Source organism: Ovis aries, chromosome 8, assembly GCF_016772045.2.
Source record: "Ovis aries strain OAR_USU_Benz2616 breed Rambouillet chromosome 8, ARS-UI_Ramb_v3.0, whole genome shotgun sequence".
Classification (NCBI taxonomy): domain Eukaryota; kingdom Metazoa; phylum Chordata; class Mammalia; order Artiodactyla; family Bovidae; genus Ovis; species Ovis aries.
The window spans coordinates 62,098,073-62,242,251 of NC_056061.1; the positions used below are offsets into that span (position 1 = coordinate 62,098,073).

General features: G+C 40.2%; 2 protein-coding genes across 2 annotated transcripts; both read left to right on the plus strand.

Moving 5' to 3' along the window:
• Positions 1-357: 357 nt before the first annotated feature.
• PEX7 (peroxisomal biogenesis factor 7) lies at positions 358-76,287 on the plus strand. The gene is made up of 10 exons (XM_027972493.3): positions 358-584; positions 2,324-2,381; positions 3,405-3,555; positions 15,300-15,377; positions 15,752-15,860; positions 26,726-26,832; positions 28,726-28,839; positions 32,261-32,316; positions 56,442-56,541; positions 75,817-76,287. Exons 1-10 carry the CDS (start codon positions 455-457, stop codon positions 75,883-75,885), a joined length of 972 nt encoding a protein of 323 aa, XP_027828294.2. The 5' UTR covers positions 358-454; the 3' UTR covers positions 75,886-76,287.
• Positions 76,288-83,374: 7,087 nt separating this feature from the next.
• SLC35D3 (solute carrier family 35 member D3) lies at positions 83,375-86,785 on the plus strand. Its single transcript, XM_015097427.4, has 2 exons — positions 83,375-84,020; positions 85,021-86,785. Exons 1-2 carry the CDS (start codon positions 83,579-83,581, stop codon positions 85,848-85,850), a joined length of 1,272 nt encoding a protein of 423 aa, XP_014952913.2. The 5' UTR covers positions 83,375-83,578; the 3' UTR covers positions 85,851-86,785.
• The last annotated feature ends 57,394 nt before the right edge of the window (positions 86,786-144,179 follow it).

Genomic DNA, 144,179 nt, shown 5'->3' on the forward strand with positions numbered 1-144,179 from the left:
CTGGAGAAGGACATGGCAACCCACTCCAATACTCTTGCCTGGAAAATCCCATGGACGGAGGAACCTGGTAGGCTACAGTCCATAGGGTCATTCCCTGATGCCAGTTTTTCAAAAGATAAAGGAATTAATAAGAACCAGATAGCCCGCGGTGGAGGCTGAGATGTAAAAACAAAAGGTGTCAGAATCACCACTTAATCCTTGAAAAACTACCTTCAGGTTTAATTCATTACAGCTGGCGCCAAGCGTTTGTTTTGCCCAAAACAAGTATGGCCTCCATCAGAGTCAATTCCCTTTCCCTTGCGGACCAATCGAAATCTAGCATTCAGGGCAACCGGTGTCCTCACTTCCGCCTTGGCTGCTAGAGTCTAACTCTTTTAGCGAGTCAGGACGGTCCGCCTGCTATTCGGAACGGCTCCGGCGGCCAAAGCGGCGAGGGCCGGAGGCAGCGGGCGGGATGAGCGCGACGCCCGGCGGAGGGGTACGGACGCTGCGGGTGCCCGGCCGCCACGGCTACGCTGCTGAGTTCTCCCCGTACCTGCCGGGCCGACTAGCCTGCGCCGCCTCGCAGCACTACGGCATCGCGGGTGAGGCCGGGTCGCGCCGAGCCTCCCGGGCGGGGGCGGGTTCCAGCCAAGGTCCAGCTCCTCCCCGTGGTCGGAAATCACTTCCGACAGTAGACGGCGCGGCAAAAGAAGGCCAGGGGTAGCCGAGGAGTTGGCTGGCTTCCTGATCGCTTTTGTCCAGTGTGGGGAGTTGGTCTAGAGTAGAGTGCCTCACCTTTCCACTTACTGTGCGGAAACAGGATGTGGAAGGTGCCTAGTGCCCGTAATCCTTACTCTTAAAGAGCGCACCAACTCCTTCGCCGGCAAGACACATACCCCGCCTGGTACGAGTGGCCCCTCCTACCGGTCCGACCGGACCCACAGCACTTGGAAGACGGTCTGCAGGATCACCCCAGTACTGGTTAATTGGACCACATTCACCACAGGCTGTGCGTCGTAAGGATGCACCCTGTTCAGTTCAGTTCAGTTCAGTTCAGTCACTCAGTCGTGTCCGACTCTTTGCGACCCATGGACTGCAGCACGCCAGGCCTCCCTCTCCGTGACCAGCTCCAGGAGCTTGCACAAATTCATATCCATCCAGTCGGTGATGCCATCCAACCACCTCATCCTCTGTCGTCCCCTTCTCCTCCTGCCTTCAATCTTTCCCAGCATCAGGGTCTTTTCCAAGGAGTCAGTTCTTGGCATCAGCTGGCCAAAGTATTGGGGCTTCAGCATCAGTCCTTCCAGTGAACAGACGCTAGGCGTTTCCCCGCAAGAACCAGCAAGAAATTCAGGAAGCTCTGAGTCCTTTGTTGTCTTGGGAGGAATACTGACATATACAGGCAGTTAGAGGCTCAAATTAATTGTCTCTGGTTGAAAGGCAGGATTCCCTTCTTGATTTTGGACTTTCTTTTAATTAATTTCCTAGCTCTCGTTTACACACTGAAATTTTATGAAACAATTCATTGCATAATATCAGATCGCGATAGTGTTTTTTTTTTTTTTTTGTAGAATCATACAGTTGAAAAAAAAGTGATTTCTACAGCTCAGAAGAAGAGAAATATTTGCTTTTTATGTTTTCACTATTAGCTTTTAGTGGTTGCAAATTCAGATTTGCAATACTTGCCCACCTTTAAGGTTGAAGACTCGTGAGTTTGTAATGATGTTTTAAATTAAATCCTTAAAAATCTCTCTAAAATGTGTTTTTTTATGTCAATCATGTATAAATAGAGCTTTTTTTTTTTCTTCCAACCGTGTAACAAATCTAACTTTCTAAAATACACTGATCTTGAGTAAAATAACTCCTCTTTGATAGGTAATGGTATATTGTGTTCAGCACTTTACTGCCAAGTATGTGGTAAAATCCACCAGGTATGTGTTTTTAAATCACGCACAATGTATTTTAGGTTTTTTGTGGAGGCAATGTGATGTATTATAGTAGAAGGTGTAGTCCCTGGTGTCTATAAGCCTGAGTTTCCTCTCCTGTGAATAGGAATGATCACACATGTTTGGGAAGTTTGTGTACATGTCATCCTGGCCATAGAGGATGCACTTAAATATCTCTCCCCTGTTCAGCTGTGTCTGGAATCCAAGTGTAGGTGAGATAGTAAATTTAATATTTAATTACTGAAGTACAATGTAGAGAGACAGAAATGGAGAGCGCGGTCCTGATCATTTTGTTTATGTGGTCTCAAGGAAGTTTAGGGAGAAATTTGTGACTGTAGTATTGTTCTCAGTTCTTGATACCCCTTTGGCTTGACCTCAACTTTTTTCTCCTTTAGGCAGTGGAACTCTGCTAATATTGGATCAAAATGAATCTGGGCTTAGGCTTTTTAGAAGGTAAGATGGTTCTATTAAAATTATATGTATTCTCTGTTGCTTTTGGTTTTAAATCTTTGTAATCAGTAAGATGTTTTAATTTGTAATATAAAAAAGCCTTCAGGATTTGCATATTGTGGAACTGATTTTTGCCATTAACTTGTGATTGTCACTTTTCTTCTAAATCTCTTGTTGTTCAATATTCACTTATAAATGATAAAACTTAAACATACAAAAATGTAAGCTAGTTGGTATCTTGTTTGACATTCCTATCTTTGCTGTCTTCTTTTTAAAATTTATTTGGCTGCATCGAGTCTTAGTTGTGGCGCACAGGATATTTGTTGTGTCACATGGAATCTTTAGTTGCGGTGTGTGGCCTTAGTTGCCCTGGGCGTCTGGGATCTTAGTTCCCAGACCTGCATCCTCTGAATTGCAAGGTGGATTCTTAACCACTGGACCACCAGGAAAGTCACCTTTGTGTCTTAGTGTAGGTTAGCTTTACTCATTCAGGAACTAATTATTACCTTTTTCCCTTTCTTCACTCTGTACTTTTCTTATCTATGTGACTGTTAGATAAATTAACACCTCCATCAGGGTTAGTCAAGGGTGGAGAAAGGAAAGGAAATTTCCTCAGAAAATAACTACCTGCTGATAGCTCAGGTGAAAGATTTATGGGGAACACTGAAATTATTGATCTAAATTGATATTTTCAAGTGCTTGCTGATCCCTCCTTTGAACCACAGAAGACAGCGAGCACCCAAGTGTGGCAGCGTGTTCTCATGTAAATGGTGTCCTATTTCTAGTTGGAAGCCCTGACGTTAATTTGCTGTGCAGTTCTCTGGCCTCGTAACTGGGCTGTTCTTTTAAGGTTCTCTGCACTTGTTTCTGCATCTATCAAGTGCCTACTCTATGAAATCTCCCATATTTGTGAAGACATTGTGAGATAGTGTTAAAAATATGTGATAAACTGAAAAAAAAAGATTATTATTATATGTTCAGCTGCCTGTGTAACTAGATTTTTTTATTTTAATTTTCCTGGTGTAGCTTTGACTGGAATGATGGTTTGTTTGATGTGACCTGGAGTGAGAACAATGAGCATGTGCTGGTCACCTGTAGTGGCGATGGCTCCTTACAGCTCTGGGATACCGCCAGGGCCACAGGGCCACTGCAGGTCTTCAAGGAGCACACTCAGGAGGTAGGAAGGAGGTCTTTCTGGGTTGATTATTTTTCTTTGGTTGAAATCCATTTGGGGGTGGACACATGGGGACACGAAGTTTTAGTGTTTCCTGTACATGTTAGATGTCACTGGTTATTTGATTATCCAAACATCAAGTACCTCTTGGCCTAAGGAGCTGGGAAAGAAGGAAAGGTCAGGCTTCTCATTAGTCAGTAAAAACGCCTCTGGTAGGAAGTATACTGTGGCACTGTTTCCTCCAGAGGCCCATTACTTTCTTTAGACTTTAGAAAGGCTATGCCTCCATACACTGCCTTAAGATAGAGGTAGGCGGACTTTTCACCCAGACATTGTAAGATTGCCTTTAGGGGTTCACCAAGGATTTTCAGAATGTATTTAAGCATGAGCATGAAATCCTGAATATAAAGCAGAGCTTACTGAATAAGTTTAAAAACTAAATCTCGTTCATGTACCAGATATTGTCTGTGTATATGGGTAGCATAGGAAATAGTTTGGCCTTCAGTCATATTAAAATACATATATACTTTTACTGAACATGATAGTAAAAATTTTCTCCTTGGGTGTGTTTTAAAATTCTTCTCAGTAGATCCTTCAAATGAAGCCAGTTCCTGGCTTCAGTAAATGCTTATTAGATGCAAAAGTGTTAGTTTTTTGTAATAACAGAGTAGTTATGTGAAGATTCTAAACATCATTTTTATAGCTCTAGCTATTAAAAATCATAATTTCTGAGATTGTGATGAAAATAATAGAAAATTTCAGTTATTCCATTTTATTGTGAAGGAGGATCTTTGAGTAGATGTAGTTGTGAATGATTGTATTTTGATAGAAGCACTGAACACTAAGATAGCTTTGATAAGGGAGGAACTTTAGCTTTAGGATGTTCAGTGCAAGAATCCTCACAAAGCAGTATGTCCAGAATTCAGTTGTTTTTACCATTTCCATGTATTACTTACAGTTAGCTGAATGTTTTTTCTTTCTTTTTTAAAATTATTTTTCCTCTCAAAAATTTTTTCTTAAATCTTTGGGCCTTGTATTGCTTATCTGTATAAATTCTAGGGTTGTAACTAACAAATCATAAAGTAATATATCCAGTTATGTTAAATCTGAGAAACTGGTTTGTAGGGAACTAGGTTTAAAGAAGGTTGAGAAGTGCTTGCAAACGAGACTCTCAACCAGGGCTGAACATTCTTGCAAATGAGATGTTCTGCCCAGTGTAGGGAACTAGGTTTAAGGAAGATTGAGAAGTGCTTGCTAACGAGACTGTCAACCAGGGCTGAGCATTCTTGCAAACGAGATGTTCAGCTAAAAATCCTATTTGTTCCCATGGGAAAAGAACATTGCTTGCACACAAGGGTGTTTCTCTGATTCCTCAAAAGGAACAGACCTTGGGACAAAACGGATTCTAAGTTGATAAGGAAGTTCCCCAAAACAAAGTCTTAGCTGCAGTAAATAAGCCAAGGTAAAGGTTATCTCGCCCTGCGCCTGCACACTGTATAGTCTCTGAATCATAGTGCTTGGCAGGTTGCCCTGTAGGGGGTTGTGCAAAAGATATAAAATAAAGTAGCTGTAAGTAGAAAGTGTTAAAATATAAAGATTTAAACCACTCTGCAGTGTTGGTGTTTCATTCCGTCGCCGACACTGGTTTAATGTTTTCCTTTAAATGAACTTTACATTGTTATTTCACATATCCTAAAACAGCATATATTCATGAACCATGGAACTGATGGCTAACTTAGTGTGTACATTTATTTAATGTATGGTAAAATAAATACATAAGATTAAATGTAGGTACCAGTTAAAATCATGTCTTGTACAACCAGTGATGTGTGTATACTGCTACAATTCTGAAAAATACTGTTCTAGAATGTTCTTTGTGATTGCAGCTCCATCTTTACTTCATCTCAGTGAAAGTGAATTTCACTCTCTTATATGATAACTTATTTGGCTTTGTTTTTTAAGATTTGCCTGTTTGTTTTTTGGCTGTGTTGGCTGCACACAGGCTTTCTCTAGTTGCAGCAGGCAGGGTTTGCTCTTCTTTGTGATGTGCAAGCTTCTTATTGCAGTGACTTCTCCAGAGCACGGGCTCTCAGCCGTGGACTCCAGGAGCTACAGTGCATGGGCTCAGTAGTTGCTCTGTGGCATGAGGGATCTTCCCCAACCAGGTATCGAACTCGTATTGCCTGCGTGGCAAATTGGAGTCTTAACCACTGAACCACCGGGGAAGCCCCTATTTGGCTTTTTGATTGCTCTATTGGTTAGACAGTTGCTTTCTTAAAACCAAATCTATCTTCAGTATCAACTCACTGTTGCTTCTAACGCCTTTCTCTGACATGATGAAACCAAGTCCTGTCCCCACTTCCAAGGAGAACCGTTGGAAGTAGCCATCATGCCCTCTCTAAGTCTTCTCTCTTCCAGACTGTGTGTTTGTATTAATAATTCCATTGGCCTGTCCTCAGGTCATACAGTCTCTTTATCTTTCACCCTCCTGGTAAACTCCTTTGGGTAATCGCCTGTTTTACAGTGTTGCTTTAAACATTGTAAACCTAATTTATTCCAGAAATATGATTATTTATGTTGAGCTTTTTATGACTTTGCCACCATGATCTTAAGCCTGTAGTTCTAATAGGTCTCCCTGGTGGCTCATATGGTAAAGCGTCTGCCTTCAATGTGGGAGACCCGGGTTCTATTCCGGGTGGGGAAGATCCCCTGGAGAAGGAAATAAATGGCAACCCACTCCAGTACTCTTGCCTGGAAAATTCCATGGGCAGAGGAGCCTTGTAGGCTACAGTCCATGGGGTTGCAAGAGTTGGACATGACTGAGCGGCTTCACTTCTTCACTTCTTCTAATAATATTACTTAACATGGTTGTAATATTTTCCTGAGCCAAGTTGTAGTGCTGGGTTACTTTTAGTCAACTTGTAAAAAGTACCTCGATCTTTGTTATTTGAGTTACTGTTAAACTAGTAGTTTATAAGTGTTTTTCTATAGTTATATAACTAATTTTTTTAACTGAAGACATGTTATTATTTGTTTTTTCAGACTTTTATTCTAGGTTGCCCTTCATTTTTGTTTCAAATGCAATTTTTGATAAACATTTGTATCAGATGCGTAGGCCATTAGAATAACAGAAAACCGGAGTAAAAGTGCATTCAACAATCAGAGTGTGTTATTTCACATAACTAGGCATATGAAGGTGGGATGGGTCCAGGTTTGGTTAATTTAGGCTTGACAGTATCATCAAATACCCAGGTTTCTCCCACCTTTCCACTCTGTTCTCCTCAGTGGATTTCTTTATTCTTAGACTCCCTATGGTTCCAGTTATTAGCTTGCTGCAAACGTAATTGTGGTTTGGGACCATGAATCTTAAATCATTATAACGAGGCTCTAAAAGAAAACTTTATTATCAAAATAAGAAGCATTATAATCAACACATTTTTGCCATGAGAAATAACTTTATTCCTGTAACATAAAAATCCATGCTTTGGTGGGATGTAATGAACTCTTGGAAAGCATTTTCTGCTGCTGCTGTTTGTGGAAGTGTTTTCCCTGCAAAAAGTTAGGATACTTGAAGAAGTGGTAGTCAGTGAGTCAGAGGTCTGGTGAATATGGTGGGTGAGGTAAAACTTCGTAGTCCAATTTGTTCAACTTTTGAAGCGTTGGTTGTGCAATGTGTGGTTGGGCGTTGTCATAGAGAAGAATTGCGCTCTTGCTGTTGACCAACAGCAGCGGCAGGTCTTGCAGTTTTTGGCAGGTCTCACCCATTTGCTGAGCATACTTCTCAGCTGTAATGGAATTCAGGAATCTGTAGTGCATCAGACCAACAGCAGACCACTAAGCAGAGACCATGACCTTTTTTGGGTGCAAGTTTGGCTTTGGGAAGTGCCTTGGAGCTTCTCAGTCCAACCACTGAGCTGGTCAAGGCTCGTTGTCCTATAGAATCCACTTTTTGTTGCACATCACAATCCGATCAAGAAATGGTTTATTGTTGTTGCATAGAACAAGAGAAGGTGACACTTCAAAAGACAGTTTCTTTTGATTTGTGGTCAGCTCATGAGGCACCCACTTACTGAGTTTGTTCACTTTTCCAATTTGCTTCAAATGCTGAACAACCATTGTCGACATTGAGTTCTTTGGCAGCTTCTTGTGTAGTTGTAAGAGGATCAGCTTTGGTGATCGCTCTCAGTTGGTGGTTGTCAACTTCTGATGGCTGGCCACTGTGCTCCTCATCTTCAAAGCTCTTGTCTCCTTTGCGAAACTTCCTGAACCACCACTGCACTGTCCGTTTGGTAGCAGTTCCTGGGCCAAATGCATTGTTGATATTGCAAGTTGTCTCCGCTGCTTTATGACCCATTTTGAACTTGAATAAGAAAATTGCTTAACTTTGCTTTTTGTCTAACATCATTTCCATGGTCTAAAATACATATGAACAGCAAGTAATAAGTCATTAGCAAAAAAACATAAAGCAAGAAATGTGTATTTAAATGATGTATAACATAACCACATTTATTTAAGAATGGATTTCAGTGTCAAATGGCACATTTCAACAGTGCAAAAAGCTCAATTACTTTTGCACCAGCGTAGTATCATCTCCGGAGAAGGCAATGGCACCCCACTCCAGTACTCTTGCCTGGAAAATCCCATGGGCAGAGCAGCTTGGTAGGCTGCAGTCCATGGGGTCGCGAAGAGTCGGACACGACTGAGCAACTTCCCTTTCACTTTTCACTTTCATGCATTAGAGAAGGAAATGGCAACCCACTCCAGTGTTCTTGCCTGGAGAATCCCAGGGACGGGGGAGCCTGGTGGGCTGCCACCTGTGGGGTAGCACAGGGTTGGACACGACTGAAGCGACTTAGCAGCAGCAGTGGTATCATCTCACTATATGCCCAGTCTCAACTCTGTCACTTGTGAGGGAAACAAGCCACCACCCATGTGCTTTCACCTGAGTAAGTTCACCCCTGGGATGAGCGAGGAAGGGACAGAGCTTTCCCTAAAGGACAGAGCTGTGATTGAGGTGAGCAAGGAGAAAGGGAGATTGGTGGTTGGGAAGGTACCCGTCAGTGCGAGCTGCAATATTACTTCTTGTCTTTCTCATGATGGTTAGTAAAAGTCAAACCACACCAAGCAGGATGATGAGTGGAGGACTGTCAGGCCCTCAGAAAGGTCATCCTCCATGAGATTAAGAGAATTTCTGGTAATCGGCCTAAAAGCTCAGTATTAAGATACCAAATATCTGGCATTTTTCATTAGAGAGAAATACAGCATTTATGTAAAGTTTGTCTCTTACACCAAGTATGCAGAAACAAAAGGGCTGATTTAAAATCAAACAGTTTTGAGGAGCTACTAAATATTCGTTGAATATTCAGCAAACAGTGTTGAATAAATTAAATTCGGCCATTAGTTTTCTGATAGTCAGATGAATAGTCACTGAAGCAAAAAGGAGACATCCAAGACCTAGATGTATTTTAGGCCTAAAGGAATGAAAGTGACATGAAAAGAAAAAAACGCATGGACATTTTCCCTTTGCATGGCTTCTAAACTTAGCATCAAAGCAGGAGTTGATTTTTCTCTGTATTGTTTAACTGTAGAGGCCATTATGTCTTTTGAGCCCCATAGAATGCCTTTAGCTTAGCCTGCTGTTGAATATATAATGGGAATGAAGAATGAGAAAACTTTAAAAGATTCAGCAAGGAGAAAAAAGAGTGAATTGAGACTTCTGTTTCTGACTTCATGGCTTATAGTATAGTGCTGTTGAGAGTGAGTTAAAAGTGACTTTAAAGATGACAGATTCAGTTTAATACTTCGACACCTGATGCTCAGTGTGCTTATTACAGTTTTTTAAAATAGTTAAACTTTGTCTTCATTGTGAAATAGTGAGGCGTATCAGTTTGCTGAAAAGCTTTAAGAGAGATTTGATCCATTTAAAGTCTTTGATCATGAATTGATAAATAAAGAATCAAGGCATTTATCCTGCTTTTCCTGTATGAATTTCATTGTGGGGTAGTCAAATAGTTGGTATGGAAAATTTCTTGTATTAGAATCTTCCTAATACAATAGGAAGCTAAAAAAAAAAAAAAGACTGAACTGAATGAGGAAACAAGTCAAATTCAGAATGTAGAACATTCCGTAGGACCAATAATTTTGTTTCTTCAGGAAATAAATGTCATTGGTAGGGTAAGGCAGCAGGAAAACCAAGGTGGGGAGCGAATTTTCTTAGATTGAAAAGATTTAAGAGGCATAACAGCTGAGTATAAAATAGGAACTTTGGATCCTCGTTTAGATCTGTGTGTGCATGCTCCATTGTGACCGACTTTTGCGACCCCGTGGACTGTAGCCCACCAGGCTCCTCCTCCATCCATGGAATTTTCTAGGCCAGAATACTGGAATTGGTTGCTGTTTCCTCCTCCAGGGGATTTCTGTGACCCAGGGATCTAACCCACATCTGTTGCATCTCCTGCATTGGAGGTGGGTTTTGTTTTTTTTTTTTTTTTTTAACCAACTGTGCCTCCTGGTAAACCAACTAGAAAAGATGTTTTTGATGCAGTTAGGGAAATAGGAATATGGACTAAGTATTAGGTGATGTTAAGGAGCGGTTGTTAATATAAGGTGCGAAAATGGCCATGTGCTCATGTAAAAGGTGAAAACATTCTTACTTCTGAAGTATTTGTGAATGAAATAGTCTGACGGATTAAAATACTCCAACAGTCGTTCAGTCAGTAATGGAACAGATGAAATAGGATGGGTAAAGTGTTGATAATTATGGAAGGTGTGTGATGGATATCTGAGGATTTGTTTTCTCTACTCTTATGTGCATTTTAAAATATCTATAATGGAAAATACTTTTAAATTTGTTTCATATTAAAAAAATGTAGCCCTTTCTAATCGCTTAGTAATTAAAATTCAGTGTCCCTTTCCTTTGTTGATAAGTATGAACATTCTGGATACAGTTTTTATTTGATGGTTTTTAATTAAATAGACCAACTTGAAAAAGGGCAGTACTGTGTGGTAGATTAAAACTGAGCTCTGTGGGAATTGGATTCAGTAATAGAATTTGTCCTCCTCAAACTGTAGTTTTGATGAGATTCAGGTTTCATAAAGCCCACAAAGTATTGTTCAGTGTTTTTTTTTTTTTTTTTTTCTTTTTACAATTTCCCAATTAATTTTCTTCACCACTACCAAGAGTAATTTCATAAGATAGGCCTTCGGAGGATCCTGTTTTTAAAGTATAGCTGCATATCACTCTTCTTTTTATATTTAACTTAACCATTTACCATGTCTGCTCTTTGAATGGGAGTGGAGCCGGGAATTGGGACTGGGGAAAAGATAGAAGAGTAGACTAATGTGAGATGTGCTTTCCACCCAGATTGTTTCTCTCTTCCTCATTCAGTCCACAAACTTTGATTAACTCTCTGTCTGCAAGGAACTGTATAAGGCCTAACAGGGAAGATGAACAAGTCAGGCAAGGTCCTTTCCCTCTCGGGGAAAGAAAGGCTTAAGCTGCTGGGTTAGTTAATTTGGAATGTAATACATGCTGTGAATGTACAGAGTGCTATGAGAGGGGAGGATCTGGCCTGGGGGAAGGGACGGGAGTGGGTGTGTGTGTGGGGACATCCTTGAGTCTGAGGAGACAGTTGGAATGAACTATTCAGGTAGAGATGTCAGAGGACAGGGTTCAAGGCAAAAGAAACTGCTTGCTTGCAAGGGAAGGGCTGAGTCTGTGTGCCTGGAGCAGTTAGCATTTTGGCTGTTATGCTAAGATCAGTGGAAGAATACTGCAGATTTAAAAATTTCCTATGATACACTTCGTGCATATAAAATATATGTGAGTTGTAAAAATATATAGTGAGCACTTACATATTCATCATTTAGGTTAAGAAATAAAACATTACCTGTACCATTGGAGCCCCTGGTTGCTGCTTCTGTCCTTCCTGTAGCTTCTTTTTTCTGAGTCAGTCCTTCATCCTCCTTTTTCCCCAAGAACAACCATTATCCTGAATTTTCTATTTATATCTTCCTTATTTTTCCTTTTAGTTTTATGCGCACACATGCACAGTTTTGCATGATTTTGACTTTTGGCTGAAAAGCAACAACGTGAGTGAATCTCAGTGTTGAGTGAAGATGGTAAGCTGTAGGAGCCATGTAGTAACCATGTGGAAACCAAGTAGGCAGCAGAGGATGAGACGGTTAGATAGCATCACCAACTCAATGGACATGGGTTTCAGCAAACGCTGGGAGATAGTGGAGGTCAGAGGAGCCTGTCATGCTGCAGCCCATGGGGTCCCAGAGTCAGATCCCACTTCCCAGCTGACCAACAGCAAATGGGTAATGGATTGGAGGTGAACAAGAATGGAGGAGGGAGCAGTTAGAAGCATCCTGTGATGTAGGTGGTCGCTTATGGTTGATGGTTGTAGCCTCTTCAGAGAAATTATATACAAACTCATGGCCCTTTGGAGTCTTGTTGCTCTGAGCCGTTTGACCTTGCTGGTCTTAAGGTGTGATGAGCTTGTTTCCTTCTAGGCTTGCTCTTTGCTTTGGAGACCTTTCCTCTCAAATCTGCAGGGTTCTGTCTCACTGCACTCAGGTCTCTGTTCAGAGACATCTTCACTGACCGCTTTGCTGAGCAGTGACCTGCCCCCTCCCCACCCTTGTTGTTATTTTCTAGTCTTCTTACTCTGCGTTATTTTTCTGAATAGTTCTTTTTGATCGCAACCTGAAATTATATACTTATAGCACATCTTCCGTTGCTAAAGTATAAGATCCACGAAGGCTGGTACTTTATCTGTTTTGCCTAACACTATACTCTTCGTCCCTTGTTCACAGTAAATATTTATTGAATAGATTTGACTTGAGATTGGGATAATGGAATCCGGTCATTCCTTTTTGGCTGTCTCCCAAACATCTCTCTTGCTGTAAATTTTTCTCAGGGCTTGAGGTTAATGCCCAAACCCTGTCCTTCCTAGACATTTCCACTTGACTATCAGGCTGTCACCTCAAACTCACCATGTCTAAAATTACACATTATCACTCTTCCTCCAGTCTTCCAGTGTCGTTAATGCCACCATTGCTGACAGTCCCCAGGCACAAAACCTTGGTGTTATCTTGCAGCGTTCACTAGTTCCCATCCCTAGGGAGCTTATGTCCCCATTTGTGTCTTTGAGGGAGTTTCTGGTCGCTGTTTTCACCTCTGCCTTCTGCTATTGACATTTTAGCCAGCCTGCAGGGCCTTGCGAAGATTCTTCTCTTCTGGGCATCAAGCTGAATTTTTCCATCCCACCAGCTTTTGTATTCATGGTCTACAGTTTTTGTGTTTTAAACACAATATCCTGGCTTACACTGTTACGTTTCCATGTCCTAGTATTTTTAAACACAGTAAGGCAAACAAAAAGTATTTATTGATTGAATCACCTTTATCTCCTTTTTTATCCCATTTTAAACCTCACCACGTGTGTTCTATGCTCGGTCTTGTTGTCCTAGACCTTGATGCTTGCCACTTTGTCCTGTGTCACATAGCAGAGCTGGCAGCAGCATAGTTTTCATACCTCCTGTCTTTTGTTATCTTTGGGGCTGGGTTTTCTCTGAGCCCATGGAGGCTCTTGAAGTTTTAAAAATGAGAAGTCATAAGGTTTCAAGTCCTGTGTCACACTGGAAATGTGGAGGGGCAGAGGAGTCTGAGCTAATGATGTTAGCAGTAGCTCTTTATAATTACTTAGCCACGATGCAGGTTGTGGAGATAAATTTGGTTTTTTAAATCATTATATTGCAATGAGCACAGACTCTTTAGGTCTCAAGATCTTCTCTGATTGCCTCCAAGCTTATCTTTTTCCATCCGTAACTGACAGATGACTGCAGCACCTCTTTGGATTTTGCTGACCCTACTGTGTACTTTATGAGCTACTCTGTTGCGGGGTTGCGATTTCTTTGGTGTTCCGACTGCTCTTCTCTCTTTTGTAAGAATACAGGCTGCAGCTGGGCCACAACTAGAGTGGTGGAGTGCTTACTTTGGATATGTAATTTAAGTGGAGTGAAAGCGAGGTTGCTCAGTCGTGTCTGACTCTTTGCGACCCCATGGAATGTAGCCCACCAGGCTCCTCCGTCCATGGGATTTTCCAGGCAAGAGTACTGGAGTGGGTTGCCATTTCCTTCTCCGGGAGATCTTCCCAACCTAGGGGTTGAACCTGGGTCTCCCGCATTGCAGGCAGACGCTTTACTGTCTGAGCCACCCCAAAAAACCTCCCAGGTGGCACTGGTGCGAAAGAACTCGCCTGCCAAAGTGGGAGACACGAGACACGGGTTTGATCCCTGGTCAGGAAGATCCCCTGGAGGAGGAAATGGCAACCCACTCCAGTATTTTTGCCTGGAAAATTCCACGGAGAGAGGAACCTGGCAGGCTACAGTCCATAGGGTCGCAAAGAGTCTGACAGGTCTGAGTGACTGTACACAAAAAGCTCAGTAGTCAGGATAAATAATCTCTTGTGTTCATGCTAAGTCGCTTCAGTTGTGTGTCAGACTCTTTGTGATGCCGTGGACTATAGCCAGTCAGGCTCCTCTGTCCATGGGATTCTCCAGGCAAGAGTGCTGGAGTGGGGTGCCTCCTCCAGTGGATCTTTCTTAACCAGGGCTTGAATGTGTGTGCCTTGAGTCTCTTACATCTCCTGGATGGGCAGGTGTGTTCTTTACCACTAGCGCCACCTGGGAAGCCCTAAACAATCTCTTAATGCAGTATTTTTGAAATCAAAATTAACGTAAATCTGCAGTGAGCCAAATATCAAAGTTTTAAGTAAAGGCAGAATCAGTGTTACCAATTTTTTTGGTTTTAAACTCAAGTTCCAATATGGCTAGGCATAGCATTAGGCAGCAGAGAGCAGGGAACCCATACTTTAGCTGCCACAAACCCCAGACAGTCATACTTCCTGCATAAATATGGTAGAGTTTTTAGATTCAAAATAAACCTGCTGGCTGTTCACACTTAATGGCATATTCTTGGGTCTGGGGCAGGACTGCTTTTGTGAAGTTTCATTATGCACATAATTTAGTTGAACTTAGCTTCCAGTAGTGATCTGTATATGACCTGTTTTATCTGATAACAGGATTAAAACTGTTTCCATAAGTTTTCAAAAATTCACTTAAAGTGATTTACTGAGAGCAGCATTAGATAACTGAAGCTGTTTACCAATAGATCTGAAAGGAAAACCTGGTTCCTATATGCTTTTATCAAGAAAGACTAAAATATTAATTGAATTTTACTGCTTTCTGATAAACATTGGCCTGGCAAGTGTTTTTAGATGACTAACTTTCTAATCTTCTCTGATGTTTCTTCAGGGTGCTGCAGACAGTGATTTATTGGGAGGTTTAAACATATGTATAATTTGTTTTAGTGGAGAAGATCTTAGAAATACTCTGTAGGATTCTCAGCTCTGTAGAGTGGAGTCTTATCTGTTAGGGGTAAGTCTAGGGGCATAGACACAATGACCTTTGTCTGACACTGTGGGGAGGTTTATAGAGCTTTGATGTTTTAACCAAGTGAATTAGTTGTTCTAACTGACTATTCGGTTATAAACAGATAAGATGTAATGTTGAACTTGATGCTCTTTCCTTTTTTTTAAATTAATTTATTTATTTTAATTGAAGGATAATTACAATATTGTGATGGTTTTTGCCGTACATCAACATGAATCGGTCATAGGTATACATGTGTCTCCCCCGCCCCAGCTCTTTCACTTTATAAATGACACTTTTAAATGTTTTAGGTGTACAGTGTTGACTGGAGCCAAACCAGAGGTGAACAGCTTGTGGTGTCTGGCTCATGGGATCAAACTGTCAGACTGGTATGTCAGCATTACTGTATGTAAAACCAGATATTCCCTTCCCCAGAGTGTCCACTCAAGTTTTTTATTTTCTAGAACATACTTCTCTTGCTTTTCAGTTAGACAGCTAATTTTCTTTTCAAAAAACATTGTATTAAAGGGCTTATTAGAATTTAAAATTTTCTAATCTTTGAGCTATAAAATAATAATTAGCTCAGCATTATTTTGGCCTCTTAAATATTATGCTGCTTTATATAAAAATATACTTTACATAAATCCTTGAGATATATGTATATATTGTATGTGTATATATATGATGTATCATATATAGTATATATAAAGCATAAATTTTAATTTACTCCTGTTAAGTGATTGATCTGTTCCTTTATTTGTAGTGGGATCCAACTGTTGGAAAGTCTCTGTGCACTTTTAGAGGTCATGAAAATGTCATTTATAGCACGATCTGGTCTCCCCACATTCCTGGCTGCTTTGCTTCATCCTCAGGTAAATAATAAATTTACCAAAAACCTTGTTTGTGGTGAATGGTGACCTCACTTTCCCCAGAAGGTGGCGCTGTGTACCTTAGGTTTGGAGAAGTGAGCATTCCTACTTGAACTCTTGAGACTATTTCATTCTTTCTTAGTCTCTAGACAAGAATTAGCCAACCTGCTTCTAACCTTTTGCCTTAACATGTATTCTTTTGGTGAGATGAGAGGTCAGGGACAAAGTGAGGACTCTGACATTGAACTTGATTGAATTTGAAAACTCCTTTCAGTGGTCAATTGTGGGACCTCAGGGTGATGTGATGACTTTTCTCATCAGTAAAATGGGGCTTGTGGAGTTGTTCACAGGATGAAATAAGGAAACACAAAATGTCTCACACATAGTTAACCTCCTTTGCTTGATATTTACCCCTCTGTTAGGGATTAATTCATTGCCACTAAGCCATAGCAAGACTGTATTTGGTATGATCATTTTTCCTGTTTGCTTTTAATGTATGTCTTCAATTCTAAGATTAAGTAGATACATACATGTATATATCTCTATATTTTTTAATGGACAGAAGTCATTTTATAGACGTTTAAAAATTAGATTTTGTAGTGTTTGCATGAGGGTTTACAAATTTGGTTCTTTAGGCCAATTCATAAATCATGTATAATCTGAACAATATACATAATTTGTAGAGAAACATCGCACAGCTTGTCTGCAGTCCATTTAAAACAACATGGGCCACCTGCCAAATGGTCGTTGAAATAGCGGCCCGCACCGTCACTCGCCCCTGGCTGCTCTAGAGCACCTCTCCCCTGGCTGTTTGCCTTTCTCTCACATGCTGCAGCCCTGCCGTCACAGCTCTTGTACTTTTATTCTTTTGCCTTTTTCCCCACCAGCCTAGCCTGTCAACTTCTGTGGTCCTGGCTTTACATGAACAAGTTCAGTGGCAGGGTCCTCCCAGAGGATGATGGGGAGAAGAGGCTGAGACAGCAAGAACAATTTTCCTTTCTGTCCCTGGTTAGACGGTAGAGTCATTCCCAGTGGGGAAACAGTACATTGGAAGTCAGAGTTATATTCATGTGGTTTAGAATGGAATATTAATTTTTAGTAATATCATAATATCTGTCACACCATGACTTTTTGTAATGTAAATTTGTCAAGCACAACTATTAATGAACAAATATGGTTTAATTAATGATTAATTCATGATTAACGATCTGTCTTAGGTAGATCCTAACCAGTTATGAATCTTTCCAAGTTGGAAACCAGTCTAGCTCCTTTTATTAGCTACTGAGCTGCTTTGGCTTAGATGGCTTTATCTTTGGTTTGTTGATCAGAGTAAGGTTGCTAAGTCTGAGTAACAGTTACAATAATGTATAACGTGTTAATTAATCATAAATGTTTGTGGTGATTGACAAGATAATATCAGCACTCTTTATTTCTTGTTTCTTGTATAACTATCAAAAAGTAAATTTATGAAGAGAAAACAGAAATGGTAACCCTGAAAATTTCTATTTGAGCATATACGTAGTGAAGAAATTCAGACACCACAGAGACATGCCAAATAAAAGGTAACTGCTCATTCCCCCTCTCCTATAGAACTGCTGTTAGTAACATTTTCCTGTATTCCTCCATAAAAAGTCTATGTCCATTCCAAATATATTAAAGTTTTTTATCTTCTAGAACATACTTCTCTTGCTTTTCAGTTAGACAGCTAATTTTCTTTTCAAAAAACATTATACTAAAGCGTTTATTAGAATTTAAAATTTTCTAATCTTTAAAATAAATTAGTAATTAGCTCAAAAGGAGGGTTTGTGGCCTATAAAAGTTGGGGTAAGCTCTAAAACTCTCACTGTGCCTTTGCCATTTCAAGAGAGACAAGAAAATTTGCTTCCCAAGTTGTGTACTTGCAGTGCACTTCTTTGTGTGTTTTCTTTGCTTGAATTGTTTTCATGTATTTCCAATAGGGCATGTGTCGTCTTCAACATAGCTGAGTGCCTTATACAAGCAAACACTGCAGTTTTTTGATTACTATTATATAAGCTATGGAAATAACTGTATTATCAAAATTTTTAAAACATATTTAAGGTTAATTTTGATTGTCAAAAGGGATATTATTGGTGAATCATTCAGGTCTTTAGTGAATGTCTGCTGTTGTCTAGGCACTGAAGATACACTGAGCATGTAGTCCAGTGGGAAAGAGATGCTAAGAAAAAACACCTAGGGACAGCAATGATGAGGAGCGTGAAGTTCTTTGAGAAAGAGGTCACAGCACAGTGGTTACGGACACAGACTCTGGAGCTGGACTTGCTGTGATCAGATTCTCCTTTCACTGCTCTTACATGGCTTCGGTCATGCTACTTAACCTCTGTCTCTTCATTCCTCATTTAAAAAATAAGAATGATAGTAATAACCTGTGTTGTGGAGTTTTGATGAGGATTAAGTGAATTAATTAAGATACAAGCTTGAAGGCTTAGGACCGTGCCTGGCACAGAGTAAGGGCGCTCTGAGTGGTGCCTCGTGTCATTAACGTGTGTGCTCAGGATTCGTGGGAACACAGCAAAGGATTCTTGAGCTTGTCAAAACTGGCTGGTCAGAGCAACTTCCCTAAGGAAATAGTGCTTCAGCTGCTACCTTATGAACAGGCAGATGAGGAGGTGAGAAGTGGGAAGTAAAGGGATGAACATGGAGAGTATAGGTCATGTTGGAGGAAGATCTGCATAGTCTTTGCATGCGTTATGTGCTGTAAGGATTGAGAGTCAGTGCTTACCTGGGAACTAAAACTCTGGGAACCGAGTTTCAGGTTTCTTGCTCCAGGTGGAATCTGAAATGTATGCTTGTATAATAACGTAACCTGTCCAGTGATCCTGAAACCTGGCCCACCATTGCAGTCCGTTGCTGTTGTTTAGTCGCTAAGTCGAAATTGGCTTTTTTTGCGACCCCATGGACTGTAGGCCACCAGACTTCTCTGTCCATGGGGTTTTCCTGACAAGAATACTGGAGTGGATTGCCCTTCCCTTCTGCAGGGGGTCTTCCTGACCCAGGGATCACACCCGCGTCTCCTGCATTGGCAGGTGGATTCTTTACCCCGAGCTACCAAGGAAGAAAGTGAAAGTGAAGTCGCTCAGTCGTAAAAAACAACAGAATTCTAGCCTTCATCTTAGTCCTACTGAATCAGATGCCTCTGAGAGGTGTATTTTTTAATCACCCAAGCTGAGTCTAGTGATGAGCCTGATTTGGGAAACACTGTACTAGTCTGTGATGTTGCTCTGTTTGAGATGTCTAATGAATAGCTTATTTCTGTTGATGTAATGGAAATTTCGTGCTTATTTTTAGCAGAAATATACTTATCTTTTAAAAACTCTATAGAATGGATTCAGTGCTGAATTCAAAGAAGTGGTTTCCTAAGATTGAGAACTTAGTTTTTTTCTGAGTTTTGCCAGTTATAGTTTGAGTTATATTATAGTCTTTTATCCATTAATTCTCTTTGTTTTCTTGCTTACAGACAAGAGTTTGCTATGAAACATACTATAGTATTTGCATAAAAATCATCTCAGCTGTAAAATTCATGGTTGAAGAACACAAAGTTGTAAAATATTTGTCTTCACAAATATTAAAAATGATAAGCAGCTTATATAATTGGCAGTCAAGACATAGTTTTATGTCTAATCCTGTGGTACACATATAGCTAATTATATCATTCAACTGCTTATAACAGTTTATATTTTAAGATAGTATATAATAATATGGGCTTCCCTGGTGGTTCAGATGGCAGAGAATCCACCTGTAGTGCAGGAGATCCGAATTCATTCCCTGGGTTGGCAAGATCCCCCGGAGAAAGGAATGGCTACCCACTCCAGTATTCTTGCCTGGCGGGGTTGCAAGGTGTCAGACATGACTGAGCAGCTAACACTTTCACTTTCATGAGAATATAATATTTAAATTTTTCTAAGAATTTGATCCCCCTCAAAGTTGTAGTACTAAATTTATCATTAGCTAAGTTAAGACAAACCAAAAGGAAGTAGGACTTAGACATTTAGATCTTCCTTAGCAGAGTTCTCTAAGGGTGTTGGTTTTGTTTCGTTTGTTAAAGTTTTATTCTTACATAATTCACATTTCCAAATTGTATGAGATGGAAGGGAAGAATATTTGAGCTCATTACATGAGGAGGATTAATATGGAGTAAACTTTCTTTTGAACCAAGAAAACTAAATTACTGCTATTACTGACTCCATATAATTGCATAAATCATAGCCATGCCTCAATGTGTGGAGTCCAGCAGTTTGAAAAAAACATCATTCTACTCAAAGAAAAAAGTCATTTGATAGACATCTGGCATTTCAAATAAATTAAATTATTTGGGCCCAATATGCATCTTTTGCTGTTCATTTCACTTCCTGGTTTCAGATTCACCGTTTACACTCATTCTCCTTACCCAGCTTCTTCTTAATGCCGCAACTTGAATTAGACATGGTAGTAGCCAGCACTTCCTGTACCATATCATGCACTTAAATGCACTGGTTTTGTTGCCAGTGGCAAGTCTGCAACTGATAAGAGAAGCTGGTAATTCAGGTGGGTCTGTGGCACTGCCGCAGGGCCCTGGTAAACGTCTGGCTGACAATGAAAGGCCAGTTGTCTGGAAAATGCAATTAAACAAGCAATATAAATATAGATGTCCTGGTGGCTAAACGAGTTGAATGAGTCATGGTACCAGTTGGCCAGAAGGTCTCTCTCCTACCTGGCAAATGAAATGAGGAGGAGGAAGTGCCGGATGTGCGGAAGTGGGATTCTCAGCTCCTTCAGAGCACTTCTCACTCTCTTTGTGCTCTTTAAGTTAACTGCCAGAGGGGACAACCTAAACTGTAGTCTTTAAAAAAAAAAAACTTTGCCTGACTATGCTGGTGAAGAACCAGAATATTGTCCCAGAGAAATTTGATAGAGGCATCCACCCAGCCTTTGTGGTGGTTATTTGTTTAATCTATTGTTGAAGTATATAATACACACACAGAACAGTGCCTATTTATAGCACGATGGATTTTCACAATGAACACACCTGTGTACTGGGGCTTCCCAGGTGGCACTAGTGGTAAAGAATCTGCCTGCCCATGCAGGAGACTCTGGAGACCTGGGCTCTCGGGACCCGGGTCAAGAAACAGGATGTTCTCAGAAGCCCCTCTTACATTCTTCATTACCACCCCTGTCCATTCGAGGGTGACCTCTGAACTGCCTCCTAATAGCATCGATTAATGTTACCTGTTTTTATGTTCTGCTGTCTTGGTTTCTTTTGCTCAGCATTATGTTTTGTGAGATTCATCCATATTGTTGCTAAAATTACTAGTTACTTCTTAACTCCTAGTCCACGTTTATTGTAATGTTTTGACACTGTAAAGCATTCGCATACACCCATAGAATGTAATTATTAGGATGAACATGAGCTCACTGAACTTTAAACAATGCTTTGAAGTGAAGTGAAGTCGCTCAGTCGTGTCTGACTCTTTGCGACCTATGGACTGTAGCCTGCCAGGCTCCTCTTCCCATGGAATTTTCCAGGCAAGAATACTGGAGTGGGTTGCCATGTCCTACTCCAGGGGATCTTTCTGACGCAGGAATCGAACGCATGTCTCCTACATCTTCTGCGTTGCAGGTGGATTCTTTACTGTCTGAGCCACCAAGGGAGCCTTTCAGACCTGATCGGTTCGGTTCAGTTCAGTCGCTCAGTCGCGTCCAACTCTGCGACCCCATGGACTGCAGCACGCCAGGCCTCCCTGTCCATCACCAACTCCTGAAGTTTACTGAGACTCATGTCCATTTGAGTCAGTGATGCCATCCAACCATCTCATCCTCTGTCGTCCCCTTCTCCTCTCACCTTCAATCTTTCCAGCATCCGGCTCTTTTCAAATGAGTCAGCTCTTTGCACCAGGTAGCCAAAGTATTGGAGTTTCAGCTGCAACATCCGTCCTTCCAGTGAACATTCAGGACTGATTTCCTTTAGGATGGACTGGTTGGATCTCCTTGCAGTCCAAGGAACTCTCAAGAGTCTTCTCCAACAGTACGGTTCAAAAGCATCAATTCTTTGGCTCTCAGCTTTCTTTATAGTCCAACTCTCACATCCATACAGTATGACTACTGGAGAAACCATAGCCTTGACTAGACGGACCTTTGTTGGCAAAGAAATGTCTCTGCTTTTTAATATACTGTCTAGGTTGGTCATAACTTTTCTTCCAAGGAGTAAGCATCCTTTTATTTCATGGGTGCAGTCACCATCTTTAGTGATTTTGGAGCCCAGAAAAATAAAGTCTGCCACTGTTTCCATTGTTTCTCCATCTATTTGCCATGAAGTGATGGGACTGGATGCCATGATCTTAGTTTACTGAATGTTGAGCTTTAAGCCAACTTTTTCACTCTACTTTTTCACTTTCATCAAGAGGCTCTTTGGTTCTTCTTCACTTTCTGCCATAAGGGTAGTGTCATCTGCATATCTGAGGTTATCTTCTGATATTTCTCCAGGCAATCTTGATTCCAACATGTGCTTCATCCAGCCCAGTGTTTCTCATGATGTACTTTGCATAGAAGTTAAATAAACAGGGTGGCAATATATAGCCTTAACGTATTCCTTTTCCTATTTGGAACCAGTCTGTTGTTCCATGTCCAGTTCTAATTGTTGCTTCCTGACCTGCATACAGGTTTCTCAAGAGGCAGGTCAGGTGGTCTGGTATTCCCTCTCTTGAAGAGTTTTCCACAGTTTATTGTGATCCACACAGTCAAAGGCTTTGGCATAGTCAATAAAAAAGAAATAGATGTTTTTTTCTGGAACTCTCTTGATTTTTCAGTGATCCAGCAGATGTTGGCAATTTGATCTGTGGTTCCTCTGCCTTTTCTAAAACCAGCTTGAATATCTGGAAGCTCATAGTTCACGTATTGCTGAAACCTGGTTTGGAGAATTTTGAGTATTACTTTGCTAGCCTGTGAGATGAGTGCAATTGTGCGGTAGTTTGAGCATTCTTTAACATTGCCTTCCTTTGGGATTGGAATTAAAACTGACCTTTTCCAGTCCTGTGGCCATTGCCGAGTTTTCTAAATTTGCTGGCATATTGAGTGCAGCACTTTCACAGCATCATCTTTTAGGATTTGAAGTAGCACAATTGGAATTCCATCACCTCCACTAGGTTTGTTCGTAGTGAGGCTTTCTAAGACCCACTTTGACTTCACATTCCAGGATATCTGGCTCTAGGTGAGTGATCACACCATCGTGATTATCTGGGTCGTGAAGATCTTTTTTGTACAGTTCTTCTGTGTATTCTTGCCACCTCTTCTTAATTATCTTCTGCTTCTATTAGGTCCATACCATTTCGGTCCTTTATCAAGCCCATCTTTGCATGAATTGTTCCTTTGGTATCTCTAATTTTCTTGAAGAGATCTCTAGTGTTTCCCATTCTGTTGTTTTTCTCTATTTCTTTGCACTGATCACTGAGGAAGGCTTTCTTATCTCTCCATGCTGTTCTTTGGAACTCTGTATTCAAATGGGTACATCTTTCCTTTTCTCCTTTGCTTTTCACTTCTCTTCTTTTCAGAGCTATTTGTAAGGCCTCCTCAGACAACCATTTTGCTTTTTTGCATTTCTTTTTCTTGGAGATGGTTTTGCTGCCGTCTCCTGTACAGTGTCTCAAACCTCAGTCCATAGTTCATCAGGCACTCTATCTATCAGATCTAGTCCCTTAAATCTATTCTCACTTCCGCTGTATAGTCATAAGGGATTTGATTTAGCTCATACCTGAATGGTCTAGTGGTTTTCCCTACTGTCTTCAATTTAAGTCTGAATTTGGCAGTAAGTTCATGATCTGAGCCACAGTCAGCTCCCGGTCTTGTTTTTGCTGACTGTATAGAGCCTCTCCATCTTTGACTTCAAAGAATATAATCAGTCTGATTTTGGTGTTGACCATCTGGTGATGTCCATGTGTAGAGTCTTCTCTTGTGTTGTTGGAAGAGGGTGTTTGCTATGACCAATGTATTTTCTTGGCAGAACTCTATTAGCATTTACCCTGCTTCATTCTGTACTCAGGGGCCAAATTTGCCTGTTATTCCAGGTGTTTCTTGACTTCCTACTTTTGCATTCCAGTCCCCTGTAATGAAAAGGACATCTTTTTTGGGTGTCAATTCTAGAAGGTCTTGTAGGTCTTCATAGAACCATTCAACTTCAGCTTCTTCAGCATTACTGGTTGGGGCATAGACTTGGATTACTGTGATATTGAATGGTTTGCCTTGGAAACCAACAGAGATCATTCTGTTGTTTTTGAGATTGCATCTAAGCACTGCATTTTGGACCCTTTTGTTGACTATGATGGCTACTCCCTTGCCCACAGTAGTAGATATAATGGTCATCTGAGCTAAATTCACCCATTCCAGTCCATCTTAGTTCGCTGATTCCTAGAATGTCAATGTTCATTCTTGCCATCTCCTGTTTGATCACTTCCAATTTGCCTTGATTCATGGACCTAACATACCAGGTTCCTATGCAATACTGCTCTTTATAGCATCTGACCTTGCTTCCATCACCAGTCACATCCACAACTGGGTATTGTTTTTACTTTGGCTGCGTTTCTTCATTCTTTCTGGAGTTATTTCTCCACTGATCTCCAGTAGCATATTGGGCGCCCACTGACCTGCAAAGTTCATCTTTCAGCGTCCTATCTTTTTGCCTTTTCATACTGTTCTTGGGATTCTCAAGGCAGGAATACTGAAGTGGTTTGCCATTCCCTTCTCCAGTGGACCGCATTTTGTCAGAACTCTCCACCATGACCCGTGTTATATGTTATATCAGGCTTAATATAACATATAAACTTTTGAAATCTCATGTACATCATTTAAACATTTCCTGTGTTTTTACTGGAAGCCCTGTGCTGAGTTTAATCTTTTTCTCTGGAGCTAGGCTTTGAGTCTGAAGCTTCAGGTGAATTCCATTCACAGCTGCGACAATGATAAGGAATCTCCTCTGCCTGCAGGTGGTAATAGGAGAGCTTGAGCAACTGTAGGTCTTTGTAGAATTGATTGGAAAGCAACCCCCGAAGGGGAAGGGATGCTTAAACAACCTCAGGACACATTCTCTGTCTCTAATCTGGGGTTTTCTCTGCTGGCTGACTTGACTGTGCAGGTCAACTTTCTCCATACAGTGAAACACATGGCCAACCAACCATTCCTCAGTTTTGTAACCTGTAAATTCTCCTGTGTGAGGGGGACTGGCATTATTTTTTCAATCACAGCTCAGAGAAATCCCAAATATCTCCTTTAGGCCAGTCTAGCTGTGCCAGGGGCAGCTTTGTAAGGCAGATATGTTTTTGTGTCTTTTGAAGTATAGTTGGTTTACAAAGTTATGTAAGTTGCAGTTATACAAAATAGTGATTCACAATTTTTAAAGGTTATACACCATTTATAGCTATTATAAAATATTAGCTATATTCCGTTTGTTGTTCAGTATATCTTTGTATCTTATTTTATACATGATAGTTTGTACTTCTTAATCTCCTACCCCTGTATTTTCCTCCTGTCCTTCTGTCACTGAGCTGGTGGGTCAGTGATTTGTTCCCTGTGTCTGTGGGTCTGTATGAGGCAGATATTTTATCGTAGGTAAGGAAAATGACAATTCAAGATGTTAAGTAACTTGGCTGAATGTCAACAACTACAAAATGATTGAGCTGGACTAGAGCTAAGCTCTGAAGCTCCAAAGCCCCTATTCTTAAACTCTACATTTCATTACCACAAGCAGTTTAATTCTTATCTTTCTTAACTTGCAAAGAAATCAGAAAAAAAATTGTCTGAAATTATTAGACTTAGCTAAATGACAAATAATTTAAAATTGGGATGATAGGAAATTATATGTAGGTAACTAAAGGAAACGTTTAAAAGTTAATGTTTTTATATACCACTTATTAGCATATCTGCTATATGCTAGAGACCATGCTAAAGCTTTACAGAAACTTTATTATACTAAATGTTTTTGTACCATCCTCCATCCAGGCATTCTGAGGAACTACAAATACAAATCTCAGAGATATTATACAGCTTGTGCAGGGTCACACAACTACTAAATGGAATCAAGACCATTACTGCCATCACAGCATTATTATTTTTTTTTTTACATTAACCTGAACTGGCTTTCTCAGAGGATCAGTTATTGTGTGTAATTTACTTTTAATGAAGATGTACATATATTCAGAATTTTTCATCTGGTCATTTTGTTGTTTCCTCTTATTTTACAAAATTGAAGGCGCACAGCATCTAAAACAGCTAATCAGGGTTGACTCTGTGCAGCTAGGTGGTATAAATCATTTTTGTAGTAATTCAGAGTATAATCCGTACATTTTCTCCACTTGTTTCTTTCAAGGTGAAATCCATACCTTTGGATGGCCCTTTAAAATGTGATAAATGTAAAAGCTAAGATTTGAAATGATCCATTCTGACTTGGTAGACTTTGCACACATTTTACAGTAAAACTGTTAACCACTTTGCTTCCTGTAGAATATACTGGTACAGGGTGCTAACTTTACTTACAAAGAAACGAGGATTTTCAGAGCCTTTTCCTTTCCTGAAGAAAAATGCACTGGGCGTGTGCTTAGTCACTGCTCTGCTTGTGTCCGTGTGAGACTCAGATTTTCCTGCTTTGAGTAGATCTAAAAACTTAATATGGTGCCTTGTTTTTTGTAGCTGTCACTTTTAGTAGTTCTTATATGTTATTATCGTGTAAAACAATGTATATGTGTATATGACATACAGATGGCAATGTCCTGATAATGGAAGTGGTGTGTTTTCCCCGACTTGTCATCATGGGTACCAAGCATCCAAGTGGTGTGATAAAGAGTGATCGAGTCTTCCTCTTTGACCAGGCGATCAGACTTTGAGAATCTGGGACGTGAAGACAGCAGGAGTCAGAATTGTGGTTCCAGCACATCAGGCGGAAATTTTGAGCTGTGACTGGTGTAAATACAATGAGGTACCCTATCTGGTTCTATCCTTAGCTACTGAGCCCTTCCTAAGGTTGAAATGTTCTAGATTTTATCTTTGTTTATGTGGACTTGGATAGTGTTTATGGGCCATTAAGTTAGATTCAGTCCCTTTCCTTTCTAATTGATGATTGTGAGTGACCTGCATTAGCATTAATTGGATTTAAGTGCACATAAAACAGGCTGAATAAGAAACAGAAATTCTCAAAAGTTCAATAGTGCAGCCTTACTTGTTTGTTTGGGGAACTGCTTTACAATTTATGTAATTTTTTACTTTATTGCTCTTAACCCTGCCAATTTGTATCATCTTTTGCCTTCATTTCTTTTGCACTTTGCTAGTAAGGCTGCTGAACTATTTGTAACTTAATTTTTAATTTGACAGTCCATCGGCTTTAGGAATTTTCTGTTTCATTTTCCCTTACAAGCCTAACTAAGCTTCATGTTTCTGGAAGATAGCAGTGTCCATTTACAACCTTTTGCAACCTTCAGCTAACCATATGGGCATATGAATTAGAAATAGAAATGGATTAAATATGTGTTGATATGCCATTTAATTATATTTATGTACCTGAAGTGATCTGTTGACTGTGACAGTTAAGTATAACATAACTTTGTTTTTTTCCCAGTTTTAGTCAATGAAAATTAAGGGAACATTGTATTGGCTGAGTTCTTTAATTAGAAAGAAATAAAATGAAAGAAGATATAGAACATATTTAAAATAATACTTGATTTTAATAAAATTTTCAGTGCTGATGACTACAGTTCAAATCTCACCCATGAATTTTCCAAATAAGAAAATGAAATTGTGGACTATATGTTATACTTTAGGGAATTCTAAAAAAGATGCTGATATGCACTTGCTGCTCCTGCTGCTGCTGCTAAGTCGCTTCAGTTGTGTCCAACTCTGTGCGACCCCATAGATGGCAGCCCACCAGGCTCCCCCGTCCCTGGGATTCTCCAGGCAAGAACACTGGAGTGGGTTGCCATTTCCTTCTCCAATGCATGAAACTGAAAAGTGAAAGTGCAGTCACTCAGTCGTGTCCGACTCTTAACAACCCCATGGACTGCAGCCTACCAGGCTCCTCCATCCATGGGATTTTCCAGGAAGAGTACTGGAGTGGGGTGCCATTGCCTTCTTGCCTTCTCCAGATATACACTTGAGAGTACTTTAAAAATTTTTAAAAACAATCGCTGAAGCTTTTTAAAAATGAGCTTCTATTGACGTTCAGACAATGGATTACTGCCCTGGTCGATGTGGAATGGGGCTGAGTGTGGACCCAGCTCTTGGCCTATTCATCCGTGAACTCTGGGTTCACCTAATGTTCTAGATAGGAGACTACCCACTATTTGCAAAAATTCTCAGATAGAGTTAGCTATTACATTATGACATGGTCCATGAGAGTTAGGAGCAATGATTGATTTAGAATTAGGAAAACAACATTTAATTTATACCTTTGCCCTTTCAAATATTTGTGAATTAGCAGTCTCTTGCCTTTTAACACCTGGTAGAAACCTCCGAGGACACTGAAAAGACAGGTGGGCTCTTCTGTCAGGTGTAATTTTTAGTAACTTGTGTTCTTATTAGTATCCCTAAAAGTAAGTGGGAGAAGCTACAAGGTTGTGTGAGACTATGCCTTTTTCTCTTGTGTGCTGTGTTCCTTCATATACCCAAGGCATATTGAGTTCCTTTTCTTCCAAGTCATACTAAGTTTTGCTTTTGATTCATATTTTAACTCCTTTCTATAATGTTATGTAACTTTTTAAGAATGACTTCTGGGTTCAGATTAAATAAGTACCAGAAAATAGATACTATTTCCAGTAGGAAAGCTTGGCTGCTGCGTACTTGTAAAGAGTCACACTTAACCTTGCTTTATTGTTTGCAGAACTTGGTGGTGACGGGGGCGGTTGATTGTAGTTTGAGAGGCTGGGACTTGAGGAATGTACGACAACCTGTGTTTGAACTTCTCGGTCACACTTACGCTATTAGGAGAGTGAAAGTAAGTTTTTATCTTTTCTTTTTCTACACAGAACAAAAAGATAAATACAGTCAATGAAGTACATTTAAAAGGTGTTTAAGGGATGGGGTTATTGATTCTTTTTTTTTTTCATGTTTTGTTACCCAGTGAATGGTAATAAACATTGAAAGCTAAAATTAGGTAAAATACTGGAATGATTATTGAGTGACTTATAACAATATAGTCAGGTGGTACTCAGGAGTGAATAAAAATGTTTTTCTCATTCTGTCATCCCCATGCTACTATTTCTTTTAAAACTTTATAGTAATTTAGTTTTAGTGTTAGAGTCTTTATAATTTTTCATTCAGTGGAAAAGTTTATTTTGTTGAAACTTGTACAGAGAGGTGGTTAATTCTTTCTTTTCCCTAACATGATTGTATATATGAATGTTCACAAAAGTTATAGAGTATAGAAAAATTCCTACTTTGTAAATAGTAGAGATAACTTTTTTCTTCTGCCTCTCCTGAATTTGTCAGGTTATAAACTGACTAACATTAGTTTTCCAGCTTTTTTTTTTGGTGTGTAGGGTCTTTGTTACTCCACGGGGTCCTGCTCTAGTTATGGCAGGCGGGGATGTCCAGCTGGGGTGTGTGTGGGTGTGGGTGTGGGTGAGTGTGTGTGTGGGTGTGGGTATGTGGGTGTGTGTGTGTAGGGTCTTTGTTACCCCATGGGGGCCTTCTGTAGTTACGGCAGGAGGGGATGTCCAGCTGGGTGTGTGTGTGTCTGTGTGTGTGTGTCTGTGTATGTGTGTCTGTGTGTCTGTGTCTGTGTGTGTGTAGGGTCTTTGTTACCCCACGGGGGCCTTCTCTAGTTACGGCAGGCGGGGATGTCCAGCTGGGTGTGTGTCTGTATGTGTGTCTGTGTGTGTATGTCTGTGTGTGTGTGTGTGTGTGTGTGTGTCTGTGTGTGTGTGTGTGTCTGTGTATGTGTAGGGTCTTTGTTACCCCACGGGGGCCTTCTCTAGTTACGGCAGGCGGGGATGTCCAGCTGGGTGTGTGTCTGTATGTGTGTCTGTGTGTGTATGTCTGTGTGTGTATGTCTGTGTGTGTGTGTGTATGTCTGTGTGTGTCTGTGTCTGTGTGTGTGTGTGTGTCTGTGTGTCTGTGTGTGTGTCTGTGTATGTGTAGGGTCTTTGTTACCCCACGGGGGCCTTCTCTAGTTACGGCAGGTGGGGATGTCCAGCTGGTGTGTGTGTCTGTGTGTGTGTCTGTGTGTGTGTAGGGTCTTTGTTACTCCACGGGGACCTTCTCTAGTTACGGCAGGCGGGGATGTCCAGCTGGGCGTGTGTGTGTCTGTGTGTCTGTGTGTGTATGTCTGTGTGTATGTGTCTGTGTCTGTGTGTGTGTCTGTGTGTGTGTGTCTGTCTGTGTGTCTATGTGTGTATAGGGTCTTTGTTACCCCACGGGGACCTTCTCTAGTTACGGCAGGCGGGGATGTCCAGCTGGGCGTGTGTGTGTCTGTGTGTGTATGTCTGTGTGTGTGTGTCTGTGTGTGTATGTCTGTGTGTGTGTGTGTCTGTGTGTGTGTAGGGTCTTTGTTACCCCACGGGGGCCTTCTCTAGTTACGGCAGACGGGGATGTCCAGCTGGTGTGTGTCTGTGTGTGTGTGTGTCTATGTGTGTGTGTATGTGATGTCCAGCTGGTGTGTGTGTGTGTGTGTGATGTCCAGCTGGTGTGTGTGTGTGTGTGTGTGATGTCCAGCTGGTGGTGTGTGATGTCCAGCTTGAGTGTGTGTGTGATGTCCAGCTGGTGTGTGTGTGTGTGTGTGTGTGTGTGTGTGTGTGTGTGAGTGATGTCCAGCTGGTGTGTGTGTGTGTGTGTGTGTGTGTGTAGGGTCTTTGTTACCCCATAGGGGCCTTCTCTAGTTACGGCAGGTGGGGATGTCCAGCTGGTGTGTCTGTGTCTGTGTCTGTGTGTGTCTTTGTGTGTGTGTGTGTGTGTGTGTGTGTGTCTGTGTGTGTGTGTATGTGTGTCTGTGTTTAGGGTCTTTGTTACCCCACGGGGGCCTTCTCTAGTTACGGCAGGCAGGGATGTCTTGTGGTGGTTCCTCTTCTTAAGTACCAATGTGCTCTAGAGTGCAGGCTCGGTAGTTGTGTGTGGGCTTTGTTGCCTGTGGGTAGCCTCCTGGACCAGGGTTCAAACATGTTTCCTGGGTTGGCAAGTGGATTCTTAATCACTGAACCACCAGGGAAGTCCTTCCCAGCTTTTATTTAGGTAAATTTTGCTAAGTCACTGTGGAAAACATCTTATTAAGGGACATCTCCCAATTTCATTTTTGTTTTTTTACATTACAGATAAGTACCTTTTTGATCTTTTAATTAAGATAGTTCTGTTATCCCCATTTAAAAAATTTTAAGTTACAGTTAATATTTAAAATTTTTCTGGTTATAACTCAAAATATGAGACCCAGTGCCCAGATTTTTTTTTTAAATGGCACACAAGTTTGGGTAGTTAAAAAATGTTTTCTATATATACTTCATAGTTCTTCTGAGAATGAAATAGGGTGAAATAGTGAAAGTGTTTTGCAAACTGTGAAGAACATTCAAATGTAAGTATATATGTGTATATAAACGTTTAAAGCACTGGTAAGAAAAACACTGAGGAAATAAAATTACAGTGGGCAGCCAGTTAAAAGATGTATATTAATACTTGTATATTACCTGTCCTTAAAATTTGCAATTTTTGACCTTGATATCATTTTCATTAGATGTGATATACAAATAGCATAAAAATTATTTAAAAACTTTTAACATTTAAATGTTTGATGCTTGTGCCTAATAGCAGTCATAAAATATATTTACAAGATTGGTTCATTAGATAATTATATGTGTGAATCATCATACACTTATGTCCTTTAGATTTGTAGAAGTTGATTTTGGATAGCCAATATGAAATTGTGCTTAATTTTTCCAGAATAGCAACATTTAGGGAATATTTAATTTTAAATAAGATTTGAAAAGCTTGAGAAATGACTTTCTTTGAAGAATGTAAAACAACCATTTTTCCTGTAGGTGGATACTTAGAAGACTAAAAGATTTTTGCCTTGAATTAAACCATAATAAGGTTTGGAAAAACATACTTAAAAAAATTTTTTTATTGGAGTATAGTTGAGTTACAGTGTTATGTTAGTTTCACGTGTACAACAAAGTGAATCAGTTATGCATATACATATATCCATTCTTTTTTTAGATTCTCTTCCCATATATGCCATTACAGAGTATTGAGTAGAGTTCTCTGTGCTATATAGTAGGTCCTTATTAGTTATCTATTTGACATATAATAGTGTCTGTATTTCTGACAGTCCTGTCTAGACATTGTAATAAAGTGCATGGGAATGATCTTATGAAGTACCATGTTACAATTACAGTTAACCTCAAAATTGACTTTTTTGTTTTCTTTTGTAGTTTTCACCATTTCATGCTTCTGTGCTGGCCTCCTGTTCCTATGATTTTACTGTAAGGTACAGTGGTTTTTGATATGTTTCATTGTAAGATACCAAGTACCATTTGCATCTTTATAACTTTTATTAAGGACATGTTTATTTTGCTAATATAAAAATAATCTGAGCTGGAGACATGAGAATATTTTCTACTGAAATTAATATTATATTTTCCTGTTTTTATGATCTAGTCACATGGATGAATGAATTCTTTATTATTTGAAGATTTGCTTGATCTTTCTATTTAAGTCTTTTTTCCTGACTGTTTTTCCTAAAGTAATATCTTCCTGTGCCATAGACTGACTAGCTAGTACCTTTGTAAATTTAGATTTCAAAAGTTGTGAAATCTTATTTGCTTAGGTCTAATTATATAAATCTTACAGCTAAAATTGATATAAAAAAACAACATGACTGTATGTATGTTTGTGGATGACTGTATGTAAGTGTGTATACATGTATATCTATGTATGAATATGTATATATGTATCTCTAATCATAGCCCCAGTTCTGATCCCACACCACACAGGGTTCATTCTACTTTTTCTCCTTTTCCAGATTTATAACTCCTGATTTTTATTATTTACAACATTTTTACTTACTTGCTGTTTTAGAATTCTAGGAAAGTAGTTTGGAAATCACTTTGTATCAATTCATAAAGATCTTTTTCATTCTGCATAATAACTCTTTTATGTACATATACTATATTTTATTCAGTTATTCTCCTATATATGGATATTTAACTTGTTTTAAGTATTTTATAAATAACAGTGCCACAATGAATAATAACCTTGTATGTGAGTATGTTCATATCACTAGAGAGTTAGCTTCAGAATATATTCCCAGAAGTGGGATTGCTAAATTAAAAGGTAACGATATAAATATGTATCTTCTGTTTTGTTATATATTTGTTATATATTCCTACCCATGAGGAATATTCCAGTTTCCATTCCAAGCAATAGTGTTTGAGAGTGCCTGTTTCTCTACCATCTAAGGATCATTGATTCTTTAGAGGTTTCCAAGTTCATGATCATAACATCTATAAATATAGTTTTACATCTTCAAGTTCTGATGCCCCTAATTGATGTATCTGATTGCCTTGACAGATGCCTCTATTACAGTGTTAAATAGTGTTATAGTGAAGTGAAATTCAGACATAAATTGAAGAAAATAGGGAAAACCACTAGACCATTCAGGTCGGACCTAAATTAAATCCCTTATGATTATACAGTGGAAGTGACAAAAGGATTCAAGGGAGTAGATCTGATAGAGTGCCTGATGAACTATGGACGGAGGTTCGTGACATTGTATAGGAGGCAGGGATCAAGACCATCCCCAAGGAAAAGAAATACAAAAAGGCAAAATAGTTATCTGAGGTGGGCTTAGAAATAGCTGTGAATAGAAGAGAAGTGAAAGGTAAAGGAGAAAAAGAAAGATATACCATTTGAATGCAGAGTTCCAACAAACAGCAAGGAGAGATAAGAAAGCCTTCCTCACTGATCAGTGCAAAGAAATAGGGGAAAACAAAAAATGGGAAAGACTAGAGATCTCTTCAAGAAAATTAAAGATACCAAAGGAACAATTTATGCAAAGATGGGCACAATAAAGGACAGAAATGGTACGGACCTAACAGAAGCAGAAGATACTAAGAAGAGGTGGCAAGAATACACAGAAGAACTATACAAAAAAGATCTTCATGACCCAGATAATCACGATGGTATGATCACTCACCTAGAGCCAGACATCCTGGAATGTGAAGTCAAGTGGGCCTTAGAAAGCATCACTATGAACAAAGCTAATGGAGGTGATGGAATTCCAATTGTGCTACTTCAAATCCTAAGAGATGATGCTGTGAAAGTGCTGCACTCAATATGCCAGCAAATTTGGAAAACTCAGCAATGGTCACAGGACTAGAAAGGGTCAGTTTTCACTCCAATCCCAAAGAAAGGCAATGAAAAAGAATGTTCAGACTACTGCACAATTGCACTCATCTCACATGCTAGCAAAGTAATGCTCAAAATTCTCCAAGCCAGGCTTCAGCAATACATGAACTATGAGCTTCCAGATATTCAAGCTGGTTTTAGAAAAGGCAGAGGAACCAGAGATCAAATTGCCAACATCAGTTGGATCATTGAAAAAGCAAGAGAGTTCCAGAGAAACATCTACTTATGCTTTATTGACTATGCCAAAGCCTTTGAGTGTGTGGATCACAACAAACTGGACAATTCTTCAAGAGATGGGAATACCAGACCACTTGACCTGCCTCTTGAGAAATCTGTATGCGGGTCAGGAAGCAACAGTTAGAACTGGACATGGAACAACAGACTGGTTCAAAATAGGAAAAGGAGTATGTCAAGGCTGTATATTGTCACTGTGCCTATTTAACTTATATGCAGAGTACATCATGAAAAACGCTCATGATGAAGCATTTGGATGGATGAAGCACATGCTGGAATCAAGGTTGCTGGGAGAAATATCAATAACCTCAGATATGCAGATGACACCACCCTTATGGCAGAAAGTGAACTAAAGAGCCTCTTGATGAAAATGAAAGAGTAGAGTGAAGAAGTTGGTTTAAAGCTCAACATTCAGAAAACTAAGATCATGGCATCTGGTCCCATCACTTCATGGCAAATAGATGAGGAAATAGTGGAAACAGTGTCAGACTTTATTTTTGGGGGCTCCAAAATCACTGCAGATGGTGACTGCAGCCATGAAACTGAAAGACGCTTATTCCTTGGAAGAAAAGTTATGACCAACCTAGACAGTATATTAAAAAGCAGAGACATTACTTTGCCAACAGAGGTCCATCTAGTCAAAGCTCTGGTTCTTCCAGTAATCATGTATGGACGTGAGAATTGGACTGTAAAGAAAGCTGAGCACTGAAGAATTGATGCTTTTGAACTGCGGTGTTGGAGAAGACTCTTGAGAGCCCCTTGGACTGCAGTGAGATACAACCAGTCCATCCTAAAGGAAATTCAGGTCCTGAATATTCATTGGAAGGACTGATGTTGAAGCTGAAACTCCAATACTTTAGCCACCTGATGAGAAGAACTGACTCATTAGAAAAGACTCTGATGCTGGGAAAGATTGAACGCGGGAGGAGAAGGGGACGACAGAAAATGAGATGGTTGGGTGGCATCACCAACTCAATGGACATGAGTTTGGGTAAACTCCAGGAGTTAGTGATGGACAGAGAGGCCTGGCGTGCTGCAGTTCATGGAGTCACAAAGAGTCGGACCCGACGAGCGACTGAACTGAAGTGAAGTGAAAGTGAAAGTTGCTCAGTCGTGTCTGACTCTTTGCAATCCATGGACTATACCATGGAATTCTCCAAGCTGGAATACTGGAGTGGGTAGCCGTTCCCTTCTCCAGGATATCTTCCCAACCCAGGGATCGAACCCAGGTCTTCCACATTGCAGGTGGATTCTTTACCAGCTGAGCCACAAAGGAAGCCCAAGAATACTGGAGTGGGTAGCCTATCCCTTCTCCAGCGGATCTTCCCCACCCAGGAATTGAATCTCGGTCTCCTGCATTGCAGGCAAATTCTTTACCAACTGAGCTATCAGGGAGGACAAATGTTACAGAGAATGTCTTAATTCATGTGTTTAGTAAAAATGCCTCTAATGTTTCCCTGTTTAAAGAAGGATGCTGACTTTAAAACAAAGTGTATATTTATCATGCTAAGAAAGTATTTATCGATGCTTGTTTTGTTGAGTGTTTTTTTTTTTTTTTTAGAATAAGGAATGAGTCTTAAGATTTGTTGAAGGCTTTTTCAGCATCTATGGAGATGATCATGATTTTTCTTTTTTGAGCTATTCGTATGATTTGTTTTATTAATGGATCAAATCAGTCTTGCATTCTTAGACTAAATCGCTCTTATTCTTTGTATATCATTATCTTACACATAGAACAAGATATTTTGTTGGATTTTGTCTGCTAATACTTTAGAGCTTTTACATCAATATTCAGAGGTGATTTTGGCCTATATGTGTCTCTAACATATGGATATCTCTCATCATAACCCTAATTCTGGACCCACACCACACAGGGTTTATGTAGGGATTTAAGTTTTTCTACATCTTCTGAACAATTTTTGCAATATAGAGGATATTTGGTTTTTGCAGCTTTGATAGACTTTCTTTGTGAAACCATCTGGGCATGGGTCTTTTTGTGGAGTACTTCTTGATAACTTTATTTCTTCTATGGGAATTTTTCTCTTTAAACTTTCTGCCTCTAATGTGATTGATCAGTTTAGGAAATTATCCTCTGCTTATGGGTTTTCACATTTATTTATACAAATGTCTATAGTGTCATGACTTTTTAATTTATTCTGATTCAGTGGTATTTCTCTCTTATTATTTTTGATTTTGTATATATTTGTGATTTCTACTTTAACTTATCTAATGGTATGTTTATTTTGCTATTTTTTTCTTAAGCATACTAAATTTTGATTTGTTAATGAGAACTAATGTTTTTCTATTCAGTACCTCATTAATTATTGCCTTTATTTCCTTCTTGGTACTTTCTTTTGGCTTATTTTGTTCTTTTTTCCACGTTTTGAACTGGGAATTCACTTATTTTTATTCTTTCATCTTGTTAATAAAGTGTTTAAGACTATGAATTTTCTTCTAGTTTTTATTTCATTTGTAACCCATGAATTCTGATACATAATATTTTCATTATTGTTAAAAAATATGTCACTTCTATTTGTGTTTGATGTTTCTTCCAAGAGTTGTTTAGAAGGAAGTTATGTAATTTCCATATGAGAATACCTTTTAACTTTTGAAAATTTATGAGTAATTTCTAGTTTTATTGCATTGTGATCAGAGAATACTGTTTTTTAGTCATTCTGTTTTATGGGGGAGAACCTAATAAAAGGTCAAATTTTTGAATGTTACATATGCATTTGAGAAGGTTTAATCTCTGCTTTCACTTTGTAAAGTTAAATATATAACTATGCATATGGGCGTGCTAAGTTGCTTCAGTTGTGTCCAACTCTTTGTGACCTTAACAACTGTGGCCCGCCAGGCTCCTCTGTCCATGGGATTTTCTGGGCAAGAATACTGGAGTGGGTTGCCATGCCCTCCTCCAGGGCATCTTCCTGACCCAGGGATTGATACCAGGTCTCTTATATCTCCTGCATTGGCAAGCGGGTTCTTTACCACTAGTGCCACCTTATAACCATAAGCTCTACTAAGTAATTATGTTATTTGGATCATCTGTATCCTTTCTTATTCTTAGTTCACTTAATCTGTTTTGTACCAAGAGTGGAATATTAAAAAATCCTATTGTCAGTGGGCCTCTATCTATGTCTCCCTGAATCTATTCTAGTTTTGATTTCATAAAGGCATATGCTGTATATTTGGTGCATAAATATTTATAATATACATTTAGTGAACTGAAACTTTTAACATAAAAGAGAGTCTAACTTTGACACAGTTAATTGCTTTTAGTTTTAATTACGCTTTATCTCTTATTGATATCATTGCTCCTGCTTTCATGTTGTTTCCATCTTCCAGATACCTTTTTCTATACTTTTGATTTTTTTTTGATCCATGTTGTTTTTGGTATGGCTCTCGTATAGAGCATATATTTGGGTTTTGCTCAGTGAAGTAGATAAAAAATCTTTTTATTGTAATATGCAAGTTTAGTTTGTTGCTTACTCATGCCCAGCTCTTTGTGACCCCATAGACTCTAGCCTGCCAGGCTCCTCTGTCCATGGTATTTTCCAGGCAAGAATACTGGAGTTGGTTGCCATTTCCTTCCTTCTCCAGGAGATCTTCCCCACCCAGGAATCAAATGGGTTTCCTGCATTGCAGGCAGATTCTTTACCAACTGATTCACCAGGGAAGCTTTAACTTATTCATATTTCTTGATAAAAATACATTTGGTAGCAAGTCTGTTGTATTTTATGATGATTATTATGTCTTACGTTCTGTTTATTGTTCCTGTATGTGATATATTTTATGTTGTATTTTGATTTTTTGCTCTTTTATTTAAAAAATTATATTTAGATAAGGTTTTTTTTGCTTTGTTTCAGTGGTTGCCTTTGGTTTTATAAGTTTTGTAGTGCTTTTATTCCCTTTATTTTATTTACATTTGAAGGGAAAAAAAACCAAAACTGTTCATTCAGTTCTCATATCTCCTGCCTCTGGCAACCACTAATCTCTGTTCTCTGTATCTGTAAGCTTGTTTTGTTTTTGTTTATCTATATGGTTGCAGTTGGCATAATTTCATTCTTCTTTTATGGCTGAATAATATTCCATTGTATTCATATGTCACAATTTCTTTATCCTTTCATCTGTTGATGGACACTTTGGTTATTTCCATATTTTGACTATTGTAAATAATGCTGAGAGGAACATGGGGATACATATATCTTTTCATGTTATTGTTTTTGTTTCCTTCAGATAAAAATCCAGAACTGAAATTGTTTGATCATATGGTATTCTATTTTAAAATTTTTGAGAAATCTCTCTACTGTTTTCCATAGTGGCTACACCAATTTGCATTCCTGTCAGTGATGCACTGTGGTTCCCATCCTTGCCAATACTTTTAACAGTAAGCTCATCAAAGCTTGTTCAATAGATTTATAGAACTTTATTTCTAGCCCTTCATCTTTTCTGGGTATTCAGTGGATGGGGCTGAAAATCCCATCCCTTTAGTCACATGAGACTATGTAAGGACTCCATCTTAAGTCACCTTATTAGCATAATCTCAGGTGTACTCCAGAGGGAGTCCCTAAAAATAACAAATACATTCCTTTGTTCGAGCTTCCCTGGTGGCTCAGAGGTTAAAGCATCTGCCCACAATGCGGAAGACCTGGGTTCCATCCCTGGGTTAGGAAGATCCGCAGGAGAAGGAAATGGCAGCCCATTTCAGTACTTTTACCTGGAAAATGCCATGGATGGAGGAGCCTGGTAGGCTACAGTCAATGGGATCGCAGAGTTGTACACTACTGAGCAACTTCACTTCACTTCACTTCCTTTATTCAGGAATTTCCAGGGGTTTTAGGAGCTCTGTGCCAGGAACTACAGGTAAAGATCAAATATAACTCTTATTGTGATATACTGATCTAGGTCAAGTTTTTCTTTGTGTCTCCAAATGCTTGTTTGGAGATATTCCATTTAGAATGTTATATTAGTTTCCTTACACTTTGCTATTTATTTTTTTGAGGTGATCTTTTCTCAGGTGAATTGTTTGAGTTTATGACATCAATTAAAAAAATTTTTTTTTTACAATAGAGTAAGACTTTATATGTTTCTGCATATCTGTGTACAGGATTGATGCTTTAGGACTGGTAGCTTTCTTTCCTTTTAGTCTTCTTTTCCCTTTAAACTATTAACTTCCTAAAATACCACCTTGTGTCCTGTGCACTTTAAAATCTGTACTCTGTTCTATGCTAAGCTTTGTCTCATAGGATGGGCTTTCTCTTTGTGGTGGTAGCTTTAAATCAGTTTTTGACCTGATCCTAGCTCTTCTCTGTTCTATTCACTTTTTCCTAAATTTCCCTTGCTGTTCAATAAAGCTTAGTTAGATCTAGAACATGGGAGAATGCACACTAAGATTCTGGTTTTTTTTTTTTTACATGTAATTACAAGTTGGGATTTGTTAAAGGCCTGAGTTTTAGTTGTTCTTTTTGCTGTTCTGTATTGGTTTTTGTGAGGATACACTAAGAGGTTTGGATTTGCATGGCCTCATTACTTCAACTACCCAGTATTCCTTTCTCCTTTACTTCTAAGTCAGTATTTGATATGGCAGAAGCTATGTAACTTTGTTTGTGTGGAATGTAATTCTAATAGAATAAATTACAACAATGCCTGAGGAGGAATTACATGGCCTAACTCAGTTTTTTTGGACTGATCCAATACAAGCAGGCAGACACACTGGGAAGTATAATCACACTATATCTTCCATCTCTCAATTAAAAGGGTACTGTGACCAATTTTTTAATGTAATAGTCTGTATAAAATAGTATGGAGTGATTATAGAATTTTTAGCATGGGAGCCAAAAAATGGCAACATGGCAGACAGGAGGAAAACCTATCAGTTGTTCAGCACGTGCCCCAAGCTCTTCCAGACTGCATCTGTGGAGCTAGGTCATTGACTAGAGGTGAGGGCTGTAAGTATGGATTTGAAGGCCATTAACTTAGATAGTTTAGTCCAGAAGAATGCATCAATCAAAGGGAGATAAGTTTAGAGAAAGAAGGACAAACCAGACAATCTCTAGGAGGGAATTAATGTTGGAAGGAAGAACGGAATAGGTTACCCAAAACAAGAAGAGACCTCGGAGCATGTAGTATGTCAGAGAAACTGCAGGCGAGGATGTCAACCACACGTGGGTGGCCTGCGTAATGTGAGATCCTCCAGGTAGGCTAAACAAGACAAAGAGTGAGCTTGGAATCTTCTCTCTTACATAGTGTCACTTGTAGGCTCAGAAGAGATTTCTAAATATAGAATCCAGTTCTTGGAATTCAGAATCTCTTCTGGAGTTTGACGCTGATTGCCAAAGCCTTGAAAACTGAAGTGGGGGCATTAATCTTTGGACCTCTTAAATCCATTTCACTGACCTTTTCTAATTAAAGGGGAAAATCTGGTGACTACCTGTTCTTGCTTTTCAGAATTGTCATTATGATCTTAATTTTACTGACCACTCCCTGTTTTATGTATATACTTAAGTATCCCTAAACACACAGTTGGGAGATGCCTCACTTTTGTTGATGTAGGTTTATCTCAGGAATATTTGTCCAGACTGGGCTTTTGAGTGCAAACTGCAGTACTCCAAAATCTTGTAGGTACCTAACTATGCTCAGAAATCATTGCAGTTTTGTGGCACAGAGTCTTCCCTCCACTTTTTAATTGAAGTATAGTTGATTTATAATATTGTATTAGCTTCAGGTGTATTTCATAGTGCTTCACTACTTTTATAGATTCTTTTTTCTCTCCACTTTCAAGAATTAGGCTTTGCTTTTTTTCTGAATCCTGAGCAGGACTAGAGATTGGGGGATAGATGTTCAGTGCTTCTGGGGAGAGAGGGATGGCTAGGTCTTCGTTCTGTGACATACTGCAAGATCAAAAACATCACTGGTAAACATTTGGCAAGATTGTGATCATAATTAGGTAATGTGAGATCTTTAACATAGTTGAAAAAGACTTAAAACAGGCAATTTTGTCTATATAACTAGAGTTTAGGTTTCTTTCCTATGAAAATGGAATGTCCTCACAAGCTTGCAAAGTTATTGAAGAACTACATAGAAGGACATACTTGAAAATACTGTGCTAATTCTTTATCTGGGTTTCCAATCTTTACTTCTCTTCTTAAGTTACCTCCTCTGCCCTATTCCCTGCACTTTCAGCAAACCACCTTATCTCTCTCTTTAAAAAAAACTAATTGTAGGGCTCAAACACAAATTATCCTAATTTTTTCTGTGCTGTGCTCAGTCATTCAGTCGACTGTTTGTGACCCCATGGACTGTAGCCCGCCAGGCTCTTCTGTCCATGGGGATTCTTCAGGCAAGAATTCTGGAGTGGGTTGCCATGCCCTCCTCCAGGGGATCTTCCCAACCCAGGGATCGAACTCATGTCTCTCATGTCTCCTGTATTGGCAGGCGGGTTCTTTGCTGTCTGAGCCACCAGGGAAGCCCTAATTTTCACTGCAAACCTGTAAATTTATCTAAGTCTGTACCTATCTGTTTCTTCTGTGCTAATCAGAACCTGTGCACACGAGCGGTTTTAATCCCATACACTTCTATGTCCTTCAGCACTTTTTTCCATTAAATGCCTTCTTTGTGTTGTATCATCAGTATGCAACTCTCTACTGACTTTCTCCTCAGCCTGTAACTTCTTCCTGTATCCTGTATTTTCCTTTAAGTTCTCTTTCCTTCTTAGCCAAGCTTTGTTGTTGTTTATAGTTGCTAAAGTTGTGTCCAACTTTTTGCAACTCCATGGACTGTAGCCCTGCCGACTCCTTTGTTTCTGGGATTTCCCAGGCAAAAATACTAGTGTTGCCATTTCTGTCTCCAGGGGATCTTCCCAAATCAGGGATTGAACCCGTGTCTCCTGTGTTGGCAGGCAGATTTTTTTTTTTTTTTTTTTTTACCACTGAGCCACCTGGGAAGCCCTAGCCAAGCTTTAGAGTCCCCTGAGGCTCCAGTCACCAAGGCCACAAAAGCTCTGCAGTCCTAGGGTGCTCTGCTTGGAGGTCTTACTTACCCTATCTCATTTGAATCTATAAAATGGATCCACATCACTGATTCAACAGGGCTAATTATCTTGAAAGATTTTTATGCTTTGGCTTTTGAAGTCATCTTGGAATAAGTGGCTTACTTGTGATGGATTATGATTTCTTGGCAATCATTATGCTTACTTAGGAATTTTTGTGAAATAAAAAAAAATCCAACATAAAAAATTGTTTTTAAGTGGAATGCAATGTTTAAATACAACACTTAACAATTAATAATGTTAAATTTATATGTACTTAATTAAAAATTGATTTTAATTGTCAGCTCTCAGACATTCTTGTAGATCCTTGAAAGCTTATAGTCCTACGCAGTTAGGGCAATGAGTCCGTTTACTCCTAAGCCTAAAGCTGGCTTAGCCCCACTTCTTTACTGAAATTGCTCTGGCAGAAGCATCAGTGACCTCAATAATACCATATCTAGTCCACTCGTCAGCACTTGTCGTACTGGACCTTGTTGCTGTATTTCAAATTGTAGATCAGGCTTTCCTTCTTAAAACTCCTTACCTTAGGGATTCCATGTTCTTTTTTGTTTTTATTTTCTCATCCTCCCCAGCCCTTCCTTTCTGTGCTTCATCATGGAATCTCTTTCTCTCCCCTTTAAACTTGGTGAACTCTGGCTCAGTATACTTCTACATATGCATTCTAGCTGATGCTGCCCACCCGCCTTGTCCAGCCCTGACCTCTTGCCCAGCTCAGGCCTGCTTCTTCAGCACTCTGCTGGATGCAGGCACCGGAGTGTCCACACAGGCATCTCGTTCTTTATTTCTTCACTTCCTTCACTCTGCAAGGTTTGCATATTCCTCTACGTTATTTGTCTCAGTTATTGAGAACAGTAGCCCTAGTCAGGTCTAAACCCTGGAGTTCTCCTTTTTTTCTGTAAAATTGAGAAACACTTTCCCAATCTGAAGTGAAGTAAAGAAAAACATTTAAACCCAGTTTCTTCACTGGCAGTATATAGAGACAAAATCATTTTTCTTCCAGAAATAGGATTTTAATTTTAACATATAATTTTAGAAGAACTGGCATCCCATCCCAATATTCTTGCCTGGACAGAGGCACCTGGCCGTCTATAGTCCATAGGATCGCAGAGTCAGACCATGACTGAAGCAGCTTAGCCTGCTTGCATAGCTACTACCATTCCATCTTCATACAAGATGTAACTAGAGGCTACTAATCATATATTCCAATATAGGGTTATCAAAGACTTCCTTATGCAAAGGAAAATGAATAGAAAAAAAATCATTTGAAAAACTTTTCAGTTTTGAATGTATGTATATATGTATGCACATTTGTAACTCTCACCACATGTTGAAAATATGACTTTTAATTGTACTAAGTCGTGTTTGACTTTTGTCTCTCGTTACTTGTGAGTGGTGACCACTCATTGGAAAGGTCAGGAAAGGTGCATTTTGGGTAGATTTTTACTCCATGTGCTATAGGTTAAATTTATCCTCTGAAGAATTTTAAATCTCACTGGATCGATAATATTTTTAGTGACAGAAAAATTATTTTAAAACAACAACAAAAAAAGATATAAGATGAGCAGTCACCTGTTTAGTTTTTAGCACTGGCAATTTTACAGATAGCACTGTAGATTCTGTGTGGCTAGTTTCTCTAACATAGACTTTTCAAATATATGTTTTCATTTACTTGTAAATTTATATTTTGTTCAGTTTTTAAGCTTTTAAAACAGTTTATATGGTGGGCATTATATCAAAACTGATGCTATGGCAGAATTTTAGTTTTATAAAATTCAAGTTCTATATTTTTTATGTGGGTAGATTATCATATCTAACTGGGAAAAGTTTTAAGTCCTTTCTTTACCTGTAGAGTAGCTCATTATGTTTCATCAATTATGTAATAAAGATCTAAAAAAGTAATGTATAACATAGATTTGAAATTATTTAGCATAGTTTAGGTTAAATAAAAGCTCCAATCTAATGTATAGACTAATGTATAGTTAGTCTATTCAAATATATCTTTCACTACCCCACATCTGTTTTTGTGACTAAAAACACAAAAATATCAGAACTCCTTTCAGCTGATAGGCAATATATTCTATAGAAATGCACATTGGTTCTTTCTAAACTTCACTCAGAATAGTACTTAATTTTAAAATATATTTAATAGTGAATTATTTACATTCTTTTATGAATGTTATCATCATCGATGTTAGTCTGTTATCTTTCTTCTGATATACTCTCCATTAGGTTACTGCTTTTTCTGCCCAGACATGTTTGCTGTACCAGCCATACATAAGTATGGTTTGAGTTCTAAATGCTAGTATTTGGTTTTATACCTATAGATCATTTCATAAACACAGGCAGAAATCAACAAAGTAGATACGTATTAATCCAAGCAAAAGTAAAAGCTGCTATAATTATGTTTCTTCATTAGGAAGGACGTTTTGTCTCTTCCATGTATATAACAAATACTTCTCAGATAAAGGTATAACTTTCATAAATTGATAAAGTTAAAATTATTAGTCTAAAACAGAGTAACACTTTTCTGTTTCAGGATAGTTTTATAAATGTTCTAACTTTTAAAACATTGTAAAATCAGTGTACTTTGATAACAATAAAACAAACAGCAGGGGCGTTTTTTTAGACTTTTTTGGATTTAGATTCTTTCTGCAAGAAAAATTTGAAGTGAATTTTAATTCCAGTGTTTTCAAACTGTACTTATCCACAGCTTATATGAAACTGTTTGCCCATACCAGCAATTTTAATGTTTCCAACTGAACTGTTAAGCTCCTTTTTGGATATAAAATGGTACAGCTGTGCTTTTAAAATTTAGGCATATTTTACAGAATGGCTGTTATCTGCCAGCTATTGTAATAAATAGTTTGGGCTATCTTGCTGAGGAAATGATAAAAGCAAAGACTTAAAGAGAAATAGAAGCACACAAAGGAACCTGAAGCATGTCAGTTGTGTTGGCATAGTGGCAGATGTGTAGTCACAAAAACAGATGTGGGGTAGTGAAAGATATATTTGAACAGACTAACTATACATTGAATAGACTAACTGCAGGTTGGCACGTTCCCAGGTAACACAGGAGTTAGGACCACAGACTAACTCCTATGTGGTTAGCCAGATTGCTTTTTAATTCCTGTGGAAGTGTGAACATCTGTAAACTGGAGATTGTGATAGTACCTACAACGTTAAGATTGTTGTGAGGATTAGATGAGTTGATACACACAAATGCTGGCACATAGCAGACACTATATAAGTTTTTGCTACTATAGTCATTATTAGTATTGAATGGATGGTGACAGAAGAGCATCTGTATGGGGTTGGGGCCAATTCCAGGTCTAGTCTTCAAGGGTAAGGTAATAGTCTTTGTTTTATGGCTACACAGTCAGGCTCAACCTGGCCTTTGGTGGTCCTCTGCATCCCTGGAGTTCGGTTTCCAGTGAAACAGTGTGAAACTTGTCAGTGTGTTCTCTGGTACATAACTTTTAAATTCAGAGTTCTAGCCTTGAGTTCTAAATATATATGTACAAGGTAATAGTATTTTTAATCTGTACTTCTCTTTTGTGTAGACCTGGTAATGACAGCATTTGAGTTTATTAACAATTTATTATTCAGCATAGAACACAGGGAGGGCTGACCAGTGGTGTGGTGATAGATGTTTAACAGCCAGGTCTCTAGGTGAGCGGGGGAGCCTGATTTCTAGGGTTTGAAGTAGGAATTCTGTGGTGTAGGTACACCCCTCTGGCAGGGTCAAGCTACTAGTATGATATGATGTTGGTAAACTTGGGGTCAAGAAGAGACATGCACACCAGCTCTCACAAGCCAGTATACTCCACAGGGGCTGGCCCTAGACCTCCATGATTTCAGTCTTAATAATTGTTGACTTTTTAAAACTTCTGTAATTACCGGGTTGGCCAACCCAATGTATATACCTTTACATTGAAAAATACCTGAAAAGGAAGGGTATACACCAGATTAACTTTTACTCAAGCATTCTCTACCTCCTTTCCTTTCAGTGGCTTTCTGCCCCCTGGGCAGAATATTTTGCAGTGCTTCTTAGATTTCTAGAACTTTCATATTGTCTCCCTGGGCTTCCAGAAGAGCATTCTTACCCTCCCATGGAGGTAATAGGGCCTGAGGGTTACTGTGCATGTTTTCCTAGTTATATTTACACTCTGCAGTTACACCTTTATTAATTCTTAGTGGGGACATAATTGATTTTGTGGCAGTGGTGGGCGACACTACCGGCGTTTGGTTGGCAGTAACCATGCAAAAGGTCCTACAGTGGTCATGATAGTCCTTACAGTTATGAGTTGCTCCCCTTCTTCCAGTGTCAAAAGTGCTCCGATTTTTGAGTGGGGTAGGGCCAAGAGTAGCTAAGTCTTTAAATGCCAAAAATCCTTCCACATCTGTATCTGTTCTTACATTTTAAGTATTTTCACACAACACTACTGTGAGGGTGTGCCCATTTATCCAGAAGACAGTTGACTCAGATGGGAAGACTGACTGATGTCGCATAGGTGGCAAGTAATAGACCCAAACTTGAACCTAGACCTTCTATTTCCAGTCTTTTTATATTACTTGATACCTGAAAATTTCTTGTAAGTCTAGGGTTCTTTTATTTCTGATCAAAATTGTTAAAAACTAGCAGAATCACAGAAACACTCAAATCCTGATGTCTGTGAAAGTTGCTCAGTCGTGTCCATCTCTTTGTGACCCCATGGACTATACAGTCCCTGGAATTCTCCAGGCCAGAATACTGGGGTGGGTAGCCTATCCCTTCTTCAGTGGATCTTTCTGACCCAGGAATTGATCCGGGGTCTCCTACATTGCAGGCAGATTCTTTACCAACTGAGCTATCAGGGAAGCCCTCATGATGTCTGTAGTTTATTTTTAGATAGTTCAGCAAGATATTATTTTATATGCATATGTGTAAAGGGAGAAAAAGCAAATGTGGCAAAATCTTAACTGGTGAATCTCGATGAAGAGTATATGGATATTCAATATATATTATTTGACTTTTTCTGTGGGTTGGTAATTCAAAATAAAAACATTTGAGAGAAAAATAAGCAGTGTTTGATCATGTAAAATAAAATTCTGAAAATGTTTCTTATCAATACCTTCTAATAAATGTGATAATTATAATGTTTAATTGTAAAATAAGATAAATAGCTTTATTATGTTGCGTAAGCGTGAAAATGGCCTTTGGGTGAATTGTAGTAAATTTAAAAGCCTAACAAAGCAGCAGACGCAGAAATACTTTTTATCTTTGTCACATTGACTCGCCGGGGATTTGCCTTTATACAGTAAGTGTCTTAACTTTGGTGTGCATGACAGCCTTCTTTTTTGATCCTTATGATTATTAGCACAGAGATTTCCACGAGCAGATACTTCTCTTTCTTCCCCTTCCCCATAAAAAAAAGGTCAGCCAAAGCAAACAGATAGTATAGCTGAATATGTACTCTGTCTCACAAACCTTTCATTTCAACTTTACCCAGTCCCCCTTACTCACAAAAAAAAAAAGGTCAGTCAAAGTAAATAGATGAGAAATGTGAGGAGCTGAACGTGAACGCCTGTGCAGCTTCACGTGATCATCTCACTTCATCTTTTTCAGACAGTTGCTTTTAGTTCCTCTGCATTTGTTACTCCAACCACAAGAACTGGTGTGGCTAACCATCAGATGCTAAGTGTTGGTTTGTCGGAACAGATTCTTAAAATGATCAGAGTTGTTGAGTGTTCCATGCCTTTCAGAGATCTTAGGTGTAAATATGCTTGTAACTCTCATCATTCATCACATTTTTTGCTTTGTGACAAAGGTTCACTAAACTTCATCCCTGGTGTTAAGAAAGCATCTTAATGTAGTCGTCTCTGGTTTGCCTTTTTAATAATGAGAATATTTGCATTCACATGTTTCTTTAATTCTTGCAAGGATATTTTAGTACTGAATATATTTTGTGTTAGTAAAGCATGTTGTCTGATTACAGGGTAGGACTCATCTCTTTCTTCATTTAGTCCCTGGCATCTGGGGCGTGGATATACTAACATAATTGTTTATAAACACAAGCGAATTTATGATATGAAAATTTATGATATCCTTTGGTCACTCTGACCTTAAGAGCCTGCAAGCAGTTGTATATAAATTAGGTTTTCACTTTGTGTTTTAAGTAGTAATTCATAAAACTGAATTTAAAGTAGAAAGTCATATTGTGATAAAAAAATGATATTTATCAAGGAGAAAACTTGCTGTTCTCTTGTGTTTAATGTGTGTATGCTTAGTCACTAATGACTTGATTGCAAAATTTTACTATTGAACAAATTTGGAATCTTTTATTGGTATCCTGATTGTTAACTGAAGTTACAGAAATATATTTTTGTCTTTTTCTACAGTTAATTGTAATATGCACTTTACTGTTATTTCTCTTTAAGCTTCATATACCTAATGGTTAAGATATTTGTAGGTATAAACCAGTAACTCTCGAGCTTGTTAGTATGTTCCCAAAGATTTTTTTCCATTTGACTTGTTTAAGTTAGAAAATTCTTAAGGTAATTATTGTCATACTGGAAAGATCTTTTGATGAAGTGAAGCATAAATTTGCTAGTTAAATGCTGGGTGAAAAAATGAAAATAATTTCCTATAAAATGAGACAACATTAGAAAAAAAAAACTTGTAAGACTTTAGATTTTAAGTACCTTGATTCATAACTGCAGAACATTTTTCAGAATTATTTATTACTAACATTTTTCTGTAAGAATCACCAAATCCATGTCTAATTCATAACCTAATGCAACTGCATGAAGAAATAGATCTAAAAGGAGTGAGGAATGTTAAGCCTTAGCTTAATACGGTAGAAGTCACCGCTTTGAACTTTGAATTGTGCTGATTAGTTCCAAGAGAAAATTTATGGATTTTTGTCAGTTAATTTGCATTATAATTTAAAAATTCTGTTGTGCAGTGTCAGAAAGGCAACTGACTGGATTTTGTTGTGTATATTTGTACAACATCTAATGTAGATGTTGCTTTGCCTCATCTTCCAGAGTAGGAAGTCAAAAGATAAAAATATAAAAATGAAAATAATCAGTGATTTCTGTGTGTGTATTATTTAGAAATATGGAATAAAATATCAGAAGAAACAGCTAAAAGAATTTAAAGTGATTGCCCCTGAGGTGAAGGGTCGAGGAGGTGCATCAGGAAGCATCTGCTCTTTGTCATGAACCTTGCAGAAGTAATGGACTCTAATCTGTGCAATTATCATTTTTAAGAAAAGGGTTATAGAGCAGAGAACCTCAGTGTTTTCTTCTGTTAGTTATTTGCATGCGTATCAAGTCTTTATTTTGAACAATGGGGTACTTGCTACCTGTCAGCTGTTAGTAGTTTACTCTGTTCCCTGAGGACTCAGGGATAAATAATTCACCCTTGAGATCTGTCCTGAAACCCTAGTCTAGAATGTGCCAGCACTAAATGTTCTAAAATTGAATTCTTAGAGATTTGACCTAATAGATTGAGCTATATAGAGAATGCAAAGAAATAGAGGAAGACAATACAGAGAATAAAACAAAATTCAGTAGCATCCCTTTTCTTTCTCCGCTATTAGATTCTGTGTTTGTGTGTGTGTGTGTGCACGTGCTTGCATGAGTGTGTGCTTGCATGCAAGTGTGAAACAGAAACCATCTTGAGCTAGCTTCAATACAAAGGGACTATTTCTCAAAATAACGGTTCTCATGAGGTTCTCAACCTGGACTGTACATTATAATCACCTGGAGAATGTTTGCACCTTCCAGTGCCTGAGGTGCACCTCGGATGAATTAAGTTTCTCAGTTGATTCCAGTAGTCAGGGTTGAGAACCACTGCCCTATTAGCCTCCCTTTCTGCCTAAGATCGCTGCTGTTTCTAATGGGAATTTGTCACATTGGTATCTTGAAATAAGTTAAGTTTAAGAAGTACTGCTTTGGATGGTGATTCCCAAACCTAGTTGGTTGAACATCAGCATTTCCTGGGGAAAGCTTTCTGCGTTCATTTCTGGTCTACTCAGAATTTTCAGGAAAAAATTCCTCAACAAAGCTGGGAAGTGTGTATTTTTTGAATGTCTGGTATAAGGAGTTTTTGGTCTATCATTTGGGAACCAGGTCTAAAGGTGATTTAAACGTTACCTTATTTGTGAAGTTGGCCTTTATTGTTTCTCTATCTTGTCCTTTATATCCTCACTTAATTTTTTTATTCATCCATTCATGAAACATTCTTCGGGTGTCCTTGTGTGAGACAGACATTTTTATACATGCAAGAGATACAAATAGGATACTGTCCCTGAATTCAAGGAGGCTACTAGAGGAAAATGTGCTGTGCTTAGTCACATCTGACTCTTTGTGACTCCATGGATTGTAGCCCGCCAGGCTCCTCTGTCCATGGGGATTCTCCAGACAAGAATACTGGAGTGGGTTGCCATGCCCTCTTCCAAGGGATCTTCCCAACCCAGGGATCAAATGGAGGTCTCCCACATTGCAGGCAGATTCTTGACCATCTGAGCTACCAGGGAAGCCCAAGAACACTGGAGTTGGCCTGTCCCTTCTCCAGGGGATCTTCCCGACCCACGAATCGAACTGGGGTCTCCTGCATTATAGACGGATTCTTTACCAGCTGAGGTACCAGGGAATCCCCACTAGAGGACAATAGGTCTGTAAATAAATGTATAGCGGAAGCATTGTAAGTATTATGCTGGAAGCCAGAAACATGGGAGTCAGTCTTGATTTCTTCTGTCCTATTAATTCCGCCTAAATTTATTTCCATCCTACCAGCCTTTCTTCATCATCACTGCTAGCACCTTAAATCCAAGCTGCTTTTTCTGCTTTCCACCTGGCTATCTCCTCACCCTTCAGATTTCAGCTCAGGGTCACTTTACTCGTGAGTTCATTCTTACATCCTTCTTCATTGTCTTTTGGGGGTACTTGTCAATTGCAATTACACTTGTGTTTTTGTGACTTTTTTTTTTTTATGTCAGTCTATCCCACTGGACAATGAGCTGCGGGAAGTCTGAGGTCAGCTCTCTTGCTTCTTGTGCTTGTACCTGGCATATTCTAGGACTTACAAATTGTTGAATAAATAAGTAATTAAATAATGAGGAAAGAAGCTGTTGTGACATTTTTGCTCATCACTCTAGAGTCTGCTAGTCCCAACAGTGCAAACAGAGGGACTCATAATGGTGCAGTTTGCTTAAACTTTTAAAAACATGAGAAGACCATGAGTGGTCGGTCCTCTGATCCCTAAAAAATTAAATTATGAGCAGTTCGAAAACAAAAGCCTCATAATTAACTAATTACTAATTAATTAAAACTAATGTACATATAAGACACTGAAAAGTTGCCAAAGCATTTCCCCATCTTTTTCTTGAAGTTAGGAAAGACAAAGAGTTAATAACTCCAAAGTTGGAAACAGAAAAGGAAAAGAAAGAACTTTGAAAAATATTTTAAACCTGCTGAACTCACCTATCGGCTAAATTTCAAAAGCATTAGTATAGAGATTTCACATTACATTTAAATGAAGTAAAAAGTAATTTGGCTTAATTTTTGAAATAATTTCGATGTTTTGTTTAGACACAGTATTACATGTTTGCTGTGTTCATGAACTGTAGTCAGAGGCGAAAAGAAACTCAACCCAGACATTGTCCTATGATGAATTTTTCTTTTTCCATCTCCAGTTTAAATGAAAAATGTTCCTACAGTTCTGTAATATTTTTAATCGTTGGAGGCCTTTCAAGTGTATTTACTTCCCATGAGTCAGTGATTTCATCAGCAAAGAGACAAAAAGGCACCAAGTAGTATATGTGCTAGACCAAAACAAACATTTCACTTAAAAATAATATGTCTTACTTGACCATTTAATGATACATGTGGCCTGACTTCTCCCAATTAGAAGGAGCCAATTTTACTGCCATGATAGGCATATGAAAGTCCTGAGATGTATAGAACTTCTGGAGCCCTAGAGTCCAGAGGAAGACTGCAGGAAGAGAACTTGTCCACTCCCTCCACTGCAATTGAAGAAAACCTGGAGAAAAGCTCACCTCCTCCTTACAGGCCACCCCTTCCTGTTGCAACATGAATGGAGACAGAATTCTGGCAGTATATACATATCAAACTGTTAACAGTGGTTGCCATTGGCGGGTGGGAATGAAGAAAAATACATTTCTTTCTGTTATTTATTGAAAGAGCCATTAGCGATTAAGAAACAAATTATAGTGTATAGTCACATTGTTCTGCTTTTGGTTTTCTCAACCGATTTAGCTTCTGCAGTTTACTGTATTCAACTTGATGTTTTTGTTAAGACATTTTAATTAGGTGAAAATCATTAATATTAATTAAATCTGAAGCTTGGGTTCTCTCTATTTAGCAGATCCTCTAAAGACAAAAACTGGCTTCATTGTTCCACATCCATTTCTGGGTTTCACTGTTCACATGGTTTTTACCTGAGTGTTCCTTGCTGATGCTTTTATGAAGTTTTTCTGGTGTTTGTTTGTTTTCCTGTATTATGTAGGATTTGGGGGTTTTTTCAGTAGGAATATTGGTCTAGGCACCTAGTCAGCCATTCTGCTAGGAATGACTGTCTCATTGTTTTTGTACCATAATATACACTTTATATGTTACATAATTTCATAATTACATTGGAGCTGTGAAATGGTGTAATAGTCAATAATGCTATTATGACATTCACTAGACTAGCCCACCTTTCACCAAATAGTAACCTTAGACTGTTAGCATGCATTTTGTTTCATAAGGGTTTTGCAAAATGCACAGTAATACTTGATAGTTTCTCCTATGTGAAAATTAGGATGGTATGAATCTGTGGTGTGAAACTGGGTGGGGCCATGACCGCCCATTAAACTGTGTATTAGAGCAAATTCAAACTGACTTTTTGAGTAGAATTTCAGCCTTCCTGCATGTGTGACTTTCTCTGTCACACTTGTTCAAGCTAAAGTTGGATGGTTTCACACACATGCCCTTATTAGTAACCAAATTTTGTCAAGGCCACCTGTCTTGTCCTTAGTGCTGCCTTATCCTTTAACTGGCTTAAAATAACAAAAGAACAATAAAAACTGTTTTCCAGAAACTTCTTAGGAGGGTATAAACAAATCCATGTTTAGCTCAATTGCTCAGTCGTGTCTGACTCTTTGCAACCCCAAGAACCGCAGCACGCCAGGCCTCCCTGTCCATCAGCAACTCCCGGAGTTCACCCAAACCCATGTCCATTGAGTCAGTGATGCCATCCAACCATCTCATCCTCTGTCGTCCCCTTCTCCTCCTGCCCTCAATCTTTCCCAGCATCAGGGTCTTCTCTAATGAGTCAGCTCTTCGCATGAGGTGGCCAAAGTGCTGGAGTTGCAGCTTCAACATCAGTCCTTCCAGTGAACACCCAGGACTGATCTCCTTTAGGATGGACTGGTTGGATCTCCTTTCAGTCCAAGGGACTCTCAAGCATCTTCTCCAACAACACAGTTCAAAAGCATCAATTCTTCGCTGCTCAGCTTTCTTTACAGTCCAACTCGCACATCCATACATGACTACTGGAAAAACCATAGCCTTGACTAGACAGACCTTTGTTGACAAAGTAATGTCTCTGCTTTTGGATATGCTGTCTAGGTTGGTCATAACTTTTCTTCCAAGGAGTAAGCGTCTTTTAATTTCACTGGCTGCAGTCACCATCTGCAGTGATTTTGGAGCCCCCCAAAAAAGTAAAGTCAGCCACTGTTTCCACTGTTTCCGCATCTGTTTCCCATGAAGTGATGGGACCAGATGCCATGATCTTAGTTTTCTACATGTTGAGCGTAAAGCCAACTTTTTCACTCTCTTCTTTCACTTTCATCAGGAGGCTCTTTAGTTCTTCACTTTCTGCCATAAGGGTGGTGTTATCTTCATATCTGAGGTTATTGATATTTCTCCCGGCAATCTTGATTCCAGCTTGTGCTTCCTCCAGCCCAGTGTTTCTCATGATGTACTCTGCATATAAGTTAAATAAGCACGGTGACAATATACAGCCTTGACGTACTCCTTTTCTGATTATCTTTAAAAACAATTCTAAAACCATTTTTTATGGTTTGTATTTAATTCATTCTACTGAAAAAAAAAAATCTAAATCTCAAATGAAGTCAGAGAGCTGATACCTGGATTAAATGACCTTCCCATAGAGGGATTCTGCTAAACCACCGTTTGGTGTGATGCTATTGACTCATGAGGAAGAACCCATGAAACATCTCTGTGTTTCCTTAAGGAATGTTGAGGATGCTCTTCAGGTAATGTGAATTCCCAAGGATGAATTTCCTTTTGAAATTTCCAAGAGCAATTTGGATGTAGACACTATGAATTCAGGGCCTGGTCATGTCTCCTATTCTGCTTTGACTGCTGAAAGGCTTAGCATCTCACAGTCCTTCCTGTCAAGTATATACAACTTCATGAATATATATTTTTGTTTACTAGTCTCATTACAGGTTTGAACTGACTTTCATACCCTTACTTTTCCTTTAACTTATATATTTTTTGCCATATTAAATGCATATTTTAAAAACCATTTTAATATTTTTGGAACAAAGTGGGTATGTACAAGATCATTTGATTATTGACTCAGTGCAAATCCATGAATAACTATGTTTCAGGAATGAAATTATGCAGTTATATATTTACTTTTGCTTATAAACATTATCAAGATCTGGAAAATTAGACTTCAGTACAATTTCTGTCTCTAGATCCAAATGAACACATATGCAAAAACATCAGAGACCACTATTATAATTTCTGAGAAAGACTGCAGCCTGTACCCTCATTTGTTTGGACAAGATATTTTTCAAAAGTAAAATCACTCTCCTTAAATATTGTGTAGATTTCAGTGATCTGATAAATGGGCTGTTTATTCATTGTCTCTGTGGTACCCCACAGTGGATTATCCATAGCAACAGTCCTTTTCAAACTTAATAAGACCAACTCTGTATTTATTAGGGAAATAATACCACCAGGTTAAACAAACTGACTGTTGGTTCTGTGTATTTACTCTCTTTCAAAGAGATCTGCTAAACCTTCAGTGTGTCCCATGTTGTAGATGATTAGGCAAGCTGAATTGGTATGACTCTGTGATTCTGAATATGCCATTTTTGTGGTGTGTGTAGAGTCAAATAATAAAGATGATGAGCAAATAAAGCTTCAGACATAAAGTACTATTTTGTGCATTGAGAACAGGACAAAATTCTTCTCTGTATAGTAGAAATCAGAGATATATTATGATAAACATTACCACTCCCAGTCTATAGAGGATAAATAGAATATTTAATTTTGGCCAAGGAAAACATATTTCAGTTTTTCTTGCCTCTAGAAATTACATTGATGTGGAATCTATAAGAAAGGCCCTGCCTCAGAAAAAAGAGAATTTCGGAATTAACAGACATTTTCATAAGAGAACAGATTCTTTTTAAAGACTTTGAATTGCTGTTGAAATGTAAATTAAACCTACGATCTGTTCACGTCACTTGTTGAGAAATGAAGTAGTATTTAAAAACACAAAATGTTAAGAGTTCATGTAATCCAATATCCTTATTTTACAGCCATGAATGCTTTTAGAATTGCTAAAAAAGCCTAGTGTCTCTCATCTCAAATGTCCTTGGACAATATTTTTAAAAAAATTAGCTATAACTTATGGCCTATAAAGTATACTAATGGGAATACAATCAACTTAAACAGGAGTGTATTGATTAATAATTCCATTTGATTTTTGTCTTTTTATATACAGAAGAAAACACATTTTTTTTCTTTATTAGATTTTTACATAGATTAGTAGTGGGGCTCTGCATTTATGTTTGGTTGAGCCTGTTTTGATAAAATCTTTGCTATGTTTAATATCTTTTTTCTTAAAGTTTTTTTGTAGTTTTAATATCTAAATTCTTTATTTTTCTTTGTATTCACAGATTCTGGAACTTTTCAAAGCCTGACCCTCTTCTTGAAACAGTGGAACATCATACAGAATTTACTTGTGGTTTAGATTTAAGTCTTCAGAGTCCTACTCAGGTAATGGATCAATCTCCTCATATTTTTTCCTACCCATACAGTTTACAAATAGCTCTACGTGTGGCATGCATTGCTTCTATGAACAAAATTCTTGCCTTTAGGGCAAGGTAAAGTACATTTACTTAAGAAACCTGACCTTTTTCACTGTGTAAACTTGAGCATTTGAAATACTAGGGAAGAAGAGGTATCCAGAAACTTAACATACTTTTCTCCTCTTGAAGGGTTAACTTTGCTGAGAGGAAAAGGACACTTCCCCCAAATTATTGTGCCTAACTTGTAGACCTCTGCCAGTGGAAAGGGTGACGGGGGAGAATGGAGTGAGGCAGGATGGGCCCCAGAGGCTGATGGAGGGCAAGCGTGTGTGCTCCTGGATTCGGCTGCCCGCTGAGCGGTTGAGATTGTGGGCCGGCCGTCTCCCTCTCAGGACTGCCACCTTCGTCTCCTCATGCCAGGTCAGAAGTGAGGCTCCGCGTGCGGGACAAAGTAGAGGAGAGTGGCTGCTGTTCTGGTTACCAGACTTCATCTTTCCCCCTTTTTGTTCTCTTGAGGACTTTTTAAAATATTCTTCAGGTTTTTAATAAAGCAGCTTCAGTTTTGGAAATTGTAAACTCAGATCAGAAACACTTGACTACGTTGAGTGATAGGATACTTTAATAATGCAGGCTATGTGAAAATACCATCCTATACCTGAAACAAAATAATAGGTGGAAATTCTACTGTATGACTACGTAGTTATGCATTTATGATAACTTTTAGAAGTTAAACACAAAGCAAATTCTGTTTCTCATTACTGTGTTCTTAAATTTAAATGAATACATGGGTTTCTTTTATTTTAGAAATTCAAGACATAATTCTGAGTTTAAAGTATTCTCATTGTATGTTAAAATAGTCTCATTAGCATTAGAATAACTGTTTGAAAATGACTTAGTGGCATCTAAGAAGAGAAGAAATTGAAATAGTGATAAGTGAAATGGTATGATCCTTAATGTAAATACAATGTGCTTTAAATATACTAGTTCCTTTTCTGAGAAAAACATTTATCATAGAAGCTGTTTTTAATAAAATAATCATTGCTATCCCAGTTTATAAAAATCTTATAATGTGCCTATTGAAGCATGACAGTACCCAAAAAGGGACCCTAAATTAGATATTTTCTTTCTCGGATATTTCTGTTGACCCATCTCTACAGTCCCCAGCCCGTGGCCTGAGGCAGTACATGTGCATCCATGATGCATGGCGACTCCTCATCCAGGTCTTGGAGAGTGCCAAATGTCAAATTGGTGTTTTCATTTTCTTCAGATAGATACCGAGAAGTGTAATTCCTGCATCATATAGTAGTTCTGTTTTTAATTTTTTGAGGACTCATTTTTTTCCCTATCGTGGCTATACCAGTTTGCATTCCCACCAACAGTATATAAAGGTTCACTTTTCTCCACATCCTCGCCAACACTTATTATTTCTTGTCTTTTTGTTAGGAGCCATTCTCACAGGTGTGAGGTGATACTCATTGTGGTTTTGATTTGCATTTCCCTGATAGTGACATTGAGCACCATTTCATGTATTATACCTGTATGGCTTCTTTGGAAACATGTCTATTCACTTCTGCCCATTTTTTAATCAGATTATTTGTTTTTGGTGCTAAGTTATATGAGTTCTTTATCAAATATATGTCTTGCAAACATAGTCTCCCACTCAGTAGGTTATCTTTTTTGATGATTTCCTTCACTGGGCAAAATCTTTAGTCTGATGTAGTCCCACTTTTTTTTTTTTTTTTTCGCTTTTATTGCCTTTGGTTTTGGAGTTAGAGCCAAAAAATTATTACTAGGACCAGTGTCAAGGAGCTTACTGCCTATGTTTTCTTCTAGGAGTTTTACAGATTCATGTCTTACATTCAAATCTTTAATCCATTTTCATTTTTGTTTATGGTGTAAGATAGTGGTCCAGTTTCATTCTTACTGCCCTTGGCTGTCCAGTGATTTGTGTTTTTAAAGATCGTTCTGGCTGTTGTGGGAGAACAAACCATAGGTATGACTAGAGATGGAAAGATGGAAAGATTCAGAATAAATTGCTGGATGTTTCATATGATTTAACATTTTCAGTGATGAGTTTATACTTTTCTTCTCCCTGTAAATTTATCTTTTTCCCTTTATTTTATTTATATTCTGTCTTAGACTTTAAACTTTCCTTTCAAACTAAGTTTTTTTAAAACCAACATTTTTTTTAAAAGAGCATATCTAAAATCACATTTTAATGCAAGCATTTGTTTTATTTATATTATTAATGTATAGTTTTACCAAGTAACATTAAACTCCTTTCTAGGGGAGATAAGCATCAAGTTCTTGGTTCACTTCCCTGTCTTTCTCTCACTTATCTCAGTTATCTTTTGCTATATAACAAACTTCCTTACAACCTAGTAGTTCAAACAACAATTTTCTTTGCTTACAATTAATTCTGTGATTCAACAGTTTACACCAGACTCAGCCAAGTAGTTCCTTTATTGATCTCACCTGGGGTCACTCAGATGACTCCAGTCATCTAGTGACTTAACCAGGGCTATGTAAGATGGCTTCACATAAATACATAGAGTATAGCACTGGTTTTCTTCTGAGCCATGTGTTTCCAGATGAGTCCAGGCTTCTTAACCTAGCAGTTGTAGATTTCCAGGAGGCTGATAGTGAGGTGTCTTCAGGACTGGACTTCAAAGTCATACAACATTCCTTCTGTTGCAAAGCAAGTTACAAGGCCAGGTCAGATTCAGAGTGACAGAGAGACTCCACCTCTTGTTGGGAGTAGCTGCAAAGAACTTGTAACCATTTTCAATCTACCGCATTAACCTTTTGTTGGTAGTTTAAGTTATTTTTAACATATATTTATCCTTTATTCTCATATATATGTATTCGAGATTACTGATTGCATGTTAATTTAATTTCACTCTTTGTTCGTAATATTCGAAAGTATTTTTTTCTCACCTCTTAGAGAGTACCTTTCAATTTTTCGAAAACTTGTTATCTCTTGTGTTGATTCTAACAGCTGTAAGACTTTGCTGACGTACTTTTGGGCTTCCATGCTTTAATATATTCCCTGTCTTAAAAGAGATTTTTCTTGTATTTATAATTTTCTTTTTAGCTTCTCCCTTCTTAGAGATCTTAAAAATGAGATCCAAAGACATTCTTGTATTATAACCTCCTTTCTTTTTGACTGAGTATAATAAGGTCTTGTCTTTAAAAGTTTAAAACTTGGCAAATAAGTGTCTTGGGTCATTCTTTAAGGATAATTGCTAGGAAATATTCCATGGCCTCTTGTTAACCAGGCTGAAATCATCTTTCACTTCAGAACATTTTTCTTTGAATTCTTTCCCTCTGATCTTGATTTGTATAGTCCTGGCATTTTCTCTTTTCTCTCTTACCCTTATTATTTCTACATTGGAAACTTTTTTTTTCTGTTTTTAGGCTAATGATTCTAGACCTGTCATATATGTCCATTGGTATAATTGGAATTTTCTGTATTAATGTATTTTTAGAATCCCTGACTTTGTCTCTTCAGTATCAATTCTGCTCATTGATATTTAGTTTAGTATTTATAAGCTGGGTATTTATGCATTTGGAAGATAGTTATTTCTCTTTTAAAAAGCAGACATTACTAGTTCATTCCAAGATACCTCATTTATGTGTTTAATAAATATATTGTTTTTCCTTTGATGAAATTGAGAAGTTATATTTAGAAGAAAGGATAAAGATTATCCATGGTTTTGCCACTCTAGAAAGAATCTGTATTATACCATATTAACTTGGTTCTTTTCAGCCTTTTTCCAGGAATTTTTATTTGAAGTATAATACATACATTGGGAAACACATATTTTAAGTGTGTAATTCAGTAAGTTACCATATTTTAAGTGTGTAATTCAGTAAGTTACCAAGAAGTAACTACACTTGTGTAACAACCATTTAGGTTAAGTATGGGACACACTACCAGCATCCCAAAAAGCCTAGTCATGCTTCCTTCCAAATCTCACTCCACCTCTCCTTCCCAAAGGTAAATACTCTTCCGGTCACTTTGTATACATGTTTTTCATTGTTGTGATTTTATCACATGTATGCATTTGTCTTCTGGGACTCCAAAATATCAGTACTTATAATCATAATCTTTAATGAGTGAATTCCTAGTCTATCCATGATAGGAACATTTAGGTACTTCATATAAAGTGTGAAAGTGAAAGTGTTAGTTGCTCAGGTGTGTCCAGCTCTTTGCAACCCCAGGGACTGTAGCCCACCAGGCTCCGTCTATGGGATTGCAGGCAGATTCTTTACCGTCTGAACCACCAGGGAAGCAAGATTTTTCCTTAAAGCAGAAGAAATTTTGTGTATTTTCATTTGGTGTCGGTGAAAGATGCTTAGATTTGGTTCTCTGTGTGTGTGTGTATATATATGTATAAGATATATATATAGGTGTATATATATATATAAATAATCATGCTGTATATCTGCAACTGATGTTAACATGTCAGTTCTGTCTCAGTTAAAATAAAATAATAAGAAAACAACAGAAATATTAGGCTATCATTAAAACATTCAGCTCATGTTTTGATTGAGATCCCTATTCCTACAATCATAGATACCAAGTTTAAAGGTTGACAGTAGGTAAAATATTTTAAAATTCTCAGTATGAGATTGGAAAATCAGATTTTAGAAAACAACTAGCATTGCTGGTAGATGGGATGTACATGTCCTGTTCAGCTTTAGTCTGAGGTGGTATTTTGTGCTTTTGTCATAGACTGGCTTTAGAGTTGAAAAGAACAGGTGCCAGAAGCACCCAGTGTTCTCAGGCATTAGGCTCTGTTGTTGCCTCTTTGAGGCTTTCATAATTGTGTAGCATTTAACTTCAAATTGTATAACAACTGCTTGTTTTCCCCCAGCCACAAAACCTTCCCCTGGCCCAGCTCTGTGGGATCTTGCTGTGATCGTGTTTCTGTTGCCCCCTGCACTCCATGAACAGCCCTTGCAATGAGAGGTTCTGAATTGTTCCCACCTTAGCCTCTGCTGTTTCTGGGTTCCCTTCCTGAATCAGTCATTCACTCTCTTACTCACTTCTCTTTCTCTAGACTATGGTGCATTGCTTCTTAAAAAACAAGCAAAAATGGTGACAGCACACAGCAAATTACTGTTTCAGAAAAACTTCATTTAGGCTCTTGGTCCTACTCAACTTGCCTCTGAAGTCTTTTTGATTTTCCAGCCCATTCTCCACTATATCTTCCCTCAGCCTTCTGTGACATCATTAACCCTCTGAACATTGTCCTTATCTCCTACCTTATTGTATAAATAGACAAGAATGAATGTCTTCCTTCAGTTCTGTGGCCTCAAAATATTTATGTTCAGCTCTGTTTTTTCCCCCTTTCCATTAGGTTCCTAATTTTCTCACTGGCTTTTTCATTCAGATCTTCGCTTCCTCAATGATCCACTGTGGGATTTTGTTTTTGTTGTAGATTTCCAGTCAGTTCTTTTCTCTATTTTCAAAACTCTCTTGACCCCACTGTCTTACCTCCCTACCAGTAAATTTAGTTTCTCTTCTATTATTAGACATCAAGAATTAGTAGCTTAACTGTTGCTTTTACTTCTCAAAGTCAACACTCTCTTTTTAGCCCCTGTACCCGTCTCCCTTTCATCATTCAATTGAAGTTAAGCCCCAAAAGGTCACCAGTAAAAGCTTCTGAAAACCAAGTTAGCCTTTTCTCGGACTTTTCTTTTTTTAGCTATATAATTTTTGTAAAAGAAACATCTTCCCCTCCTGTTGCTTTCATGTAAACCATGCTAACCAGTTGTTCCTTACTTCTCTGCTAAATATCTCCATCTCCTATGCCAGTTTCTTCCTTACCATCCTTCCAAAAGCAGGTGTTCTCCAATATACAAGTGTTAGTCCTCTTTCTTTCTTTTTTTTTTTTTTTCATTTATTTTTTTTAATTTTTTTTTTTTTAATTTTAAAATCTTTAATTTTTACATGCATTCCCAAACATGAACCCCCTCCCACCTCCCTCCCCATAACATCTTTCTGGGTCATCCCCATGCACCAGCCCCAAGCATGCTGCATCCTGCGTCAGACATAGACTGGCGATTCAATTCACATGATAGTATACATGTTAGAATGGCATTCTCCCAAATCATCCCACCCTCTCCCTCTCCCTCTGAGTCCAAAAGTCCGTTATACACATCTGTGTCTCTTTCCCTGTCTTGCATACAGGGTCGTCATTGCCATCTTCCTAAATTCCATATATATGTGTTAGTATACTGTATTGGTGTTTTTCTTTCTGGCTTACTTCACTCTGTATAATCGGCTCCAGTTTCATCCATCTCAACAGAACTGATTCAAATGAATTCTTTTTAACGGCTGAGTAATACTCCATTGTGTATATGTACCACAGCTTTCTTATCCATTCATCTGCTGATGGACATCTAGGTTGTTTCCATGTCCTGGCTATTATAAACAGTGCTGCGATGAACATTGGGGTACATGTGTCTCTTTCAATTCTGGTTTCCTCGGTGTGTATGCCCAGAAGTGGGATTGCTGGGTCATAAGGTAGTTCTATTTGCAATTTTTTAAGGAATCTCCACACTGTTCTCCATAGTGGCTGTACTAGTTTGCATTCCCACCAACAGTGTAGGAGGGTTCCCTTTTCTCCACACCCTCTCCAGCATTTATTGCTTGCAGATTTTTGGATCGCAGCCATTCTGACTGGTGTGAAGTGGTACCTCATTGTGGTTTTGATTTGCATTTCTCTAATAATGAGTGATGTTGAGCATCTTTTCATGTGTTTGTTAGCCATCCCTATGTCTTCTTTGGAGAAATGTCTATTTAGTTCTTTGGCCCATTTTTTGATTGGGTCGTTTATTTTTCTGGAGTTGAGCTGCATAAGTTGCTTGTATATTTTTGAGATTAGTTGTTTGTCAGTTGCTTCATTTGCTATTATTTTCTCCCATTCAGAAGGCTGTCTTTTCACCTTGCTTATATTTTCCTTTGTTGTGCAGAAGCTTTTAATTTTAATTAGATCCCATTTGTTTATTTTTGCTTTTATTTCCAGAATTCTGGGAGGTGGATCATAGAGGATCCTGCTGTGATTTATGTCTGAGAGTGTTTTGCCTATGTTCTCCTCTAGGAGTTTTATAGTTTCTGATCTTACATTTAGATCTTTAATCCATTTTGAGTTTATTTTTGTGTACACACCTTCTTCTTTAAGCTGGCCTTTAATTATATGTCAGTGATGCTTGACCTATTTATACAGTTGCTTTTGCTGTGTGATCTCAACAGATGTTTCATTACTCTTCTTTCAATATTCCTAATGTTGCATCTTGGAGCCAGACTCAAGACCTGGGAAACCATCCTAGTTTTCTTGTTTCTCTTTGCACTCCTAAAATTCATTGGGCATCAAGCTTATGGATTTTTCCTTAGCAATATTTCTGAAATGTGGGCCATACTCTTCCAGCTCTGCTGCCTTAGATAAGCATTTATTAGTATCTCTGCCATGTATAATCATAAGGGATTTGATTTAGGTCATACCTGAATGGTCTAGTGGTTTTCCCTACTTTCTTCAATTTAAGTCTGAATTTGGCAATAAGGAATTCATAATCTGAGCCACAGTCAGCTCCTGGTCTTGTTTATGCTGACTGTATAGAGCTTCTCCATCTTTGGCTGCAAAGAATATAATCAATCTGATTTCTGTGTTGACCATCTGGTGATGTCCATGTGTAGAGTCTTCTCTTGCGTTGTTGGAAGAGGGTGTTTGCTATGACCACTGCATTTTCTTGGCAAAACTCTATTACTTTGCCCTGCTTCATTCCGTATTCCGAGGCCAAATTTTCCTGTTACTCTAGGTATTTCTTGACTTCCTACTTTTGCATCCAGTCCCCTGTAATGAAAAGGACATCTTCCCATCACTTCACGGGAAATAGATGGGGAAACAGTGGAAACAGTGTCAGACTTTAATTTGGGGGGCTCCAAAATCACTGCAGATGGTGACTGCAGCCATGAAATTAAAAGATCCTTACTCTTTGGAAGAAAAGTTATGACCAACCTAGACAGTATATTCAAAAGCAGAGACATTACTTTGCCAGCAAGGGTCCGTCTAGTCAAGGCTATGGTTTTTCCAGTGGTCATGTATGGATGTGAGAGTTGGACTGTGAAGAGGGTGAGTGCTGAAGAATTGATGCTTTTGAACTGTGGTGTTGGAGAAGACTCTTGAGAGTCCCTTGGACTGCAAGGAGATCCAACCAGTCCATTCTGAAGGAGATCAGCCCTGGGATTTCTTTGGAAGGAATGATGCTGAAGCTGAAACTCCAATACTTTGGCCACCTCATGCGAAGAGTTGACTCATTGGAAAAGACTCTGATGCTGGGAGGGATTGGGGGCAGGAGGAGAAGGGGATGACAGAGGATGAGATGGCTGGATGGTATCACTGACTCGATGGACATGAGTCTGAGTGAACTCTGGGAGTTGGTGATAGACAGGGAGGCCTGGCGTGCTGCAAGTCGTGGGGTCACAAAGAGTCGGACACGACTGAGCAACTAAACTGAGCTGAACTGAACTGAACTGAACTGCCATGGATGACTGCATCTCCTAACTGGTCTCTAAACTCTTTCCATCATTCCATTGATTTCTCAGTGCTGCTTATTGGCAGAGCTCTGTGTTATGTAAATCTGATTTTTCTTAATCCTTGACCTTAAATATATCAATGGTGCCATTGAAGGCAAGAACAAGATGAGATTTGCCACCATTATTACTGTTAGTCAACATGGTTCTAAAATTGTCACCAGTTAGTAATAGGAGAAAACAAAACGGAATATAAAAGGTAGAAAAATTTTAAAAGGTAGAAAATTTTATCTTTGTACTTCGTACAGTTGTCAAGTATTATAATCTAAGAACCTCAATTTTAAACCCATTAAAAATAATGAGTTCAATAAAAAGCAATAAAATATATAAAAATGAATGCCATGTGGATACGCATAATCATCAGTTAAAGAGTAAAATAGGAAAATTACTTTTACATGGCAACAACTGTGTATGTGGTATGTATGATACATAGAAGAATAAAAGTTTTTAAATGTGCAGGACTGTAGATAAAGAAAATTATATACCTTTACTAAGGGACCTTAAAAAATGACTGGAATAAATGAACAGACACATCATCTTCTTGCAGCAGAATACGCTCTTTGTTGGGGGGGGGGGGGCGGCTATCTTCCTCATCTTATAAAAGATACTGCATTTGCCTCCTAATAGATCTTTCTTGTCTGGAACACATGATCAGCCATTCCTGTGACTGCTCTTTAAGGACTCTGACCATTAACTGTCTGCCGTACTAGTTACGTACTAGGTTTAATTTACAAATCAACGTAGTTAAATTGTCCTCTTCATCACGTCCTCTCAGAAACCTTTCAAGAGGCAGCCTGTTACCTCCAGAATAGTCTGAGCTATTAATCTTACTTTCAAGATTGCTGTCTTATTTAACTTCTCATTATCCTATGTAATCTCCCTATTTTATAGCAGTTATAATTTATTATTTGTTATCTCCATGTGTTTGCCACTGTTTCTGTCCTCCACTTCTGCTTGTGCAAAGTATCTCTGCCTTTCCAAGTCCTGGCCAAAGTCTTCTCTCCTTTCTCTCCTTTCCCTTTTTTTGCTTCAGTAGATATTTGAGTGCCAGCCCCTTGCCAGAAGTTACATAAACTCCTTGATATGTAGGTACTGAATAAATGTTGAATGAATGAATGAGTGGATGCATGAAAAGACCCTTTTTTTAGTATACTAGTCAATACTTTTCTTACCTTTACTTAAACCCCATACTGATTAACATAATTAACCACATTCTTCTCTGCAGTCACTTCCTTTGGGAAGCTGGTTGAGTAAATAAGACATGTTTTCTTTAGTCTGTAAATACATTGCAACATACTGTCTGCGATGCTTTTTAAAATTTAGAGTTGACTCTCCGTGATTTCTATCATTTTCTTTACATTCCTCTGCTTATTTCTCTTGTCCATTTTTGCTAAAGATATACAAGTATCTGTATGTGTCATACAGATAATTACAGTAGATTAAACAAGTTTCCCCGGAGAAGGAAATGGCACCCCACTCCAGTACTCTTGCCTGGAAAATCCCGTGGATGGAGGAGCCTGGTAGACTGCAGTCCATGAGGTCGCTAAGAGTCGGAGACGACTGAACGACTTCACTTTCACTTTTCACTTTCATGCATTGGAGAAGGAAATGGCAACCCACTCCAGTGTTCTTGCCTGGAGAATCCCAGGGACAGGGGAGCCTGGTGGGCTGCCATCTATGGGGTCACACAGAGTTGGACACGACTGAAGCGACTTAGAAGCAGCAGCAAACAAATTTCCCAAGGGCAAAAACAATTGTGCACAAAATTGAGAGGAAAGAGTATAATGATAAATAAGAAATGGAAAACTTGGCAGCAAAGTAAACCTTTTAATGGGTCTATAGGATGTCTTTGTTATATTAACAGCTGTATTAAACCAGTTGAAATACATTACCTGATCAATGGCATGTGTAGAACATTTTAGTAAAATGGAGAACATTGATAAACTAGGAATATAAATCATTTCTAAATTACACATGTATATAAAGTCTGATGTTTTTATTATCATGTTTTCTAAAATTTGCATTTATAGGATCATTATTATTGATGATGCTTTATAACAAGTCTTACTTGATCCACCAAATTTTTATTATAAACTCCTTATTGACTGAATTTGTTTTTAATATCCTTGGGTCTACTGTGGAACTTAGCCCAGTACTTTACACATAGAAAATGGTAAAATATTTAATACAGTTGCTCTCAAGCATTCCATGTATGATGTTATGATGTATATGCTATAGCTGAATTCAGAAATTAATAGACTTTTTCGATAGATAATAAGTTTCTATTCTGTTTTTCAAGAATGCTTCCTTACATATTTTAGAGAAATTGACATGCTAGGATAATATCAAGAAATTCATATTTCTAATTAATGTGCTTACTCTTAAAATTAGAAATATCAAATGCGCTGTTCAAAGTAAAATTGAACTAACAAAAAACAGACGTTTGTATGGGCTCTTATCTTACTGGTTATTTTTCACTACCCTAGAAGATAGGAGCTTTTAAAAATAATAATGAAAAAGATTAATCTTTTCTTCCAATTTTACATTAAACAAATATAAAATATTCTAACAAGCCATTTTTCCTATTATGTTGATAATTCTGGGTTTTATTGAAAAGGTTGGTGTTTTGATCTCAGATTAAAGGAAGTTTAGAGGACATAGGGATGAAATGTACAACAATGGGAGCTTGCAAGGTAAGAAATAGTTCTCCACTTGAATATCCTCGGGCAGAAAATGCAGAGCCTGGAGGCTCAGCCTATGCTACTGTGTCCACCTGCACACTCACCTTCAGAGGAGAGGGTCAGACAAGGTAGGCCTTGGCAGCCAGCCTTCAGAAACCCTAGACGGGCGTCAGGAGTCAGAAAAAGCCTCTCTTAAAAGATTAAGGGTGGGAGGGGAGTTCATGTTTGGGAGCTCATGTACACCCGTGGCGGATTCATGTCAATGTATGCCAAAACCAATACAGTATTGTAAAAGTAAAATAAAGTAAAAATAAAAATTAAAAAAAAAAAGATTAAGGGTTTTATCAGAGGACTTACAATGTATTTAGTTGCCTTTAAGCTAGAACTCTTTAGTTCTTCATCTGTTCGTTCTTTGTTGCTGATAGATAGTTGATTTACAACATTGTGTTACTTTCAGGTATATAGCATAGTGGTTCAGTATTTTTGCAGATTATATCCTATTATAGGTTATTATAAGATAGTGGGTGTAATTCCCAGATTCTGCCAAGACACATAATCAGTGACTCTAAAAAAAATCCTGTTTGGGTGTACTTGTACAAAAGTGTTTCCATCATTATGTGAATATTGTTAGAAAACAGAAGCTATATTACCCAGGATACTTTCATTTTCTCCATAGTTATTGTAAAGCAAAGAGCCCAATTTATTATGCAGGTGTCATAATATGATTAGCTTTGACACCTGAAAGATTTTGCTCCGTTTGTTCCCTTTAGAACAGATATTTTAAAATCTGTATTTACTTTATTTGGCTCTGTGGGTTTATCTATAAACTGTTCTAACCCATTTAAAACTCACCAGGGTACAAATCTAAAATAAAATAAGTAATATAAAAATACTGTTATTCACCATAGTTTAAATGAGTAATAGAATTTTCTAATGTGTTCAAGTAGAAATTTTGGATTCTTGCTTATGGAGAATAGGTCTGGAAGCTACATAAACTTTTGGTTAAGAATGCTTCAGGTGTAAGCCTAGTGATTTTCTTTAAAGATAGTTCAGTGTGTCTTCTTTCTTAGTCCTCCTCACAACTCACTGTCTTCCCATCACATATCAACCTACCGGATTTGAAACTTAGATTCTAAATAGAAATGTAAAAATACGGCACAAGGTGTTTTCCATTTTATTAGTGGCAAATCAACCTCTTCTTTTTCCTCAAGATCGGAAGAGAAATCTTCCTTTAAAAGATTTTTTCGATGATGCTAAATTTCCTTTTAGTCAATAACCAAAAATTCTTGCATATAAAGTACTTCCTCAGAACTCCAGGTTAGTGCACAGGACAGAAGCCTAGTTAATTGATATAGAGTAAACCTTCTGTACCATGGGTCCCTCATCCACAGATTTTCAGTTCAGTTCAGTCATTTAGTTGTGTCTGACTCTATGCGACCCCATGGACTGTAGCCTGCCAGGTTTCTCTGTCTATGGGATTTTCCGGGAAGAATACTGGAGTGAGTTGCTGTTTCCTACTCCAGGGGATCTTCCTGACCCAGGGATTGAACCCACGTTTCTTGCATCTCTTGCACTGGCAGGCAGATTATTTACCTGGGAAGCTATTCTAATGTACGCCAAAGCTTGAGCCCACTGCACAGTAGAAATGCCTCTAGGAAACTAAAGTTTAACAGTGTACTTTTGTCTTATTTGAGGGTTGAGATGTTTATTTTTTAAACAGCCATATGAAGAATGACTTTTTATTTCTTTTAAATCTACTCTTTTGGCATTATATTGCTTTTTGTAACAGGGGTCTCTTATATATTTCTCTTATCGTCAAGTTCTACAAAAAACTTTATCTCCCCTGATGAACTGGTAAATTCACTATATTTGTATATCTTATGTTATTGTTTGCCTTTTTCACCTTTGCTGCCAGAATGTGTAGATAGAGCTCAATTTCATACTCCATTTTAGCAATTATTCTTAGCCTCCTTTTTCTAGGTGATTATCAGCCCCTTATTCCCATTTCATGTTTGTTCTTTTAATGAAATGGCTTTTCTGTGGCCATATTCAAGGATAATTTTCAATACGGCCGTCATGGCTCTCATACAAGTATAATATGAACATGTGTCAAAGACCTTTTGTAACTTGTGAAGGATTTTACAGCTAGCTCAAAGGAACCAAAGGACAAACACATATAGACAGCTGATAAATGTGAGAATGGATTTACTGATAGATGCAGAACTAGTCAGTATCCATGGGCAGTAACACGATGATTAGAATCATCTCTCAGGAGACAGGACAAGGCATCGATTGTGTCTCTATAGGACAGCCTTCATTTGCAGTTTTAATGGCTGAGAATCATTTGATTACTGTCAGTTTTCTATAACTTTAGAGTTGTAAAATAATCCAGTCAGAGCCAGTGGAAGGCATATGACCCCTATAGATTGCAGTAATCCTGTGAGACTCTAGAACAATGCCAGCATTCCACTGAAAGAACACCTAGCAGTCTATCTGCTCACTGCAATCTTTCATAGTTTTTCCTGACAGCAAGGTAACGGGCAAAGAAATGAGTGCTTATATAGGAGCTTGAAACGGAGAAAGAGGATCTTCGGTAGATGAGAAAGGAGATATCCTGTTACTGTCTTCTCATTCTCTGTCATGAGTTGTCTGGCCTTGAAGGAGTCTCCATGTCCAGGAGTGAATTCCTGGGGATGGGAGGGAAAGATGGCTTTGCCATGGAGAAGCGGGACGGGGGCTGGGAAAGATTTCTTGCTGTATTTGACAAGCTACTGCAGTGGGTGGATCTCATCCAGTAAAACAAGAGTATTTATTACCATGTCATCTGATTTACTTCCTTATTTTTTGGTCTTTCTGTTAACCCTAATTTTTAGCAAAGTCTTTTAGGCTGGCTTCAGGTAGGTAGCATGGGACTTTAAGAAAAAGCCCTGTTTACCCTAATTTATAGAACTACGTGGGAAGCAGGCCCTTCAAGGCCATTGGGGTTGTGATGGTAATTAATGAGCACCCCACTGCGAACCCCCAGTGACCTCATGGTCACTTTTCTTTATCAGGAAGTCTCATCTCTACATTGCTTCTCTTAGAGAATCTGGAGCCTTGTTGTTAGCTTAGTAAAGTGCTTTTCTTTCTTACCTTATTATTTTTTTTTTACTTGTTAGCTTTTTAAAATTCACAGTACTCGATGTTGTTTGTTTAGTCGCTCAGTTGTATCTGACTCTTTTGTGACCCCATGGACTGTAGCCCACCAGACTTCTTTGTCCCATGGATTTTCCAGGGAAGAATACTGGGATGGGTTGCCATTTTCCTCTGCAGGGGATCCTCCAGACCCAGGGATTGAACTTGCATCTCCTGCATTAGCAAGGAGGAGGATTCTTTTCCACTGAGCCACTGGAGAAGCCCAGCACTAGATGGGGTTTAACGAAATAGTTAATTAATTTTAATTAATTAGTTAATGAGTAAAGAGTGTTTGCATTAATTTGAATCAGTCTATTCATGTGTGGTCAGTCACATCCAACTCTTGGCAACCCCATATACTGTAGTCCACCAGGCCCTCTGTCCATGGGATTTTCTAGGCAAGGATACTGGAATGTGTTGCCATTTCCTTCTCCAGAGGATCTTCCTGACCCAGGGCTCAAACCCATGTCTCATACATCTCCTGCATTAGGAAGTGGAGTCTTTACCACTCAGGCTACCTGGGAAGCGGTGAGTGATGAATAAGGATTCAGAAACATAAGTTACAGATACCTTATATTAGAAGCTTAAGTCTCATTTCTCTGATTCCCTTTTCTATAATAGTTGACACAACATACAGAAAGGCCCAGCACTTGAAAAACTATATACATAAATGAGACGAATAAATTTGTGTACTAATCTTTGTGTTTTGGGGTATAAAAATTTACAGTTGCAAGATTAAGCAGATAATGAGTATCGATCAGCCTTTTGTGAGGCCACGGTTTTCACTGAACAGACTCAGCAGTGTTAGGTTCTGGTTCCACCTCGGCTGCTGTAGTGTGAATGTGAGAAACAGTTAAGCTCTGCAGTCTTAATCTATAAAACTCATTCTTTGAGCTAATCTTTATTGAATCATTGTTAAGTTATAGCACAACATGGTCCATGCCCTCAAAGAGCTAGACACACTTGTTAATAAATAAGCACAGCTGATATATTATAGGTACAGGGAATGACTTTACAGAGGAGGTAATGCTTAAATGGATTCTTCTGCAAAGAGGCGTCATCTCCAGGCAAAGCAAAATAAGGGCCAGAGAGGAAGGGAGGGAGAAAGGTTATTCAGGGGAGGGATCAGTGAGAGTACATGAGCACAGAGGCATGAGCAAGATGCCAGGATTTGAGTGTGTGAGCCTGGTGCACTGAGAAACAGAAGTAGGTAGCAACCAAATCTTGAAGAGTCTGGTTTTTAATCCTTAAATTAAAAAAGTTTGACTAAAAGGTCTCTAATGCTTTCTCTAGCTTGGATTCTGAGCTGAGATATTGTTAGTGAATGATAAGGAGTTGATATGTTCTGACTGGGCTTACCTTGTGACTCAGCTGGTAAAGAATCCGCCTGCAATGCAGGAGACCTGTGTTCAATCCCCGAGTTGGGAAGATCCCCTGGAGAAGGGAAAGGCTACCCAGTCCAGCATTCTGGCCTGGAGAATTCCATGGAGTGTATAGTCCGTTGGGATTCCAAAGAGCAACTTTGACTTTACTTCAAGTTCTGATTAATCTGCAGTTCCTGTATTCTGTAATGAGAGCCAGGTAATTTGGTTGACCGAGACTTTGTAACTTTCAGCCTTTGCAACCATTAAAGGATGGGAAATAGAGTGCAAATAACTTTGGTCACATCCCTCTCTTGTTGCTTCATCCTTAATGTTACTGTCTACATTTTTTCATTTCCTTCTCTTCTGGAAAATTTCAAATGTATAGAAAGTAAGCAATAGGATAATACAATTCCATTATCCAGATTTGACAATTACCAACATTCTTGTTTTGTTTATTCTTCTACTCATGTCCTCATTCAATTTTTATTGTCATTATTCTTACTGTTTCTAGGTGTCATTTTTGTACATTGAAATGTACAAATCTTATATGTAGATTTTTGACAAACAGATACACTTGTGTAATCCACATCTCATCTCAATACAAAACAATTGCATCTTCCTTTCAGATTTCCTTGCTCTCCTTTCCAGACTCTCCCTAGCCCCATACCTCCCTCCAGTTGAAAAGACAAAACAACCGTTTCCTTAATTTTTTATTTTGCCTTAGATTAGTTTTGCCTGTTTTAGAACTTACATGACGGCATCTCCTATAGGTACTCTTTTGTTCCTGTCTTCTTCCACTCACTTACTGTCTGTGAGATTCATCCACGTTGCTCCCTCCACCGCCAGCAAGCAGTTCCCTCCGTTGTGTTGCTTAGCATCATTCTATTGTTTGAATTTACTAGTTTGTCAGCCATTCTTTCGTATGTGTTACGCTTGTTTCCAGTCGTGTGCTATTGTGAATGAGGTTGCTAAGGACATCCTTATATACACTGTTTTGTAAAAATGTTTTCAGTTCTGTTGAAGCCCCTCTAGGAGTGAAATCACTCGGTGTATGTTTAACTTTATAAGAAACAGCCAGTTTTCCATAGTGGTTATACCAACACAGGCTTTCCAGGTGGCGCTAGAGGTAGAGAACAACTGGTGTACCAGTGCAGGAGACATAAGAGACACAGGTTCCATCCCTGGGTGGGGAAGATCCCTGGAGGAGGGCATGGCAATCTACTCCAGTATTCTTGCCTGGAGAATCCCATGGACAGAGGAGCCTGGCGGGCTACAGTCCATGGGGTCACAAAGAGTCAGACACAATTGAAGCAACTTAACACACATAACACGCTTGAGAGTGACACCTCCTCTGCATCCCTTCTGGCATTTGATGTTGTCTAATTTGGGGGCTTCTCTGGTAGCTCAGCTGGTAAAGAATCTGCGTGCAATGCAGGAGACCCCAGTTTGATTCCTGGGTCGGGAGAAGATGTAGACTACCCACTCCAGTATTCTTGGGCTTCCGTGGTGTCTCAGATGGTAAAGAATCCATCTGCAGTGTGGGAGACTTGGGTTCAATCCTTGGGTTGGGAAGATCCCCTGGAGGAGGGCATAGCAACCCACTCCAGTATTCTTGCCTGGAGAATCTCCATGGACAGAGGAGCCTGGCGGGCTACACTCCATGCATGGGGCCACAAAGAGTCAGACACCACTGAATAACTAAGCACAGCACAGCACATCTTTAATTTTAGCCATTCTTGTGCATATGTAGTGGTATCTCATTGTGGTTTTTATTTGCATTTCCATGATGCCTAATGATATTGAATGTTTTTATGTGCTTATTGATCATTTATATATTTTTTATCTGTTAACAGTCTATTATTCATTTTTAATTGGGTTGTCTTTATTACTGAGTTATAGTAATTCTTCATATATTCTGGATACAAATTCTTTGCCAGGTGTCTGTTTTGTGAATATTTTCTCCCACTCTGTGGTTTGCTTATTCAGTTTCTTAGCAGTGTCTTTGGATGATCAAAAGTTTTATTTGATTGAGTCTATTATCTAATCTTTATGGTTTATTACTTCCTATTTAAGAAATCTTTGCTTGCCCTCAGATTGAGACTATATGTCTCCTGTCTTTTCTTCTAAAAGCTTTATACCATTAGCTTTTATATTTCAGTCTGTGATCCATCCATCTTAAATGAACTTTTGTTTTATGGTGTGAAGTTGGGCTTTAATTCTTATTTTTTCCATATGGCCATCCAGTTCTAGCATCATTTGTTGAAGAGACTTTTTTTTTCCTATTGGATTGTTTTGGAACATTTGTTAAAAAGCAGCTGACCAAGTGTTGGGTCTGTTCCAGAGCTGTGTTCTCTTCCTTTGAGCTGTTTGTATATCCTTATTCCAGTAGTGCACTGTCTAGATTGCTTTTGTTTTATGATTAGTTTCGACTCCAGTAGTGTAAACAGTATAATTCTGTTGTTCTTTTTTAAAATTTTTGTGGCTATTCTAGATCCTCTGTCTTTCTACATAAACTAAAAGTCATCTTCTATATTTTTATTAAAAGGCTTGCTGGGATTATGAATTTTTTATAAATCATTTAGGGGAAAAATAGCTTTTTAATAAATCTTGAACCCATGAACGTGGTATCTTTTCCATTTATTTGGGCCATCTTTAATTTCTCTCAGCTGCATTTTAGGGTGGATGTTTTGCATACCTTTTGTTAAATGTGTTTCTAAGTATTTTGTTATTTGATGCTATTCTAAGTGAATTTTTTATTTGCAGTTTAAAAATTTTCTCTTGGTGGTATACAGAAATACAGTTGATTTTATACCCTAAGATACTGCTATACTTACCAATTTTTTAACACACATTTTTGAGCACCCTGAACTATCTTCCCTTCATGTTTTCATGTGACTTTTTAGACTTGAATGTCTATGTCTACCCCGTATCTGCCCCTAAAGAGGGCCAGTGTGAATGCAGTGGCATTTGTGAAATCTTCTGACACTTTCCCAGCTAGACTCAAAGAATTGCTTCCCTGAGAGTCTATTAGAGCACTTTCCACTTTTGGTTTTGAATGAGCCATTCTTTGAAGGCAAGCACTATGCTTTTCCTTCTTTTTTATCCCCATAATAGCTGGTATGGTGTCTTGGTTCACAGTTTAGGAATGTACCTTTTCAACATTTATCTCAGGACCCATAGGGAATTATGTAGCTCTGGTGGGAAACCCTTACAGGCAACTTCAGTCAGTTGGAAGCAAGCCCCAAAGTGTATCTTAAAAAGGGAAAACAGACTTTTTTCCAGAAACGCGTTCCTGTGTTCCTCCTATTTAAAGATCTGTTCAGTGGTGGATGATCTACTTACACTCCAAGCGACTTTGGCTTTTTTCTCCCAGTTTTGAACATTTGTGGATTGTTTCTTCTCACTTCCTTTTTGTTTTCCAGGTGGCTGACTGTGCTTGGGATGAAACAATAAAGATATATGATCCTGTTTGTCTTACCATGCTGGCTTGAGACAAACTTCTCCATTCAGAAACACAGGAGACTGACTGAAGAACTGCTCAGCAGGAAATAAATTATTGATACTATAGATTTCATGTTTTTATATACTATTCATATTTCAAAGTTTAAAAATTCATTTTGGAATCAATTTTGAGGCAGCTGATAAAGACTTTGGCTCACTATTTAAAGCCTGGTACATAAGCCATATTTCTTAAAATCTTAAAAATAATTAAAGTTATGGTGTATGGTGTATCTTATAGTATCTATTAAAATAGAACCTATTATAAAATGGATTAAAATATGGGAGCTCTGTAGATTATATTGATAGTGATATATTTCACTTTTAATTTGTCATTTTTGATTTAAAATATAATGACTGCTATTGATAAAAATCAAATAAACGGTATCTCTTGATCATTTATGATTTTATGACACCCCTACCAAGGTTACTTTTTCTAATACAGTATATATATATATAACACTATATAATATAGATACATCTATGGTTATAGTAACAGGGCTCTAATAACTGCAGATTTATTCAGCGATTATTTATTGAGCATCTACTACATGCTTGACACACAGGATGAAAGAGATTCTCTCAAGGACTGGTGTCCGTCATACATGAGAACATGGGAGCTTTCCTGGTGGCTCAGTGGTAAAGAATCCACCTGCCAATGCTGGAGACTCGGGTTCAGTCCCTGGTCCAGGAAGATCCCACATGCTGCAGAGCAACTAATCCACGTGCCACAACTTTTGAGCCTGTGCTCTAGAGCCTGGGAGCTACAGCTACTGAGCCCACATGCCTGGAGCCTGTACTCTGCAACAAGAGAAGCCACCACAATTAAAAAACCTGCACACAACTAGAGGGTACCCCCACTCACTACAACTTCAGAGAAAAGCCTGCACAGCAACAAGGATCCAGCAAGCCAAAAATAAATAAATAAAATTATTGGGAAAAAAAGATGCTGAGAGTTAAGAGCTTACCTGTGTTTTACTTTTATTCAAATATTTTTAGATATTATACCCATGACCCTATATTTCTCTCTTCCTATTTCTCTATAATTAGATTTTTGAAAAACTGGTCACTGGGCAAAAAGTCTTAGGTCCTACCAAGGTTTCAGGAAATTACCTTAAAGCTAAATAATGAAATACTTAGTTAATTCATAACTAATAATGAAATATCCTAATTAATGCCATAAACCCTCCTTACTAACTCCTTAGGTCTTGAAAAACCTTGAGGTGTGATGATCCATAAAAAATTAGGTTGAAAGAGAAAAAGTAGTAGAATAGACAACTTTGTTCAGGAAGGAGGGGATATATGTATACCTATGACTGATTCTCTTGCGACTCAGCTGGTAAAGAATCCATCTGCAATGTGAGAGAGCTAGGTTCCATCCCTGGGTTGGGAAGATCCCCTGGAGAAGGGAAAGGCTACCCATTCCAGTATTCTGGCCTGGAGAATTCTATGGACTGTATAGTCCATGGGATCCCAAAGAGTCAGACATGACTGAGCAACTTTCACTTTCACATTGCTGATTCATGTTGCAGTTTGACAGAAAACAACAAAATTCTGTAAAGCAATTTCCTTCAATTAAAAAATGAAGAAATTTTAAAAAATGTTACAAATGGCAAAAACTGTCGTTAAATTTTTAACAAGTTTTTGAGAATTTTTAAAGAGAAAAATACACTTGTAGTTATCACAACAAAAATAAAATATATGTATATTGTCTAATTTACCTATTTCCCAGTTTCTGCAGAGAAAGAAGACACCTTACAAGATACAAAGATTAAAAGAAAAGGAAACATAAAAGTGGAGCAAAGCGTGAGCTTGAAAATATGTTTTCTAAGATTAAGTTTTAGAAAGTTGCTACTGGAAGGATAAATGGGAAGTCCGGTTCAGTACAGGATGCAGTGGTTAAGGCCTGAGGGCAAGGACCTCATTCTGGCTTGGCCCTAGCACCATGCCTGGCACATAGAAAGAGTTCAGTGAATATCTGTCAAATGAATGAATGGTCTTACAGAAAGTATTAACTCTTTTTGGTTCTTAGACCAATCAGTGCTGTTTTTGAGAGGCCCCCCATAGAGAGGACACTGCTTCACATGACTGTCTTGTAAGATGCTCAAGGGCATCCTTAGAGCTGGCATGATGATGAGGTCACTTCTTAAACTGCTTTTGTGTTGCTTCCCTCCGTAAGAAAGACAAACTGTTGAACCAAGTGTATGCAGCTCAATAAAAGCAGGTTCACAGTTGGTATTCTCTGTATGGACAGAATTTATAATAGACCTAAAATACCTAACCCAGATCATGTTTACAATGAAAGGAAATGACTTATTTTCCTTTTAGAATGCAAGAGATTTTATTAAAATAATTTATCATGTATCATTTGAAACAGACACTGGTAATTAAAAAACTAATATCCCTCTCGATTCCCACGGCACCCCCCCCCCGCCACTCCCCGCTGTTTTGGGGATGTTAGAGCTGTTTAGAACACTACTTCATAATACTTAACCTCAGGTGCTTGAGGTCTATTAATCTGAAAGAGGGTGGAGGAACATTTATTCAGTGAGTTCCTTGAGCTAGGATTGTCAAGCTAGAGGGAAAGGAGCTGGATTCTATCCTGAAAGAGAATGCACAAGATTTTTAAATTCTTACTAATTCACAAACCAAGCAGCCTCTGGACTTTGAGAGGACAGCCAGTCCTTCCCTCTAGGTCGGGAAGATCAGAGTTTATCTCCTGGCGGCTGAGTTCTTGAGTTTCATCCCCATCTGCCTCTACCAAGTTCCTCCTGTACCTGCAGTGAGAGCTCAGCACTGAGGAGTGACTGCAGGAAAGGGGAACTCAGGTCACTGGGTATCTTCTGTGACCTGGGCATCACATGAGATGCTTTCTGTATCTTATTCCCTTTAATCTTTATGACATCCCTGCAAGGAAGCCCTCCCATTTTCCAGACACAGAAACGAAGGCTCTCAGGGGCCATAATTGCCAGAAGTATGGAGCTGGAATTTGAAATCAGCTATGACTGGATCTGGTCCTGCCACGTGGCTTTTTTCTTAGAAATAACAGAAACTGGCCCACTGAGAAACAGGAAGTTGTGTGACTCTCTGGTAACTAGATCCTCATCATTCCTAAGAGAATTGTTTCCAAGTCTAAACTGACAAGATTGTGTTTCCAAGTTTAAAGAGCTAAGAAACACCGTGGTCCTGGGGTGGCCCTGCTAAAGCATCTCTCATCTGGGAAGACTCAGGCTGAGGGTCAGCTGTCCCTTCTGCTTTTGGCAGTGAGCACTCTCTGTGTATCTTAGCTATAATTTGGCTCTTCCAGAAATGAACTCATTAATTTCTTACTTAATAGGCCTCTTGTTTGAAAGAGATAATCTACTTGTATGTTCTTGACTTCCATACTGACTACTCCCGAATCTCCTGCCTTCCCCACCTGGCTCTCCCAACTGAACCAAATTCATCTTGCTTACTACATGGGCTCCTCCTGCACGTGCGTTTTTCATTTGTTGTCAGTACAGTCCACCCAGGAGCTCAAGCTAAACTAATGCCATCCCTGCTCCTTTCCTTATTCCCACCTCTCCACTCCAAGACATATCAAATCAGTCACTAAGTCCCATCCCTTTTACCCCCTAAATACTTCTCCACTCGGTCTCTTCTCCTCAATCCAAACACCACTGCCCTAGTTCAAGCCCTCATTAGCTTTTCTCTGGACAATCGCTGCAGTTTCCTAAATGATGTGTCTGTTTTGAGTTCTGTGCCCTCAGAGCCATCCTTCTCAACACAGCTGCCGGAGGCTGATCTAAAATGCAATCTGATTACATCAATTTCAGTGTAAAACCTTTCTCTGCTTATAGGATTGCCTACAGGAAAAAGTTCAAGCTCACTAACCAGGCAGCCGAGGTCCTCTGGGGCTAGCTCTTGCCTCTATCTGCAGCGTTGCTTCTCTCCACAGTCACAACTTTGTGCCCCAGGACCACCAGCGTGCTCACAAACTCCCCGTGTAAATAATGCTCCAAAGTCACTCAGGTGATTGTTCGCTGGCCTCAGATACTCACCGTGTAGAACCCTCCACTGGCTGAGTGTCCCTGTAACAGGGCATCTGGCTTTCCCTGAGACTGACTGATATGAGAAAGAGAAAAGTCAACATGGAAGCCTCGGTCTTTTACACACTCATCTCCGGAGTGAAGCCATCACCTCTGCTGCCTCCTGTCAGTCTCGGCCACTCAGACCAACTCTGCTAGAGCGTGGGAGGGGCTCACAGGGCCTAAAGATGCGGAAGCCAGCAATCTATGGGGACTCTCTCAGAGGCTGGTTACCACAATGTGCTTTTATAGACAGGTGTGTATGATATGGAGAAGGCAATGGCACCCCACTCCAGTGTTCTTGCCTGGAGAATCCCGGGGACGGGGGAGCCTGGTAGGCTGCCATCTATGGGGTCGCACAGAGTCAGACACGACTGAAGCGACTTAGCAGCAGCAGTATGATATCCTAAGTTTATTTTTTTTGAAGGAGGGCTTATGTATGCATCCATATAAGCACAAAAAAACCTGAAATGTTCATGTCAAACTCTTTAACAGTAGCCAGCTCTCTGTAGTGGGGCTGGGGGTGGGAAATATTGAAGACAGCAAGTTCTCTTATTTATAAATTCTGTTTTCCTCTTACATAGTATAATGAGCATGCCTTATTTTTGCAATTAAAATAATGATATAGGACCTTATTTCCTTCTCCAGGAAGCCTTCTCTGATGCACTTCTCAGGCTGATGTTGCTGCCCTCCTTGGCACTCCCCTGTTTCTGGCACAAGCCCCCACTGTTGTATAAGTGTCATTGTGTTACCTTATCTCTTCCTGTGAATCCCTTAAGGACTAAGAATCCTCTGTGGCTAAGAGATGGCCTGGTACAAAACACTAGCTGGATATATTCACCAAATAAATGAACTAAAGGATTTATCTAATGCTGTAAAAATTTATTGTGTGGCTCCAAAGAAAATGGACCCTAGATACCAGTAGGTCAAATAAGTTTTTTGACCTTCAGATTGACATTCATGTTCAATTAACCTTGCTAAAAATGGTATTCTTATTCCCACCCCCCACCCCCCCATTTTTCTTCAGGAGATTTCTCATTTTTTCTTTTAGGAGCTTATCTAGTAACTGGTGTGGGAGATGATATTAACTTTTTAAAAAATGAAAGCCCTAATGGAAAAGAATTATCTGCAGTAAAGTGGAGAAAATGTACTCTTCCATGCCAATGCAGATTTCAAATTAAGCTAAATATTCTTGCCTAAATGAGAAGAGTAAGATAGCTGAATCAGCCTCAAATCTTTTACTTAATGTTAGCATCACAAATGGAAGCAATTATAATTGCTGGCAGAAATGAATCATTCTAAAACTAGGTCTGTGCAGACAATTCTTTATATTCACTTAATATGGCTTAAAACCACCATTCTTTGATTGGAACAACCCCCAGAAGTAGAACAGTGGTATTTGCTGATGCTGTCTTTAAAAAATTAATTTTCAAAGTTTTTATGAGTGTACTTTAAATATAGGCTTATACCACATACACAATTTCAACTGTTGCTTCAAACCTCATTTTTTAAAGAAATAACATCAACAGTTGAAGAACAGAGTCCCTGAAATAGCCAATGGTGTGTAACCATAGATTGTAGCTACAAAAAAAAAAAAAAAAAAAAACACAAAAACCCACCCAGAAACCCAGGAATTCCCCAGGGAACCGGAAGCACGCCTGTAAGTATAATACTATCCAGTGTTGTTCCTGGAAAGTTGGCACAGGGTCCATTCTGAAAACATTTTTTTGAATACTCACCTGTGGCAGGGGGGAGGGAGGGGGCCATACTAGACCCTGGGCATCCCAGCTAGAGACAGGTCTCTCTCCCACCCACGTGAGCTCCCAGCACACACAAAGCTGGCTAAGATGAAAGATCGCTATGATCGTACCTATCCCCGACGTAAACTGTTCTTTTCTTTCTGGCCCCAGTAATTAATAATCGCCGCTTCAACATCTGGACTGGAAATGATGCGGTGGAAGTGTGGAGGACAAAAAAAGAATTGCTGGGGAAATGTATCGTGTGTATTAGGTCATTGCCGTAGTTAGAAGATTGGGATTCTGGTGGGTAACAGAAGTGAAGGAAACGGAGAGGTAGGGCGCCGCGATCTCCAGCCCTCTTCCTTGCTCCCAAGCCCTGGTCAAGCCTGTCGTGTTTAAGTAGCACGAAAACTAAACTGTGCTCACTCTTAGCGGTGACCTCGGCTGGGCGAACCCCTCCGATGCTGAATTTACTGGTCCGGACGTTACTTTGCAGAAAACAAAATTCAGATTAATGGAACACACAAGTCTTGCACCTGCAGAAATTAAGAATTTCATTATTTTTACTCTGAGTCAAATAAGAAGTAAACAGTCCACCAGTGCTGTGGCAGGCGGACATTTCCTGGGCCAGGGAGCCAGGAGGTAGGGGTTGTCCTGCTTCCCAAAGCGGCCGGCTGTCGGTTGCGCGGATCCAGAGAAAGCTGTATCAAGTCTCATCCCGGGTTCCCGCCCCTGGGACTGTGCCCTCGCCAGCCTCCACGCCCGCACCCCCCAGAGCCTCCAGTCGCTCCCGGCTCACCGCTGGGAACCAGCGCCCCGGAGATCCTCCGAAACCATTAGACGCTACTTGGACTCAGAGTCTGCTTTTGGCTTATCTTTGCCTCGCTTGCAATAGATGTCCATGCCCCCCGTACCCAGGCTTTGCAACCCCGCGAGGCCACGGCACCCCCGGAACATCCCTGCGCTCCTAGCCGCGAGCGTAACCCCGGGTCCCTCCGTGGAAGGCGCGGGACTGGAGAGCGCGTCGCCGGAGACTAGAAGGGACCGGTTCGCGCCCTAAGTGAAGCACGCCCCGGTGGCGTCCTTGGGGGGGCTCTGGGTTCCTTCAAAGTTGGGGCGTTGGCACCCGAGCATCCGGGAGCCCCGCAACCCGCGGGCACCGAAGTTTCTCTCTTCCCTGGCCGGCAACTGAACAGGGTCCCGCGGCTGCGCCGGGAGAAACTGTGGGTGGAAAAGCCGCTGCATCTGGCGGGGAAGGGGGCTGAGGGCGCTGTCACTTGTTGAGGCTAATAAACGCGGTGCGACCCCGGAACGCTGTTGTTTCTAAAATCTTTAGCTGTGCCGGCTATCCCCCAGCCCGGATCCGGGAAGGAGGGACGAGCGCGAGCGGCTGGCAATGCAGAAGAGGGGCCCGCGCCCGGACAGCCGACCCGGGTGGGTGCTGGGGCTCCCGAGGGGAGCAGGTCCGGTCCCCCTCGCGGCAGCTGCCGAGGTTTCCAGCCGCAGAGCGTCCTCCCTGCCGGCGAAACCGCGTGGGACACAACCCACCGCCGCCCGTCACCTACTTGCAAGTCGCTGTCGCTAGGATTCCCGCCACTCCTCTCAGACCAGCCCCCCACCTCTGCCGCTTTTCGGAGTCCCCCGCCCCCGTTCCTGCCTCCCCGGAGCTGCGGGGCAGTCGGACGCGGAACCGCCGAGCCGCGAGGACGCCTGCCTGGAGCTGCCTTCTCTCCGCAGCCAAGCCGGCGCCCCCTGCCCTTCGCCGCGGTGCTGGGCTGGCGCCCCTGCCGCCCTCGCTCCGCTCATCCCGGCCTCCTTCCGCGCTCTCCTCCCGCCGGTCCCGGAGCTTCGCCACCGCCGGGTGCGGCGGGGCAGGCGCGATGCGGCAGCTGTGCCGCCGGGGCCGCGTGCTGGGCATCGCGGTGGCCATCGCGCACGGGGTCTTCTCCGGCTCCCTCAACATCCTGCTTAAGTTCCTCATCAGCCGCTACCAGTTCTCCTTCTTGACCCTGGTGCAGTGCCTGACCAGCTCCACCGCGGCGCTGAGCCTGGAGCTGCTGCGGCGCCTGGGGTTCATCGCGGTGCCCCCCTTCGGCCTGAACCTGGCTCGCTCCTTCGCGGGGGTCGCCGTGCTCTCCACGCTGCAGTCCAGCCTCACGCTTTGGTCCCTGCGCGGCCTCAGCCTACCCATGTACGTGGTCTTCAAGCGTTGCCTGCCCCTGGTCACCATGCTCATCGGCGTCCTGGTGCTCAAGAACGGAGCGCCCTCGCCGGGGGTGCTCGCGGCCGTGCTCATCACCACCTGCGGCGCAGCTCTGGCAGGTGAGCTGGACCCGCGCGGACCCCCGGCCCACCCCGGCCCACCAGCCAGTGACCTCGGGGATCACTCAGTGCAAAGCCCTCACTTCCAGATGGGGAGACTGAGGCAGGGAGCTTTGAACGCGGTGGCTCCGCTAGCAGATGGGACCCCTGAGACCCAGCCGAGTCTTCCTCTGCGCTCCGGCCTCCTCCTTTAGAGTCCCCACTCCCACTACTAGTCCGGGTTTCCGACCCCCGCCCCTGTCTCGCTCCGTAACGCCCTTCCCTCCTAGCCCTCCTCCTTCCGTCTTCCCCCTTTATTTCTTCCTTCCTCCGGGAGGGGGTGGGCGAGCCGCCCTAGCCTGGGAGCTATAGCCCCCAGACCGAGACGGAAGGAGGGGGCCGAGAACTTCTCTGGGTCACGCGGGGCCGGAGTGGGCAGGGACGATGCGAGCTAAGCTTAAGCCCCGAGGCTAGCTTGGGATCTCCGGCGCCACGCGGGGGGCTGCAGACGCTGGGCAAAGGTGGGCGGATTGAGACTCTGGCAGGTTGGGCGTGGAGGACTGAGCGAGGTGGGCGCCAGCGGAGCGGGCAACCTTCTTTCGAGGGTCTCCCCATGCCCAGCCTGCCCGGGGAATAGCCACGAGCCGGGACCCCCCCTCTCTCTTCTGTGCCCCACGGAGGCGGCAGTCGTACCACGTGCCCAGGCGACACCCATGCCAGCTCGGGGAAGCCACAGAGCCTACCCCGAGGGTATCGGTGCTGTCCGGAGCCTCTGTCTTGGAGAGAGGTAGACGGGACGCCCCCCGAGGATAAGAAAGGGAGGGCGTGCCTCTCCTGCCTCGAACTGGGCAATTGACTGTACTTGGCTTTTCCTTTCGATACGCGTGGGTAGAGCTAGGGCGCACACCCTACTTTCCAACCTACGCCGTTGCCCCCAGTGGATACCAGCTCCCGCCAACCCAGTGTCTTCTCTGTTTCCTTCCTGCCCTACGTTCCTCGGACCTCTCTCGATGCGCTCCAGGAGCCGGTGACCTGACCGGCGACCCCATCGGGTACGTCACCGGCGTGCTGGCGGTGCTGGTGCACGCCGCCTATTTGGTGCTCATCCAGAAGGCGAGCGCAGACACGGAGCACGGGCCGCTCACCGCGCAGTACGTCATTGCCGTGTCCGCCACCCCGCTGCTTGTCGTCTTATCCTTCGCCAGCACCGACTCGATCCACGCCTGGACCTTCCCCGGCTGGAAGGACCCGGCCATGGTGACCATCTTCGTGGCGTGCATCCTGATCGGCTGTGCCATGAACTTCACCACGCTGCACTGCACCTACATCAACTCGGCGGTGACCACCAGCTTTGTGGGGGTGGTGAAGAGCATCGCTACCATCACTGTGGGTATGGTGGCCTTCAGCGATGTGGAGCCCACCTCTCTATTCATTGCTGGCGTCGTGGTGAACACCCTGGGCTCCATCATTTACTGTGCGGCCAAATTTTTGGAAACTAGAAAGCAGAGCAACTACGAGGACCTGGAAACGCAGCCGGGGGTAGAGGAGGCGCAGCCAAGTGGAGATCAGCTGCCGTTTGTCATGGAGGAGCTGCCCGCAGAGGGTGGAAATGGCGGGTCAGAAGGTGGGAAGGCAGCAGGTGGCTCCACTCAACCGGGTGGGCAAGAGGCTAGGGGCAGCCCCAGAGGGGTCTCGCTGATGGCTAGGAGCTCGCAGATCTCAGACAGCCCTGAAGAAGTGGGCAGGAGTTCATTAAAGGATGCTTACCTCGAAGTGTGGAGGTTAGTTAGGGGAGCCAAGTATGTAAAGAAGGATTATTTGATAGAAAATGAGGAGTTACCCAGTCCTTGAAAAGGAAATGCACGTATGTATATATGTACATACACTTATTTTGTATGTGAAAGATGACATATTTTAATGAGGAGCCGCCCAGTTTCGTGCTTGGAGTGGGGAATGGGAGCAAAGAAAGAAGCTGAAATATTTGACTGCAACACAATTAGTACCCGTGTGAATTATTTAGCCTGAGAATACCAAAGGCATCACAGAGGCAAAAGAATGTGAAGGTGACTAGCAAACTAAGGCAGGGTTTCAGCTGCAGATTCTTAGCACATTTTTGGTCATTATGACCACAACCAAATATCTGCATGTATGGAGAGTCCTTCAACCACCCCCTCCAAAGATGGAGCATAGAGATGATGGCAGCACTTAATTTAGTTCAAAGATTACATGCAGGGGCACCTTTTTGACAATAGTTTGAACTATAGTTTTTATGGCCACTTTGGAAGAATATACTATTGAAATAACATATTTAAATACACTGAATTAATGTTTACTGTTTAAAGTCACCTGAAATATGTTTACTCTAATTTTCCTCTGTTTTAAAATATATATAAGCGCTCTACTCTTCTATTGGTAGAAAATGTTACAACTATTTTGAAACTGAATTCTTAGCTTTAATCATGAAGTTTAAAGTTGGCTTTTAGTAATTAAACATATTTGAAAGGTTGTTTTAGTTCATTGCTTTGTAATATTTGTTATTGAACGCCATAACCTTTTTAAAAAACAGTTTTACTGTGTCCAGTATTCTTTCAAGCAAATGCAATGGCTGATGTATAATTCAGTGTTAACTGAAACCCAAACAGAAATGAGACCGTTCAGTTAAGCTAGGCCTTTCAAGTCGCGCTGCACATCCTAAACCGTGTTACAAAAAGAGCAACTGCTATATTCACTTTATGATATTTTTCTATCTTAAATTTGTCAAAATAAAGTATGAGTCTCTGCTAAAAGGTATATTGTTAGAAATTTGTCTTCAACACATCTGTGTTCTGTTGTTGCTGTGTGGCTTGCGTTTGCCCCCTATGAGTGGTGTTTAGTATCTGGGGTGCAGGGCTCACCCCCCATCAGGAATTTCCTAAATTAGCATGGCAGTTTGGTTTCAAACAACAACGTTAAAAACACTCTCATTTTCCAGTCAAGGAAAAGTAAAGTAAAATAAAGTCCTGCCTCATGCTGCCTTGTGAGAGCCATCCACAACTGACTTCAGTTAAGATGGAGTTTGAAATGTAATAAAAGCGGGAAGCCAGGGGAAGTCTTCCTGTCAGCCACCTCCCAGAGTGTACTTGGAAGGTGAAGACAGTCATCATTTGCCAGCATGTTTCTGAGACTTTATTTTTCTTCATTTTCCAAAGATCAAAACCAAGCAAAAAGCAGAGGCATCAGTTTTTCTCTACAAGCTGGTAAGTGTCATTGTGATGGTTTGTGATTGGTTCTGGCTTGCTTGTTTTCATCAGCAATTGATGTTTCCATAGGTACCTCTAGAAGCCATTGAAGTGGTAGGAGCTGTCATATGGCTGCAGTTAGAAATGGTTGACTAGAGTTATAATGACTTCTTTCAAAATAAGCATTAAACGTAATGCCAGCATGCCAGAAGGCAACATTCTGTAGCTACTCTATGAAGCTGAGAATTTGTGAAAAGCAGCAATCTGAACAAGGTATATATTTTTTAAGTCCACTGTCAGACAAATCAATAAAATGATTGTTTTTTGCTGAAAAAATTCCCTTTTGGTTAAAACTGTGGGTTTGCATTTATTACAAAAAGATTAACTCTTTCCTGCCAATAGACTTGTAGAAACATTTGTAGAGACACTCCAACCAATCCAATGGAAGCATTTCCTTTACTTGGATGGATGAACTCCATTCATTCAAGGATGGTCATGGGACCTGTCAGACCCAAGGAGGTGCAAAGGTACTTTTGGTAAGACTTAAGTTTCCTAATTTTCTTTTCTGGGCTTGCCTGGTGGCTCAGCAGTAAAGAATCTGCCTGCCAGTCCAGGAGATGCGAGTTTGATCCCTAGGTTGGGAAGATCCCCTGGAGAAGGAAATGACAACACACTCCAGCATTTTTGCCTGGGAAATCCCATGACTAGAGGAGACTGGTGGGCTACAGTCCATGGGGTCATAAAGAGTCAGATGCAACTGAGTGACTAAACAACAACATCATTTATCCTTTCACTGGACTTGAACCTAGGAGGATAGGGTGGGGGTGGGGCAGACATACCGTTGTCATCTTACCACCAGAAAAAGATACAACAGGAAAAAATCAACACAGAGAGGCGGACCAGGGTGGTAGAGAGAGAGAGAGAAACTGAGTCCTGAGTCCTGATTTCACAGGGCCCTGGCATTCGGATGGCTTTCCTGTAAGTTAGTACTAGACCTCAGATTGTCAGATATAAAACAAGGTCTGTTTTTTAAATTGTTTTTATTTGCTTTAGTCATTGAGATTTCTGCCACTTTCAATAACAAAGAATCCCAAGTGACACAAATATAAATGCCTGGTTTTTAGCAACAAGGTGGGGTAAAAGGACCAAAAGAGGTTTTTGTTTGTTTGTTTTTTGCTTGTTTTGTTTGTTTTTCATTTTTCACCAACACAAGCTTTTACCCCTACCCTTGCCTAGGGATTAGATATGCCACTCTGGTCTCAAAAATTACCATCTACTCTGTATCACCATGGTCTTAAACAACCCATGGTTTTACCTATCATCCTTGTCTTCAGTTTACAATTCAATGAATCCTACATTCATGCTTCTCAAATTCACTGGATGTTGGAGCAATGTTTTGTATTGCACACTATTATAAATAATGTCTGAGGTTTATTATTATAGTCCTTGCTAGGTGCTAGGTGCAGTTCTCAGGGTTTTACATGGGCTAATTCATGTAATTCTTATAATATTTCTACATGTTGGCATTAATATTATCCTAATAATACAAGGAGTAAACTGAGGTGTAGAGGGCTAAGGAAGTTTCCCTGACCTCTTAGCTGGTAACCTGTAGATGTGGGAGCTGATTTGAACCCAGGCAGTCTGACTCCAGTGCCCATCTGTCTCACCATTATCCTATCCTGCCTCTTGGTGAGATACATTCAACCTGACATCATAAAGCTGGAGAATGTGGGAGTGCTGGTGGGTAGTTCCAGTGCTTGTTCATTACAACTCAGTTAGGACCATAATCTGCTGTCCTCAGAAAGAAAAAGGATACAACCTATATGTGTGTGTTTATGAACAGATTCCTGTTTGTGAGCACTAAGGGACCCAGATAGCAGTTGAGGTACCAAGAAAACAGAATCAAGAAAGGGGTTCTATTGCTATTATAACCAAGTCCCCAAGATCTCCAGACTTTCCAGTCCATCACTCGTTTAATATTCAAACAAGTCAACTTAATCCTTCACCTTAAATAACCCTGAGAGGTACAGACCTTCAGACTAGTGTTTCTGAGGATTCACTGAGCATGCTCAGTGTTGCTGATTACTTGCTGTTCCCTGCTGCTGTGTTGATCATTTTGAAAACAGACTTTATTGAAATATAATTTATGTACCATAAAATTTGCTCATTTTAAGTGCACTATAGTCATTAGCATGTTTATAGAACGGTACAACCATTACCACTGTCTAATTCCAGAACATTTTCATTGTCCCAAAAAGAAATCCTGTACCTGATAGAAGTCACTATCCATATTCCCTTAATCTCCCCAGCCCCCGGCATCACTAACCAACTTTCAGCCTCTGTGGGTTTGCTTCTTGTGATTAAATGCTTTCTGCTGTCTTGAAATTGCTCTTTCAAGCTGTTCTTCCTAACCTGTTCCTGTGCTCCATTTTTTTTTGACACCAGGTACTGCTATTAATAATAAAAAGTTAATGTTGGGATACAGTTGATACGATTTACTGAATGCTTACAACTACCTATCCTAAGGACATTTCAGTGCAGGAAAGGAAAACTTAAAAGTCAGTATTGGAAGTCTCTGCTCTTGGGGTCTGAGTGGTCCTCTGTCATCTGGGCCCTGCCTGCTGCTCTGTGGGGCCCACTCCTGACCAGGACAGTGCCTTCCCCACAGTCACACTTATCCTAGGCGTAAGCCCCCAAGATGCTTATTTTCCTATAATTTTTCTGAAGAAGTACCTGGGAAGAGCTGTGACACTAAAACAAAAGAGAAATCATTTGACAATATAATTCTTCTCTTCCAAGAATGTGGAAAAACCATAGTTATCAAAAAATATCATCCCTGGGACTTTCCTGGTAGTCCAGTGGTTAAGACTCTACTTCCACTGCAGGAGACAGAGGTTCCATCCTTGGTAACAGGGAAGATCCTACATGCCATGCAGTGTGGCCAAAAAAATAAACAGGCTTTAAAAATTTTTTACACAACACACACACATGCACACATATAGGCAGGGCCCAGATGACAGAGGACCACTCAGACCCCAAGAGCAGAGACTTCCAATACTGACTTTTTAGATAGACTGAGAAAGTTATTCTGGAAAAGTTTGTAACTAATGGAAAGTTGGCTATCTGCCCACCTGTTGGCTCCCAGCCCCTCCCACATTCTTCCTTGCGCACAGAACTCTAAACTTGTTCAAGTACAAGCAGCAATGTGCTCAGGGAAGGTGGGTCAACCCCCTGTTGGATTAATCATCATTTTTCTAAGGCCTTCATGGAGGACTCATAGCTCTTTGCCAATGATTGGCTTAGCAGAGGGCCTGTGATGCAGCTAGAGTAGGAGATGAATGAGTAAATTTGCTAGGAAAGGGGTTCTGGGCCAGTTCTCTATGATAAGAAGATGCTCTTAACCCTTTATCCTGCCTTTGTATGCAGTTGGTAGGGATGTGATTTCTGAAGCTATGGCAGTTATTTTGCAGCCTCAAGTGGACAACCCTAAGTGTGAACAGTGATATGTTCAGGGCAAACAAGAAAATGAGGGAAATAGCCTATTTCTTGGTGCCTTCATTATACTGCTCATTTAGCCGCACTGGAACTGCCTACTTCAGGCATCTTGTCACAGGAGAGGATAAATTCCTATTCTAAAGTCACTTGTAGCTGGGCGTTCTTTTTCTGTTAGCCAAATCTTCCCAACTGATATTAAATTTAAATTTGATAGTTAATTTTGCATCAAAAAGAAAATACAGTTGAAAAACAAAATGTTTTTTCACTGCAACATCAATTTTAATCCATCCACCCATAATTTATTCCTTGATTCAACAAACACTTAATAAGTAAATATTATATACCAACTTCTGAACAGTTTATTTCCTTTTTAAAACTATTTCTTTATAGTCACTGTAATTGGTGATTTCTTTATACGTGAAGGATTACTTCCAAAAGGGCTAATTTGAGGATGAAGACTAGCCAAACATTCTTTGAAAGGGCAATAAAAACTCTAAGGTTTATCTTCTAAAGTTTATCTGAAAGACATAACTGGACAATGTTTCCCATAGTCACCAAGAGTTAAAAAAAAAAATGATACAGAAATGTGATGAAAAAGGGGCAAAATGTGTCAATAAAAAGTGTTTAGTGAAGGAGATCAAATTGCTCTTATACAATGAAAGGATCCTTGTATGTTTAATCACTCAGTTATGTCTATCTTTTTGCTACCCAGTGGACTGAGTAACCGGCCAGACTCCCTGTCCATGGGATTTCCAAGGCAAGAATACTGAAGTGGGTTACCATTTTCTCCTCCAGAGGATCTTTCTGACCCTGGGATTGAACCCCCATCTCCTGTGTCTCCTGCACTGCAGGTGGATTCTTTACCCGTTGAGCCATCAGAGAACTCCAACCTCATTTAAATAGGAAAAAAGCAAATTAACCCCACAGTGAAAATATGTGTGTCAGTGAGGCTGCTGGAACAGAAGTCTGTTTGTGAGCAAGCACATTAGTATCACCTCTGCAGAAAAGAAAACAGATAATAAGCAATGCACATTATTATGGGCTGAATGTTAATGTTTCCCTCCTTCACCTCGAATTCATATGTTGAAATCCTAACCCTCAAGGCATTGGTATTAGAAGATGGGGCCTTTGGAGAGATTAAGTTATGAGAGTGTGGCTCTTTTACCTGGGATTGGTGCCCTAATAAGAAGACACAGGGGAACGTGCCTCCTGTCTCTGCTCTTTGCCCGGTGAGCATAAAGAGGAGCTGGCCATGTGCAATCCAGGTATCAGGCCCTCACCAGACACTGGATCTCCCAATGCCTTCATCTCATATGTTCCCAGACTCCAGAATTGTGAGAAATAAATGTTGATTGTTTAAGCCACTCAGTCTATAGTATCCTGTTATAGCATCTTTAGAAGAGAACTGAGAAACTGAATATTCCTGTGAGTGAAGGTTTCTACCATTACAACCCCACCCCTACTTTCAGACTATTATGAGAGAGAAATGCACTTTTGTTGAGCTTTTGTATTCAGGCTCCTTTTTAGTTCAGCAGTTTAGCCAGTATTCTCACCAAAACACTGTCATCTCACTTGTCACAGTGAGAAAGAATGATTTTGAAAAACAGAGGCAGGGAATGAGGGCTTCCTCCTACTCTTTTTCTTCTACTCCTTCTCACTGTCCTCCTGACCAAAACCCCATGTGTAATGGCCCAGGACTCCAGACTTCCTATACCTGCTGCATCATTTTAATTTGCAGAACTATTGAAGGCGCAGTATGTATATAAGAGTGTGGCTGGTTTAGTCACAGAGTCATGTCTGACTCTTGGGACCCTATGGTCTGTAGCCCACCAGGCTCCTCTGTCCATGGGATTCTCCAGGCAAGAATACTGGAGTGGGTTGCCATTTCCTTCTCCAGGGGATCTTCCTGACCCAGGCATAGAACTTGGGGCTACTGTATTGCAGGCAGTCTCTTGCATTACAAGTGGATTCTTTACTGACTGAGCCACAGGGATGGCTGTATATATATATATATATATATATATATATATATATAAAAGTTACTACTATCCATTTTTCCCATTGACTTTATTAACAGTGGATAGAATTCAATGAATACAATATTCTTTGCATGTTTAGTCATGTCCAGTTCTTTGCAACACATTGGACTGTAGTCAGCCAAGACCCTCTGTCCATGGGATTTTCTAGGTAAGAGTATTGGAGAGGGTTGCCATGCCCTCCTCCAGGGGATCTTCCTGAACCAGGGATTGAACCTATGTCTTCTGAGTCTCCTGCATTGCAGGTGGATTCTTCACCACTGAGCCATCAGAGAAGCACAATATTCTTTAGTAGAACTTAAGGGAGGCCTGGCGTGCTGCAATTCATGGGGTCGCAAAGAGTTGGACACGAGTGAGCGACTGAACTGAACTGAAATAAGAATTAGTTCATGGTTTATACCAACAGAACCAATTGAATATATCAAGTGCATTCAAATGAGCAAAATCATTTTTTCCTTAGCTATCTGAGTAATGTCTGTTTGTCATTTCTTTCTCTGATTTCACTATAGAAAAGATTTTGAAACTCAAAAGCAAATGAGTAGAACCATCACTTTTCTGAAATCCGTCCTTTATGGCAAACTAATTTGATAGATCTTCGGAACTTGCCAGAAAGTAACAATGGATTAACTTCAGTGATATATTCTGAAAATAATCGATAAAATAAACGATGCAACAGAAGGAACAATTACTTATTATCAAGGGCAAGCATTTGATTTTATCTCTTCACATGCTGTAAAATGTTTGGTTCCTTTCTGCCTCTGGATCAGCCTTTTCCTGTGGTGTGATGGGAAAGAGAAAATTTGATTTTAATTATTTGATGCCATAATGCCAAAACACTTGTTGAAAAATTGAAAAACCTGATAATCTTGATGTTTTTCTATCTTGATGCAGAAGACCTAATTCAGAGAGGTCCAGACAGTGGACCAAATTTCTTGCTTTTTGCTTGGCTATTTGGCATCATGCATACCATATGCATGTATGTGTCCTTGCATCAAATGTCTCTCAATGGGTGAGAGATGCTATTGGTCTTGGACTGGCTTTCTGTATAATTATGATGAATCTAGAGTGCTAATCTATGGTGTGATTGAATAAAATAATACTAGTTATAAATCTCTGCTGTATAGCACCCCTGCCTTGGATTATTGGGAGTTAACACAGGTCATGTCTGAATTTCAAAAGTCTTGACTGTATGTGGAGTGCTTTCACACTGATTGCCCAGTTCTCTGGAGGGCTACCATTCTCTCTCATCAATAATTGCTGTGTGCAGTTACCCTTAAAGAAGCCCATTGCAAGCAGCCCAGTTCAAAAGACGAGTTTCCTGTTTTTCTTTCAAGAGGCATGTTCAATTTTCAAATGAATTGGATAGGCAAATAGGGAAAAGTTTTACATTTTGCAATTTGCCTAGTGGCTGTCTTCCAAAATCTGCAATATATTTTGTAAACATTATTACTGACTTGGTAAGCGGCCATTTCTGTAGCCGCTTACTGTCTTTGTGATGGTATAAAGGGCAATTCACTTTACCTAATACTCCTTAAGCCTTCCAGTGCACTGCTGCAATCATAGCATGGCACTACCTCTTCCATGTGATAAATGTGAATGGCTTTGTAAGTAAACACCGTCCCCTTTAATTCCATCACCATATGGAGAGATGATTGTGGAAAGGGGGCCAGTAGGCCAGACAGTTCACCGCACAAAGGCAGGTATTCCACTGTCTTATCTGCCCTCCTCTTTCCTACTGCCCAGCACCCTGCCTAGAACGCAGTCTAGCACTCAATTAATATTTGTTAACTGACTGACAAAAGAAAGCCAAGTCAGGAAAAGTTAAAGCACAACTTCAGTTTTCTCATTCATTTATAAGCTCTTTTAAGATGGCCCAATTGGTAAGCCTGATTTCCCTAAAGTGCCATTCTTGGAAAATAAAATGCTGTAAATTGAATCTGCTGGATAAGGAATTGGCTGTATAGTCTCTGCATAAAGGCAGAGGCAGGAAGGTTTGGTGCACTGTTTGGAGGTCTGCTCTGCAAGGAAGGAGCTCTTGCCCAGCACTTTTGGCACCCCGGGGCTCCATGCAGTCAGGTTTTAGGAGACTTGTTGTGGCTCAATCCAATAAAAAATGTTCATAAAGAAACTTTTTTTTTGGCTAGGATGCTTGTCTTGAAAAATAATATAGAACATTGTTAACAATTCAGCCAGGGAAGATAGAAATAGGTCACACAAAAAAATGAAGAGTGAAGTCGTCCTGGCCCTTCTTTAATCTTTTGAACAGTGTTTGAAAGAGCTCTTGGCTGATGAACAAATGTGTTCTGTACTGTGGAGTTAATATCTGTGCCAGGGTTTCTGTCATCCCTCTGGGGGTGGTGATCAATATAACTAATAAAGAGGAAATGACTAGACTGAGCCCATTGGAGGCCAGTAATCTCCCTAATGGACCGCAGAAGGAGACATCCTGAGATACCAGTCACGCTGAGTTTGGAGAAGTGTGGGTCTTAACAGAACAGTTAGTGGCTACTCAGTTAGCACTGTTATCTTAAGGAAGCCAGGTTGCATCCAAGGATAACACTAAAAAAGAGCAAGAAAATGAGCTTAGCGGGCTTTCCTGGTGCTCCAGTGGCTAAGACTCCAAGCTCCCAATGCAGGGGGCCTGGTTTGATTCTGATCCCAGAACTAGATCCCTCATACTGCAACTAAGACCCAGTGCAGCCAAATATTAATAAATAAATAAATAAGTATATATATATATATATATATATATATATTTTTTTTTTTAAGTAAGAGAGAAAATGTACCTAGTGAGTAAGGGAAGAAGGAACCATGGAAGAGAGTGAACAAGCAGAAAACAAAAAGCCTTTTTGCAAAACTGCTATTTTCTTAGAGTATTTTTAGGTTCACAGTGAAACTGAAAGCACAGAGGTTTCCCACTTATCCTCTGCTCCACACAGGCATGGCCTCTCCCATTGTCAACATCCTCCCCCACAGAGCAATACATTTGCTATAATTGATTAATCAAATTGACACATCATTATCACCCCAAGTCTATAGTTTACGTTACAGTTCACTCTTGGTATTGTATATTCTGTGGGTGTCAACAAATGTATAATGACATGCATCCATCATTATAATGTCATAGAGTATTTTCAAGCCCTAAAAATCTTCTGTGGTCTGCCTATTCATTCCTCTCACACACTCCCAGTCCCTGGCAAACACTGATCCTTTGGTTGTTTCCAATGTTATATAGTTGGAATGCTATAATAACTTAGCCTTTTCAGACTGATTTCTTTCACTTAATAATATGTGTTTTAGTTTCCATGTCCTTTTTTGCGCTTAATATTCATATTTTTTAGTGCTGAATAATATTCCATTTTTGGATAGACCATAATTTACTTACCCACTTACCTACTGAAAGATATTTTGGTTGCTTCAAAATTTGAGTAATTACGAGTAAAGCTGCAAAAACACCCGTGTGCAGGTTTTTGTGTGGACTCAAGTTTTCAACTGCATGGGTTGAAATCATGCAGTTTCAACTGCATGATTACTGGATAGTATGGTAAGGATATGTTTCATTTTGAAAGAAACTGTCAAACTGTCTTCCAAAGTGGCCATATCATTTTGTATTCCAGCAGAAATGGATGAGAGTTCCTGCTGCTCCATATCTTCACTAGCATTTGGTGTTCAGTGTTCCAGGTCCTGGCCATTGTAATACCTGTATAGTGGTATCTTACTGTTGTTTTAACTTGGTATTTCCCTGATGATATGTGATATGGGATTTCTTTCCATATGCTTATTTGCCAGCTGTATACCTTCTTTGGTTAAGGTCTTTGATCCCATTTTCTTAATGGGATTGTTCTCTTGGTATTGACAAAGGATCCTTTTTAAAGGACAACAGAAGAGTTTGCTGATATTTGGAGTAAACCAGTGACCCCAAAGGTGTCTCAGATATATATACATATATACACATATATATACATATATGTATATATGCATATACCTGGGCTTCCCAGGTGGTGCTAGTGGTAAAAAATTTGCTTGCTAATGCAGGAGACGCAAGAGATGTGGGTTTGATCTCTGGTCCAGAAAGATCCCCTGGAGTAGGGAATGGCGACCCACTCCAGTATGCTTGTCTGGAGAATTCAATGGACAGGGGAACCTGACAGGCTACAGTCCATGGGGCCACAAAAGCTTGGACATGACTGAGCATACATAGGTATTATAACCAGTGCTAACACAATCTAAGTCACATCCAAGAGAACCTTTGATTAAAACACAATGATAACTAGAGAAATATGTAGTCACCAACTCAAGTGCAAGGAAGAAGATGCATAATTGTTAGAGGTATTGTTTCAGAATCTAATAGAAATTCTGGTTTCAGTAGAATTTTAAGGTTTAATAGTTCGATAAGAAAAGTTAAGGAGGTCTTTCCCTTTAGAAGACAACTGACTAATTCCTGAAATAGAAATCACATCTAGTTACCAAGTCTTCATTAAACATTAGGAAGAAGTTAAAGAGGTGTGTGAAGAATTAACTGCAAGGCAGGAGCCCATGCTTTATACCAGGCTCCCATTACTACCCAGGGTGGCCTCAGATTTCCTCTTTAAAAACTGGGATAATCAAAGAGATTCAGTAATAAGTTTTATGTTTCTTTGCTTTTGTTATTTTAAGAGCTATGTAGACACCTTGGTTATTTTTAAGGGCTTAATATGTCAAAATCTGATTAAAAATGAAATCAATGATTTGCTTTACAGATTCTAAAATGGTTTGTTTAGATTAGAAAGTTACCACATTGGGGACTTCCCTGGTGGTCCAGTGGCTAAGATTTTTTGCTCCCAACACAGCGGGCTGGGTTTGATCCCACGTTAGCCACAACTAAGAGCTAGCATGCCGCAACTAAAAAACCCTCATGCTGTAACTAAGACCCAGCACAGTCAAATCAATACATTTTTTTTTTTAATAAAATTACCACATCTACACTGGAAGAACCTATTCAACTTCCTCAAGCCTCCCCTAGTAAGATCCATATCAACCCCTGTTAGAGGACTCTCCCCTCGCATCTTCCACCAGTTATGTTCTTAGTTATGTTTTTGTATTTGCGTCTCCAGTATTCTGAACTTCCATAGAACAGGGTTTGGGTTTGTTCATTTTGTATTTCTAGTGACCATGTTCTTTCTAGCACTTGGTATGTATTTAGTAAGTGCTTGCTCAATGCATGAATTCCTTCTGTGTTGAAAATGTGTTTCAGTCAAAGAAACACTTGTAATAGAGTTACCGGTCCTTCAAAGGCAGACATTGAAAAACAGTGATGCAATGAAAATCCTCCTTCAGTTTCCTGCTATGGCATTGTTGTCACAATATTAAAACCCAAATTATGCCACAGACATTTAGTTAATTATTCTTCCTTTTTTACTAATTTGGCCATGCATTTCTTATTTGCAAATTATGTTGTCCTCAAATCTGTGCAAGGCATTGTTACTCAAACTGGACATTCACAGACAAAGAATTTGGTTTTTGTAGTTTTGTTTGCAAGTTCAAAATGGAAAAAGATCCTCTGGGAAACTAGGAAAGCAGGATGAGTAGGAACAGTCCAGCTATGGAAAGATAGAAAAGGTGGCTTTCTAAATGTGGCTTAATCAATGGAACTAAGGCTGAGGATACATTCAAATGCCTGCCAAAGCCTATTAGTTCTGGATGAACAATGCAAGCTCTAATTTTTGTTGGCTTAATTTTGAGGATTTTTCCAAAGCTGGAGGTACTCTGATTAAATCTCCAAATTTGTTAATTAACAAACATTCTTACGCAGGCTAGAATTTCTCCTGATTGAACACTTTTAATATACAACACAGAAGCACAGGGCACCTCGGTAGATAATTATTTAAATGAGGTGCCAAATACTTGTGTTAAACAGACATCTTAATTAGCAAAACAGATATATTCATATTTTTGCATATGAAATACTTAATAATATCACTATTCAAGATTTATAAAGACTGTCTTCTCTGAGAAGGTCAATGAAGTCCCTACATTGTTCATTTCCATTCATTCCAAAGAGCCTTTCTTACTTCTTGCTATTCATGTCATTCTCATGGAGTTGCTTAAGAGGTGTTGCATGTGGCTGAGAGAATAATTTTCATTGCCAGATATATAAAATGATGTTTTCCTGAGACTGTACACATTGGCAAAGCTGAGAATAAGAATATGACCTAAAATATTTTGTGGAGCAGCATTTAGCTTGTTTGTGATGCTTTTGTTGGCTGCTTATGGGAGAAAAGACTTATCTTTTCTGAGATGGATTATGATGGATCCCTGGTGGCTCAGATGGTAAAGAATCTGCCTGCAGTGTGGAAGACCCAGGTTTGGTCCCTGGGTTGGGAAGATCCTCTGGAGAAGGGAATAGCTACCCACTCCAGAATTCTTGCCTGGAGAATTCCATGGACAGAGGAGCTTGGTGGGCTACAGTTCATGGGGTCACAAAGAGTCAGACATGACTGAGCGACTCTCACTTTCATCTGAAGTGATTATTAGAAATATTAAAGGAAAGGTATTAATCTCTCTGAGTGATATTCAACCTTTCTGGATGGTTGAATTGTTTAATATCTGCAACAGTAGTTTAATTTTGAAAAAGACTGGATTTATACAACTGCTATGACAGATCAAATTAGAGAGTATATTTCTAAATTTAAAAAATATGAATATGATCTCTCAGGCTTTTTCTTTGACCAATCATCCAGTTGACAAATATTTCTTAGGCACTATGTTGAGTAAGACACTTTGGGCACACAAAAAAATGTAAGTAAGACTTAGTTCCTGCTCTCAAGGAGCTAACATTCTCCTTGGAAAGATAAGACATATGTACATGGCGAGTGACCCAACAGTCCAAAATAGTACATAGATCAGTACCAAAAGCAAAGCAAAGCAACAGACTATTCACTTGCCAACGATAGATGTTTACTCCAAGGCAGAATAAACTTTGTAACTACCAAAGATGGATTAAATTTTACTCTCTTGGTAAGTCTGATCTTCAGTGGCCTCAGCCTGCAAGTCTTGAAGTAGGGCTTGGACTCCCAGAGATAGGGGCTGTGTCACAGCATGAAAACACCAAATCCTAGCTACTAGACCAGTGATCAGTGACAAGGGCCCTGGACCTTAAGTTTGCAGAAAAGAATTTCCACAAAGACAGAAAGTATTGATGCAAATAAGTATTTGTTAAGAGGAAATATAATACAGTACCTATGGATAGACATATGGGCAGACTCAGAGGGATAGTCCCTGAGTTGCCCCCTCTTGGCAGTTTAAATCGCTGATATGAGGCATGCCTTCTGGATTTCCTTTGGCCAATAATTTTGATTTGCCTAATTCACAAGTCCACATTTGGTATATCTCAGTAACTTCCCACGTGTGTGCATGCATCTCTTAGCCAAGATGGATTCTACCGCTAAGGCCTATGGATAGCCTGGCATTCGTTAGCATCACTCCACTTTGACCTCTAAGGAGCCTTTCTGTGCTTGTGTGGTCAGGGAGGTCTCCTGACTTAAAGAATGAGAAATATGTGGTTTGGGCAGGGCCCAGCCTCTTTCCTTAATTGTCCTGCTATTCCTGTCTTGAAGTTTCAATCCTCAGGGTATGAATCTTCAATCACCTTATCCTGGTGATCTCTTTATACCAGGTTTCTTAATATAGATATATTTTTAAATGTTGACTTGTCATTAATATGTACTATACATTCACAATAGTGCACACACCCAAAGTATGCAGGTTTATCAATTTTTACAAGATGAACATATCCTTGAAGCCAGCACCCAAATGGCTGCCTCATTCTGAAAATTATTTATTCTTTGTTTCCACAGTTATAAATCTTCCTTGGTAGTTCAACTCTCTACCTCACAGTGAATTTAGAAGGGCTAGCTAATTATAGCTTTAACTGTAAAAGATTAGAGGTGTACGGACTGGCAATGAGAACTATTGGTCTATAGATAGTTCAAGTTTAGATTGTGAGCTGGATCTTTCAGACAGATTGGCAAGTGGAAGAAAAACAGATTTATTAGAGGTAATGTGAAATGATTAGATTTATCAAAATAACTAATGGAAAGGAGACCAATCATTCTAGCAATTCCCAGTCAGGCTGAAATGATTGGACACCATCAGTAAATAGAAATAATGTTAAGGAGATTCCATCTTATATGCCACAAAAAGCATTTTTCTTCCTCCATTCAAATCACTGTGGAATAACCACAATAGCTGGTGCACTGTTTATCGACTTTCTGGGACCAAAGTCTTGTGCAGCTAAATTATCCTCCTTCTTGCTGCTCACTCTGAAATTATCTAGATTTTACTGTCACAGTCTTTGTCACATAGGGGGCTCTCCCTCCCCCATTCCCCTTGAAAAGGTAGAAGCATCATCCTCAAAAGAGACCAGTTGCTTTTCTGCTCACTTGTCCCACATTGAGATGAGTCCTCCTGACTGGTTTCAAACCATGCCCCTCCAGATTATAAATGACCTAGAATTCCCCTGGTGGCTCAGATGGTAAAGAATCTGCCTGCAGTGTGGGAGACCTGGGTTTGATACCTGGGTGGGGAAGATGCCCTGGAGGAAGGCATGGCCAACCACTCCAGTATTCTTGCCTGGAGAATCCCCATGGACAGAGGAGACTGGTGGGCTACCGTCCATGGGGGTCGCAAAGATACCATCCATGGGATCCCGAAGAATCAAACATGACTGGATGACTAAGCACAGCACAGCACAAATTGAGATCAGACTCTAAAAGGTGGCCCATGCCTGGCGAAGGCTAAAATCTGAATGTGGCTTTGTACAAAGTATTATTAACGATGCCTGAAAACCAATAGTTGAAGCCAAGGACCAGTGATAACCAACCATATGACCAACCTGTAATACATGAAGGTTTTGGGAAATCATTATTACTTTGAAACACAAGATTTCCCTTAGCTACAGAAAAAGGAATGTAGACAGTTATGAGAAGGGAAGGAGACTGACTCAAAACTCAAACTGGAATATTTCAGGTTACTAGCTGCCTCACAATAGTTTAAAAAATGCACAAGTCCCCATGAAAATGAATTTCAAACATCTCTTTTGTGATCTGTTAATGAGGACAGTTTGACATTTTCCCAGGTGAAATAATTTAAGTAGAAGCCATGTGACATTATAATCAATTTAAGCAGCTCTCTAGCTACTTCAAGTTTGTCAAAGTGTTTTACAGTTAAAGCTATAATTAGCTAGCCCTTCTAAATTCACTGTGAGGTAGAGAGTTGAATTACCAAGGAAGCTTTATAACTGTGGAAATGAATAAATAATTTTCAAAAAGTGGCAGCCATGTGGGTGCTGGTTTCAAGGATATGTTCATCTTCTGAAAATTGATAAAGCTGCATACTTCGGGTATGTACATCTTTGTGAATGCCTAGTGCATATCAATGACAAGTCAACATTTAAAAATATATTTATATTAAGAAACCTGGTATAAAGAGAAAGAAGAAAGATCTCCTTCCAGAGTAACTTCTCTGAAACTACCCAGGAAAAGTTTTTGTCTTTAGTGTAATGGGCCTTCATCTTGCCGAGCCAGCCACTTAGGCTGCAGCGAACTCAATTCCTCCTAGACTCAAATTGGTATTTGAAAAGAATAGAATTGTGTGCTCAGGTGTGCGTAGATGGAAGTTAAAGTGGCAAGAAGATAAATAGATGGATTTTCACATCGTTTGCTTACTGAGCCGTTTGCTTCTTGGACAGAACTCTTGGGTCTTGACTGCCTAGTGCACCAGAAGCAAGACATGATTGTGACCTCCTGGTCCAAAGCTTTCATTTCACAGAGAAGGAACCAGGCTCCTAGAGGTGAAATTGCTAGAGAAGGACTGACCCTCTCACTCCCAGGGCCTTGGCGTTTTAGATTCACACAGAAATGGAACCAAATTCCAGCTCAATTGTTTACATACCCTGGGCTGTGGGCAAACCAGGGGACCTTGCTGATTCAGTTCCCTGAGAAACTTAAAGAGAGAATATAATAATGCCCATGCTGTAGAACTGCTGGGATGATAAAGGGGAGAAAACACACAAAGCTCTGATGGCAGCGAGTGTTCTATAAATTCCTGCTCCACATATACGATTCTTTTTTCATTTAAAACCTGAGTATTGGATTAGATTAGTCCCCGAGTTCTCAGTGGGCAGGGAATAAAAGGTGACAGTGCCTTCTTAAAGCAAAACTCACCACTCTCTCCCTCCCTACCCTGCTACACACACACACACACACACACACACACACACACACACACACACACACACACACACACTCCTCCCCCTGGACCTGAGTCTTTTGTTTTCTGTCCCTTCTTTCCACTAGCTTTCTGTACTAAGCCTCCTGAAATCTGGGTCTGCTTTGTCATTTCTGCTTTCCCTTGTCCCATTTTGTCTCCAGTCTTGGAGGTCTAGATTCTAGCCTGACCACTGCACCACAACTGCTCTGCAGAGATCCTCAAAGATGTGCTTACAAAAGCCAAGTTCCTTCTTTAGCCTGATCTTCATTACTTTTCTGTGGCGTCTGTCCCTGTCCATCACTCTGCCTCTGAAACATGTTCCTTCCTTGTCTTTTACATGGTTCTTGTGTTTTCGTTCTGTCCATCTGCCTTCTCCATCTCAGTCTCTTTTTTAGGGTTCCTGAAATGCAGGTGATCTCTGGGCTCTCTGTTTCTCCTTGGCCTTCTCCTACCTGCCACATGGCACCCAACTGTGCCTTTCTATCCTGCCCTGTCTCCTGAGCTCTATATCTCTGTATCAGTCGCCCGTGGGATGTTTCATTGAGTAAAATCATCTCAGCTGTATCCACTCTCTTCGCTTCTTCCTCCTCTATGATTTTCCGTATTCCTGAGCCCTGAATTGTACCACCAATTATGCTGTAGTTTTACCTTTCTCTCTCTACCAGCAGCCAATCCATCTACAGCTTTGGTACCTCTCTTTCCTATAAATCCTCTTGAAACATACATTGTTTCTTGGTCCTCTCACTCACTGCTCTAGCCCTGCCTTTTATCCTAATTAGTTTGCCTGATTGGTGTCATTTAGAGAGGAGGTGACAGGCTAAGCACTGCACTGATTCTGTGACCGCTAATCAGGGTAATCCTTTCTTAAAAATACTAGTCATCGCTTCCCATCAACTTTGGAATGAAGTTCAAACTCGTAGTGTAGCCTTCAAGATCCTCTATGATTGCCCCAGTTTCTATTTCCAAATTTAACTTTTTCAGTTCATATCCTACATCCTGGTATTGTACAACTGGGATTGCTAGCAACATCTCTCATTTTTCTCGAACAACACCTATCCATCTTTCAAAACAGTCAACTCCAGAAAGAATTCCTTCTCCTTCACCTTCTGCACTCCATCCCCAGCTGGTTTGGATGCCTGGCACATCGCCTGCATCTCATAAGAGGAGACTTCCTTCTCTGTATTGTGGTAATCTGGCTCCTTGTCTGACTTTCCCATTAGAGGCAGGAAATGTGTTCTTTCATCTGTTGTGCCAGGGCATAACATGATACCTACAGGTACCAGTCCCTCCATAAATGCAATTTGGGTGAGTGATGAGCTGGCTACAGTAAGTCTGTGGGAAACTTTGGTGAGGCTGTGGAGGAGAGGGGAGGTGTGAGTGTGTATGAATCGGTTAGCTTATCGACTCCTCCATAGTCTAGAACTAGCTCAAAAGTAATTTAAATACAAAATGAGAAGTTCATTTCCCCCCCCCCATCCACCCACATTATCATTTCAATGCTACCTGAAGACTAAAAACCATATAACTTTCTATTGCTTGCATGACCGTGTCAAGCGATCTGAAACATGTCATTCGTGAGCAGTGTCTCTGGCGGGGCTGACGCCCACAGGAGCAGAATCTTCCCAATCTTTGCTTTTCCCCTCCTTCTTCTGAAACACATCATATAGTCCTGTGAGCTTTTCATCCTGGAACAATCCTTCTCTGATGAAAACATCCTCTTCATCTTGTTCCAACCTCCCTCTCCCGTCGAAAACCTCCATGGATAGAACAAAGGTGATGGCTTATTAAAAATTTTAATGAGGTATCCAGAGGGGTGGCATAGAAGGAGATTTTAATATTATACTTAAAAGATAAAACAGACAATTTGTCTGAATCTTCTTTCAGGAATGTATCAAAGGGAAATCCTTGGAATTCAAGTGTAAATTATAAAACAGAAAACAGAGTGTCCATTAGAATGAAATTGATGCTGACCAGGGGCCCAATAATCAATCCCACAGAAACAAAGATGTTTGTTCCCTTGAAGTTAAATAAATGCTAATTATACTGTTTTTGACCTCATCCATTTTTCCTTAGGAATGCTAGTATAGAAGATAAAAATCCAAAGGCAAATGATTAAACTCAATCTTTTCTTTATTAATAAGTATCTTTATTGTTATTTTACTTCAAAGTCTGTATCATCTTAATTCATAAGGAAAAGAATCTTTATTCCATAACCCTGTGATTAAGGAAAATTGTTGAGTTTAAAAAATTATTGGGCAGACAGAGAATGCAATATTGAGGACATTTATTATCTTTTGTGGACATCAGTATCTGTAAATAGCTACCTTACAGTTATAAAAATTCATTCTGCTTAGGCGAGAGACTTAGAATTATTATTTAGTCACAGACTTCTTCCATTTTTTGTAGGTGTTTACTTATAAAATGGGAATGTAAGAGTGACTGTTTGAGCAGTGTGATTTATGGCTGATGGCTGAGTCTATTTTTCTCTACAGAGTTAAGGTCTCTTCAAATTCCCTCTCAATTGCTCTCTTCCTCTCTATTTTGTTTTGTTTTCAGTAAACACAGCCATTAATGCCTCAGCTACTCTGACCAAGCCCCCTGCCCCTCACTACCTGTTGCTGTATCTGCTGCTCTGGAAATAATTTCGTAAGATTTAGTCACTAAGTCATGTCTGACTCTTTTGCAACTCCGTGGACTGTAGCCCACCAGGCTCCTCTGTCCATGGGATTTCCCAGGCAAGAATACTGGAGTGGGCTGCCACTTCCTTCTCCGGGAGATCTTCCCGACCCAGGCATCAAACCCGCATCTCCTGCACTGGCAGGTGGATTCTTTGCCACTGTGCCACGGGGGAAAGCCTTGATATAATTTACCAGGGAGGAAGTAATGTAGAGGAGAGGCTGGGAGGGGGCAACGGGCAGCAAAGGGACTCTTAGTAGCACGCATCTTCCTTGTCTGGTCTTACCCTTCATTCATCCAAATTCCATCCCTCCAGAGGTCTTTCTTGCCTCTCCCTCCAGTTCTTCTGGAGGCAACTACATTCCTATCTATGCGTATTTACAGACTTTTCTCATGTCCTTTTCAGATTATTGGCCATCAGTAGGTTTGATTACATCCAGTAATTTATATATTCTCTAGGAGATCTGGTCTCTTAAGTTGGAAATTAAGAAATAGAGCCATCTCTTTACTGACCCTCATTGGGATATCGAATTTACCGTGAGTTTTTAGACTGTTGGTTTTGTTATCTAAACAACACCCTTGCCTGAAGGATGAGGTCTCTGACTAGGTCAGTCATTTGAGGAAGATTTGCAGCACTTAGACGCTTATGAAAATTGGGGGGAGCTATTGGGGTTTTGACCATTAGCTCCCAAATGTAGGGTCATAAGGTGGCAATGTCCACCAAGAACTAGGCTGGGAGTAGAAGAGGCCAGGAGTCTGCAGCTTGCAGTTTGCCTTTGGGGCTGGATTAGTTGGCAGAGACTAGAGATGCTATGCTGAGTCAGCTGGCGGGGTCAGATACTAAAGTCCAGTGTCAGAATATTGGTTGCTTATTTTATTCTCTGTATTCCTTTCTATTTTATTTTCTGAAAATAGTTAGTGAAATCCCTTTGAAAGTTTGAGCTTTTTTTTTTTTTTTTCCCATATATGTTAAGGGGAACTAAGGGAAAAGATATAGACTTGGGTTACACTCTAGACCAGGAGTTGGTCTTTTTTCCCTAAAGAATCAGATAGTAAATATTTTAGGTTTTGTGGGCCAATGGTGACTGTCACAACTACTCAGCTCTGCTATTATAGTGTGAAAGCAGCCATAGGCAACACATAAATATATGAGCATGACTGGGTTCCAATAAAACTTTATTTACAAAAAAATAGGCAGCAAGCTGTCATTGGCCCACTGACCTTAGTATGCTGTGGATAAGAAAAGGGGGTGTGACCCATCCCCGAGGGTCAGAGGAATGGTGGCAGAAGGAGCCAAGCAAGAGACGCAGAAGGCACAGGTGGCCCAGGAGACAGGCTGAGATCTCCCTGGCTGCCAAAGCCTTGAGTGTTTGGGTTCTAGTTTACTAAGAGAGATACTTCCCTACTTCATCCCTCTCAAAAGAGTCTTGAGAGCAGGGATTTTTTTCTATTTTGTTTCTGCTGTATCTTCTGCACCTACACAGTTGCCTGGCACTCCAAAACACTTGTTAATGAGTACATATTTGAGTGAATAAAATTATCTTACATAAAAGGGCTGAACGAACATTTTGTATCTCTTTGACTCTGGGCATGACTCAACATATTAACAAACAAGCATAAATACTAGTTTTGATATTGTGAGGCTAGAGTTGCAAAGAAAGGAAATCAAATATACCCTTTCACTTTAAATCTAACTGAAGGTGTGTTGTGTCTACTCATCTCTGTATCCAGCACAGAACTGTACCCTCTGTAATCCATACTTAGTATTGGTAATGAGATGCTTATAGGTAGATCTAAGTCTTACAAGCAGACTCAAAGCGTATGAGTGTTTCTGTTCCCTTCCTTCTCCCTCCCCCCCACCCCCCGGGATCTATGTTGATTCATGTTGAACCCTAATGCCCAGTATGATGTATTAGGAGATGGGGGCTTTAGGTCATGAGTTGGAGCCCTCATGAATGGGATTAGTGCCCGTAGGAAAGAGACCCCAGAGAGCTTCCTTGACCCCTCCACTGTGCAAATGGACAGTGAGAAGATGCTGTCTATGAACCAGGAAGCAGGCCCTCGGTTCAGTTCAGTTCAGTCGCTCAGTCGTGTCTAACTCTTTGCAACCCCACGAATCGCAGCATCCAGGCCTCCCTGTCCATGACCAACTCCCGGAGTCTACTGAAACTCATTTTCATTGAGTCAGCGATGCCATCCAACCATCTTATCTTCTATTGTCCCCTTCTCCTCTTGCCTTCAATCTTTTCCAGCGTCAGGGTCTTTTCAAATGAGTCAGCTCTTTGTATCAGGTGGCCAAAATATTGGAGTTTCAGCTTTAGCATCAGTCCTTCCAGTGAACACTCAGGACTGATCTCCTTTAGGATGGACTGGTTGGATCTCCTTGCAGTCCAAGGGACTCTCAAGAGTCTTCTCCAACACCACAGTTCAAAAGCATCAATTCTTCAGCACTCAGCTTTCTTTACAGTCCAACTCTCACATCCATACATGACTACTGGAAAAACCATAGCCTTGACTAGACAGAACTTTGTTGGCAAAGTAATGTCTCTGCTTTTGAATATGTTATCTAGGTTGGTCATAACTTTCCTTCCAAGGAGTAAGCATCTTTTAATTTCATGGCTGCAATCATCATCTGCAGTGACTTTGGAGCCCCCAAAAATAAAGTCTGACACTGTTTCCTCATCTATTTCCCATGAAGTGATGGGACCAGATGCCATGATCTTCGTTTTCTGAATGTTGAGCTTTACGCTAACTTTTTCACTCTCCTCTTTCACTTTCATCAAGAAGCTCTTTAATTCTTCACTTTCTGCCATAAGGGTGGTATCATCTGCATATCTGAGGTTATTGATATTTTTCCTGGCTTGTGCTTCATCCAGCTCAGCATTTCTCATGATGTACTCTGCATATAAGTTAAAAAGGCAGGGTGACAATATATAGCCTTGACGTACTCTTTTTCCTATCTGGAACCAGTCTGTTGTTCCATATCTAGTTCTAACTATTGCTTCCTGACCTGCATACAGATTTCACCAGACATCAAATCTGCTGATAACGCCCATTCTCCAGGACTGCGAGAAATAAATTTCTATTGTTTATAAAACCACCCAGTCAGTGGTGTTTTTGTTGTTGCAACCTGAATAGACTAAGACAACCAGGAGAGGAGAGGAAGGCTTTTCCAGTCTTCACCAGGCTTCTTACAGAATTCTCCATTGTACCCATGTGGAAACCATCCTACCTGAAGATTTTACTATTTTCACTAATAATACCTTTTTGAAGACCATGTAATTAGGTTATATTATATTCTATTTAAAGTATTTTGTGGATTAAGTGCTTATATCTATGCACAAAAGGAAGGTAAGTTCCCTCTTTTTCGGGTTTCTTTTAAAAGACAGGGGGCTTTGCTGGTGGTCCAGTGGCTAAGACTCCCAATGTGGGGGCCGGGGTTTGATCCCTGGTCAGGGAACTTTGAGTGCTGAAGAACTGATGCTTTCGAAATGTGGTGCTAGTGAAGACTCTTGAGATTCCCTTTGGCAACAAGGAGATCAAACCAATAAATCCTAAAGGAAATCAACCCTGAATATGCATGGGAAGGACTAGCGCTGAAGCTGAAGCTCCAATACTTTGGCCACCTGATCTGAAAAGCCTAATCATTGGAAAAGACTCTGATTCTGGGAAAGATTTAGGGCAGAAGGAGAAGGGGACAACAGAGGTTGAGATGGTTGGATGGCATCACCAACTCAATGGACATGAGTTTGAGCAAACTAACAGAGACAGTGAAGAGCAGGGAAGCCTGGTGTGCTGCATTTCATGGGGTCAAGAGTCGGACATGACTTAGTAACTGAACTACAGTGGAACTAGATTCTACGTGCACGACTAAGAGTTCAAATGAAACAACTAAAAATAGATTCTGCATGCTGCAACTAAAAGAGCTCACATGCTGCAACTAAGACCAGGAGCAGTCAAATAAATAGATGAATTCATCTCAGTTCAGTTCAGTCGCTCGGTCGTGTCTGACTTTTTGCGACCCCATGAATCACAGCACACCAGGCCTCTCTGTCCATCACCAATTCCCTGAGTCCACTCAAACCCATGTCAGTTGAGTCGGTGATGCCATCCAACCATCTCATCCTCTTTTGTCCCCTTCTCCTCCTGCCCCCAAGCCCTCCCAGCATCAGAGTCTTTTCCAATGAGTCAGTTCTTCGCATCAGGTGGCCAAAGTATTGGAGTTTCAGCTTCAACATCAGTCCTTCCAATGAACACCCAGGACTGATCTCCTTCAGAATGGACTGGTTGGATCTCCTTGCAGTCCAAGGGACTCTCAAGAGTCTTCTCCAACACCACAGTTCAAAAGCATCAGTTCTTCGGCACTCAGCTTTCTTCACAGTCCAAATCTCACATCCATATATGACTATTGGAAAAACCATAGCCTTGACTAGATAGACCTTTGTTGGCAAAGTAATGTCTCTGCTTTTGAATATGCTATCTAGGTTGATCATAACTTTCCTTCCAAGGAGTAAGTGTCTTTTAATTTCATGGCTGCAGTCACCATCTGTAGTGATTTTGGAGTCCCCCAAAATAAAGTCTGACACTGTTTCTACTGTTTCCCCATCTATTTGCCATAAAGTGATGGGACCAGATGAACCTTATCTTTGTTTTCTGAATGTTGAGCTTCAGTCCAATTTTTTCACTCTCCTCTTTCACTTTTATCAAGAGGCTCCTTAGTTCTTCTTCACTTTCTTGCCATAAAGGTTGTGTCATCTGCATATCTGAGGTTATTGATATTTCACCCAGCAGTCTTGATTCCAGCTTGTGCTTCTTCCATCCCAGCATTTCTCATGATGTACTCTGCATATAAGTTAAATAAGCAGGGTGACAATATACAGCCTTGACCTACTCTTTTTCCTGTTTGGAACCGGTCTGTTGTTCCATGTCCAGTCCTAACTGTTGCTTCCTGACCTGCATACAGATTTTTCAAGAGGCAAGTCAGATGGTCTGGTATTCCCATCTCTTTCAGAATTTTCCAGAGTTTATTGTGATCCACACATCAAAGGCTTTGGCTTAGTCAATAAAGCAGAAATAGATGTTCTTCTGGAACTCTGATGCTTTTTCGATGATCCAGCAGATGTTGGCAATTTGATCTCTGGTTCCTCTGCCTTTTCTAATACCAGCTTGAACATCAGGAAGTTCATGGTTCATGTATTGCTGAAGCCTGGCTTGGAGAATTTTGAGCATTACTTTACTAGCGTGTGAGATGAGTGCAGTTGTGCAGTAGTTTGAGCATTCTTTTGCATTGCCTTTCTTTGGGATTGGAATGAAAACTGACCTTTTCCAGTCCTGTGGCCACTGCTGAGTTTTCCAAATTTGCTGGCATATTGAGTGCAGCACTTTCACAAGCATCATCTTTCAGGATTTCAAATAGCTCAACGGGAATTCCATCACCTCCACCAGCTTTGTGCATAGTGATGCTTCCTAAGGCCCACTTGACTTCACGTTCCAGGATGTCTGGCTCTAGGTGAGTGATTATCACCATCATGATTATCTTGGTCATGAAGCTCTTTTTTGTACAGTTCTTCTGTTTATTCATTTCACCTCTTCTTAATATCTTCTGCTTCTGTTAGGTCCATACCATTTCTGTCCTTTATTGAGCCCATTTTTGCATGAAATGTTCCCTCGGTATCTCTAATTTTCTTGATCTAATCTCTAATCTATCTAATCTCTAGTCTTTCCCATTCTACTGTTTTCCTCAATTTCTTTGCACTGATCACTGAGGAAGGCTTTCTTATCTCTCCTTGCTATTCTTTGGAACTCTGCATTCAGATGGGTATATCTCTCCTTTTCTCTTTTGCTTTCTGCTTCCCTTCTTTTCACAGCTATTTGTAAGGCCTCCTCAGACAGCCAGTGTGCTTTTTTGCATTTCTTTTTCTTGGGGATGGTCTTGATCTCTGTCTCCTGTAGAATGTCACGAATCTCTGTCCATGGTTCATCAGGCACTCTGTCTATCAGATCTAGTCCCTTAAATCTATTTCTCACTTCCACTGTATAGTCATAAGGGATTTGATTTAGGTCATACCTGAATGGTCTAGTGGTTTTCTCCACTTTCTTAAATTTCAGTCTGAATTTGGCAATAAGGAGTTCATGATCTGAGCCACAGTCAGCTCCCAGTCTTGTTTTTGCTGACTGTATAGAGCTTCTCCATCTTTGGCTGCAAAGAATATAATCAGTCTGATTTCAGTGTTGACCATCTGGTGATGTCCATGTGTGGAAGCTTCTCTTGTGTTGTTGGAAGAGGATGTTTTCTATGACTAGTGCATTCTCTTGGCAGAACTCTATTAGCCTTTGCCCTCCTTCATTCTGTACTCCAATGCCAAATTTGCCTGTTATTCCAGGTGTTTCTTGACTTCCTACTTTTGCGTTCCAGTCCCCTATAATGAAAAGGACATCTCTTTTGGCTGTTAGTTTTAGAAGGTCTTGTAGGTCTTCATAGACCTGTTCAACTTCAGCTTCTTCAGTGTTATTGGTTGGGGCATAGGCTTGGATTACCATGATATTGAATGGTTTGTCTTGGAAACGAACAGAGATCATTTTGTTGTTTTTGAGACTGCATCCAATTACTGTATTTCGGACTCTTTTGTTGACTATAATGGCTACTCCATTTCTTCTAAGGGATTCTTGCCCACAGTAGTAGATATAATGGTCATCTGAGTTAATTCACCCATTCCAGTCCATCTAGGTTCACTGATTCCTAGAATGTCAATGTTCATTCTTGCCATCTCCGGTTTGATCACTTCCAATTTGCCTTGATTCATGGACCTAACATTCCAGGTTCCTATGCAATATTGCTCTTTACAGCATCAGACCTTGCTTCTATCACCAGTCACATCCACAACTGGTTATTGTTTTTGCTTTGGCTCCATCTCCTCCTTCTTTCTGGAGTTATTTCTCCACTGATCTCCAGTAGCATACTGGCCACCTACTGACCTGGGGAATTCATCTTTCATTGTCCTATCTTTTTGCCTTTTCATACTGTTAATGGGGTTCTCAAAGCAAGAATGAATAAATAAATATTATTTTTTAAAAATAAATGACAGGGCCATTCCTGAGCAGGGATTGTAAGCACAGTGTAACAGAGGTCAGAGGGCAGTGGGGGAGGACAGACAGATGACAGGGGGAAACCTCTACCTGTGAGCCACCTGGTTCTCTGTGTGCATATGTGTGTGTCTGCAACTGTCCACATATGCACAAGTGTGAAAATACTGCCTTTACATGAGCCTTCTAGAATCAAACCTTCTGAGAATAATAATCCTTTAAATCTTTGAGTGATTATTGCCTCGTTATGAATTGTTTTATAAGATACTCTCCTTGGAGACAGAATGTAGCTGCTGCTTATTGATTAGTGACCACAGACAGGCACTTTGCTAAATACTCTGCATGTTCCCTACTTTAACCTTCTATGGTGTAGTGGTCCAGAGTATACACAAAGCATACTGGATGGTAATGCTAGGGAGGGAGAGGTATAGATTAGAATAAGTCTCAAAAGCTATGCCTTCTTTGCATCTGTTTAAGTTGATATCTAGAAGTTTTCAAATTTATGCAGTTGCAAAGGATTTAATTTTCACTTTCATTTTAAAATAAAATTGAGGGACTTCCTTGGTGGTCCAGTGGTTAAGACTCTGAGCGGGCACAGGTTTGATCACTGGTTGGGGAACTAAGATCCTGCATGCCTGTCAGCATGGCCAAGAAATAAAAAAATAAAATAAAATAAAATTGATATGTAATTTTTAATGTAGTCAACAAAGCTTAAATCTCATAATGATAAGAAAGATATGGGCATAGACAAGGGGAAACTTGATAGTCTCTTTTTGCTTCAACCTTTTGAAATTGTATTTGTATTCTACTTTCTAATAGAAATGTTATCCTAGTGTCTTCTGTGTTTGAAAGTCTTAAATATTTTTCTTAAAGAAAAGTATGTGTGCAATTGAAACTAATTTTTTGACCAACAGGATCCTAACTGTAAGGATTGTGTTCTAGAATTGAGTTATCAACATGATTACTATCAGGACTCAGTGGGTTCTCAACAGAAATTTATTATAAACGTTGACAGTTGCTAATCATAAAAATAAAATTCTATTAGAGCTCCATCTCTTAATGAGATAAATGGGGTGTTAAAAAGTTATTTCATGAATTTATGATTGAATGTTACTTATGGTCAGAAAAAGACAGGGCTCAGCTTTAATTTTCATTATGCCATTTTTATAGGTGTGTTGAGGAGTTTTGTTCACTGAATAAGTAGGTGGTTATGGAAAGAGTTTTGTTGTTAGGAAAGCCACTCACTTCTCCAAGATATATCCTGACAAAATCACACAGTGATCTATTGTGGAAAATTATTTCTAATGATTTATTAGCTCATTTTTCAAAAGAATAGGAAAGTACTTGACTTGCAAAAGGATTTGTTAGCCAGTCATTAGAGTCACAACACCAAGGCTACTACCTTTTTTTCCCTCAAATTGAAATACAGTGGATTTACAATGTTTCAGGTGTGCAGCAAGATGATTCGATTATACACTTTTTTAGATTCCACATATAAGTGGAATATTAAGTGACTATCATATATTTGCCTTTCTCTGACTTACTTCACTTAGTATGATAATCTCCAGACCCATCCATGTTGCTGCAAATGGCATTATTTCATTCTTCTTTGGCTGAGTAATATGCCATTGTATACATGTACCACAGCTTCCTTATCCATCCATCTGTAGATGGACATATAAGTTGCTTCTTGGTTACTGTACATAGTACTGCTATAAACATTGGGGTGCATGGATCTTTTTGAATTAGAGTTTTCATCTTTTTCAGACATATGCCCAGGGGTAGGATTGCCAGATCACATGGTAACTTGATTTTTAGTTTTTTAAGAGTTCCAGAAAAACTTCTATTTCTGCTTTATTGACTATGCCAAAGCCTTTGACTGTGTGGATCACAATAAACTGTGGAAAATTCTGAAAGAGATGGGAATACCAGACCACCTGACCTGCCTCTTGAGAAACCTGTATGCAGGTGAGGAAGCAACAGAGCTGGACATGGAACAACAGACTGGTTCCAAATAGGAAAAGGAGTACGTCAAGGCTGTATGTACACTGTCACTCTGCTTATTTAACTTATATGCAGAGTACATCATGAGAAACATTGGGCTGGATGAAGCACAAGCTGGAATCAAGATTGCTGGGAGAAATATCAATAACCTCAGACATGCAGATGATACCACTCTTATGGCAGAAAGTGAAGAGGAACTAAAAAGCCTCTTGATGAAAATGAAAGAGGAGAGTGAAAAAATTGGATTGAAGCTCAACATTCAGAAAACAATCATGGCATCTGGCCCCATCACTTCATGGCAAATAGATGAGGAAACAGTGGAAACAGTGTCAGACTTTATTTTTTGGGGCTGCAAAATCACTGCAGATGGTGACTGCAGCCATGAAATTAAAATACGCTTATTCCTTGGAAGGAAAGTTATGACCAACCTAGATAGCATATTCAAAAGCAGAGACATTACTTTGCCAACAAAGGTCTGTCTAGTCAAGGCTATGGTTTTCCAGTGGTCATGTATGGATGTGAGAGTTGGACTGTGAAGAAAGCTGAGCACCAAAGAATTAATGCTTTTGAACTGTGGTGTTGGAGAAGACTCTTGAGAGTCTCTTGGACTGCAAGGAGATCCAACCAGTCCATTCTGAAGGAGATCAGCCCTGGGATTTCTTTTGGAAGGAATGATGCTAAAGCTGAAACTCCAGTACTTGGGCACCTCATGTGAAGAGTTGACTCATTGGAAAAGACTCTGATGCTGGGAGGGATTGGGGGCAGGAGGAAAAGGGGAAGACAGAGGATGAGATGGCTGGATGGCATCACTGACTCAGTGGATGTGAGTTTGAGTGAAATCTGGGAGTTGGTGATGAACAGGGAGGCCTGGTGTGCTGCTATTCGTGGGGTCACAAAGAGTCAGAAACGACTGAGTGACTGGACTGAACTGAACTGAACTGAAGGACCTTCCAAACTGTTTTCCATCCAACAGTACTATTTTAAGTTGATTTTATTTTTAAGTGCCTCAGAGAGTTTTAAGCTTTCTGGTAATGCACTGAATTGAGTCCTGATAGATGAGAGGTATACCTTCTTCATCGTTTTTGGTTTGTTTTGTTTTTTTTAGGTGAGGAAAGGGTGCCTATGAAAGAAGCGACAGGAACAGAGAACCAGAAGGACACTTTGATCACAGGCTGTATCTCAGGGAGAATGGTTTTAATAACAAGTTTATATGGATGCTAAGGATCTCAGAACTGATTCCTATAATACTACCTGTGCCCGTCTTGAGGACCACTGGGATAGAGCATGATGCACATTCATGAAAGAGTTTATAAGAACTAGTTTGAAAGATAGGATGACAAGGGTGGAGGAGGGTGTACAGAGGGCAGTGGGGAAGAGGAAGGCAGTACCAGCCCAGCAGGAAAATGGGGGAGAACCGAAAGGGTAGAAAAGGGCTAATCCCCCTGTGCCTGTCACTGGCCCCTCTGTGTCACATATTGGGCATTGACTCACCCTAGCCAACACAAGATTTAGAACCTGGTATTTTTGTCTTGTGTGTGTTGGATGAGCTGAATTTTATTTACAGTTTCAATCAAGAAAGGAATTGATATTAGAATAAGTGGTTTACATAATGGGTCAAGATTAGAAGATAGAAAGGGTACAATTGGGAAAAAGGAGAGAGGACTTAAGATAAAGACTGGGCAGGCTGATTGTGTGTCCCTGGTTTGTGTCATTAGCACTGTTAGCAGCAGATGTTGCTTACTCTTCTCAAATTAAATTTTAATGTCCGTAGAGCTGGAATAATGCAGATGAGTTATCTTTCAACCAGAGTATACCATCTCTCGAGTACTTTCAAAACTGCTAAGTGTCTTTATTTTGTGTGTAACCTTTACTTTGTGGTAATATACATGAATGTTGTTGAGCATCATTCAGAAACAGGCCATTCTCTTTGACAGGTTGGCATCAATTCTGGGAAATGTTTGCTATCAGGTTTGCATTGTTAATCCAAAATCACCTATGTTAAGATTACGCTCTTTAAGCGGAGAACTCATTAAGCTAAGTTTTTAAAACTATTTTTGAATGAACAGATGAAAAGAAATAAGATTAATTTTTAAAATTTTTGCTTGAATTCAAAGTTCATGAGACTCTTTTGTGAACTTATATTTGAGACACAAGGTTAAAATTGAAGAAAATATTTGAAAATGTTTCAAATTATTTTTTAGCACTGATTTTAACTGAAATTGTAAAACTTACCTGTTTATTTGTAGAAATTGTACTTTCTAAATATGACTCAAGTATATGTATTTGTTTCATTGTTAAAATATATCTTTACAAGATAAAAGCAAATGTTACAGTCACACAGGTATAAAAATATCCTGTGTATATTATTTTTGTTTTAATAAGTCAAAAAAGACTTTTGAGACAGAACTTTCCTTATTAAATGTTTTATATAACACTATCCTGCCTAATGCCAACTAGATCATATTTCCAACTGATGATCCAGCTGTTAATTCACAAAATAAAGTAGATGAGAAGGTCTCTATTTCACCTTTAACTTTCATTATTTTAACATTTTTTTTTCTTTCTCTCTTCAAATATTGAACACAACTCATTAGCAAATGGCACCTAACTGGTACTTCCTTTATGACTCTGCAGCTGTCATTGTTATGCTTTCAGTAGGCCTAAAGGGCTGCTCTTCTGTGTATTTCTGGAAAGCTATTCCACTGTTTAAGCTAAACAAATGGAGCTGTTTAAGCTGTTAAAATACAGTACTACAGGTTTTTTTTTTTTTTCTTTTCTTTTTTTTGCATCTTCAAGTTGCATCTAAATGAAAGGTCTGATTAATTGGTTCTAGGAATAGTATCAAAAGCAGTCCTAGAGGATTTCTCCTGGTAACTAAGTGGAATGCATTTCCGGTGTTCTCCCAGACCTCGCACAGAAAGAAGGGCGTCCTGGTTTCCCCCGGTTGTGCTTATCGCAACCAGCTTAGTGGTGGTGGGCTGGGGTAGTGGGGACAGGAGGAAAAAAGATAAATGTGGCACACTGCAGGCAGACCCGTGCTCGGGAAGGAAGGCAGTGCTCCCAGCCAGAGAGGAGCTGGGGCAGGGTTGTCCACGTGGGCGAACGACCAGTGCCGTCACTTAGGGTCTCGCTCCCAGAAGCCCCCATCCCCGACCCTCACTCCCAATTTCTGCTATCGCTATTTTGCCATTCTGGTTTGTTTTTTAGTTTGTGCTCTGAAGTGGAGACGACAGAGGAGAAGGGGACGACAGAGAACGAGATGGGTGAATGGCATCACTGACTCAATGGACATGAGTTTGAGCAAGCTCTGGGAGATAGTGAAGAACAGGGGGCCTGGCGTGCTGCAGTCCATGGGGCTGCAGAGTCGGACACGACTGAGCGACTGAACGACAACAAGAAGTGAAGTCCCCTGGGACGATGAAGTTTGGACCGGAAACCCTGAAACCTCCCTCCTCCCCTTCTCCCGCGCCGGGCTGGGCAAGGGCTGAGGAGGGCGGGGGCGTGCGTGCGTGGAGTCTCTGCTGTAAAATGAAAGGAAGGCACTAAGGTGAAATATGGACCATGAAGGGATCAACTTCTTCCACACCCAATGCCCTCTCCTCTTGAAGGCTGCTTGAAAGTTTTATTAGTGGTTCCTCGTTCTGTTTCCCAAAGGGTTGGAGCAGTGCCCTGAGGGCTTGTCACGTAGGCTTTCACCCTTCTAATCAGCCAGATGGCAGCTGCAGGAAGCGGCTGGGAGAGCCACAATCACCGGGCAGTGTTGACAGGCAGGTCTTCAGCTGAATGGGGAACAGGAGGGAGCATCTGCGCCTCGGATGGTAGTGTTCGCTTGATTCTGTTCATTTACTGAGGCAAGATAGAAAAGTGCTTTTAAAAAAGTCCTTCTAGATTAAAATTTCATCTCAGAGACATTGATAATTTGTCACTGGTCTTTTTCTTTCAAGTATTGAAAACATCTTTTAATTGTAGGCAACCATGTTAACTGATAAATATGAACAAGGTAAATTACATGCTTATAAACTTATTTGGAGTACAATGAAAAGAAGACGTTTCTCCAAATAGAGATTTTCTAACACATTTCTACTATATAATGTATTGTAGATTACTTCATATTGATCAGGTAAATACATGTACTTTCTAACAAGTTGCTTTATAAGTTTATCTTTGATTCTTGATTCTGTTTAACTCTTGACTTTCAAGGTGTAGAATTAAAAACATTCCCTTATTGTGGTAATTTATTTACAGATTTGTCCTCTTATAAACGCATATATCCTGAAACATGGTTTCAAAACAAGCTATTGTAGTTGGGAAATTGACTTGATTATTATTAAGTGCATCACTGCTTTTAATCTAAAAATTCTCCTAACTTTGGAAGTGGTTCAAGGTGTGTGGTGTTTTTATATTTAGTTTAAAATTTTTATATGAGAAATTGTATAAGAAGAAAAGTCACTCTAACTCTTCAGTTCAGTTCAGTTCAGTCGCTCAGTCGTGTCCGACTCTTTGCGACCCCATGAATCACAGCATGCCAGGCCTCCCTGTCCATCACCAACTCCTGGAGTTCACTCAGACTCACGTCCATTGAGTCAGTGATGCCATCCAGCCATCTCATCCTCTGTCGTCCCCTTAGCAACCTGTAGATCTCATAATTCTTAAGGGAAAGGACCAGAAAAAGGGAGCTAGGAGGAGAGATGTTGCCTGCTTTTGCAGACCTAGTGTAGTCATTTGCTTCTCTCAGCAAGGGCAACAAAGTGTGCAGATGTGTAATAGAAAGAAAGTGGACAGTCTAATGAAAATGCCAGTAAGCTCTTTGGGAAGCTGGCAAACAGAGTGTGTGACCGACATGATACAAGCTCCCTTCATAGACCTATTCTTAGAATAGGGACAGTGTCTGGCGCCCTGAACTGTAGAAGGACATACACCTGCCATTTAATTGCCTCAATATCACTAGTGACTTATACCTAATCTTAGACTGCAAGATCATTTGTTCATTCAGTTATCTGTGTTTGTCCATCAACTCAACCATCCATCCAAAAGACTGAAGGTGGTCATTTAAACTTGTGCACAATAGGCTTCTTCTGTAGGTACAAATGTTCCCTCTTGGAAACCATAAGGTGTCATGATTTATGGTTAAATGGATGATATTTCCTATCAAAATGGCATTATAATGGAGAGCAAACACACACACAAAAAATGTAAACAGGACTCAAACTATTTGGCAAAAGCACGTATAAAAGTAAAATTGCACAACCCTCTATAATCTATAATATAGTAGAAGCACATTCCAAGATGCACACCCTTAGGGATGGCAGAGACTACGATAATCTTTTGTTTATTTCAAAAGGGAGCAAACCAAAGCTGTGAGAGAGGGAAGGACTTCCTTGATGTCATCCACTTAACTCAAAAAAGTTAAGCTGAAATAGATAATATATACTGAAATAGTTATAGGTTGTTATTCAACTAAAACTTTAAGTCAACTATACTTCAATTAAAAAATAAAGGATGTTTGCTGTGTTAAGAGCTACTAAAATATGGCAGGAAAGTGGTCATATTTTATTTTATTTTATTTTCTCTTAATAAAACTGCTCAGGAACATCTAAGCCAGTAACTCAGTTGTTTCCCCAATCAGGCTCCACCCAATTCTTCTTCTTTCCCTACAAACCCCGTTGTATTTAAATTCCTGCCACTTCTCTGCCCCTTTGTGCCTCCGTAGACCAGACCGTTTCTCAGCTCCAGAGCTTGTCCCTGCAGGTTTAAGAAGGGGTCCGCACGCTCCTTGTCCTTGATTGGTTTGGGGAAAGTCATGTGACAGTCAAATGGGACCCAAGGGGAAGACTGCTGGAGGCTCTGGGGCAAATTTTCAGAAGATGCTCTCTGTCTAAGATTATTTTATCAGGACTGAGATTTGCAGCAGCATCTCACTACCTACCCAGGAGCTAATAACAAAGCGAGCCAGTGGTGTATAGTTCAAGTCCATTGTTTGTAGCCCAGGAGTGCCTCTCTCCACTTCCCCTCCCTCCCTCACCCTCCTTTCCCCTCTACTATATTGTTATTAATCTCTGATATCAACGTGGAGGATGAATGTGAATTCAGAATCCCAGCTCCCAGAGTGCTGAGAGGAGGCTTCACAACTTTTTTCCATTATCATGCCCCTAAGGAGCCTTTTATAGATACACTTTCCAAATACCCTAGGTGTGTGTGTAATACCTATCTGTCTCTGAGCTTTATACATTAAAACAAGTCTTTTTTTGTCGTCGCCTCCCCCCATATTCCCGAGAAGCAGTTTTTGCCTCCTTGGGAGTGATAGAATGGTTCAGAGGCCGAGATGGAACAGGCAGTCATGCTGAGGACTGTTAGGATGAGAACATTGTCAGGATGGGAGCACCCATGCACTCACAGAAAGCAGGGAAACGGCAGATTCTTTCACAAAATACTCATTGTAACACACACATTTTTAACAATATGACCGTGGACTGTCAGTTCAGTTCAGTCGCTCGGTCGTGTCCAACTCTTTGCGACCCCACAGCATGCCAGGCCTCCCTGTCCATCACCAACTGCCAGAGTCCACCCAAACCCATGTCCACTGAGTCGGTGATGCCATCCAACCATCTCATCCTCTGTCATTCCCTTCTCCTCCTGCCCTCAATCTTTCCCAGCATCAGGGTCTTTTCCAATGAGTCAGCTCTTCGCTTCAGGTAGCCAAAGTATTGGAGTTTCAGCTTCAGCATCAGTCCTTCCAATGAACACCTAGGACTGATCTCCTTTAGGATGGACTGGTTGGATCTCCTTGCAGTCCAAGGGACTCTCAAGCGTCTTCTCCAACAACACAGTTCAAAAGCATCAGTTTTTCAGCGCTCAGCTTTCTTCACAGTCCAACTCTCACATCCATACATGACGACTGGAAAAACCATAGCCTTGACTGGACGGACCTTTGTTGGCAACGTAATGTCTCTGCTTTTGAATATGCTGTCTAGGTTGGTCATAACTTTCCTTCCAAGGAGTAAGCGTCTTTTAATTTCATGGCTGCAATCACCATTTGCAGTGATTTTGGAGCCCCCCTAAAATAAAGTCAGCCACTGTTTCCACTGCTTCCCCATCTATTTGCCATGAACTAATGGGACCGGATGCCATGATCTTAGTTTTCTGAATGTTGAGCTCTAAGCCAACTTTTTCACTCTCCTCTTTCACGTTCATCAAGAGGCTGTTTAGTTCCTCTTCACTTTCTGCCATAAGATGACACTTTCTGTCATCTGAGGTTATTGATATTTTTCCCAGCAATCTTGATTCCAGCTTGTGCTTCCTCCAGCCCAGCATTTCTCATGATATACTCTGCATATAAGTTAAATAAGCAGGGGGACAATATACAGCCTCGATGTACTCCTTTTCCTATTTGGAACCAGTCTGTTGTCCCATGTCCACTTCTAACTGTTGCTTCCTGACCTGCATAAAGGTTTCTCAAGAGGCAGGTCAGGTGGTCTGGTATTCCCATCTCTTTCAGAATGCTCCATAGTTTATTGTGATCCACGTAGTCAAAGGCTTTGGCATAGTCAATAAAGCAGAAACAGATGCTTTCCTGGAACTCTCTTGGACTGTATCGCGTCTTAAATTCATCCTGTTCCTTTTTTTTCTCTCTCTATTTCCGCTTCATATTCTCCCTCCACAGCCACCTTCTGGCCTGAATGAAGAAAAGCAGAACCAAAGGACAGCCCGGGATGGGGAGCGGGTATAGGAAACAGGCTTTGAGTCAGAAATGTCAGTTTTGTTGGCAGACCATCTTTTCTGCCGTGTTTCTGAAATCTCTCTCTCATTTTTGTCTTCTGTTTTGTTTTCTTTGCCACCGTCCTCATAAGCCTGTGTTACCTCTGGTCTGGGCAATCATCTCTCTTTTTAAAGATTGTTTACTTAGGACCAATTGTATTTTAGCTACTTCCTATTTCAGTCTCAAGCAACACAACAACTTTGCAGATTACGTATTAATGCCTCCATTTTACAGACCAGGAAACTAAGGCTCAAGTGTTTCAGTGACTGGCCCAAAGTGAGACACCAGTTAGATATAGATAGAGCTGACACTTAAACCCAGTTTGCCACCCATGTTCATGCTCCTTTGACTGGATTTTGTAATATATTTTAATGTATTTTTAAAATTATACACATGATAAACCAGTTCCTTCTATTTGCAAAAAAATAAAAAAGATATTACAACTTAAAATTCCCACTAATCCTCTTTATTCCTATTCTTTCTGTCCTGACCCCGACATGTAACTGCAGTCACAGTTTGGCTTGGATCTTTCCAGGTCTTATTCTAAGTGTTTCATAGGTGTGGTGACTGTTTGTTCACCACTGCCCTGGAGGGACCAACACAGTGCCCTCAGCCGTGGGCCCTGTTGCCTGGATGACCTCCTGTGACACAAACCAGCATCTTGTTTATAGCTAAGCAGCTCCACTTGGTAACTGGCTGCTTTGCAAATCCTTCTTATAAATTGCAGGTTGCCAATGTGCAGGAGGTTCTCTGCAGTGAATATTTGGTTTATGTTTCCACCCTTTCCCCTCTTTACACCATTTCTCTTCATCGCTTTTTAACCAGATCACTTGGGTCCCTTTCTCTCTTTGGGGTAGCAATGGTTCTTTTTGTCGCTGCCTGGGAAAAGTATTTAGGTAAATATCAGCGTGTGCTGTAAAATAAGCTTAAGATAGCAGTTTTCTACTACAGATTTATTGACTGCCTTCTCCCTTTTTGCACCTTTTTCATCACTAATAGAACTTGTGAGCTAGTGATGGAGAAAATAAGTTATTTTAAGGTTGACACTCTCCCTGAAGTCAGCTCCGGGGATTATTAGTAGACTAGCTATGCACTGTCGTCCCGCTCCATGTCCATTGGTTCTGCCACCCCTTCATGGCCCAGAAGTAGCACATTTGGGAGGAAAGGGGGACATATTTGTTGCGGGAGAAGCTGGTGGTGTTGACTGTAATGGAGACAGGCACGTGGGGACTTGGAATCTGGAGGAACCAAACTTGGCATCTGTGCCAGTGTCCCCATCCAGCCTGGCTGTGTGCCTCAGACTCACCTGCTCAGGCATGCAGATCTCTAGGTGGAAGATGGAGACCATGCACCTATCATATGGCCATGATACTAAAAGGGGGAGGAGGCTCATCTTCCCTAGGGAATTCCCTGTGGCTCAGCAGGAAATAATCCACCTGCAATGCAGGAAATGCAGGAAACATGGGTTCGATCCTTGGGTTGCAAAGATCCCACGGAGGAGGGCTTAGCAACCTACTTCAGTATTCTTGCCTGAGAAATCCCATGGACAGAGGAGCCTGCCAGTTCATAAGTTCTCAAAGAATCAAACATGACTGAAGCAACTGGGCATGGACTCACTCATCTTCCCTGAAGAGACTGCAGAGACTCAGGGCCACACTTAACGAACTGTGGACATTTGCTCCTCATTGGTATTATTTGAGGCACCAGTCAGGGGGTTAAGCAAGCTGGGAGAAATGTGGAGAATGCTGAAGGAATCAGCTATTGCCTGTATCACTTTTAGGCAGGGGCAAAGAGATGAGAGAGGGCCAGCCACTGTGGTCCAGAAACTGCCCAGCCTCTGGGAGTCCCAGATGGGCAGCCACAGATATGCTGTCCTCCACCTAGTGGACACCATGCTGCAGGGGTCTTGTCAAAGCTCATTGGTTATTGATGGAGGAGGGATGGAAGGAAGCCGATTGGTCTGAAAGATGAAAAGAATGCTGAGAGGGGCAGGAATCTGGGTGATTCATCTCTATCCATCTTCTCTGTCTCAGGATTCCTAATATGAAAGCCAGTGGACATGCATGTTGCTCAGTGATTCGTCCCTAAATCCTGCTGATGGACAGAGACGCAACGTAATAACTGCTGCCACAAGGTGGCAGCAGCATCTTCTTGGCTGTGCTCTGCTAGCCTAGTGGGCACACTCTAACTGCAGAAGAAATGGCTGTCTCTCTGCTTGTACTTTCAGAAACAAATTGCTCTTTGAGAACCCAAGGAGCTTCATTTGTACTTATCACAAGGAGTTTTCTGAATGTTTCTCTTTTCTTAAATTAATGTCTTGGAAAAAAATGAGGTTATGCATTAGCAGATGACTCTTCCGTCTTTTCCTAACAGCCAGTATTTAAAATCTAACTTCTTGTATTAATGAAGCCAGTGGGTTTGCAATGGGATTAGGGGGACAAGCGAAGGTGACCAGATGTTCTAATTGAGGCAGACAGCCTTGGTTCTGGCAATGAGCAGGTGCTCTGGAAGAAGTCCCAGGCAGGCTCTGCTGTGCCCCTTATCTGAACTGAGCTGATGAGCTGGCCCCCTTCCAGAGGAGGATGACCAGAGCAGAGAGGGATCCAGAGACCAGGAGTGACAGGGACACATGGAGGGGAAAGGGAATGTTTGCTGAGGAGGAGATGACATGGATGCTTCAGTTAGATATTTGAAGGGCTGTCATGGGGAAGAGAGGTGATTGGAATCAGATCAGTCAAATGATAGTTATGGAAGGGACCTTAGAAATCCCATCAGACACACTCCCTAGTTTACAAAGGAGGAAAACAAGGCTGAGAGGGTGACACTTTTCCGCTGTCACACAACTGGCCAGTAATAGAGCCAGGACAGGACAAGAACATTGACCTTGAACTATACCCAAATAAGGCCATCCAGCAGGTTGTAAAGCTGTACTGGTTGTGGGAGGGGAGGGCGGGTGGTAGCCTCTGTGTCAGGTTGAAGCAGAAACTGAATGTCTGTAGACAGAGATCCTGAATTGCACAGAGGGCTGGCCACAGCACAGCCACTAGAAAACCTCTGCGTTTACTTCTAAGATCCTCTGCTTCTGTGTGGTTGCTGTGGGACTCTTTCAATAATTGGCAGGTAATTCATGGTGCTGGAAAGTTTGTGTGTAGTTGGGTGAAGTGAGAGTTGGAAAGGCAGGCCCCAGGGAAGGTCTGGCTTTTAGAAAAGACCAGTTTTATGTGCTTCTCCATAATAGGAGGCTAGGGAGGTCTCCAGCCTGGGATCCCCTCACTCGAGACCCTCCTTGCCTTTGTAGAGTCCCCAGGCTTTGGCTCGGAGGGTGGGTGGGAACAATGGAGCCAGAAGAAAGGGAGCGTTGCAGGGTTCTCTACGCAGCAGCCAGGCCTTTGAAAAGGGAGTGGGACTACTTGTGATCTGAACTTGAAGCTCCCATTGCCAGCTTCACAGGACCCTACTCTTGTCTTTAACCCTGAAAAGCCCTTCTAAAGCACTATATGATATTAATGTTCTATCAGCTTTCCATGTATTGGTTTATTCTTTGTCAAGGTGCCGGCCTGACCTGGGCAAGTGGTTTCATCACACCTTGGGTGCCTTTTGTTCTTTTTTAAAATTGAAGTATAGTTGATTTACAATAATGTGTTCAAGTGTTCAGCAAAGTAATTGTAGATATAATATTCTTTTTCAGATTCTTTGTCCTTATAGGTTATTACAAGATATTATATATAGTTCTCCGTGGTATACATTAGATCCTTATTGTTTATTAAATACACAGTAGTGTGTATATGTTAACCCCAGACCCCTAATTTATCCCTCCCCTCTTTGCTTTAACCATAAGTTTGTTTTCTTGTCTGTGAGTCTGTATGTTTTGTTAATAAGTTCATGTGTGTGGTTTTTTAGGTTTTTTGGTTTCTGCATATAAACAGTATCCTGTAATACTTGTCTTTCTCTGTCTGGCTTACTTCACTTAGTGTGATAATCTCTAGGTTCATCCATGTTGCTGCAAATGACATTATTTCATTCTTTTTATGGCTGAGTAATATTCCATTGTGGGCTTCCCTAAGGCTCAACTGGTAAAGAATCCTCCTGCAATGTGGGAGAGCTGGGTTTGATCCCTGGGTTGGGAAGATCCCCTGGAGAAGGGAACTGCTACCCATTCTAGTATTCTGGCCTAGAGAATTCCATGGACAGAGGAGCCTGGCAGGCTATAGTCCATGGGTTGCCAAGAATTGGACATGACTGAGCGACTTTCACTAATATTCCATTGTATATATACCACATCTAAAAGACAACATACAAAATAGTAGAAAATATTTACGAACAATGCAACTGACAAGGGCTTGATTTCCAAAACAGGCAAACAGCTCATACAGCTTAACATAAACACACACACACACACACACACACACACACACACACACTCAAATTAACAACAAAAAAATAAGCAGAAGATCTAAATAGACATTTTTCCAAAGAAGACATGAAGACCAACAGACACATGAAAAGATGCTCAATATCACTAATTATTAAAGAAATACAAATCAAAACTACGAGATATTACCTCACACCAATCAGAATGGCCATCTTCAGATGTCTGCAAATAATAAGTGCTAGAGAGGATGTGGAGAAAGAAGAACCCTCCTACACTGTTGGTGGGAATATAAATTGGTGAAGCCACTATGGAGAAAAGCATGAAGGTTCCTTAAAAAAAAACTACAAAGAGAGCTATCACATGATCCAGCAATCCCACTCCTGGGCATACATCTGGAGAAAACTCGATTCAAAAAGATATATGCATCCCAATGTTCATAGCAGCAATATTTACAGTAGCCAAGACATGAAAGCAGCCTGAATATCCTTCAACAGAGGACTGGATCAAGAAGGTCTGATATATACACATGCCTTTGATGATCATCTGGATGATGGAGAAATGAGTGCAGACCATTCCTTAGATCTGAGACACTGCAGGAATTAAGCACTTGATGACTATTTTCTGAAGATGGATAGTAATGACAACATTATACAGAGGAAAATGATATCCTTCCACTGCATCTGACCAGAGCATGGGCTGGCCATGCTAGAAGAAATGAAGGCAATTATGTTTCCCAAATGTGTCCCACATACTAAAAGGATGCTGAAATGACTTAAGGGTGAAGAGGAACATTTCCAAAGGGAATTGCTGTGTACATATTTTCAAATATGCTAAGAATACATAGATGATGTTCTATACTAGATTTATTTGCTTAGAATGAGGCTAAGGAAATTACTTAAGTTAAACAAGTGGGTGGGTTAGAAAAATAACATTTGATCCAAATGTAACGTGCCTCAACAAATCTTTGCTGAATGGATGAATGAAAGAATAAGTAGCACATGGTAGCTGCTGATTCAGGCAAAAATCATAGGTTGGTATGTGGATGCCTGAAGCTTAGGAAACCCTGACCTAGTTTAATGGTTTCAAAGTGTGTTCTCAGGAACCACCCTGGCATTCAGGCCACAGAGGAGCCTCCAAGGCTGCTGGGAGAAGTAGAGAAGATCAACACACAGGTTTTCAGCCATTCTCCCAGCTCCTATCAGGGAGGCTCTTTAAAAAAAAAAATCAATTATTGCCCCTTTTCCCACTTTAATTTTTGAAAGTCTTTACTACTGCTGCAATCAAAACAAAACAAAGCAAAAATCAACCAAATGACAAATCCATATCGCAACAAAAACCTCCCACTTCCCAGTGACCCCCTTGCAATAACATCGTGATACAGAAGAAGAAACAAACAGGCCCAGAGAAGGAAAGATGAGGACAAAGCCAGAACTTGAGTCCAGTCCTTCTGACCTTTTGCCCAATGCGGATCCCATCACATTGAGAAAGTGATGTATGTTTTGTTGAAGAACATCACTGTAGCACTGATGTCTGAGAGACAGCTGTAGGGGCCAACCCTGACCTACATAGAGATGCCTTGTAGATGCTGGGCATTCCCCTCCACAAAAATGCCTTAGGTGAAGCCAGTTCTCTCAGTTTCTTACATAAGGAACAGGTAATTTAGAAGCACGAATTTAGGAGGAGTACATGGAATTAGCCAATTTGATTTTTCAAAAAGGGTTTAGTATACATGGTAACAAAATATATTGCTCAAACAAGGTGACTTAATAAATCATAGTTCAAACCCTACCATAGATAAAAGATAACATTGTTACACAATACACAGGATGTAAGATGAACTATAGACAGAAAGTGACTAGTTAAGCAATAGGAAGAAAGTGCTTCCAACTAAGCTGATTCCAAGGCTCTAAGATACTGGCAACTCCTGAGGGCGACTTGAAGGACCGATAGAATCTAAGCATTCAGGATATAGGGAGGGGGAAGACTTTGGGGAAGGTGGGTAAGTATTTTAGAAAAACATTTATAATTGGAGTTGAGACATTAGGCTGGGTAAGTGTTGAACGTGGTAACATCCTTGAGGCAGAATGTCTGTTATATTGTTCACTGAACTAAATGATGGCAAAGAATTTTTAAACATTAAAATAATGTGAAAATCAAAGGCAGGCTTTATTATCAAACAATAACATTATTATTTAAAAATACAGTTTCCTTCAACTGTATGCAATGGAAGACTTTTATTCTTTAAGATCTATAATTGTTTTATGATCACATATTGGTCCAATTTTCTGGAATAAGTGTAAATTGTTAAATGTAAATCAATTTTAAAAATTGAAATCCTATTTCAAAAAACCGGAGATTTTGTTACTTAATGTAATCAGAGTGTGAATTTTTATTGTTGTTAAGTGATGAATCACTGTACATAAAAAATTATCAGGTTTGTATTTTGGAAGAAATAAGACTTGACACTTTCATTCTAAAAATAAAACTTACTATGAAGAATAATTTGTAAGATTAGTAAGAAAGCTCAGAAAAGATGAAGTAGTGAGGGGAAAGATACAGAATATTAAATCAAAAACCTTAATAAAATAGCATTATATTCATACAGTAATAGACATAAATCAGTGGAACCCCCCCCCCAAAAAAAAATACTAGTTTATCAGAGGTTTATATCTGCTGAAGAGGCTGTATTCATTTCCAAGGGCTGCTGTAATGAAGCACCACAAACTGGGTGGTTTAAAACAACAGAAATTTATGGTCTAACAATTCTGGACGCTTGAAGTTCAAGTCCAAGGTATCTGCAGAACAATGCTCCCTCTGGAGTTTCTGAGGAAGTCTCCTTGCTTGCCTGTTCCTAGCTTCTGAGACTTGGTGGCCGTGCTTGGTGCTCCTTGGCTTGCGGCAACATGACTCCAGTCTCCGGTGCCACCTTTGCATGGAGTCTGCTCGTGGTCTTCACTTGGTGTTCTCTCTGAGTCTGCTCGTTTCTTCAAACTGGATGGAGCGCCCACCCTACTCCAGCATGACCTTATCCTAACTAACTAGGTTTGCAATGACATTTTTTTTTTTTAAAATAAGGTCGTTTTGAAATACTGAGGCTTAGGACTTTCAACATATCTTTCTGGAGGACACATTTCAATCCATAAAAGATGGTATCATAAAACTGTAGGGAAAGAAACCATTACTCAAGAAATGACAATTTATTTAACTCTTTAAGAAAAATAATAAAGTTGGTTGGATACTGTACATCTTAGCCCCAGATAAATTTCAAATGAAGTAAAATTAAATGTAAAATATGAAAAAGTAAAATAGAAAAATAGAAGAAAAATGACTACATCCTAGGAGATCAAAGACTCTAACTATAGAAGCAGTAGTAGATGTTTGTCTAAATTTGTTCAGTTCAGTTCAGTTCAGTTGCTCAGTCATGTCCGACTCTTTGCGACCCCATGAATCGCAGCACGCCAGGCCTCCCTGTCCATCACCAACTCCTGGAGTTCACTCAGACTCACGTCCATCAAGTCAATGATGCCATCCATCCATCTCATCCTCTGTCGTCCCTTTCTCCTCCTGCCCCCAATCCCTCCCAGCACCAGAGTCTTTCGCAATGAGTCAATTCTTTAAAATTAAAAAAAAACTAATCAAATAAATTCTAAATAGGGAAAAGACTTGCAATAAAAGTGAAAAACATATGCAGAATTGTTCAATATCAAGAAAAAAATCACTAAAGAAACAATAGGAAAAAGGTACAAAATTCTGAACAGTTAATGTAGTTTAATTAGATTTTAATGCCAGATGTATGTTTTACACATTCAAAAATAAATTTAAATGTAAAACTTGCAAAAACAATAGGATAACTGTACATCAGTTCAGTTCAGTCACTCAGTCGTGTCTGACTCTTTGCGACCCCATGAATCGCAGCACGCCAGGCCTCCCTGTCCATCACCAACTCCTGGAGTTCACTCAGATTCATGTCCATTGAGTCAGTGATGCCATCCAGCCATCTCATCCTCTGTCATTCCCTTCTCCTCCTGCCCTTAATCCCTCCCAGCATCAGAGTCTTTTCCAATGAGTCAACTCTGTGCATGAGGTGGCCAAAGTACTGGAGTTTCAGCTTTAGCATCATTCCTTCCAAGGAACACCCAGGACTGATCTCCTTTAGAATGGACTGGGTGGATCTCCTTGCAGTCCAAGGGACTCTCAAGAGTCTTCTCCAATACCACAGTTCAAAAGCATCAGTTCTTCAGTGCTCAGCTTTCTTCACAGTCCAACTCTCACATCCATACATGACTACTGGAAAACCATAGCCTTGATTAGATGGACTTTTGTTGGCAAAGTAATGTCTCTGCTTTTGAAAATGCTGTCTAGGTTGGTCATAACTTTTCTTCCAAGGAGTAAGCATCTTTTAATTTCATGGCTGCAGTCACCATCTGTAGTGATCTTGGAGCCCCCCAAAATAAAGGCAGCCAGTGTTTCCACTATTTCCCCATCTATTTTCCATGAAGTGATGGGACTGGATGCCATGATCTTCGTTTTCTGAATGTTGAGCTTTAAGCCAACTTTTTCACTCTCCTCTTTCACTTTCATCAAGAGGCTTTTTAGTTCTTCTTCACTTTCTGCCATAAGGGTGGTGTCATCTGCATATCTGAAGTTATTGATATTTCTCCCAGAAATCTTGATTCCAGCCTGTACTTCTTCCAGCCCAGCATTTCTCATGATGTACTCTGCATGTAAGTTAAATAAGCAGGGTTACAATATACAGCCTTGATGTACTCCTTTTCTTATTTGGAACCAGTCTGTTGTTCCATGTCCATTTCTAACTGTTGCTTCCTGACCTGCATACAGGTTTCTCAAGAGGCAGGTCAGGTGGTCTGGTATTCCCATCTCTTTAAGAATTTTCCACAGTTTATTGTGATCCACACGGCCAATGGCTTTGGCATAGTCAATAAAGCAGAAATATATGTTTTTCTGAAACTCTCTTGCTTTTTTGATGATCCAGCGGATGTTGGCAATTTGATCTCTGGTTCCTCTGCCTTTTCTAAAACCAGCTTGAACATCTGGAAGTTCACGGTTCACGTATTGCTGAAGCCTGGCTTGGAGAATTTTGAGCATTACTTTACTAGCGTGTGAGATGAGTGCAATTGTGCGGTAGTTTGAGCATTCTTTGGCATTGCCTTTCTTTGGGACCTTTTCCAGTCCTGTGGCCACTGCTGAGTTTTCCAAATTTGCTGGCATATTGAGTGCAGCACTTTCACAGCACCATCTTTCAGGATTTGAAATAGCTCAACTGGAATTCCATCACCTTCACTAGCTTTGTTCGTAGTGATGCTTTCTAAGGCCCACTTGACTTCACATTCCAGGATGTCTGGCTCTAGGTGAGATACATGAGTAGATATATGAGCAAAAAAGAGTTGAAGATAAATACTTCAAAATGTCAACATGGGTTTTCCATTGCTGCTGTAATTACTGTTGATTTTTATTTCCTACCATTTATTTTCTGTATCTACCCAGTACGCATGCGTTATCCTCACAGATAAAAAATTTCTTTTAAAGGCTACCCATTCCAATTAATTTTTCTGCAAATATAGATTGCTAAAAGTGAATTGCTTAATGTAGAATAATAGCCCTAGTGTACTAAATTAGTTTTATAAACTGATATAAATCCAAAAATGACAAAGTTGGCTCAAGAGACTGCTAGTATGTTGGCAATATATGTGTGTAATATTATTGGTTTTATTGCATATCTGAATGTTCTGAATTTCTTTTTCAGAGCAAATAGTCCACACCAGCCTTAGTTTTGATGCTTTAAATGGGCCCTTAAAGTGGCTTGGCTTCTCAAGAGTTCTTTGAGAATCTCAGATTGTGGGAACCAGGGTCAGGAATATGCAGACTGAGACTCCAGGCAGAATTTGGCTTTTAGATGACTTCCCCCAATTTGGGGGGCTTTTTAATACTCCAAGGTGCTCTTTTTCTCTTCTCTTCAATAAGATTCAATAATGGAATCTTATTGCCTCTTCTTGCCTCTCTAGTACATCTGGCTGGAATATAAAAGCAAAGCAATTAGTCACCTAATCACTGGTGTGTATCTCTGGTAGTATCTTAAATGAAGGCCTAAGAAATTTTTGCTTGCAAGATGCTGTGTATGTAGGTTGTATAGAGGGTGGGGAGATGATTTTTTTTTTCTTTTTGAGTGGAAAAAAGTTTCCGATAATCTTCATTGCCATTATTCTAATTTCTTACTCCTTGAAAAATGTCAATGGTTTTTTGAGTGAAATTGTCCCAATTCACTGTGCTTGCCATTTGGGAAGCGACCAAAGATAGTAAGGAAACTATTACTGTATATTAGAGGGTACCAAATTTGGAGTAAATTGGCCACCATCCCTTTTGATCTATAAAATAAACACTCAGGGTTTCAGTGTCTTTAATCTACTGTTTCTGGTTTGTGACTGAGTTGGGGTAGATTTGCATTTTATTTGCAAATGGTCTACTTACTATTTGTCTCACGAGCTTCATAGTTCTTGCCTTGATGGAATATAATTAATATAGTCAAATGGCATCACTAGGCTAGTTGACCATATATAAATTGTTAAATATAAATCTGTAAGCAGAGGCTCGTTTTTTCCCACTGGCTCTACCTGATAGCAAGGGACATGGGACTGCTAAAAGCTAAGCCTATGTTCCAAAACCAAGTAATTATTCTGGGTGGAGAGACAGAGACAGGAGGGTGAAGCGGCAAGCCAAGTGTACCCCAGACTAATGGGGGCTATGGCGTGTTAAATTGCCTTAAATTCCCTTCAGTGGTAGGTCTGGCAGGCTGAAAGCAAAAGTCAGGAAAGTACTCAGTCAAAATATATTGACTATCTCTGTAGAACGATCTGTATACATGCCCCTAGACTTGTTACTGACCAGAGTTATTGGCCTCCTTGTGTGCGTATGAGCTCAATTGTGTTCGACTCTTTGTGACCCCATGGACTGTAGCCCACCAGGCTCCTCTGTCTATTTCATTTTCCAGGCAAGAATACTGGAGTGGGTTGTCCTGCTCCAAGGGATCCTCCTGACCCAGGGATCGAACCTGTGTCTCTTTCATATCCTGCATTGGAAACTGAGTTCTTTACCACTCTGCCACCTGGGAAACCCAATTGGCCTCCTCAATCAATAGGAAGTGATCAGAGGCCAGACAAGAAATTCAGGCTTTATTGGGGCCCCTGCTACAGTAAGTAGGAGTGAGAACAAACACAGTTCCCTTGCTTGCTCACTACTTGAGCTTGTTACTTTTATGGAGTGAGGATAGGGGTGTGTCCAGAGGTCTGGCCAGGGGGGTGACTTAGATGATCTGCCCACCCCTTGTTGCTGTTGTTGTGTCTGACTCTGCGATCCCATGGACTGTAGATCACCAGACTCCTCTGTCCATGGGATTCTCCAGTCAAGAATACTGGAGTGGATTGCCATTTCCTCCTCCAGGGGGTCTTCTTGACCCAGGGATCGAATCTGAGTCCCTCACGTAACCTGCATTGGCAGGTGGAATCTTTACCACTGTCTCCACCTGGGAAGCCCCTTAAGTAGTGTTGCATGTTGGGGTGTGTGCAGTAACCCTCCTTTTTGCTCCTGACTCTTCAGAAGTGCCAGTTGTGTTTTCTTAAAACCTGAAGGAGCATTTTGCTTCTTAGTCACTGAACTGAAAGAGTATCTGCTTCCTAAACAGTGTAAATCCAGTGATGTGTCTGTGCTTTTCTTCATGTACCCTAGACGGGGCATCTGGCAGTGACTGGTAATCAAATTATATCAAGGGACACTGAGCCATCTGCCCTGCTCTCAGCCTTAAGAACTGTTGGAAAGGGTGTCAGCTTTTCATCTTGAGCTTGCAAGCCTCTATGGTCCAGTTTTCTCAATGAGAATATTGATTCAGGCCTTTAAAAATAATTCCCAGCCTTTCTGACATCAAGGGCATGACCCATGCATCAAGGTAAAAGAGAATCAGGCTGTGAATAAAGCTATTCAATTTTCTTTTACACATAAAACAAAAGTCTAAAAGGCCAACAATGGCCAACAAAGAGCAGCAAAGTTTAGGATCAAGAAAGTACAGTGTTTGGAGGTGATGAGGAGGTTAAGGGTAACAAGCTGCATTCCCCCCAGAGCCAGTGCCAGATTGGAGTGCTCCCCAAACTGCAGTGGCCCTGAGGTATGAAAGAGAGCCCTCGATCAACACTTTGACTGACGTCTATTAGTTTAATTTAATGTTATTTATTTGCCACCTATGTGGCTTGTGGCGTTTTAACTCCCTGACCAGGGATTGAAACTGGGTCCCTTGCAGTGGAAGTGCAGAGTTCCAACTAGTGGACCACCAGGGAAGACTCAGCTGTCATCTATTTTATATTCATCTTTTTAGTATCAAAATAGTGACATTTGCTTCTTATGAAATTGTTGTTCAATCGTTCAGTCGTGTCTGACTCTTTGCAACCCCATGGACTGCAGCACGCCAGGCTTCCCTGTCCTTCACTATCTCCTGGAGCTTGCTCAAATTCATCTTCATTGAGTCAGTGATGCCATCCAACCATCTCTTCCTCTGTCATCCCCTTCTCCTCCTGCCTTCAATCTTTCCCAGCATCAGGGTCTTTTCTAATGAGTTGGCTCTCAGGTGGCCGAAGTCTTGGAGCTTCAGCTTCAGCATCAGTCCTTCCAATGAATATTCAAGACTGATTTCCTTAAGGATTGACTGGATTGATCTCCTTGCAGTCCAAGGGACTCTCAAGAGTCTTCTCCAACACCACACTTCAAAAGCATCAATTCTTTGGCACTCAACTTTCTTTATAGTCCAATGCTCACATCCATACATGACTACTGGAAAACCACAGCTGTGACTAGATGGATGTTTGTCAGCAAAGTAATGTCTCTGCTTTTTAATATGCTGATGAGGTTTGTCACAGCTTTCTTCCAAGGAGCAAGCATCTTTTAATATCATGGTGACTACAGTCACCATCTGCAGGGATTTTGGAGCCCAAGAAAATAAAGTCCATCACTGTCTCCATTGTTTCCCGGTCTATTTGCCATGAAGTGATGGGACTGGATGCTATGATCTTCATTCTTTGAATGTTGATGGTTTAAGCCAGTTTTTTTCACTCTCCTCTTTCACCTTCATCAAATAGTTCTTTAGTTCCTCTTTGTTTTCTGGCATAAGTGCGGTGTCATCTGCATATCTGAGGTTATTGATATTTCTTATGAATTTCAAACTAATAAATATATGTTTATTTGGAGTATCACATTATATTTGAAGTATTTAAAAATGCCTGGGCTGCTATCAGATGGGATATGTGAAGAGGGATGGAGCTATGCATGATGTAAAGAAGGATATCTTTATTCCCACTAAAGACTTGAATATATAACAAACATCAAAATTGACTGGCTTTTAAATTACTTTTAAATTTGTAATTATCTTAGTTTTCTATAACAGAGTATCATAGACTAGATGACTTAAGCAAAAATGTTTAATTCTCATGTTTCTGGAGGCTAGAAGTTCCAGATCAGGGTGCTGGCACACTCTTGAAAATGAAAGTGAAAGTTGCTCAGTCGTGTCCTACTCTTTGAGACCCCATGAACTGTACAGTCCATGGAATTCTCCAGGCCAGAATACTGGAGTGGGTAGCCTTTCCATTCTCCAGGGGATCTTCCCAACCCAGGGACTGAATTCAGGTCTCCTGCACTGCAGGTGGATTCTTTACCAGCTGAGACACAAGGGAAGCCCGACATACTCTTAGTGAGGGTTTATATGGTTATGTGAAGTGTTCCAGTCTCCTGTGATGAAAAGGACATCTTTTTTGGGTGTTAGTTCTAGAAGTTCTTGTAGGTCTTCACAGAACCATTCAACTTCAGCTTCCTCAGTATTACTGGTTGGGGGACAGACTTGGGTTACTGTGATACTGAATGGCTTGCTTGGAAAGAAACAGAGATCATTTTGTCGTTTGTGAGATTGCACCCAAGGACTGCATTTTGGACTCTTTTGTTCACTACAACAGCTACTCCATTTCTTCTAAGGGATTCTTGCCCACAGTAGTAGATATAAAGGTCATCTGAGTTAAATTCACCCATTTCAGTCCATTTTAGTTCACTGATTCCTAAAATGTTGATGTTCACTCTTACCATCTCTTGTTTGCCCACTTCTAATTTACCTTGATTCATGGACCTAACATTCCAGGTTCCTATGCAATATTGTTTTTTATAGCACTGGACTTTATTTCCAACACCAGTCACATCCACAGTTGGGTGTTGTTTTCACTTTGGCGTCATCTCTTCATTCTTCCTGGAGTTATTTCTCCACCCTTCTCCTGTAGCATGTTGGGCACCTACCAACTTAAGAGTCCATCTTTCAGTGTCCTATCTTTTTGCCTTTTCATACTGTTCATGGAGTTCTAAAGGCAAGAATACTGAAATGATTTGCCGTTCCCTTCTCCAATGGACCATGGTTGGTCAGAACTCTTCACCAAGACCTGGTCATCTTGGGTGGCCAAAGAAAGTTCAGATTATCACAAAATTGTACTCATCTCACATGTTAGCAAAATGCTCAAAATTCTCCAAGCCAGGCTTCAACAGTATGCGAACCATGAACTTCCAGATGTTCAAGCTGGTTTTAGAAAAGGCAGAGGAACCAGAGATCAAATTGCCAACATCCATTAGATCACTGAAAAAACAAGAGAGTTCCAGAAAAACATTTATTTCTGCTTTATTGACTACGCCAAAGCCTTTGACTGTGAGGATCACAACAAACTGTGGAAAATTCTGAAAGAGACAGGAATACCAGATCACCTTACCTGTCTTCTGAAAAATCTGTATGCAGGTCAAGAAGTAACAGTTAGAATTGGACATGGAACAACAGACTGGTTCCAAATAGGAAAAGGAGTACGTCAAGGCTGTATATTGTCACCCTGCTTGTATGCAGAGTACATTATGCAAAATGCTGGGCTGGATGAAGCACAGGCTGGAATCAAGATTGCCAGGAGAAATATCAATAACCTCAGATACGCAGATGATACCACGCTTATGGCAGGAAGCAAAGAACTAAAGAGCCTCTTGATGAAGGTGAAAGTGGAGAGTGAAAAAGCTGACTTAAAACTCAGCATTCAAAAAATGAAGATCATGGCATCCAGTCCCATCACTTCATGGCAAGCAGAAGGGGAAACAATGGAAACAGTGCCTGACTCTATTTTCTTGGGCTCCAAAATCACTGCAGATGGTGACTGCAGCCATAAAATTAAAAGACACTTGCTCCTTGGAAGAAAAGCTATGAGCAACCTAGACAGCATATTAAAAAGCGGACACATTATTTTGCCAACAAAGGTCCATCTAGTCAAAGCTATTGTTTTTCCAGCAGTCATATATGGATGTGAGCATTGGACTATAAAGAAAGTTGAGCACCAAAAAATTGATCCTTTTGAAGTGTGGTGTTGGAGAAGACTCATGAGAGTCCCTTGGACAGCAAGGAGATCAATCCAGTCAATCCTTAGGGAAATTAGTCCTGAATATTCATTGAGAGGACTGATGCTAAAGCTGAAGCTCCAATACTTTGGCCACCTGATGCAAAGAACTGACTCATTGCAAAAGACCCTGACGCTGGCAAAGATTGAAGGCAGGGGGAGAAGGGGACGACAGGGGATGAGATGGTTGGATGGCATCACTGACTCGATGGACACGAATTTGAGAAAGCTCCAGGAGTTGGTGATAGACAGGGAAGCCTGGCATGCTGCAGTCCATGGAGCTGCAGAGTCAGACATGACTGAGTGACTGAACTGAGACTGAGATGTGGTTATGTCCCCATGTGGCCTTTTCTCAGCATGTTTGTGCATGCACACACACACACACACACACACACACACACACAGATTGACATCTCACATCTCTTTTTATAAGGACACTAATCCAATCATGGGGACTCCCCACTTTGGATCTAGCTACCTGTTTACCACCACCAATCAAACTGGGGATTAAGGATTTCAACAAAAGAATTTTGAGAGGACACATTCAGCCCATAGCACTTGATAGTATGTATTCTATTCAGAATCTTTGGACTGCTTCTTAGGTTCTGTTTCCCAGAAGTAGACCCTGAGATAAGGATCCATGGAAAAGTAGTTTATTAGGAAATGTCCCAGGAGAACTTGGGCAATGGGATTGTGTAAGAGTGTTCTATGAACATCTCACGGGCATAACTCTTTCTTAATCCTCCAGTAAGGAAAACCATCCAGAGTAAGGCAAAGGTTACAAATAGCACCAAGGGGATGTAAATTCCCCTGCAGTTGCAGCTCTTAAAACCAACAGCCTGGGAAGACTGAGAGTAGCCTTGTAACTAAGAGCTGCAAGCAATGGTTGGTAGGAGTAAAAACACCTTGTGTAGGAAAAAGATAGGCTATGGATGGTGCAAAACTAGCAAGCTGCAAGAAACAAAAACCCACCCAAGCTAATATAAGCAAAAGGATATCTCAATTATGATTTCATTTGGCTGCATATAATAAAAACTAGATTCAGTGCCTAACCAGAAGAGTTTATGTTTCTAATACAACAGGACATTCAGGAGTTGATGGTTTGGGGTTCCTGTGCTCCAGTTCTACCTCCTTGCTTATTGCTTCATGATTGCACGATGGCTTTTCTGCCTCGAGCCTCAGGCATACATTCCTGGTGAGAAGAAGGGGAACAGAAAGAAGACCATGTGTGCACCAGGAAAGCAAATATTCCCAGAAATCTAGGGCAGCCTCCTGACTCCTCTTCGTTGGCTCTGAGTTGCATAATTCCCTTTAGATGTAAGGAATTCCGGGAGGTGGCATGTGGCTCCCCTGAAAAGAATAACTTTCTTTTATTAAAGAAGAGAGAAAGGACAATGACTGGGCCTCCTGTAGCGTCTAACAATAGGGAAGTTTTCATAAAAATACAGTGGATGTCATCTTACTGGCATCCAAGAACAAGACACAAGCACAGCCTGGATCCCTCAGGGATGGTGACAGAAGTCGCCAATGAGGAGTTTGTGTTTTGCAAGTTAAGTCTTCATAGATAATGGAACATGCATGTGCAAAGAGGAGCTATATGAAGTGGCAGCACACAGTGTGCACACACGCGCGTGCATGCACACACACACGCACACACACACACACACTTAGGCAGGCTGGCTTAGTCCTATGTCACAGTGAGCAGTGGTTAGTGTACATGCCAAGCAGTTAGCCTGGCTGCACATGCCCAGGCTGGGACCATGTCCATATTGGTGGCAATGATGGTGACAGCAGCAGCAGCCTCAGCCCTGGGAAGCAGAGGGGCTTCTTGTGAGAACAATGCTAGGATCAGTGGTGGGAGGCCAGTCTGCTGATCTGGCCGTGGAGCCCCTCTCTCGGGCATTGGCGCAAATCTTAAATCTTTGGTCTGGAACCGCTGGAGCTCAGCTGGTAAAACTTGGTCAGCAAATTAATACTAAATAGAAAAACACATGTGGGCATTGCAATAAAGCCTATCAGTAAGTTATTAGAACTCTATAATGTAAAATATCTAGTTTTGAAAACTGCTGCAACATTGCAAAATAAATATCCACAAGCTTAGAAACAGAAAATGAATTTGAAGATAACCACATTTGATGGCAAAGGGCACTATTGTCACGTGAAGCATCAGATGAACCAATTATTGATGGAAAAGGTAATTTTACCATTGTCTCTTTTGTACTGGAAGATACAGTGATACAAGACATAGACAGGTGTTTGAATTATATATAAATCATGAAGTCAGATTTTTGTGTAGCCTGCATAAATCATAGGAAATGTAAGAGGAAATATTAACATGCTGTTGTTCAAATTTACATTTAAAATTAGATCCAGACTTACATGAAAGGGATTTGTATGAAAGACTACATTTTTAAAGAAAAATTATTCTTCAAGAATCATCAGCTTTTGACGTGCTGATATTTGTATTTCAAAATAAATAATCAGAAAATTTCCCCAAAGTTTTCACAGCTTATAACATACTCTTAACAGCTCCAGTAACTAGAGTTACCTCAAAATGAAAAATATTCAAAAATCACTTACAATCCTGAATTTTCCAAGAGCAACTCACATTGCTTTCAATATCATTAGAAAATAAAGTTGCTAAAAGTATAAATTTTGATGGCCTAATAATTACATTTGCAGATGTGACCCAGGAAAGTCTTACCATCAGTTAAGCTACACTAATAAAGTGTTATTTGTTGTGTTATATAAGATCGCAATACCAAAAATATTATTTTGTTCATTTTGTAAGTTCAATTTGTAAATGATTCCTGTATATCACTATTATTACCTTGTTAAAGTCTGAATTCAGTCCTCTGTCCCCAGTTTGTATGTTGAAATGCTAACCTTCTCTGTGACTGTCGTTGGAGACCGAGCGGTTAAAGAGATTGTGTTCTTGTTCAGTTGCCACGTCTGACTCTTTTTGACCCAAGTCCTTATAAGAAGAGGAAGAGACACTAGGCATTTCTCTTTTTCTGTGTGCACAGAGGAAGGGTTATATGCGATACAGCGATAAGATAGCTGTCTGCAAGACCAGAAGAGAGGTCTTACCAGACACCCTAATAACACCCTAATCTTGGGCTTCTAATCTTCAGGACTGTAAATTTCTGTTGCTTAAGCCACCCAGTTTGTGATATTTTGTTATGGCAGCCTGAGTTGACTAATACACTCCTGTACAGTTTATAAACACTCATAAACAAAAAATATATTGTAATAACTTTAGTGCCATCCCCTTCCAACAGTTGCTTTTGAATAAGGAGTTCCACATTTTCATTTTGTGCTGCACCCTGAAAATTTTACAGCTGCTCATTCTCTGAATTGAGGTCACCTCTGTGTCTCTCCTAGGGCTTCAGAGTGGCTCTTCTCTCTGTTTTATTTCTCTCTAATCAGCTTTTCCTCTCTAATCAGTTGCATGTAGCCCAAGAAGGCACTTCCATCCTGACTCTATGCGTCCTCTCAGATCAAGCGCTCAACATCAACCCATTAGTTCTGCGTCAGAGCCCTGACTTCGTATTTCTGAAAGAGAGAACCTAATTGGCTTGGCCCTGCCTATGGATTTGTTGGTCCAGTGTTAGGTGTCCATGAGTTCTAATGGACTGGGGCCACACATGTGGACCTGATTAACCAGGCCTCCAGCTGCAGAAGCTGAGATGGAAGGCAGCTGCAAAGGTTGTGAAGTGGGCTTGTGCTCGCAACTGAGGCAATTAAGATGCATACCTGAAGGATTACTGGCTTCAATGCCAAGCTCAACTTCTTTTCTAAGGGTGTGCACTATCTTCACTCCTAAATATAACAAACCATAGTCTAAAAAGCAAAACCCACTGCTCTGTGCTAGCAAGTATTTCAAGGCTGTGTTCATCGGTTCTCTGCTGGCAAAGAATCCATTAAGAACAGGATTAGGTAGGTGGAGATTTTCAACAGAAAATGCAATGTCCGTGCATTTTTAGTAGAGGGTTCTTGATTCATTTCCACAGGGATTTTTGATATCCTTCCTTATTTAACATTACACTATATTTGAAAAAATTAAAAATGGCAAAGATATAAATAAGCAGCTACACAAATATTTTCCAGTGAGATAAGTTTTAATAACACACTTTGGTAAGATTCATATATATCATTTAAAAAGTATAGTAAAATCAGAAGTTTTGCTATACATGTTCAGAAGCAAATTTGAAAGAGTACTATTGAAATAAAAGTACAAATTAAAATGATTGATTACTGACAATTACCATATGATGTCACTTATATGTGGAATCTAAAATACGGCACCAATGAACTTATTTGCAAAACAGGAACAAATTCACAAACATAGAAAAGAAACTTATGGTTACCAAAGGTGAAAGAAGGTGGGGGAGGCATAGATGAGGAGTTTGGGATTAGTAGATACAAATTGCTACATATAAAATAGATAAACAACAAGGTCTTACTGTATAGCACGGGAAACTATATTCAACATCCTAGACCAGAATGGAAAAGAATAGAAATATTCTTTTTATATAAAAATAATATAAATTTATAAAAGAATTATAAAAATATATAAATACAACTGAATCACTTTACTGTACACCCAAAACACAACATTGTAAATCAACTCTATATCAATTAAAAGGTCACCAATTTTCAAAAAGTTTAATACAGTCTCATCTTAGTTACCTCTAGGTAACTTTCAGAATTATTGACAACTCCTGCCGTCTGGAACACAGCAATGGAACAAAGTTCCCTGAGGTGCTGAGACAGCTCTCACAGAATCAGTGCACTGAAGCTCATTTGCTTTAAATGTAGAAGAGGGACCTGGTCAGGGCCTGTTCACTCTTACTTTATACACTCTCTAAATAACTTTGATTTTCTGGTTGGCTAGCGCACAGCAGATTGAAACCAAAAATTAATTAGGGTAGTGGAAATAAGTGAATAAAAAGCAGAAATACTGCTAAAATTGATAAAGTGGTTATTAACAACAGAGAGGAAACTGAAGAGGAGAAACAGTAAAATCACAGTAGTGTGGAGACATTTAGTATACCCATGCATCCATTTAGCATCTCCCATGCATTTAATAAGCATAAGCTGGGTGCCTCCTATTAGCCTGTCACTGTGCTCAGTGTCCAGAACATGGAGATTGAAAGCTAATGCCTGCCCTCAAGGGCTTATAATCCAGCATAAAGACTGTCAGGTAAAAATGCTGTTATAATATGCTGCTGCTAAGTCGCTTCAGTCGTGTCTGGCTCTGTGCGACCCCATAGACGGCAGCCCACCAGGCTCCTCTGTCCCTGGTATTCTTCAGGCAAGAACACTGGAGTGGGTTGCCACTTCCTTCTCCATGTTATGATACAGTATGGCGAATGATTAAGTGCTGAATAAGACTGAACCCAGGGCTATGAGCCAGAATGCGTTTAAGTGGTTTCAGATGAGATGTGAAGAAGCCCCAAGTGAGGCAGTGGAAATGAAGAAATGCGTGAGACATGAAATGTCATGGAGGCAGAATTTCCAGTTCAGGATGACTGATTGGATGGGAGAGGTGAGGAAGAAGGGAAAATCAGGGATGGCTCTCAGGTTCCTGGCTGGTGTGGAGTCACAGGGAGAGGCTCTAATCACCCCAGCGAGGGCATCACCTTATTACAGCTGACAATTTAAATGAAGACGTGGGAGTCAGGACAGAAGGTCAGGGAAGTGTGGAATCCATTTAGTAGTGATTTTCTGTGTTGGGGAATAAAACACCTCATTGGAAGCAGATGATACACAGCGAAGTCCTTGTAAGTTCCTTGAGGGTAGGACATGCATCATTTGTCCTGGTGTCCCC

What these genes read in the sequence shown, in the direction of transcription:
- PEX7 (XM_027972493.3), top strand. Translation starts at nt 455, where the DNA reads ATGAGCGCGACGCCCGGCGGAGGGGTACGGACGCTGCGGGTGCCCGGC. An exon ending in GCAGCACTACGGCATCGCGG is followed by an intron (nt 585 to 2,323) that starts GTGAGGCCGGGT and finishes TTTCTCCTTTAG; the next exon opens with GCAGTGGAACTCTGCTAATA. An exon ending in GGGCTTAGGCTTTTTAGAAG is followed by an intron (nt 2,382 to 3,404) that starts GTAAGATGGTTC and finishes TTCCTGGTGTAG; the next exon opens with CTTTGACTGGAATGATGGTT.
- SLC35D3 (XM_015097427.4), top strand. Translation starts at nt 83,579, where the DNA reads ATGCGGCAGCTGTGCCGCCGGGGCCGCGTGCTGGGCATCGCGGTGGCC. An exon ending in CTGCGGCGCAGCTCTGGCAG is followed by an intron (nt 84,021 to 85,020) that starts GTGAGCTGGACC and finishes GATGCGCTCCAG; the next exon opens with GAGCCGGTGACCTGACCGGC.